This window comes from Canis lupus, chromosome 2 (genome assembly GCF_011100685.1).
Source record: "Canis lupus familiaris isolate Mischka breed German Shepherd chromosome 2, alternate assembly UU_Cfam_GSD_1.0, whole genome shotgun sequence".
Taxonomy (NCBI): Eukaryota; Metazoa; Chordata; class Mammalia; order Carnivora; family Canidae; genus Canis; species Canis lupus.
In genome coordinates this window covers 7,880,619-8,004,437 of record NC_049223.1, presented here as the reverse complement: position 1 = coordinate 8,004,437, position 123,819 = coordinate 7,880,619, and the positions used below count along the sequence as shown (strand labels likewise).

General features: G+C 45.0%; 2 protein-coding genes and 2 long non-coding RNA genes across 6 annotated transcripts; 3 read left to right on the top strand and 1 right to left on the bottom strand.

The window, feature by feature from the left end:
- Positions 1-37,729: 37,729 nt before the first annotated feature.
- On the top strand, positions 37,730-55,846 carry MSRB2 (methionine sulfoxide reductase B2). Of its 3 annotated transcripts, XR_005355176.1 has the most exons (6): positions 37,730-37,887; positions 44,265-44,365; positions 48,220-48,296; positions 52,805-52,854; positions 53,643-53,790; positions 55,112-55,846. XR_005355176.1 is itself a non-coding variant. In XM_038529801.1 (5 exons), exons 1-5 carry the CDS (start codon positions 37,776-37,778, stop codon positions 55,214-55,216), a joined length of 543 nt encoding a protein of 180 aa, XP_038385729.1. In that variant the 5' UTR covers positions 37,730-37,775; the 3' UTR covers positions 55,217-55,846. The 3 variants fall into 3 exon arrangements, 2 of the variants coding, with proteins under 2 accessions (XP_038385729.1, XP_038385730.1); XM_038529801.1 differs by lacking the exon at positions 52,805-52,854; XM_038529802.1 differs by lacking the exons at positions 48,220-48,296; positions 52,805-52,854 and having other exon boundaries at positions 53,614-53,790.
- A 6,650-nt stretch (positions 55,847-62,496) lies between these two features.
- Positions 62,497-74,210, top strand: LOC119870099. Its single transcript, XR_005355175.1, has 3 exons — positions 62,497-62,612; positions 63,190-63,329; positions 69,072-74,210. It is a non-coding gene; the product is annotated as an endogenous retrovirus group K member 9 Pol protein-like (long non-coding RNA).
- Positions 74,211-99,902: 25,692 nt separating this feature from the next.
- LOC119869978 lies at positions 99,903-103,561 on the bottom strand. The gene is made up of 3 exons (XR_005354926.1): positions 103,454-103,561; positions 100,536-100,608; positions 99,903-100,219 (listed from the first exon to the last, which is right to left on the bottom strand). It is a non-coding gene; the product is annotated as an uncharacterized LOC119869978 (long non-coding RNA).
- A 16,626-nt stretch (positions 103,562-120,187) lies between these two features.
- On the top strand, positions 120,188-121,994 carry PTF1A (pancreas associated transcription factor 1a). Its single transcript, XM_038529606.1, has 2 exons — positions 120,188-121,025; positions 121,433-121,994. The coding sequence occupies exons 1-2, from the start codon at positions 120,239-120,241 to the stop codon at positions 121,633-121,635; spliced, it is 990 nt and encodes a 329-aa protein (XP_038385534.1). The 5' UTR covers positions 120,188-120,238; the 3' UTR covers positions 121,636-121,994.
- Positions 121,995-123,819: the final 1,825 nt, after the last annotated feature.

Here is a 123,819-nt window from a genome sequence, read left to right as displayed (position 1 = left end):
TACATTTCCTACCTCCTCTTCCTGTGCTTTGAGCCACTGGACCTTTCTCAAAGGCCTTGGCTTTGTGGAATAGCAGCCACAACCCGTGACAAGCTGGGTGATAAATAGGATATTGATGGGCAATTACCTGACACCAAATAGCTCCATAAATCAATGTGCTAGGAGCTGGTACCACAGTCAAGGGCAGCGCTCAGCGAATGCCGGCCCGGGAGCCCTGCAAGGGGAGGACTGGGAGCAGAGGCAGTCCTTGGGAGCACCTTGCAGAGAATGGGAGCTTTCCTAAGTGGGGAGCAAACGAACGCCCCCACCCCTGCCATGCTGTGGACGCCAGCGTCAGGGTTTGTGGAGCCTCGGAAGGGCTTCCAGCCCAAATGAGGCTGCATTTTTCATCTAGTGCTTTCCTGCTACTGTCAGCTCCATGATACCTTGTGACCTCCTCCTGCACGGCAAGTTTAAAAATAATCAGTGTTTTAGGATTCTGAAGGTAATGCAGTCTCATTGTAGAGAGCTTTTTAAATGTTAGACAACTATATAAAGAAGCAACCATCACCCACAGTCCCAGGACCAGAGGTAACTAACCATGGTTAACATGTGGCCTTCTTACAGGCTCACAAAAGCAGCGTACCCATAATCCTGGATGCTAAAAAGTGGTGCATTTTCATCCTCTGCCCCCATCACCACCCATTCAAGGACACAGCTTCCCTCCCCTCTGCACCACTGAGGGGCCAACTGCTCCTTCAAGAGACAGGAAGCTCAAATGTCAGGCAATCACTTCCTTGCCATAGATGGCCCCAGAAGCTTCAAGCTGCCCTGGTGCCTGACATGCTAACCCCTCCCAGCTCAGTCTTTTAAAAAAATTTTATTTATTCATTATTTGTAATGTATTTATTCATGAGAGACAAAGAGAGAGAGAGTCAGAGACCCAGGCAGAGGGAGAAGCTGGCTCCACACAGGAGCCCGATGTGGGACTCGATCCAGGACCCTGGGATCACACCCTGAGCTGAAGGCAGACGCTCTACTGCTGAGCCACCCAGGTACCTCCCTGCTCAGTCTTAATTCAGATACTATAAGATGTGTCATCCCATCCACAAAATCTCAATCCAGCCAGGAAAAATATTTCACTAAAAACAAAAACAAAAAAACACCAATAACGAAAACAAAAAACTTGGAAATCTGCTACACATTTTAGTGCTCTAAGCAGAATGGTTTGCCAGAGAGCACGGCAAGCCATCCTCCTGAATGTCACCGGGGAAAACCTTTATAGACTTCTCTCCAGTGGGCCTCTTTCCTGGGAGGAAAAGAAGACCGAACAAAAGCTTTATTCCCTCACTCCTACGGGAGTCATTCTTAGAAATAATAAATGAAGTCAGATTGCGAGACTTAATAAAGTCCTCTAATACAGTTATTTTGTAGATAATGACTGAAAAGCCCCTTTACAACATTTTAAATTCACACAAAGCAGGAATTGCTTTAAATGAACGTTCCTTGATTCCTCATCTTTCAGCCAAAATAGGCAGACCAGTACAGGGCACAGCTATTTTTACTGGCTGTGGGGATATATCTCATTTCTCATAAGGCTCCTTATCAATTACAGCCTACTTGGAATTTGCCATAAGCGTGTCTAAATGAAAAACACACCTTCTCGGGCCCTCTAACAAAATCAATCCCTCAGCAGGAGAGTGAAAGCTTGTCTAGATCTTGCATTGAAATGCACATTTGCATGCTAATTACCCAGAAAGCTCCTCTAATTCACTGAGGTGTTATGGAAATGCTAAATCGGGATTCTAGGAGCCCAGCAACTGAGAATGGCTTAGATGGAAACAATTGGAATACAATTTATGTTTAAAGTCTTTTCTGGAATCCACTTGAGCTGGATTAGCCATGTCCAGATTAACCAGGGAATGCTCTCTTGAAGTTGCTCGGACCGTGGACACGAGCAAACAGTTCATTTTTTTCTGGGCCTTGTACAGCTTGGGGACCCCTTTTCCCGCAGGTTCCAATGTCTGTGGGCCTAAATATGAGAAAATACAAACATCACAACTCCCAGACTGCTGCAAAGAAGCACTCAATCACAGCTCCAAAAGTTCTGTTCAATGGCTAAAATATGTTGTTTGCAAATAGGGTTATAATTGAAGAGAATTCTTTTCTGATTGAATAAAATGAGGCTACATCTATTCAGCAAAAATCAATCTGCAAATACAATTGGAACACTGCTTTCTTCTGCTGAAGACAACGAAGTGTTCATACATATAAATGAAAAGCAAAAGCTTTTTGGTTTTCTTAATGCTCTCCATTCTCCACATTTGAGGGGAGTGGGAAATATTTTCCCTCCTCCCTCTGCAGAAAGATGCTGTTTCTTCAGCTTTGCCATTTTTCTTTTTTGCTTCTGGAAGGTTTTGAAACCCTGAGAATGCCAAACAGGAGTGGACACTTTTCTTAGTCTTAATTGTCCTTTTGTTCTTAAAGATTTTATTTATTTGAAAAGAGAGAGAGAACAAGTAGAGCCTCAGGAGTTGGGCTTCCTGCATGGAGCCTGCTTCTCCCTCTGCCTGTGTCTCTGCCCACTCTCCACTGAGCAGGGAGACGGATGCAGGCCTCGAGCCCAGGACCCTGAGATCATGACCTGAGCCGAGGGCATGCACTTAACCCACTGAGCCACCCAGGAGCCCCATAGTCTTAACTGGCCTTAGTTTTTGGTGGTGGTTTACGCTCAGGCTTCTTTTTTCCACTTGTGTCAACCTTCCTTCTGCTCCGAGTGTTCTCTAATGCACCAGTGATATCAGTGCTTCTGTGCACCTCAGAGCAGAGTTCCCATGTTAACCAAAAACTGCTGAAAACCAGTGTATCTGCCTTCTCATCCTCGTTGAGTCCAAGCCAGCCTACGGCAGGCAGCCTGGATGGAGGGTGCAGGTGGCCCACTTTGTTGTCCTCTTAATTTAAAATCTCTCTCTCAGAATTGCTTGCCTTTTTAAATCTTGAGTTAAAAATAGTGGGTTAGGATCCAGAAAACCTGTTCTCTTCTTTGAACTGTTCTACGGACAGAATCATTGAACTCCTAGAACCAAGGAGCCTAAGTGTGCCCCGGGGATGGAGCAGTGGAGGGAAGGCAGGGTATAGAAGCATGCATTGTAGACAATGTAATATGTGTCTACACTGTGGTGTTTATGTAGCACATTCTGAACCCGAGTCAATAGTACACAGGGTTATCAAAACTTCTTTGTATACAAAATTATGGGATGGTGGAAAAATCCAAGAAATATTCTAACAGGTCTCTTTACACGATAAACATAATGTAGGGCAGTCCGGGTGGCTCAGCGGTTTAGCGCGCCCTTCAGCCCAGGGCATGATCCTGGAGACCCAGGATCCAGTCTCACGTCGGGCTTCCTGCATGGAGCCTGCTTCTCCCTCTGCCTGTGTCTCTGCCCACCCCCCTCTGTGTGTGTGTGTCTCTCATGAATAAATAAATAAATAAAATATTTAAAAGAAAAAACATAATGTAATGGCAGCTCTTTTCACAGGGGCATAGATGGTTGACTCAGGTGTAGTTTATCACCATATCATGGAATCCAAGATACTAAGCTCGCCTTCGAATATGAGTGTTGACCACACTGGCGATCTGAGGGTCTCATTAACCAAAGAGGAACCTATCCTTCCACTATACTGTCCTCCCCTCCTCCATTATTTAATTTTATTGTAAAGCAACTATGATAAATCAATTATCTGAAAAGTATACTAAAAATTTCCCTAAAAGGAGTTTCACTGTCCTTGAAAACAGATTATTTGCTCCCGCTGACAAAGATTCTTTCCTTGACCAAACTTTAGACAGGCTCCTCTGAGGTTTCTTTTCAACTCGGTCTCATCCTTGGACCTTGTCTTTGACTTGCCTTGTCCAGTTTGTAACAAAAATCCTGCCAATTTAGCTTGGTAGGAAGTCCCCCATCCTTGATTGCTTGCCTCCGACAAGAATCCTGTTATACGCGTTTAGCAAGAATCCTTTGTTAAACACAAGACAACAGGTCCAAAATGGAGTTGCCCGTGCTAAGACCCAGGTCATCAACCAAGACTTTTTTTTTTTTTTTTTTTTTCATCAACCAAGACTTAATTGCGGTTTCAGCTTCTCCTAGAAATGGAATCTTAAGCCAATCAGGAATTTCCTGAGCAGCACCAGGTGGGCAGTCTGCCTGATAGGCCCTCATCTTCCCCTATAGGGAAGGTGACCTTACAATAACCAGCTGCTTTTTTGCCTAGTTCAACCTCCTTGTTCTTGCTCCATTCTGCCTATAAAAGTCCTTCATTTTTTTAAAAAAGATTTATTTATTTATGATAGACAGCGAGAGAGAGGCAGAGACACAGGCAGAGGGAGAAGCAGGCTCCATGTAGGAAGCCCAACGCAGGACTCGATCCCGGGACCCCAGGATCGCACCGAGGGCCAAAGGCAGGCGCCAAACCACTGAGCCACCCAGGGATCCCAAAAGTCCTTCATTTTGTATAGTTCCTTGGAGCTTCTTTCTGTCTGCTAAATGGGTGCTATGTGACTCATGAATCGTTGTGTAAAGCCAATAAGATCTCTAAAATGTACATGGTTGGATTTTGCTTTTTTCCATCCTCCTACCACTCTTGTCTCCACTTAGTGATTTTTCCATTCATGGGCTCATCACTCTGCTCCTTGGCTATAAATCCCAACTGTCTTTTTTTTTTTTTTTTTTTTTTAAGATTTATTTATTTTAGAGAGAGAGAGGATGAGCAGGAAAGGCAGAGGGAGAAGGAGAGAGAATCTCAAGCAGACTCCACACTGAGCATGGAGCCTGATGTGGGGCTTGACCTCACGACCCTGAGATCAGGACCTGAGCCGAGAACAAGTTCTGGACTCTTAACCAGCTGTGCCACCCAGGTGCCCCAATCCCTAGCTGTCTCTACTATATTTGGAATTAAGCCTGATTTTTCTCTCCTATGGCAATAGTCCTGAATACAGCCTTCCTTCTCCTTTTAACAAATGTCAGAATAATCTTTTCCAAGCACCCCAAAATATCTACTGTTTAAAACTTATTTAGAACTCTATATGAATTGTCCATTGATATTTTGTTTTTACTTTTACTTTTTAAAAAAATATTTTATTTAATCATTTGAAAGAGAGTGCGAGCAGCAGAGGAAGAGGGAGAAGCAGACTCCCCACTAAGCAAAGAGCCTGACTCAGGGTTTAGGGCTCAATCCCAGGACGCTGGGATCGTGATCTGAGCCAAAGTCAGATGCTTAACCAGCTGAGCCACTCACGTGCCCCTGTTTTCACTTTTTCTGAAAGAACTTTTATGCATTATCTTCCTATTGCACATATACCATCCTTAAAGATAGAAATGACGAGTCATAGCATGATTAAGGCCACCAAAGCATCCCAGAGAAGATGAGTATTTCAAATCTACAGTTAATAAAACAAAAGCAGCTGCAATAGTTGGGCTTGATAATATTATAACAACAGATATTTAAAGCTTGAAGAGCTCCTAGAGACCATCTTGTTCAACCTTCTTATTGTAGAACAAGGAAAAGCTGAGGCCCAGAGAAGCAAGGTGATTTGCTCAGGGTTCTTAATAAGTTCCTGGCAATACTGGTTCTGAGTACAGGTCTCTGCACTCCCAGGGAAGTTGGCTTTCCATTCCTGAGGGAGGTGTAAAACTGGACCAACTGGCTCCTCTAGAACAAAGAAAGTGTCTTCTTTCTTGTGGCCTCAGCCAGAGCCTGGCCCCACCCCATGACCCCACCCCCAAGAGTCAGCACAGCCATGAGTGCCAAGGAAGTGTCCAATGCATCCTGGGTCACTCAGGAGGCGAGTGCTGGGGACAAGTGCAAGGGTGAGGCTCTGGTTTAAGCAGAGCATCCATGAGATGAAAGAGCTGGCCCAGGGCTTTCTGGTTTACCAAGCACTGCCACAGGGGAGTCCACAGGATGGCCGCGGAGACCAAGGAAGCAAAGCAGGTGCTGCTCACGTCCATCAGATCCAGGAGAAGTGAGGGTGGGGGAGGTTGTCTCCTGCCCTGCTTTTCCATAACCACCCGGTGCTGGGAGCACAACAGGGATCTAGAGGCGACCCCTGACTTTCCTCTATCCCATGCTGCTGCTACACTCGGTGATTTCTTAGGTCTTGCACAATTCGAGACAGGTGTAGAGGATGAAAGGAAGGCAAGGAGGAAGAGAGGAAGAATAGGAAGTCAGATCTATGGCTCAGTGCATGCACATACCTTTCTACGTCTTTTTTCTATCATGATTCATGATAAATCCACCCTATTTCATCACTGGCACAGTTAAAAAATAATAATTTATAGTGATCCTAGTTAGACTCCTGGTACTGGCTCCACATTACAGATTTCCCCAAGGAGTTGAAATAATCCAGACATCATGGCAGACCAGGGCCTTAAGCAGTAACCCCAGTGACCGGCTCCATCCTGGGGCCCCTCCTCCTCTTTGCAACTCTGTGGGAAATCTCCCACAGTCTGGCCAAATCAGAAGCTGGCTGATGAGAGGAAAGTCTCCCGACATGGGGAGAGAGAACAATTTCTCTCTGCCTGGAGTGTGTAAAACACGAACAACATAGCATAGAGCTGCTCTTAAATCATTTATATTTTCCCTTTTTATGATGCCATTGCAAATTAGCTATTTTTTGCATTTGTAATTAGAGGCTGGAACAGATGGGGAGGCCGTAGTTCAGGGAGATAAATTTGCAGGCGTGCAGTGGCTGCTCAGTATCCCTCGCTGTAAGTCATCCAAATGCCTCCCGGGGAGCCAAGGCACCAGGACCTAGGCCTTGCTCGCACCCCCACCTCCAAAACCTCTTTCCTGTTTGGGGAGACTTCTGCTTGGCAGTTAAAACTCCTTCCCAGTTACCAAGGGGAAGGAAGCATCAGAAACAGAAACTACGTTTCCCACAAATCCCTTCAGCTCTCCACTATCTCTGGAACAAATCCCAAGAACTCTACCCAGGACACGTGAACCCTGAGCATCAGTCTGCAAGTCACAAAACGAAGTGTTCTCAAACTAGAGCCGGTCCTAAGTCAAGAAGAACCACGTCCGGAGAGAGGTTGGGATGGCTGTTCATCATCAAACATCTCATGTTGCCTGGAAATTTATTTTGGAAGGAATAACTGGCAAAAGGGTCTTGAGTTCTGAGCTCAGTGTCTGCCACTTGTTTAATGAATACTTGGGGAAGGGTGCTTGACCAGGAAAATAAAATCTACAGGAGCTGAAAGTTCATTTTGTTGTAGGAGCCTCTTCCTGGAGAACCCAATCAGCCTCCTCATTCTTCCACGTCAAGCTGAGCCCCTGGGCCCTGTAGGGGGCTGAGCTGGACACTGAGGCAGGGGCAGGCTGCCCCAAGAAGGCTCCAGCTCCCCCTGCCCCCAGCCAGGCTGCATGACAGACATCCCCTTCTTTCCCAGAACATCGCCTCTGCTCTGCAAGCACATCCAGCTGCAACCAAGATATTGGAAGACCTCAGAAAATGAAAGGTAACCTTGCCAAAAGGCTCAGCTCCTTTTTCCACCCCCAGGAAGGGGTTGACGTGTGGGGTATTGGATAGCAGTTGGGGCCCCGTTAACACATCATGACCCGCCACAAATCACCCCCCGCTGCATTCTCAGATGACACGGGCCAAATAAACTCTGGGATTGCAAGGCACTGCCTTTTGTTGAAATGTAAAACGAGGTGGGGGAAACTGGATAGGGGACCCAGGCATGAGAATCAGGAACTGCTCCGAAATCCGCTTGGAGCCCTGCTTCTGTTCTCTCTGCCATGAAAATACAGTTTGGGTTACATAGCATATGGACAGTGCAGTGAGGCCCTCCCTTACAATTGTTCCTGTTCAACTTAACCCAGTCTGCAAAGAGCTGCCGACAGCCAAGAGCTGAAGCAGGACGTTTCCACTGGTTCTGGTGAGCACATGACTGTGGGCTGGAGTCTTAGATGGGTCATGGCACTTGAGGCCCTCTTCGTAAATGAAAACCTGACATTGGTTACCATTTGGAGAAAACAATGCTATAGAGAACAAGGTTCTAAGAAAGAATACACCACACTCAGGTATGGGTTTAAACATCACAAGAGGGGGATCCCTGGGTGGCTCAATGGTTTAACACCTGCCTTCGGCCCAGGGCATGATCCTGGGGTCCCGGGATCAAGTCCCGCATTGGCTCCCTGCATGGAGCCTGCTTGTCCTTCTGCCTGTGTCTCTGCCTCTCTGTGTCTCTCATTAATAAATAAATACAATCTTTAAAAAAAAAAGTCGCAAGAGCACTGACCACAATATCCAGAGCAGCAACAAAAACACTTAAGAGTTGCCACTTGCCATTTGATGCTTCTTTGAGGTGGGGGGGCGGGGGGGTGACCCGGCATCTTTTTAGGTAAATGCTTGATGTGGCAGGTTTCTCTTCCATATCACCTCCCAACCCACTTCTCCCCAAGATGACATCTGGCTGGTCAGTGGTCTGCAGAGCCACTGGATCCGTGAGATCGCTGAGGGAGAGCTGCTGGCCTCTTACCTGTCTTTCAAGGAGGGGGGAAGATTATGCTGGCACCAGGGCCCCGGCCATTTGTCTCTGGCTTCTTTGTTCTAACCACAAGCTTTTGTCAGGCCATTGATCCCATTAGCCCTCTTTGCTGGAGCAGGCAGTGAGTTCTAGATCCCCTACAAACTCTCTGAAGACTGGAGAAAGCCAGAAGCACTAAGTGCCATGGCCACTGGCCCAGACACCTCCCCCCAGCCAAAGCAGTACAATGGCCCCCCTGGCACAGTGGTAAGCAAAATGCAGGAGTCTTTTGGAGACTCACAGCCTCCCTTGTGCAATACCAAGAAAATGGGCCACCGGTTCCTGATGTTCTCGGGTTTTCTAAAATATACAGAATGTCTCTTGCTTTCCCCATCTCTCATACTCAAGAAGAAAGAATGAGAAGCTTGGTATCTGGCCTTCTCATTTTATTAGTCTCTGACTCTCTACATTCCACTGGTGGAGGGAACAGGCTTTTCTTTTATTCCAGCCAGATAATGAGTTGGTGTATGACTTAGCTATTGCTGTGTAACAACTATAGATCCTAATGACATACAACCTTGAGGATTTATTTAGCTTACGTGTTTGTGGGTATGCTAGAGGTTGGCTGATCTAGTTGGGGGTTCACCTGGGTGGTTCTGCTCCCTCATCCCCTTTCTCAGACCAGAGAGCCTGCCTAAGCCTATTCTTCATGGAAATGGTGAAATCCCAAAAGCAACAGTGAAAACATACAAGGCACCTCATTCTTCTGGCCAAGACAAGTCACATGGTCAAATACAAAGTCAAGGGGTTGGGAAGCATACTCTGCCCCTTTGGTAGGAAAAAACTGCAAAGTCACAGAGCAAAAGGAGTGAATATAGAGATGGAAGGTCTGGGGACAACGACATGGTCTATAACAGTATGTGTGCAGGGAAAGAGATTGGCTTGTCACTGATGGACTACTTGGGAATTCACTAAAAAATATTAGACCTATTATTTTCATCCATATCCTAGAGCCAAAATGTGTGGTTACTTGCCCCAATAAGTGGACTAACTGACCCCTGGGAAACTTGCTTGTTCTTTCATCATCTTACTGGTAGGTTATAAGTAGGAATCTTCAGCAGCCTGCTAAGGTGTATAGATTGTTTATGGAGGGTGCCCCACTCTCCTGACATCATCCATCCAGAATGAACCCCTTACAACGAGAGCTTCTCTATGGTAGAGACCTCCTGGACTCTGCTACTGGCATTCTGATTTAGATTGTTTCCAGCCCCCAGATTTTGAAGAAAGCTGCTTAGAGAGTGATGGGCCAGATCAAGCTCCATTAACTGGTCCATTTAATGCACGTGCATTCAGTGCCAACCAACTGCCAATCTCTTTCCTTTACACAGAGATTATATATACATTCTTACTTACATGTAACAAATTAATCTTAGGAAGTTTTCTCTGCCAGACCTGAGGATCCAGAATACCTACGTCTTTAGCAGAAACTCCTGATGTAGGAAGAAAACCAAATGATAATAGAATAGAAATCATGATCTTCTGAAATTGAACATTGTATCAGGCTGGGTGTTCTCTCTGTCTCCAGAATTGTCTGATTATTTAATATTACACAGAACAATACACAATAGATATTAAAGTCAAATGGAGCATGTGATTGAATATGGAATAGAAAGGATGCTAAGAAATCCTTTTAAATGGTAAGCATAATAATATTTTGAATACTGACATTCCAGGTACTGTTCAAAGTGTTTATATACATTACTCACTTAATTATCTCTATAACCCTTTGAAAGTACAATTACTATTTTCCCTTTGAGAGATGAAGCCTGAAGCTATAAATTTGGATTAACTTGCCCTAGCCCAGGATTCCCTGGATAATGAATAGTGGGGCCCTGATTCCATGTAGACATATGTGGTCAAGAGTCACTTCCTTTCCCCTCCAGGTCTTGGCTGAATCTTGAGGCATCCTATCCTGATTTTGTGGGAATTCTTAAACTGCTGCAATTTAAGGTTACTATTTTAGTGTCTGGAAGGCAAAATGTCTGGGAGATATAGTCCTTCCAGGAGACTGGAGCAATATACAAAAATATTCACAGTGGTTCTCTCTTAGGTGGTGGGTTTGCAAGTTTTTGTTTTTGTTTTTTAAGAGGAGATCATGACCTGAGCTGAGGTTAAGAGTTAGACACTTAACCAACTGAGCCACCCAGGCACCCCTCAGGTGATTTTTGTTTTTTCTTTTCTTCATCCTCTTCTGAATCAAATAACATTACATTTACATTGAGCAGAAAATTGAAACCTCTTCTCATTAATTTTTTTATTATTTTGGAAAGTAGTTATTTTTCATAAAAATGTGTTACTTGTGAACATGGAATGCGTTTATTGCCATGATTTTTGATGAATTAATAGACATTTAAATCTCTCAGTTTTAATTTCTAGTATAGTAAATCATAAGAGATGCATCCTACAGAAACAATACTCTTCACAGCCCTCATCAATTGGAATGTGAAGGGGTCCAGAGACGGAAGCATTTGAGGGCAGTGACATAAAGGATACAACAGCATTCGAGGGTGGAGGTTCTGAATTTGAGTCCTGGTTTTGCCACTTAACTGACTTTGCTTTTAAAAAGGAAAGATACTTAAGGGGCACCTGGGTGGCTCAGTGGTTGAGCATCTGCCTTTGGCTCAGGGTGTGATCCTGAAGCGGGGATCCGAGTCCCTCATCAGGCTCCCCATAGGGAGCCTGCTTCTCTCTCTGCCTGTGTCTCTTTCTCTCACTGTGTGTCTCTCATGAATAAGTAAATAAAATCCTTAAAAAAAGAAAAGAAAAGATACTTAAGTGCAATGCAAGTCAGATGGTCTGGGATCATATTGTGGCTCCAGTAGTTGTGGCTACTATATTGTGGCTCCATATTGTGGCGCCAGCCAGTAGTGTGACTTTGGCTGCGTCATTTCACCTTGGTGAACAGGGACAACTATAATACTCCTTCATCAGGTGGCTGTGAGAATTAAGTGGCAGGGTCCTTTCTAGGAGCTTCCACCTGGTCCTGGAGCAGAGTAAGAGCCCCGTAAATGCCAGCCACCATTTTTCGCCTGAAATATTTTAAAATAGGACAAGCTCCTTCCTTTTCATCATCTAACGGCTCACAATTGTCAGTCACCGCCCCTTTTGAATTCTGCAAGACCGGAAGCCATTACGAAACTGGCCTTTTCTGTATTTGCCTCCTGCTTCCATCAGGCGGGCCCTGAAGTCAAAATGGATCACTGTCATTTTCTAGAAAGAGGATGTGAGGAAGGCGTATGACTCTAAAGCAAGAGAATAATCCTGGTTGTGGTTGACACAGGGGCCCCAGGAGAACCTGAGAGGCCCAGACAGCCAGACCCACAGGATGCCCCCAACCTTGGGGGCCGGGAGACATCCTGCTCCCCTAATTTACGCCCAAACCTGGCTCCTTCCTGAACCCGTCACTGCCACTCCATTTGCTCCACAGAAGCTCTCTGGAGCTCCCCAGTCCCACGAAAAGCAGCCTCTCTTCGGGGGCCCTGGCTCCCTGACCCCCTTGTCTTGCCCCCTCCCTCCCCTCCAGTCTTTCCCCCCTCACCAGCTCACCCGTTGCCACTCCTTTCTCCCAGATCTCCCTCCTCCTCGGGGGCTGGCGGCGCTCTTCTCTGTCAAACCCATTAACAGACAGATGAAGGCCTTCCGGGAGCAGTTCCAGGGGCTCCGGGAGGCGGAGGCATCCGAAGACCAGAGCTGGCCGCCGCCTCCCCTTTGCAGACAGGTGAGCCATTCCGAGGCGCTGGGCGCCCCCTCGTGGGCCCCTGGTCCCGCCAGCTCCGCAGACACAATAACCTCTTTATCCAGAGCAGGAGGTGCTGAGGCCTCGGGAGAAAAGAAGAAAGGCGTTGGGAGGATAATGAATGGTTCTGTGCGAATAATACAGCAGAACCGTGGAAACCTTCCCTGCTCCTCCCGTCTCCCGGAACCCGTGTCCCCAGAAGGCCGACGGAGTCAAAAGAAAGCCGTTAAGGCAAGAGCTACTGCGCTTGAACGACAGTGTTTCATTTGGCCTGAGCTCCTGGTAAGACTCTGCAACCAGAAACACAGCGAAACACCGTGGAATAAATCGTGTTGCAGAGATGCGACTGGAAGCAGCCGGTGGGCCCGGCAGTAGCGGAGGCTGGAGCCGCGGGCCCTCTGAGCCTGCAGGTTGTGAGTTCACGGTCACGGTCCCGGCCTGAGCGCCCTTGGGGCGATGCGCAAGCCAGCCCTGTTTGCTCAGCATCCTGCTTGCCTCCCTGCACGCGGCCTCCCCAGCAGCAGTAAGCGAGGACCCCTAGACTGAGAGAGAACATTTCTCTATTCTGAGCCACACTGTGCCAGGTCCCCCAGCTACCTCGGGAGCCCGGAGCGACTCCCAGCCACAGACTCTGCTCCCTCCACTCCGAGAGCCCATTCTCTTTGAGTGGCAGATTTTTCCAACTGAAAATCGCTCCGGTTACAGTTAGCCCAGGATGAAAGCAGATGGCTCTCACTTGTAACTTTTAAAGTCAAAGTGTCCTAACCCAGAACTCTAAGAAACATGATCACGGAATCCTAAAGCTTGTGTTTAGCCAAGCAATGAGTTCTCGTATCAGTCATTCGTGCAATCCCATGCAAATGCAATTTTAACAGCTGTTAGGACATCTATAAGAAGAGAGAACATCTCCATTAATAACTGTCTGCTTGTTCTGGGAGACTGGAGAGACCTCTCTTCAGCTACAGGCTCAAGTTCACATTAGGCTGGGAATGGTATTTCCATTTAGACATTTTTCAGGTAACATTAGTACAGACTTGGAAGCTCCTGACAAATGGCAGGGCATAAATATGTGACCAGTGTGACTGTTCTGTAACGGGTTCATGCAGGCAGTGATTACTCCTTGGTCTCGTTTGACAAATGCTAATTCCTACCTAGTTCCAACTGAATTGATTTGAGATCCCTGGGTCTAATAGTGATAACAGAGAAGCTAAGAGGAATGGTGACGTTTCCTGAGAAAGAACAATTCTCACACATTGTCCCAGAGGAAGCACAGGACATGGTTGGAGTACAGTGGTGGTGGCTGCTTGAGGCACAGAGAGAAACTGAGAGCAGATAGGCAGGGACTGCTATGTTCTGGCACCAACATTTTCCTTAGCAATTGCCTATCTTACTAATCGAAGGGAGCTCAAGGAAGAGGAAAGACCTTCGCGGTCAGACTGAGTATACACACTCTCCCGCCTATTCCTGGGGGTTAAGGCCCAGAAAGATCTATTAAGAGTGCTGATGTCAGCACTTCTTTTTTAATTGCCTATTCTGATATAAAGTTCTTGTCACAATTTTATAGAAACCATTGTAAAACGCAGAACTAGACACACATTTAAAACGAGGGCCATAGATGGAGGCTGTCTAAAGCACATGGAAAAAATAGAGAAGAGACAGGAATTGGTGATTCAAGTGCTAAAATTCTGTCTGCAGGATCCGTTTATTGCCATTCAAGAAATAATGCACCCTACAAGATCTGGCTGTTTTTCTCCAATATGCCCTTGGTCATGGTCGGGTAATCAGCTGTGGGGCTGTGCCCAGGTTCAGGCATCTCTCCAGAAGACTGGATACTAACTACCCAATTTGTTGACATCATTGTCTAATTGTAAACAGTTAAGTAATTACACCATGAACTGAGGCTAAGGAGTTATGCCCCCCAAACCACAAGCCACTTTAAAAGAATAGCAATCTTTAATGTTCCCTTCATTAACTTCTACCTTGCATTAGCTAATCCAGGGTAGACTCTGATACAAGAAGCTAAAGTGTGTTCACTGCTCTCAGAGCATGATTCTACCCAAGGCTCTTGTTCTCACACTAGACTGATAGAGCAGTGGTCTCAAACCTCAGTGGACATCGGAATCTCCTGTATTCTGCTCATTACTGGGCCCCACTCTCAGAGGACCTGATTCAGTAGGTCTGGGATAAGACCTGAGAATCTGCATTTGCAGCAAGTTCTCAGATTATACTGAGTCTGCTGGTCTGGGGCCTCCCTTTGAGAACCACTGACTCAGAATCTGAAGAAATCTCCCACTTAGGCTAGCTGTCCTTCCCCAATGTTTGTGTACCAAGAAACACAGTGGACATCACTCCCTCCTGAAAAGGTAACCACCATCTTGGTTTATAACGGAAGAACATAGGCAGTTTCAAGAATTCTAAAGCCTTTTCAATAATAACCTATGGAATTTCCATTTTAGCCTTCTTCATGCCCTAGAGAGATTATCACTAGAAATAAGGAAAACACTAAATTCAGAAATAGGTCAACGTCAAATAGCAGCTGTCACCACATTGAGGGCATTTGAGCCAAATAAAGTGACACTCAACTGTTTTTTTTTTTTCTTACTCCATACACTGAATATATTGCAAGTCAGCAGAATTTCAAAGATTATCTGGAACAAAGAATGAAAAGCAAAGAGTTAAGATCTAAATGCAACACTTCAAAAGCAAAGAAGGAGATTTAGAAGCACAGGGTTGCTTTATTTTCTAAATTGCCCACTTTATAGCACAGGATTTTTAAATTGGGAAAGAGATAGCAAATTCCACCTGTATCTCTATCAAAATGACTCTCCAATGACTCACTGGCCCCAAGCCCCGCAGATTTGTGGCTTGATAATACAAATGAGCTAATGTATAATTATATGTGTAATTAATGTGTAATTATACACTCAGACTGCAGTTTTAGCTAAATCCTTTGTGCCAGAAAGATGCCCTCTGCCATGAGCATCACAAAGTCACAGTCTTGAGGGTTTAACACTCACAGCGAAGAGCTTAGCACCAGTCCATGTTCATTCAATGATTATTTTCCATTGTCATAGTTAATGACGATGACGAGAAAACAAGGACCACCTCTATAACTGCCTGAGTAGGACTCTTAGTGATGAGACTGTTTTAAAAGAAAAAAAATAACATATCCAAATTCCATTGTATGCTTGTAAATTTTGAGTTGTAAATTTTGGCACAGATCCCAACGTGGGACTGACTCTCATGACCCTGAGATCACCACCCCCAGCCAAAATCAAGGGTTGGATGCTCAACCAACTGAGCCACCCAGGTGCCCCCATGTGCTTTATTTACACATGATGGTGAGATTGGGGTTTTAGATGGCCACGTTTTCTGGTTTCAAGACTGTATGTGCCATGGTCTAATGAGATTATGAAGTAGGGTGTCCTGCTCTGCGGCATTAAGAACGCAGGAAGAGGAAAGAAGGAGTCAGGATTTCAGGAAGGAGGAGAGGGAGCTGTAGGCTGGGCATGCTCACTGCGCACAGACTAGGCAGGACACGGGACCTGGGGTGGGACCTGGGAACAGAAGAATGGCAAGGAAATTGGCAGACAAAGCGACTGTATGACCAGGGGGTTTCTTCCCAACGTTGGTTGGTTATTGGAAAGGCCAAATTTACACCTCTTTCCAGTGGGAATTTCCTCTGGGCATGTTCAAAGGAAATCTTCCTTTGTATCGAAGACAAAGAACCACGCTTCCCATCTGAACCCGAAGAACCTGAATCCATCTCTCAGCAGCTACATGTGTCAGCCCCGTGCTCGCGGCACTCCATAAAAAACAGTTATAATGAAATGTTTGTCAGGAACTGATGCTTGAATGCTTTGCAACATCACTATATATATAGCTGGTTATTCACCCATGCGGAGGTAAAAAGATGGATCTAGTTAGGTGTTGTTTCGTAGGACTTAGAATGATAGCTCTGCCTCTGGAACCCTAAAACTGTCAAATGTCACATATTTGCTTTTTCTGTTTGTTTATATATTTATACCCCACCTTGCCCTACAAATAATTTGGAAAGGCTTATAATATGCATGCCACTTTAAAATGAGAACATGTGAATTTATAAGTCAGGGTGAGGGATTATATGGGTGGAAGGTAGGATCAGAAGGTCCCATGCAAATTCCAAAATTGGAGACCAGGCCAGAAATGGGGCCCTAGGCTTTCCAGCAGCCAAAGAAAAATAGAAGAAATGCAAAATTCATGTTTTCTAGCAAAGGAAAACATACCAATTCATCAGAAGAAAGGCTTTCCCCAGTTTTTAGGTTGAAAGAAATTTCCTGCACATACATTCCTATGGGAGATGGCCTGGCCATTTTGGGCTCACTTCATCCTTCCACATGAGCCTGTCAGGGAAAGAACCCTGGAGCTGGAGTCACAAGACCTTATGACTTATGTATTTGAGTAATGGTTCTAGTTAGATGATCTTGCATCAGCCACTTGCTTCTTAAAGGTAACAAAACAAGGGTGCCTAGGTGGCTAAGTCCATTGAGTGTCTGACTCTTGGTTTTGGCTCAGGTCATGATCTCAGGGTCATGAGATGGAGCCCTGTGTCAGGCTCCACACTCAGGATGGAGTCTGCCTAAGGTTCTCTCTCTCTAGGGTGACTGATGGCTCAGTTGGTTAAGTCTGCCTTCGGCCCAGGGTCTTGATCTCAGGGTCTTGGGATCAAACCCCATATTGAGCTCCTTTCTCAGCGGAAGAGCCTATTTCTTCCTCTCTGCTGCTCCCCCTTCTTGTGTTCTCTTGTACTCACTGTATCAAATAAATAAAATATTACCAAAAAAAAAAAAAAGGATTCTCTCTCCCTCTGCCCCTCTTCCCCTCTCACACTCTCTAAAAATAAGCAAATAAATAAAATATATTTTTTTAAAGTAGCAAATATACTCCACAGCTGGCTCGAAAATAAAGATGAGAGAAACAAAGATTGCAAAGTGCTGATCAAAGGTAGGACATGTTAAAATCATGTTTTCTTTATTATGGTTTTAGCCTCCCTTGCCATAAAGGTCATGCATGTCCCTCACCCCCTACATCCCCCTGAGTCTGTAGCTACACAGATGCACTTGACATCTCTGGATTCAAAACCAGCCTATGTCCTGGAGAGTTACCTTGGGGGTCTGCTCTCAGTAATCGGTAACTGTGAACAGTCCCCAGTTTATTCCAGCCCTTCTCAAGTTTAATCTCTTGATCAGAAGATCAGAAATTAATCTGAAAAACCCATTTATTCATGTGTTCATTTGTCCCAATTTCTACTTCTTGCCCAGCTCACTGCATCCTCCTTTCTCGCTAACCTTTCTTCATGGTACAGCCCGACATACATCCCAGGAAGGCTCTGCACACCCAGCAAAGTCTAAGGCAGAGCACTGGCAATGAATATAATTTTATTTTGTGTACTCTTTGTTTAAAAAGTCATTATGCTTCATTCCTAAAGCCACATAGAGATGATATCAATTGATTATTCTAAAAGGTTCTATATAATAAAATATTATTTCTAACACCACATACTAAGGATAAAATACAGATGATGAGAAAAGTGTCACAAAGCCAAGGTGAAAATTTTACCAGATGACCATCAAAAACAGAAGCTCAGACTTGGAACTCAGAGGCTAACATGACTGGAATTTGTCAATTTTCACTCTGGTCTTGGTGGTAGTCACCTGGATGCTTATGTAAATCCCTATGAAAACAAAGGAACTCATACAAAACAAAAGAAGACTGGGTTATCCGTCTCTTGTTTTTTTGTTGTTGTTGTTTTTTTGTTTTTTTTTTAAGTAGGCTCCACAATACAGGGCTTGAACTCATGACCCTGAGATCGAGACCTGAACTGAGATCAGGAGTTGGATGCTTAACCCCTGAATTAGATCACTCCTCGTGTTCTATAATTTTTCATTAGCTCTGCTTCCTACTCTCATGACACACAGGGACAGGTCCCCCAGGTGAGAGGTCCTCAGTGGCTCCAGTTTGTAAGATACATGAGTGCATTTTTATCATGAGGTCGCCATCTGGAAAAACTGCTCTTCCACGGATAGGTGATACTTTCTTCATACTTCTTACTTAAAGAGAAGAGATGTCTTCTATTTAAAGAATTTCTTCCACTTATGATAATATCCATCCCCTATTACAATAAGTTCCCTCTGTTTTTTGAAGACAAGGGATGAAACAGGAAGTATGCTAACACTTTATATATAATCTGAAAAAATCTAGCAACTTGTAAATTTTCTAGAAAGAGTTAGCTTGCTCCTTTAAAGTCTCAAACTTAGATAAACACCCCCAAAAAACCAGCCAACTTGCATGGCAATCTTTTCAAAATGAATTATACAGGTAAAGGCTTTACTGAGGAATTTCAATTCTTAGAGGATATAGATATTTATTTTCTCCCAACCACAGTTTTAAGTGGTGCTCTGTCAGATAAGTTTTTCCCTTTTCCTAATGAAAGAATCAGTAGAATCTGTAATTTCTGGTTCCTTTCAGTTTTTAACACATAGTCAATTAATTCAAAGTTCCATTTAGGCTGGGTTTGAGGGCCAAGGGCTTGGAGTGGGGTCCGGGTCATGGTTTGCATGTTCATTCTTTCTCTCACCCAGCATGTTGGGTTGGGCTGGGGGCTGGAGGGAGCTGCGGGCCCCGGCCCGGATTGAGCTCTGCTCTCTAGTGAGAAGGGAGGGAAAGGATACGACAAGCACCATTGCAGCACCAGGCTCACAGTATTTCCTAGTAGCAGTCGTTAGGATAATTAAATGCTTTTCAGGAACCGATGTGAATGTCTTGCAATAACACTATATATAGCTGGATGTTCAAGAGCAAGTGAATGGATAGATTTGACATGCTGTTTTATAGGGCTCAGAATGACAGCTCTCTGGCTTGCTTTGGTGTGGTCTAATAGTTGGTGACCTAGACGAAGGCAGTAGACTCCACATAGGGGCTTTATTTCCTTTGGTTGGATGTGTTTGACTTCATCCCAGCCTCATCTGTCACTGAAGGCCCCTCAGAGCAATAATCTAATTTGTCCTTTCCAGCAGTCTGTACTTCCAACCTTCTCTCAGGATGAAGCCCCCCCATCATTTGATATGGTGGCCTCCCAGGAAGCTCCACAGCTCTTCCCCTTTCTCTAGGTCCCATACTCCTTCCTATGGAGCCATGGGAATGATCAGACTACTTTTCCCATCTCTCAAGGAGCACAGAGAATTTGGTTGGGGTGCAACTGTACCCCATGTCTTCCCAGGCCACGTTCATGGTTCAAGGCTTGCTGGTATAGAGAGCACTCCACTGGACACTAGGCCAAAAATTGGCAATAGCCCCCCAGGTGCCTGCATGCCCCCAACTGCAGAGGATCCATGTCAAGGGTTGCTAAGAATTCTCTCATGGCTCTGTGTTCCTATTTGTTAAGGCAACCACGAGGGGATCAGAGGCAAGTCTTCAGGCACTGCAATTTTTCTAAGTGATTGTCTTAGAAAAAAACGAGAGAATTAAGGTAAAGAAAAAAAAAACCCACAAAAGTTGCTTATGTCCAATTCTGGAACCTGAGCAAGTAGAGTAGAATAAAAGTCCTTAGGGAAAGAACTAAAGCGTTGTTTCACTTCTCTCAGACAGAGTTAACTCCTAAAAAGTTCACTCAGAAGAAGGAAACACACTGGTAGATGTAACCTTCCAGATTTCCATTGTTTATGAGTGTGTAAGTGCTTTGGTTTTCTCTTTCATTATTTGGGAGCCACACTATCTCTTAGCCTCACAAAAGAGAGTTCCTTATGCATCATGTCTTACAACACAGGAAAATATTACTTCATGGCTCAAAGAGAATTTTCAACCAGCTTGACTTGTCAGGCATTAGTATGTTAAGATTGATGGAGTGTTCCTCAGGGAGAAATTAATGAATATGCATGCATGACTAAAGCTTTTCATTAGTGCTCTCTCCCTTTCCTGTCTCTGTCTCTGTCTCTGTCTCTCTTTCTCACTCTGTGATGTGTTAAAAACTTTGACTCACATAGTTTGGTCAATGACTCAAGTCTAGTTAGAAAATTAAATAACAGAACATTCCATTGGAGAGATAGCCTAACACATCAGAGTTAATACAAACATTTTATATAAGCTATTAAATGTGAATATAGGTCTCAGCATGTGTGGCACCCAAGAAATGTTGTTGACTTATTATTAGTCTCGTGGTACTCTTATCTTATGCTTTCCCAAAGAAAAAGTTTCCTTTCTCTTGCATATAATAAGTACTAGGAATATTTTAGTTCCATGAGTAAATATCCACAATTTTGGTAGATTAAAGCATTAACCAATCTATTGTCATTTGGAGACTAATTAAATACTCGTTACTATGGTGATATTATGTGTTGAGAATCTCATTATCCTCAGATAGCCCTCTGAATGTTCAGTGTTTACACACACACAGACACACACATGACACATCTGTAAAACATAGGTAGAGATTCAGATATGATCACATCCAGGGTTCATTCTTTACTGTCACGGGACAAAGCAGAACAGCAGAGTCCTGCTAAAGGCATGTCAGACTCAGGCTGTAAGGTGTTCTGACATTTCAACAGAAATGATTTTTAGCACATATCAACCGAGATGTAAATCTGTATGTTACACTAGAAATTTAATGCCAGCAAAAGTATTTTTCATGCAGCAGGTGCAACCCCAGGATTTGGTGGAGGGTTTCCTTCTAGCTTACCATGCCCATCTCTTCTTCTATTTGACTCCTTGAAGACCTGTTTTCTCTCTGCAATGGTAGTCAGAAATTCAAAATCAGGAGCACCTGAGTGGCTCAGTCAGGTGGCTGCCTTCGGCTCAGGCTATGATCTCGGGGTCCTGGGATCGAGCCCCACATGCATCAGCTTCCTGCTCAGCAGGGAGTCTGCTTCTCTCTCTCTCCCCCTCCATCCCTCCCCATCGCTCTTTTTCTCTCTCTCTCCCTCTCTTTTTCTCTCTCCCTCTCTCTCTGTCTCTCTCAGGAAAATAAAATCTTTAGAAAAAATCAAAATTAGAAGCTCTAATAATCATGGCTATGACAAGAATTGATCTACACCTAAATAGCAATCTAAAATTAATGTAGGCCACAGAGCAGACCTGAGGCTAAAGCCTGAAGGGAGGCTGATCCAGGGAAGTCCACTTTGAGTGGAAATTGAAATATAGTATTAAGTGGGCATAAGTCTTCATGGTCTTCTGGCGTGCAGGGCAGGGGGAGGCAGCAAGCTTAGCGCTCTTTAAAAAACACTAAATTGGAACCAGTCCTGCAGTCTCACACAGTCAATAAGAATGGATAAAAACATTTGGTTCCGGTCATCTCAGACCCCCTTGTAGAAGGCCTACCAGAGTTCAGTGGTTAGCGCCCATGCTGTGGAGACAGGCATTTGGGTTTCAAATTGTGCCACCCCTTTCCCATCACTATGGGCTGTGGAAGCTGCGATACGTTCACTTCCCTCCATGAACTTCAATTTCTTCCTCTGTGAAATATATCTATTTCTTACCAAGGTCAGGTAACAATCAAAGCCTTTTGTTGGGGGTGCTAGATTAGATTAAGCATGCATAGGGGAAGGTGGGGTTCCTGGATTTGGAGGAATGTTAGACACTATTTGTTCTTATTTACTTTCTTAACTACTGTGGTCCCCACAAATAGCCTGCTGGCTCTCTTTTTTGTTCACTGGGTTACTCTCATTTGAGTGCTTTTATTTTTTCCAGGTTCCCAAATTCTCTTTCCATACATACACTCTTATTTTTATAAAACTACCACAGCGTACCCAGCTCATCCATTCCTGGGGGTCAATTTCTTGACTGCCCAGCTTGGTGAGAGGCATCATGAAGACAGCAGTAAATAGCACGTCCTTTATATGATGGCTTTTTACAAGCACTTACTAAATACTCATTGAATTAAGCCCTTACATGAGGTTGCAGCTACAGGGCTGACAGTTTAGAGATGAAGTCTCTTTAAATCATAATTTGAACCTATTAAAGTTCTATAAAATTACTAATAATAGGTAATCAAGAAGCAAATGATTTTTATTCAAGGGAATATTATTTATTTACAAGGGCATACAAATAGAAGATACCCTGTGCAGAGAACTAGATTTATGTGAACTTGGCTTTCAGAGATTGTGTGTGACATTCGGCTTATTTTGCAGTCCAGCCATCGAAAAGCCCAGGCAGATCTGCGTAGGTGAAGAGAAATGAGCTAAAATGTAATCAAAACAGGCTGCAATGGACTGCTTACTCAGCTGTTAAGATATGCAGGCAAATGGATACTTTTAAATAAAATGTATGCATTCATTATAACAAAAATGAATATGTTCAATTAGAACATGAGTTCTAAAGGGGCAATGAATCCAGAATTGAGAAAGTTAAAATGCACCGATATCCTCAAGATAAAATCGATAGGATCGTTTTCGGTATTTGTTTCACCCTGGCCCTCCTACAGAATTCTCCAGTGAACAGAAGTTATTGAAAAATAGATATAATAAGACAAGGGAATCAGAATAGAGGACTCTTGCATTTGCATTGTGAAGCATAAAGTATCTCCACTAATGGTTAGAAAACACAAGCTGTCGATCTGCTTCTGATCCTTTAGATGTGTGAAATTGGGGACCACATCAGCCTCTCTGGACCTTGTTTGGCTGAAATGGAAATGAATGAAGAAGCTGAATCTGGTGACTTCTAAAGACTCTTCTACTCTAACATTCAAACACAAATCTTGCACAAGGTTGGGATTATACTATGTGTTCAAGTTCTTCTGAATGTTGAGATTATTGCATCTTTAAAACATTACTTCATGAACTGTAATGGGCTGACAATCCTCTAGCTGGGCGGTGGAGTTGATAGGTTTGAGAGTGGGGTTTCACTTTGACCATGATTAAATTCAGAGTATAGACCATAAGAGCCTTGCTACTCACTTGGGATCAAGGTGCATTCCTAGACTAGAAAATGAATTGGAAGGCTGAAGGAAGTCAGGAAGCATGAACTGGTATCTTTTGGCCTTGTCTAAGAGCAAGTCAGGGCTTTGTGACCTGAATGGTGAGAAACTGGAGTGTGTTCATATGGACATGAGCATGGAGCTAAGAGGGAAATAAGTCAAACAAGCTTCCTGCCAGCTCTGTTTCCCTGGGCTTTGTAAACCTAGATGTTTACATGCTTCATATACATCAATCTCTCTCTGATTTAAGTAAAATTCTAGTAGATGCAGATTTACCACTGTAGAAAACTTTTCTGTAGCTGCCAAAATTCCAGTTTACATACAAGCAAACCTCAAGTCACTCCTATTGAAGATGATTTGAAAAAGAAGGAACTGGATATAGGAAAGAGGAGAAAAAGAAATCTTTTTAGCACCACCTTAGGAAAATGAATGAGCAAATGAAAATATAGCATTCCTTCCCCCCAAACATGAAGGTTTATATTTCCTAAAATCCCTGAGCTGATTTTTGGTTCTGGTCACGATAGTGTAACAAGTATCAGAGTCACCTTCCTAACATAAAAACTAGAAACCTGAACAAAATACGTGAGGCAGCTGTTTCAGGCAGTGGACAACGGACACGACAAGGTTGCGATCTTTGAAAGGCAGGAAACAGGGCATTCACCCTGCAATCTGCCTGCTGGCACTGTCCACGCTGTGTCATGGGAAATGGAGCCCAAACAGACAGGAGTGGTCTCACTGCACTAAGGAAGCAGAGGTCAGGTTCAAGGATGTTAAAGTGGAGACAGGAGGATAAAATGCTGGAGAGGGAGGGAGCCTCACAGAGAAGGAACTCCAGAAGCTTTGGAGTTTTAAAGGATCGTCTTGAGTCTTTGGTGATGATGTAAGCTGTGTCCCTGTAAGGTGAGACCTGGTGGGAGAGAGACTCTGTCTGAATAGGACAGAGGTCACCACTGGCAACTGCAGGGCTGGAAGATGTTGGAATTCCAACCACCCAGAGGGACAAGAACCTGCCCAACACCTCAGGGATTGAGCTGAGAGCTTAGACCACATCCAGAGCAAGGACAGCAAACACCTGCCCTAACAAAACCTTAATAAAACAAGTCTCAGGAGCAGCAACCCAATCCCTCCGTAAATCAATTGAATGCCAGAAGTAAACCCAACACTTTTTAAAGAAAGACATCAAAATTCAGCACGAAGTAGCATTTTCAGAGTATAATATAATAAAAAATTACTAGATGTGATGCAGCAGAGAAATGTGACCCATAACTGGGAAGAACGAAAAGTTATCAGGAATAGATCCAAAGATAACACGTACTGGAATTATTAGAATAGATATTATAAATCTGTTCAAGGATTTAAAGGAAAAGATGAATATGTGATGCAGATATGGACTCTCAACCTAGAAATGAAAGCTATAATAAGAAGAAACCAAATAGAAATTATAGATCTGAAAAATAAAATGTTTTAATCTAAATATAATGTAATAATAATAAATACAATATAATAATATATAATAATATAATTTGTAATGTAAACTTTACTATATTGGTTTAATAGCAGATTAGACACTTTATAAGAAAAGGCCCCTGACCTTGAACACAGGATAATAGAAACTTTCAAAGCAGAAGCACAGGGAGAAAAAAAGACTTTTTAAGTTAACTTTAACTTGATAAAAACATCCAGGCACATCATAGTCAAAATGCTGAAAAGTAAACCTTAAAATCAGCTGGTACGTATAATATGCTGTGATAAGGTAAGGATGTTTATGGTAATCTCTTAGGGTAACCATTAAAGAATAAAATAGAGAGGCGGTGCCTGGCTGGCTCAGTCAGAGGAGTATGTGACTCTTAATCTCAGGGTCATGAGTTTGAGCCCCACTTTGGAAGTAGGAATTCCTTAAATAAATAAATATTTTTTAAAAATAAAACAGATAAACAAGTTTTTTTTTAAAATAAAACAGAGAGAAAAAAATAAAATAAAATAAAACAGAGATATAAAAAAAAAAACAAAAAACAAAATTGAATTAAAAAATTGGGGCACCTGGGTGGCTCAGTCGACAAAGTATCTGCCTTCAGTTCCAGTCATGATCTTAGGGTCCTTCCTTTACAGATAATGTCCAGCCCCACATCAATCTCCCTGCTCAGCAGGGAGTCTGCTTCTCCCTCTCACTCTGCTCCTCCCTCCCACTTGTGCTTGAGCGCTTTCTCTCTCTCTGTGTCTCAAATAAATAAATAAAATCTAAGGAAAAAAAAAAAACAGAATGAGAAAAAGAAGTAAAAACCACAATTGGACAATTGGAAAACAAATAACAAATAACTATACCCCTCAACCAAGTGTAATGGTAGCTCAGTTCCTGTGAGAAAAGCCCTTACAAATATTGTTATATTCACAAAATCATATAAGCATAGCAGCACACAAAATCAATAATAATACCCAAGATTTTACATGCCCATATTAATTCTTATTGATTTTAATATTAAATCAGTATGAATGAGCTTTTAATAATTCCCACTGATTCCCTCGTAGGCCAAAAAAAATTATAGGACTTTCTTTCCTTGAAATTTCAACAAGAAGCTTGGGAATCTGCCTTGCCTCAGATATAAAATACATCTTAGGACTATTTCCCTAGTGAGTGAGGTATTATTTCTGATTCTGTGTCTAGGACACAGTGGAAAATATTACACTTGGAGCCATACAGACCTACAGGTAGGGTGTCAAGTAGACCTCTACATGAACTCTGCTGAATCACCCAAGAGTTGGGTCACTGAGAAAGACAAAGAGCCAGGTGCAAATGTCCTCAGTGAATGGGGGAGAGTGACCTGAAGGTTGACAGCTGGTGGGACTGAAGAACAGGTCATGGATATTGTAGACATAAGTAACCCGAGCCTCAAAGCAGGAGTTTGTTTATGGTAGAAGGAGTTACAGAAGGCATACTGGAAGGGAGGCTGGGGGGAGGAAGAGTTTGGGCACAGTGAAATCAGCTTAGGGGAGACAATAAGTGAACGGAAGAGGCTTAATTGTGTTTGTGTCCTTTAATTTTCCTTTTGCATTGATTCATGTGTTCTTTAGAAATTGCCACTCTGCCCGGGCTGTGCTAAGGGGTAATCCAGTATATTCTTCCATTGTTGTTGACAGCAGCATAGGACACTGGACGCTGGTAGCTCTGAAGGGGCAGGCAATGTCCAACGGGAGAGGACTGACACCCACGTGTGGCCTCTCCCTCTCCAGTTGGGCAGATATCCCTTTTACAGCTCTTCTCTGCCAACACAATGGAGGGCTCTGGGTTTCATGTATTCAGGCAAGTTCTTCCTTTACAGATAATGTCTCGGATTTAATTCCACCACTGCCGTTGTAATGTGAACACAAGCAACTTAACCTCCATGTACTCTGTTATCTCCATCTATAAACCGTGGAACGGGAGATTTACAATGCACCCAACTGGTGGGGAGTCTCCTGAGACAAAGTCATTACAAAGACTTTTATGTCATGTGTGATAAAACAGAATTAGGATTCCATTTCTCCTGCTTTTAAAAGCAATGTGTAATGAAGTCAATGCACCATTTTACAATGACTAATAAAATCTAATTTAAATACAAACTTTAGTAATTTATAAAATTGAAAGAAATGCCAATGACTTACTGAGTTTTCTGTCATTTTATTTATTTATTTATTTATTTATTTATTTATTTATTTATTTAGTTTACTCACAACATATGAACACTATTTTCTGGTTCTTTCGTGACCTCTTGGTAGTCATAAAAGCCAAGATATTACCCACATCAAAAATGTTGTAGGTCTATTACAGTTTCTGAGGGTGGTTTTTACTCCATGATCTTGGTAGTATTTCTAAAGCATCATTAAGCACAAAGACTAGGTTCTCTTTTATCCACTTGGTGACAGATTTCCTTGCTTTTCTAGTGGAATTCAGAAAGCTTCACTTTTTAAACATTGTAATGGCCATCAAATTAAGGAAAAACATTGACTCGACTCCTAATTTTTCCTGAGGTGGGACTTTAGTCTTGGAGTATAAATTGGACTTTTATGGCCTGCCGAAGGTGGTTTCAAACAGGTTGTGATTTCCATTGTAGAGTTGCCCCTATAATGAGCTCTGGAGACATCTTGCCTCAGATTGCTCCAGACCAGAAGCCAATCAACAGGCAAAGGCAAGTCCAGTTATCTGATTATTTCCCCAAATCCAATGTTTTGATGCTTTTGTTTTACTTTTAAATATGGCCAAATCCAGATGTCTCTGAGCTCATGAGCAAAATTAAACGAGATAAACACACTGATGCGGAGCAGCAGACAACCTCTCTCACACTCAGACATAACACAACTCAATCAGACTCAGCTGTCTGCATGGCAAAGGTCCTAAAAGAAAAGCTTCGCACGAAGCTTCTGAGGTTGAGAAACCCAGGGCTTTGTGGAGTAATTTGTTCTTAGTTTGGTTTTTTCTTTGCCCTGGTTCTGATTTTTTAAGTGTAGGGGATTACCCATTGCCTGTAGCTCATTAATCACAGGAGCTTTTGATTATGAAAAGTGCAATCCAAAAGATAGTACTTGGAGGACTTGGCAGAGAGGTTCTATGCCCATCCCTTAACTATGCCAGAACACCCTGCACTCTGCCAGCTATGATTACACTTGGCATTAATTGAAGATGCCGAGAGCTATAAACCTTCCTGAATTTCACCACCTGGAGCAGATTAAAATCTGGGTCCTGCCGGTGAGGAGGTCTGAGGGATTGGGAATACAAGGCTGTTTTAATCTTTTCCAAGTCAGGCTGGTTAGAAATATCCATACATCAAATGTTCATGGATCTCATACAATTTCCTTCTCTGGGGAGAATTCAATTACCAGTAACATGAAGTGGGATTAGCTTGTTGTGGTGAGCCATCTGGAGAGAGGAGATTCACCATCACTGGGAAATATGTTCAGAGATTTGCCACCATGATTTTGAAGGAGTTGCTGAAGATGCTCAAAGGCATAGTGATGTTTCCCATGAAAGCTATGTTCAGTTACCCCAGTGAAATTAAAATGAACAGGAGGAAAAGCTAGACCTCCCCCCTTGCTGAAATATTCCTCTGCCCCAGGAGGGTGATATTTGGGTTTTAAGGACTTGCTCGAGTACTTGTAAATCTATGACAAAGAAAACAGTGGAAACTGTCCTGAAACTGTAATATGTATAGGGAAACAGAAAGGTTCATGAAAAGGAAAGGGACTAAGGGAGAAATCACTCTGAGTCAGAATTCAGCTCTCTGGATCATTCTAGAGTGTCAGATAATGGCTGATTTCCTTCAAGAGCATAGAAACAAATTTAGATTAAGCTCAGAAAACAGAGGACTCCAAGGAGCATCGGCAAAGAAAGCCTTCACATTCTAATGAAAAACAAACAAACAAACAAACAAAAACAACAACAACAACAACAACAAAAAAAACAAATCAGCATAGTCCAGGGATAGAGACAAGATGGTGCAAGAAATCAAAGGCCAACTCAAAGTTCCCTGGGCCAATTCAGGTCACCTGAAATGATGTCAACAGACAGGGGGCAGTAGTCAGTCCTCTGGAGGGAGAACTGAACCTCAATCAAAAAGTAAGTTCCAGGGCAGCCCTGATGGCTCAGTGGTTTAGCACTGCCTTCAGCTGAGGGTGTGATCCTGGAGTCCTGGGATTGAGTCCCACGTTGGGCTCCCTGCATGGAGCCTGCTTCTCCCTCTGCCTGTGTCTCTGCCTCTCTTTCTCTCTGTGTTTCTCATGAATAAATAAAATCTTTTTTAAAAATAAAACAAAACATTAAGAAAAACAAGTTGGAGAAGGATATACACACAGTATGATGACAACAGTATGTACTGTTTGTGGAATATTATGCCCATACACATATGGGGATAAGTACAATAAAAGTATAAACAAACTATAAAGGTAAAGGTAGATAGATTTGACTACTTAAAAGTTAAAACTTCTTTTTTTTTTAAGATTTTATTTATTTATTAGAGACACAGAGAGAAAGAGAGAGAGAGAGGCAGAGGGAGAAACAGACTCCATGCAGGGAGCCCAATGTGGGACTTGATCCTGGGTCTCCAGGATCATGCCCTGGACAGAAGGCGGCACTAAACCGCTGAGCCACCAGGGCTGCCCTTAAAAGTTAATACTTCTATACAAAAGATAGAATGAGCAAAGTAAAAATCCAATTCGTATTATAGGAGAAAACAATTGAAACCTGTATCATCACAAAAACTTAGTATGCATAATAATAAAAAATTCTAACAGGCTGCAATAAAAAGAGAAACAATCTAAAAGAAAAAGAGACAAGAATGCTCACAATTCACAGATGGAAAACCTTAGTGGGTACTAAATGTCTGAAAAGATTCTCATCCCCATTAACAATTACAGAAATGAAAATTAAAAACCCATGAAACCCCATTTGGTACCCATCCTGTTGGTAAAAATTAGTAAATCCAATAACATGAAATATTGACGAAGATGTGGGGAAAGAGGGAGTCACACATGTTGGTACTACCACTTAAAAGAACAATAGGAAAGTCCTGGGAAAGCCGAAGATGCATTATTCTTTGATGGAGCTGTTCCATTTCTAGAGGTCTACTCTAGAGAAATCCGGCATGAACAAAGTTTGTATAAAGTTATGTATTCATAGCACGGTAGCATGGTTTGTAAGACCTGAAGAATGAAAACATCCTACAGTCTCTTTTTTTTTTTTTTAAAGATTTATTTAATTTATTTATTTATGATAGTCACAGAGAGAGAGAGAGAGAGAGAGAGAGAGAGAGGCAGAGACATATGCAGAGGGAGAAGCAGGCCCCATGCACCAGGAGCCCGACGTGGGATTTGATCCCGGGTCTCCAGGATCGCGCCCTGGGCCAAAGGCAGGCGCTAAACCGCTGCGCCACCCAGGGATCCCCATCCTACAGTCTCTAAGTAGAATAATGAATATCTTCTGGTTTATCGATACAGCATATTCCATATAGCAGTTAAATGAATGAACTAAACCTACATCTATCTATATATAAAATACTGAATGATAAAATCAAGTTGTAAAAGTATACCAGCAGTATGATATCTCTTAGGTGAAATGCAAAACACCCTAAACAATAGTTTAAAGTGTTTTAGGGGATCCCTGGGTGGCGCAGCGGTTTGGCGCCTGCCTTTGGCCCAGGGCGCGATCCTGGAGACCCGGGATCGAATCCCACATCGGGCTCCCGGTGCATGGAGCCTGCTTCTCCCTCTGCGTATGTCTCTGCCTCTCTCTCTCTCTCTGACTATCATAAATAAATAAAAATTTAAAAAAAGATGTTTAAAAAATAAATAAATAAAGTGTTTTAGGATATAGTTATTTGTATCCAATGAATGGTTCCCAGTCAAGGGTGAATTTGCCTCCGGGAGACATGTCACAACTGGAGAAGGATGCTACTGGCATCTAGCGGGTAGAGCCCAGGAATGCTGCTAAATAGCCTACAATGCATTCATTGTACAATGGTTTCCCTCTCTCTCTCCCTCCCTCCCTCCCTCCAAGACACATCAAAGAATTATTTGTCCCCAAATATCTAAAGTTCTGAGGTTGAGAAACCTGGCTCTAGATCCATCCTATTCAAATCACATAACTGAGAATGGAGGTGGAGCGTGCAGTTACCCGGGTTGGGGAGGAGTTTATTCTTTAAAGAAAACTCCAAGTATAGGCCAAGGAGAAGGGCAAATATTTAAAACATATCAACCACAGGATATATGAAAAAGATTGAAAGACTATATACCAAAATATAATCAGTAAAGATTTCTGAGACAGTGCTCAAGAATTTTTTGGCATACTTCTATTTTCTAATTTATCCAAAAGGAATATGAGCATTTGTGAAATTAAAAAGAAAATCCTTTGAAAGTATGAAAAAATGTATCTTTTCACCAAAAAATATTTTCTCCAAAAATTTTATGCTTCAGGAATAGATCAGTTTCATCGTGCACACGTTTACAGGTTACTATCTTGGGTATTACCTATTTTGTTTTCTACCTTTCCCCTTGACATTATTGCATATAGATCATTCCATAAATCCAGATAACCTTCATATTTAATGTTTTAGTAGCTATATAAGCTATATAAGGTCTCACTGTATCACTATGTCAAGATTTACTTAGCTATTTCCTGGCTGTTAACGATTTTAGATTTTCTACCATTATGAAAAGCACAGCTATAAACATCTTTGCAAAAATTGGGTATTTCCCCTTTTTGAGTTCTTTCCTTAGAATTTGCTCTCCAATGTAGATTTGCCAAATTGAAGGATATGATGAGTTCAGTGATCCTTTGGTACGTATTGGTGGATTTCTTTCCAGAAAAATGATGCCACTATTTCTTTTCTTTTTTTTTTTTTTGATGCCACTATTTCTATAATCAGTATATGAGTATAATACCCGAGTCCCCAAAGCACTATTAACTCTGGTTTAAAAATATTATCAATAATTTATTATATATAAAACAGTATTATTGGCTATTTTAATTTGCAATTCTTTAATTATTAGGGAAGCTAAACATTTTTTCCCAGTGTTGGTTCACTATTTGTATTTTCCCTTGTGCAAACCATCTGCTCATACCCTTTTACCATCTGTCCAGTCAGATCTGAGTTTACCCATATAGATAATATTAATTTCCCTTATATTATAATAGTAAATGTTTATAGGCTGCTACAATGCTCCCCTATTGTTTCCTTTTTTATTTTTCCAATTTGGGACTATGATGGTTCATTTTATGAGTCAGTTTGACTGGGCCATGGGATACCCAGATAACTAGTTAAATATTATTTCTGGAGAGTCTAAAGAGGGTGATTCTAGAAGAGAGTCATGTTTGAATTGGTGGACTGAGTAGAGCCCGTGGTGCTCCCCAGCATGGGCCAGCATCCAATCACCAAAGGTGGAGGAAGGTTGAAATGCTCTCTGCCTGACTGTTTCAGCTGGATCTTTGGTCTCCTCTGGACCTCAGCACACCTGCTTAACATTCCACCTCTCATGACTTGAACTACATACAGCCTGGCTTCCTAGGTCTCCAGCTTGTAGACTTCTCAATCTCCATAATCATGTGCGGTAACTCCTTACAGCAAATTTCTCTATGTTATATACTTCTCCCATTGATTCTGTAACTCCGGATAACTCTAATACAGAGACTAATCACTTTTGTTCTGTATTTTGTGGTTACTGTATATGCATTTAATTTTCCTGCACCTGAACCTTTTCATCTTTGCATTGGTTCATTAGTAATTCCTTTCATTGCTTCTGTTCCCTGAAAATCCTTTTCCTTCCCAAATAGATATGTGTAGCCTTGTTTTAGTTCACAGGTATATATGTATAAACACATGGATATGACACTAAATTTAACTCAAAAATTATTTCTTTGGGTTGAAGTAAGTTATCATTCTAAGCCTTAGACTCTAAGGCTTGATCATTACCTATCTTGATCATTACCTTCCCCCCAAACACACATTAAATGATTTTATATTCCATTGTTTATAATAGACTACAAATATAATAGATTACAGATATATTGATTACACATATATTGATATTGAACCTCTATTTGCCTCCTAGGCCTAATTTTTGGTTAGCCCATTTTGATATGTACTGTTTCCTAATAAGGAACTTTAATATGGTATAACCAGGGTTGCTTTTATTACAAACGTATTCTTTTTTCCACACTTATTTTAGTTATTTTGTCAATTTTGATAAAGTAACCCATTGGAATTATAAATGATATTGCTTAAATCCATAAACTGACTTGAATATTATTTTAATCTTCACCATTTCAGCTGTCTGCAGGAGAATATAACTTCCCATTTTTCACCCAAAGTCATATGATTACAGACTTGAGAGTTCAGATATCATTCAGTTTCTCATTGTAGGCCACCCTGTTCTGCACTTATGTAAAATGTTACAGATAACCAAACCAAGGACCCCAAACCTATATCTGGTAGGGAATAGCTGAAAATAAGACCTATCTCATTTGGCACTTTTTCTATCACACCATTTAGTAAAGTCTTCATTCACTTCTTTTAATGATTTAAAACATTTACAGATGTTGGCGTGTCTCTGTGGTTTGGTTGAGCACCCAACTCTTCATTTCAGCTCAGGTAGTGATCTAAGGGTCATGGGATCAAGCCCTGGGACAGAACCATGACAGGCCCACAACAGGCTCACGATAGGCCCCATGATAGGCCCCAGTTAGGCTACAAGGTCAGTGGGGAGTCTGTTTGAGATTCTTTCCCTCTGCCCTTCCCCCCACGCACACTCTTTCTTTAATATATAAAAAAATCTTAAAAAAAATAAAATGTTTACAGATGTTAGTTAGGTATATCCCAGTTAGCTAATTTCTAGGACTTTTCTAGATTGCCATAGAAAAAAAATGGACATTGATAACTGAACTTTAGGCATACGGTTTCTTCAGTGGGGAGAAAAGGCACACAGTTTATTACATTTCCATTATACTTCCTAAATGTTTTGGAGGTGTTTTTTGTTTATTTAGGGGGGTTTTTTGGTAGGGAAAAGCAAACTGGCTTTTGAGCTGACCTCCCATGTTCTGGATCACTCTTATCTTTTTAAGTATTTTATTCTGAATGATAGTTTCTTGTGTCTGCGGGGAAGTATGTTAGATACACAAAGAGATAAAGTTACAGAATCTTGCCTTTTCAAGAGATTCTCTCAATCAAATTCCAAACACTACATATAGAGTACCAGTTTCATACAACAGAAAATCACAAATAACACAGTTTAAAGAAAATATGGACTTGTCCATGTAATGAGAAATCTGAAGGTAGGCAGTCTGTTATATTGATTACACAGTGTCATCAGAGACTCAGGCCAACTTCCTGACCCCAGTTGTGGATCTCATGATCATGTATATTGAAATATTGCTAGTGCTCTAGCCATAATGAGTAATTTTGGGGGCAAAGGAAGAACAATAGGCCAATGCTAACCAAGTCAGATCTTCCTTAACTGGTTTTCCAGGAAGCCAATGGTGTTTGCTTTTGTCATTGCCCAGCAAGGGAACTGGTGGGTGAAACATTTTAGCTAGGCATACTGCTACCCTCAATAAAATCAAAGATGTGTCTGTAAATAGAGAATGGCAAGACACCTGGGTCGCTCAGCAGTTCAGCATCTGCCTTTGGCTCAGGTCGTGATACTCCTCCAGGGACCCAATGGAATCCCACATTGGGCTCCCTGCGGGGAGCCTGCTTCTCCCTCTGCCTGTGTCTCTGCCTCTCTCTGTGTCTCTCATGAATACATAAATAAAATCTTAAAAAAAAAAGAGAGAGAGAGGAGAATGGACATTGAGCAGACAGCTTGTAGTCTCTACCACTCAGCATATGTGGTAAAACATAAACAGGGGTTTTCTTTAGACTAAGACCATTTGGCTAATTGGAGATTGGCACATGGTCTTCATGGTTAAGCTGGACTTAGACAAATGGTGGTGGGCCATAACCCCAATTTAAGGATAAGTAAACTGAGTATTTGACCAAGGCCATGCATTTTATAATATAAGATATCCTGAATTGGGTCATAAGCCAGACTCCATGCTTTTTCACAATGTCACAATGTTAAATTTATTTCTGGGGAATAAATTTACTTATTGAGATTGAGAGGGATGAAGATGAGCGAGATACACTTCTACCATTTCTTGATAGTTTCTAAAACTTAAACTTTAGGAGGACTTTATATGCTTTTCTTTTTTAATTTTTTAAATTTATTTATTTATTTATTATTTATTTTTATTTTTTATTTAAAAAATTTTTTTAATTTATTTATGATAGTCACACACAGAGAGAGAGAGAGAGAGGCAGAGACACAGGCAGAGGGAGAAGCAGACTCCACGCACCGGGAGCCCGACGTAGGATTCGATCCCCGGGTCTCCAGGATCACGCCCTTGGGCCAAAGGCAGGCGCTAAACCACTGCGCTACCCAGGGATCCCTTTATATGCTTTTCAACTAACTAGCAGTGTGACCATGGACAAGCTACTGAACCTCCCTGGATCTGAATCAAATACTAAAATAGTTGGACATTACAAGAAAAGAACACTACACAGACTGCTATTCCTTATGAACATGGATGCAAAAGCTCTAAACAAAATTTTTAATAAAATTAGATGAATAAAAATTTTAAAAACACAAACTATATTTTCTGATCCAGCATATATATGTGTGAGTAGATGTCTATCTGAATCTTTATCCATAAATCCCAGATTCATTCTTTTATTTATTATAATTTTTGAAGATCTACCTAGCAGGTTCCCAACAGTGAGCTAAAATAAACACTAGACAATGTTAAAAGTGAATGAGCAAGGCTGAATCTTACAGTATTGGGCTAGGGGAGATTTAAAAAAACAAAAAGCTTCAAATGCTATTGTTCTTTTTAGAACAAAAGCTTCTAAATGCTGATGCATTTAGAGTAAAGCATACTCGAAATAGAACATCCAAGTTCTGCAGGAATAGATTGGAGGAGAGGAGATGCTTGGTACTAAACGTACCTTCCAGATGATATGTTATATAGTCTTTCAAGTGGAAAGTGTAAGAATTAGGAATTTTTGGCACTGGGAGAGGACTACATGTGTGTATTTACCTATGTCTATATTAAGAAAATCTCAAGAACATCCTTCTGACTTCTCTTCTTGTTTTCTGCTTGGTGACACTTCCATTTAACTCTGCAAAAAAAAAAAAAAAACAAAAACAAAAAACAAAAAACAAAACAAAACAACAAAAAAAACCCCAAAACAGTGTTGCCCTGGCTTTGGGAAACCGCACTTCTGATCCTGATTCCTACATTCTGGTTGGTTGTGTGATGTTGATAAACCACTAGCTATACTGGCCCCACTTTCCCCATGAACAATATAAGGTAAGTGGCCAGGCGATCTTGTAGGCACCTTCCAGCTCTAAACAAAATGGGTGGCCTAAGTAAGTGATCTCTGCCACTTGGATCCCAAGCACACTGCATGCTATTATGATAATGTTATTTTAATAAGAATTCTACACCTACAACCTTATAACATGGCATGCAGAACACTGGAAAAAATTGCATCACTGGAATCCAAAAAGAAGTTGATCACTTAACATTGCAGTGCTATAACATCTTTGATAATATTATTTACTCAAGAGAAAAGGAAGCACATACATGCAATGATTTGTACAGGAATGTTCCTAACAGCTTTATTTCTAATAAGGAAATATTGGAAATAATATAAATGTCTATCAATAGGGCAGCCCAGGTGGCTCAGCGGTTTAGCACAGCCTTCAGCCCAGCGCAGGATCCTGGAGCCATGGGATCCAGTTCCACGTCCGGCTCCCTGCATGGAGCCTGCTTCTCCCTCTGCCTGTGTCTCTGCCTCTCTCTCTCTCTGTCTCTCATAAGTAAACAAAATCTTAAAAAAAAAATGTCTATCAATAGATGACTAGATAAATACATTGTGGTATATCCATAAATGGAATACTACTCAGCACGAACAAGGATTCCATTTACAAACAACTCAAGAAAATGCAGATTCATCATCTATAGTTACACAATATATACAATTCTAGCAAATGCAAACAAAGTATAAAACAGATCAGTGTTTGGGCTGGGGTGTGGGAAGTGTAGTGGGGAAGGGTGGAGAAGGGAAGGGCCAGGGGAGGCCAATTAGGAGTAGGAGCGGGAGAGGGGTAGGAGGAGGTACTCCAGAGCGGGAGGAGCTGAATGGTGGCAGGACTTTGGAGGGTGGAGGCAGGAGTGTGAGCAGAAGAGGGAAGAGAAAAGCAAAGGAGAGGCAGGGGGAGGCGGGGCGCGAGAGGGAGGAGGTGGGGAGCATGAGATCAGGCGGGGCGCGCGAGGGAGAGGGCGGGGCCTGAGAGAGGGGGCGGGCCCACGACGAGGCGAGGTGCACGGGTGGAGGCGGGGCGTGAGGGAGGGGGTGGGGCGTGAGGGAGGGGGCGGGGCCTGAGAGAGAGGGCGGGGCCTGAGAGAGAGGGCGGGCCCACGACGAGGCGAGGTGCACGGGTGGAGGCGGGGCGTGAGGGAGGGGGTGGGGCGTGAGGGAGGGGCGGGGCCTGAGAGAGAGGGCGGGGCCTGAGAGAGGGCGGGCCCACGACGAGGCGAGGTGCACGGGTGGAGGCGGGGCGTGAGGGAGGGGGCGGGGCGTGAGGGAGGGGGCGGGGCCTGAGAGAGAGGGCGGGGCCTGAGAGAGGGCGGGCCCACGACGAGGCGAGGTGCACGGGTGGAGGCGGGGCGTGAGGGAGGGGGCGGGGCGTGAGGGAGGGGCGGGGCCTGAGAGAGAGGGCGGGGCCTGAGAGAGAGGGCGGGCCCACGACGAGGCGAGGTGCACGGGTGGAGGCGGGGCGAGAGGGAGGGGGTGGGGCGTGAGGGAGGGGCGGGGCCTGAGAGAGAGGGCGGGGCCTGAGAGAGGGCGGGCCCACGACGAGGCGAGGTGCACGGGTGGAGGCGGGGCGTGAGGGAGGGGGCGGGGCGCGGCGCGCGAGGGACGTCGTGCGTCGGCTCTGCGGGGCCCGGGCGCACGGCGTCATGGCGCGCCTGCTCCGCGCCCTCCGGGGATTTCCCCTTGGAGAGGCGCTCCTGCGGGCGGTGCGGAGCCGCGCTGGTGGCGGCGGCTCAGCGGCCGGTCACGGGGACGCAGGTAGGATGCGGGCGGCGCAAGGCCCGCCGCCCCGTGGCTTTCGGTTTCATTTCACCTGCGCGGACGAGGGCGACCTGGCGCTTCCTTCTCGAGAAGCTTCCTAGACGCGCCCGTGTCCGCCGCTCTTTGCCGCAGGACACTTGTACATTTGGCGGGGTAGGGGTGGGCGTCACTGATTTTTTTTCTTTTTTTTCCGCGTCAAGGGTCGGGCCCAGGAGCCCCTGACGCTTCTCCCCGCCCCCGGCCCGCAGTCGCGGCGGTGGGGTCAGCGACCCGACGTGGTGCGCTCGGCCCTGGACCGGCCGGTGGTCTGTGCCGCGGTCCCCTTCCAAGAGTCTAAGTGCTGCTTTTCCCAGGTGAGAAGCACCCGGACCCAGGGAGACGCGTGGGCTAATAACTCGTTCCCCTTCAGACTGGTAGTCATTGTTCCTCGGTGGCTCCCGGACACACCATTGAAGAGAGTGTGTGTGTGTGTCTTCTCGAAATACCTTTGTCTCCTCTGTTGGATTGGGGCACATTTGCTTCACCTTTTAGTATGGAGTCACCTGTGGAGACCTGTGTCAGTGGCACTGTATTTCAGATATATTTTTGGTAGTAATTTAGTGCTCCCTGTGCTTTGGCTTCATGGGCAACTGCCCAGCTGTCCCATCTCTGACTCTGATTGTGTTAGGTGGCCAGTGAAGAAATTTAAAAATACCTGTCTTCTCTGAAAATGTATCCAGTCACTTGGAATTTTTTTTTTTTTTTATCCCTTGAAGTTTCAAAATGTAGTTTTAAATAAAAGCACAGGCAATGTGGAGTAATGGCTGATCCAACATGATGTCCAGTCCTGGCCTTCAGCACCTCTTGGTGTCTTAGCCAGTCTGATGATATTTGTTGCCTACCTACTGTGTGCCAAGCATTGGTTTTCTGAGAACCACAGGGGGTGAAAACATCCTACTTTTGGGCTGGAGGTCTCCTCATTCCCCTTAATAGGATAGTGGTTTCAATGGAAACTTGTCCTTTATGTGTGTACTGGTGTTGTCAGAAATAGCCTAATGAATTGCCTTAGGATCTGAAGTTTCCAGAAGCATTTAATATTTGGTCAGACTCCCGATACATAACAGGAGCTGTGTAACTTATCAAACACCCCCTCCCGGGAAATTATTCTAAGAAAGTAATTCAAAAGAACAAAGTTATGTGTACAAAGATGTTTTTGACAGCACTACTCTTAAGAACCAGAAACTAGCTATAACCCAAATGTCCATCAGTTAAGGAATGCTTAAATAAACCAGTAAAGTTCAATTCAGCAAACTATTAGGCACCCATTAAAATTTTATAGGCAGAAAATAAAATAAAATAAAATAAAATTTTATAGGCCGGTAATAGCTTGGTGGTGAAGGGCTTTGGTGTTGACAGTGTCACATACTGGCTCTATGTCTTTGGGCACATCCTGAACTTCATAAGCTTAAATCTGTTTTTTTCTTCTATAGAATAAAGATAATGATAATAGTAGGGTTGTACAGAATAAATGAAAAAAAGTTAAAATGCTTTATCACAATGATTGGCACTTAGCACACAGTAAATGTTAATTATAATTACATAAATAAATGGAAAGGACAAAAGAGTAGCTACATTTAACCTATGTTATAGTCTTCGGGAAGATTGAGAGAAAAAGGAGAAGATGTTGATAGTGATGGGGGACAGTTCCACAACACTGAGATTTCTGATACGCAAGAGGCACAGCCCCTATGATTTTGTTGTCAAGATTGACAAGAGCAAACCAAAAGAGGAGAGTAAGAAGTATCTGGAGAAAACTTGTTTCGGGAAAACATTCTGGAAATCCTCTGCTAGGAAACCATCTTGAGCATTGTTTAAACCAGTCCAGTCATCAGAGTGGGAAAGAAAGCTAGTCTGCAAATTAGAGTGGGCCTGGGGATTCTTTCTGGGCCAGTTTGTAATAGATTCCCTTAGTCTCAAGTATCTATTGAAACGAGGCTTGCTTATGTGTGACACTTGGCAGTATAGTAGCTGTGGCCAGAAATGTTAGCAAAACCAGAAGGAGGTAACCAGTAGGTGACCATATGACCAAGAGAGGCTGTTCTTTAAAGATGAGAAGATGTAAGCCCACCTCATGAAACATGACCAACAAGAAAGGCAGCCTCTGCAAATCACAGCACATGGAGAAAAATGAACCCAAAGGAAAATGAGTTTATCAAAGCATAGTTCAAAGTAAAGCTGTGTAGCTATCTAGTACAAGAGCAAGAACAACCAAGTTTTTTGATAGTGAAGATAGTATGAGAATGCAGAGGGAATCTGAAAGACAACTCAAGGTGCAGATGATGCAGCTTTCCAGATTATATATGCCAATCTTAGTACCAAGAATCAGCTTTCCTCTTGGAAATCCATAGAAATAATACAAGATCTTTGCCAAAGCCAAGAACACAGGCAGAGTGACATGACAGGACAGGGACTTGAAGGATAGGGAAGGTATTTTGTCATGATGCTCTGTTACTCCTTTCCTTTACAGATGTTAGTGATTAGCCAGGGTTCAGATATACACATTCTCCTCAAGACCAGTTTAGATTCTGGGAGGAGGAATCAAATCCTACTAGTAAATCTTGCTCTTGCCTTCCTTTTTTCCACTATTTGAAGTGGCCTCTGTGTGACCACTCTCACCTTGGGTCATGCTAACATGGCACTATCCAAATTTTGGATCTTGCCCTTTGTTGAAGGCTTGCAAAATAGACACATCTCTTTGTCTATTTTGGTCTTTCAAACTGCCTAAAATGGAGTGCCTTCCATTTCCCTTATGGTTCACACCCATTGAAACTAGTTCTAATTCCACTGCCTTTTTTTTTTTTTTTTTTTTTTTTTTAAGTAAGCTCCAAACTGGGCATAGAGCCGAACTCAGGGCTTGAACTCATGACCCTGAGATTGAGACCTGAGCTGAGACAAAGAGTCTGATGGACTGAGCCACCTAGGCACCCTCCCATTTGCTCTTAAAACAAACAAACAAAAAAAAAACAGCTTTCCCTAACCCAGCCTGAAAAGATTTCACAATGTTTCCACCACTCAATTGGTGGTTAAGCTGGCATTGCTTTGTAAAACTCTTTCATTATTACCTTGAATAGTTATCTAAAGTGTGTATAGTCAATAAAATTTTCATAATTTAATTGGTCTTCCATATTTCCTCTACCCAAGGTCAAGAACAGCTGCACATCTCTCTCCTTTCTCTTCTAAATCACCAGTTTATCCTCTTCACTGGATCATTCCCAGCAGCATACTAGAACACTGTGATCTTTCCCATCCTAAAGAATGCTCCTGGCCTCACTTCCCTTCCACCTACCTCCAGAACTCCTGAAAGAACTTACGTATTCACACTGGCTTCCTTTCCTTCCTCCTATTCTGTATCAAATACCTTCCAGTCAGATTCACATACACACTCCTCCACCTAAACTGCTTTTTCAGGGCACCAGTGACTGCCACATTGCTGAACCCTATGATTATTAATTAGCAGTCATCTCTGTCTAGCACACCACATTCTGGAGTTTCCTTCCGACTTCTCCGTCTCTTCAACCTGTGTATCTTGGAATGCCTCCAAGTCCAGCCCTTGGGCCTCTCTGTTCTTTCAACAGTCACTGACTTGGGGATCTTCCAGGCTTATGGCTTTAAATAACATCTTAACGCCAAGAAATCCCAAATATACATTTCCACCTTGGACTTCTCCCCAGTTTCTAAATCCATATATCCAACTGCCTACTTGACATCTCCATTTGAATATTGAACTGGCATTTTTATTAACAAGCCTCCAAACCTGTTCTTTGTATAGGCTTCCGCATCTTCTGCTCAGACCAAGACACTTAGAGTAGTGCCCTTTGACCGTATTCTTTCTTCTACTTCACATCAGCAAATCCTCTGGCTCTGCTATCAGAATACATCTGGTATGTGACTACCCTGAGCTGGACCACTGCCACCACCCTAAACCCAGGTCTCTTCCTTTTCTCAGCCAGGTTGTTAAAGTATCCCCTGTAATCAAATCTTTTAGCATATCAGCCAGTAATCCTTTTAAATATTAGGTCATGTCATGCCTCTGCTTACCTTCTAATGACTTCCATACTCAGAATAAAAGCCATCATCCTTATGGTAGCTTTAAAGACTTTCATTGATCTGCCTTCCCCTTCTGCCCTCCCCCCCCCCCCCCATTAGCTTTCTACTCTTAGCAAATCCTAGAGAATGAGCAGATCCTAGAGTTATTTAGGAAGTAGAACCAACAGGGCTTGGTGCAGGGAAAAGGGAAGAGTCCCGCCTAGTGGCCTGGCATTCTGGTTTGAAGCATGGGGTCAATAAGCTAGAACACATGAGAGGAAGAGCATAGTTGAGTTGGGGGAGGAGAGATACATGAAGTCCTTTTGTGTATTGTGTTTGAAACGGGACATCCTTGGGAGATATCCAGGTGTAGTTATCTGTGGATCTGGAATTCAGTAGAGATCTAGGCTGGAGAGTAAAATAGATTGGGAGTCTCATCACGTGGATGGTACTGTAAGCTACTCACTGGATAAAATCACCTATGGGGCAAGTGTGATTTGGTGAGAGAAGTGAGCCTAGGATGGATAGATTCATCTGAAGGATACCAGTATTCCAGGGATGGCTAGAGGGAATGAATAGGCAGGGCTGAGGAAAGATACTGAAAGGGAATAACAGGAGAGACGAGAGTATTGGGTGCCACGGAAGTCAAAGGAAATAAAAGACACCATAGGAGAATGTCAAGTATCAGTAGTACGGAGAAGTGCCAGAGAAGGATGAAGTGTTCTAGATTTCACTGAGAAGTCCTCAGTGGGCTCTCTGAGAATGGATGCAGTGCAGTGGGCAGGGAGGTGATGTGTCTTTGGTATTTCACACCGAGGCACGTGATGTCGGCTTGCCCCGCTGTTGGTGATGCTGACTTGGCTTACTTGGTTAACGTGGTGACTTGTACATTTCTCCATTGTAAAGCTACATTTTCTTCCTTTGTAATTAATGATATTTTGAAAATGTGTGACCTTTCCATTCTTCAACAGTCTCTCACCCAGGATTTTAGAATCCCCTGATGATTCTTGCTTGAGTTGGTTATTATTTTAGTGATTGTAAAAATGGTGATATTTTTAAAAGTTTATCATTTCTTATCCACTTATTACTTGACATTCTGCATAACTCTGAAAGCTACTGAGCAGTAATAATTGTCACATAAATACATTTTGCTTAACTCCCCCAAGAAATGAGATCCAGAAAAATTGTGTATACCTGGGCTATATTTTCATAGGAAAATTTCAGAGGTGTATTTCCAGAGTAAAAAAGAAATCCCCATAACCTTATAAAAAGTATTTTAGGACAATCTTTAATATATTTAACAGATTAAGAACCTTTTAATAAAATGTAAACAACCATAGCATTCAACAATATACAATACTGAAATACCATATTGTATAGTATTATGAGCTAGCAATGAAGATACAAGCCTTTTCTTATCTGAAAGATTATTTAGGATCTTCTATGGTAACCAAAAATGAATGTTAATATGATACTCAGGCATGTTTCCTTTATGGTGGTGACAGTTTCCTATATGGTGGTGACACCACTTTCATCTTTGTTGCTGTGGTCAGGTGACATAAGGCCCTGGGCCCCTATCTTCTCTTTTGTAAGTTGCGGTGAACAGCTTATAAAATCCTTTCAAATTATTAGAGTAGGATGATTGAAACATTGATTATATATATCAAGCTTCCTTCTCCCCTTTGGCTAAAAAGAGTCATCCTCATTACTTTGTTTATACTCCCTGGAGTAAAAGTGGTAAGATTGAAGCACAAGAGTAGGCTCTGGTAGGTCTCCGTTTCCTTTCAGGAGCATATGCTATGGGACTCTCCTTTTTTCCACACAAGAAGATTTTGTAATAAAGACCTCCATTGACAAACAAAATCAGAGAGATTTTTATAAACCAGTGAAGGAGAAGAGTTTAATAACCCACTAGCTCAAGGTTCTTTCCTCTCCAATCATTCAGCTACTCCCAGCTGATAGGAAATATTCCTCTCAACATAGTAATAGAAGGAGGATCAATTTCTCCCCCCGGGTACCTGAGAAGAATTTATTCTGCATTATTTCATTCTTCAGCTGCCTCTTTAGCTTCTGTGCCCCAGTGGGACTGGAATACTGGCTGTCTGCTTGCTACCCCTTTCTTGTTAAACTAGTGAGTCAATTGAAGCATTTTGTACAGGAGCTTTCTGGTTCCTGTGAAGAAGGAAGGAAGGCATGGGAGAGGGAAGGGGTGGCCTTGTTCTGCTGGGTGGCCAGGCACTGTAGGAGAAAGGATAAGGGAGAAATTTTTTTTTGTTTTAATTTTTAAAAATTTCTATTTAACAACACAGGGTCTCTCACAAAGCATGAGCTGCCTCTTACCAAGAGTGAATGGCAAAAGAAGCTGACTCCAGAGCAATTCTATGTTACAAGAGAAAAAGGAACAGAACCAGTAAGCTGCACTGATGATAATTTGGTTGATTGCATGGGTTGGGATAAATACTACTGAGCCCAACTCACCCACATCCTGCTCTGCCAGTCTGGTCCTCCTTGTGCTTCTCCCTCCCGGGCATCGCTGTCCATCCATCTGTAGGATGCCCTGGATGCATCCATCCCCTCTGTCGCCTTGCCCACCTCTTCTGTGTACCGTAACCTGCAGGTGCTCTCCTTCTGTCTCCACCCTCGCCTCCTGGTGCCCCAATGACCCCTGCCTCTTGTGGGTGCACAGCGGTGGGCAGCAGCCTCCGGCTCTTCTGGCTGCCTTTCTCCACAAGGCTGCCAGAGAGATCTTAAAGCACAAATCCACCTGCATCCCTCCCCTGCTAACAATCCTTCAGTGGCTTCCTGCTGCTTCCAAGGTAAAGAGGAAAGTTGACAAACGGTTAATTAGGCCCTACAGGCTCTGCCCCCTGCCCTCATTCTGGCTGTTTTTCCTCTTCATCTCTGCACTTGGACCACACTGTCTTTCCTTAAGCTGTCAGACCGCCTGGCCTCCCTTCTCCCTGAGGCCCCCACCCATGTCCTTCTTCTCCCTTCTCCCCTCATCCTGTTCATTCAGACCCACCTCTCAACCCCTATCCATGTGCTCAGGCCCCAAAGCAGGTTGCTCTCCCCAGTGCTTTCCCTTCTGACCAGTTGCTGTGGTTGAGATAGCCCTGGCCCGGAACATGGTGCCTGACTAAAGTCCACACTCAGGGAGAAAATACTGAACAAGAGAGCAGGCTAAGAGGTGCAGACATTATTTGAACAGGATTCACTAAGCTCAGCGTTTGTTCATTTGCTGAGAGAATTGTCCTCAGGATAGTACTGTTTCCCCAGCACAGCATTTCTTAACAAATATTTGTCTTAGACCCAAATATAACCCCTGAAATAGAGCTGTTGAATATGGTTATTAGACATTTTCTTTGGCAAAGTGGACCCTATAGAATGGACCGTGGTGGTTTTGCAAAGTTGAGAGTATTTCTCTCTTTTCTTTAGCAGCCCCTGTGAAGTTGAGACAGCTGTCTACGTGCACATGGCCTTGTATAATCATGTTGTGCCCTCAACTTCTCTGATGCTAAAATTGTCAGGCCAGCAGATCCCAGTCGATTCTTGTACAGTACTGGTATTTTTTTAAAACTTCCTGTGGATGGGATTTTATTAATCTTTTATGAGGAAAGAGACACAGTCATTATTGCAGATAGTTCAGGGGAGCCACATGTGATGCTCTCTGTGCAATTGGGTATATCCCAGAATATTCTAAGCCAGCCCTTTCTCAGGGACAGAGCCAGGCAGTGTTTGGTATACATACATTGCCTGGAGATGAGCTGACAGATGTTGAGGAGAATAAATCTGTGGGATTCTCAAACAGATGGTGTGGTATACTCTGTGCATTTGGCCATTTTACAAAATGAGCATCATCCATTATTTTAAGTAATGTTATAAATTCCTTTCAGTTGATCTGTTTCCACGTGTAACTTTTTAGAATATTGCAGAACTAACTGTAAGCCTTGCTAAGGAAAGAGAAGTAACGCATCTCAGGTTTCTATTTGGTAACTCCAACTTAAAAATTCAGTTGCACGTGTTTTTATCAGGCAGCAATAAAAACATGCACTCCATGAGACACAATAAAGGAGTTTAAAGCCTGGTTGCGCAACGACTAAAAGTTAAATATCAATAGAAGGCGAGTTGTCTGCACGTCTTCCTCTGTATGCCCTACAGATCCGCTCTCCATGTGCTTCACTCTGTTCTGAGCTCTGGGGAGAATAATATACTCCCTTCACTTTTGACTACTGCTCAGGTTTGGCCAGCAGATGATGCCTGCAAGGTCAGAGGACACAACAGAGAAGTCAGGATCCAGAGTTCTCTAGTACAGGCCTTAGCTCCTGCAGGCTGCTCTCACCTACAGGCTCTGGTGACTGCCCCTTCCTTTGCCCCACAGGCCTGGTAGGGGTGGCGTGATCACAGAGCCGCTCACCCTCTCAGTGCTTCACCCTCCCTGAAGACTGGGCCTGGCCCCCCCTTTGTAAATTATTCTGTATGAAATTATCTGCAGTATCCTTTTGAGTGTGCCATCTGTTTCCAACAGGTATGTTGTATGGACAGGATCAAGGAAGGGAGACATCCCATTGGTCCAGGCAGTCTGTCTGTAGCAGAATACCACAGCCTGAGGGCCTTATACCACATTGATTTCTCACAGTTCTGGAGGCTGGGAAGTCCCAGATTCAGGTGCCTGCCAGTTCAGTCCCTGGTTTTTCCTGTAGTCTCTGTAACCTTAGCACCCAGCCCTGCACTGAGTACATACTAGGTTTTCAAGGGCATATCAGAATGAATGATTGAGGTAGAAGCTGAGTTTGGCTTTAAATTAATGCTAAGACTTCTACAGAATTGAGGCAGGAGGAGGGAGACATCAGGAAGTCAGTCTGGGAAGCAGTGGATAGGGGTCACTTCATAAAATGTGTCAGTTAAGGATTCCTTCTAATTTACTTTTTTTACTGTGATACCTGTTGCCTGTCACTTCCTCTGTTCACCTGTCCCCTGCAATGACAAAATGACATTTTGAATTTTATCAGACTGTCTGGATGCTGTGAGTCAGCTTTCCAGATCAGCTGAAGGACTGGTAGTCCCTTGGCATGTGTCTCCTGTCAGCTCAGGTGGGAGGGATGTGAAACTTCATTGCAGATGCTGGTTTATGCCAAGGTTGGGAGCCGGCATCCAGGAGCACAGGCCATAAAAAGACCAGCTTACCACTCTTCAGATTTCTGCAGCTAAGTTTAGAGTCTTTAAAGAGGGAAAATGTCCAAGTGTGCCCAGATGGTAGGCTCAGTGGGTTATTTTGAAATTGTCCATTATGTGGCTCACTGAAAATGTGCTGTTAATACTACCACAGGGAATCTGAATGTTTGACCTGTGAATTTGTTGATTTGAGAAATCTAGAAAGAGCAGAAGAGTCCAGCTTATTTCCTAAGTCAGTTCTTGGTCACCCATTCTGTGCCGTGGCTTCTCTTTGACCCATAAGATGGGGTAGCGCTTGCCACCAGACTCTGGTTATGGTTCTTCGGTGGTTGGCCTGTGTGAGAGGTCTGATTGTTTTTCTTTTAATTTACTTTAACAAAAGGAACTGGGTAAAAAGGTCTTTGTTTCTTTTTCTAACAACAAGATCCAGTTTTCAAAATAACATTTTGAAAAATACTGACTTGGCTGACTCATTGCCTCACGTCCCCTGTGTTCTTCTTGGGAGACCTTTGAAAACCTGCAAACTCTTTAAGCCACAGTTAATGAAGTAATTTCATCTAAGTAGTAACTTAGTACTGGGATAATCTAACTCATTATTTAAACATTTATTAAGTATGCCATGTCCTAAGCACCACGTGAGGCATATTAAAGGCACAACCAAGAGCCCACAGAGCTATGCTTTTCCTGTATTTATATTCTGTCTTTAATTGAAGATTTCACAGTGTTTTAGACAGTGGACTGGATTTGTATTGTATTAACTCTTTTGAAAGGAAGTCTGAAATTTTACACAATCCAGAGGACTGTTCTCTCACTTTTTCACAGACTTTGATGTTCTTGGATGAAAGGAGCTATATAAATACAAAGCATTATTAATGTCATTATTTGAATATTTGGCACAATAAAGGCCAGTTGTGATAAGCCTACAGGCTGCTTCATTGGGCAGGTTATAATCTTTCTGGTGATATTTGCACTTTGTCAAACTAGTACAAAAATTCCTTTATTTGAGGACTGAATCTTGGACTTAAATTTGTTGTATCATCTCCTGCTGGTCTTATGAGAACCCTACACATAATCTATCTGATTCACTTTCAGCCTTTCAGTGGGGTCTATCTGAATAACAAGGAATCAGGAATGTATCACTGTGTGTGCTGTGACAGCCCACTCTTCAGGTAAGGATCGGGAGGTACCGAAGGAGAACAGACCTCCAGATTTCTTACAGCTCTGTCTCGTTTGAAGCCTTGCATAAATACATACCCATGTTGTTTTTAATTGCCCTCCTCATTTGGCATAGTTGCTATAAGAAGAGCTATTTATATAAAATACTTGCCTGTCTTGATTATTTCTAGCATTTAGAACAGTTAATGAGACTTCTGAGCCTATATTCTTTCTTTCTGTATCCCCGAGAAATAGCAAACAAATAAAACTTTGTAGGCACCTTAAGATAATGCTATTAGAATATTTTCCTGGAAAGTATTTAAAGAAATCTAAACCATAATAGTATTTAGTTGGCCATGTGATTAAAACTATATCTCTCCCAGGAAAAATGGGTTTATAATTTAATTTGGCAAATGTAGAATTTTATGAGGATAGATTCCCCACAGTGCTTGACAGTAGTGAATACCATGCCCTCTTCTATATAGCTAAAAGTAAATTTAATTGTCCCTTGATTTCAAAGCCTCTTTTAAGTCAATCAGGATCTGAAATCTCTCAACAAAGGCTTTTTTGTTTAGACATGCAGGAAACAGTCTAAAAAAAGTAGATTCGATGAAGAAGAAAGGAAAACATCTTTGAAGTCCTGTTTTCAGAACTTCAAAGATATTTTCCTTTCTTCTGCATCAACCCTAAATTGGTTTAGAATAAAATATAAATCAAGCCAGCTCTGTGAATCTTCCATTAGGCAGTGCTTCATTATGTCCTCTGGGCTTTGAGCAGACTGGGCTTTCTTGGGCTGCTGGCTGCTAATGTGGGCTGAATTTGGAAAGCCAGACCCCGCCTGCAAGGATGAGGAACAATTAGGATTGATTTCCCTTCATGCTTATGAAAGGGCAGGCCTTTGCCCAGATTCATTCACTTTGTCAATGGCTGAGGAAGAGACATCTAAGATAGCAGTCGGCCTAGGATGTCCTGGAGAAAACTGAGAGAAAGAGGTTAATTTTAACACAGTAAAATGTGTGACACATACATCTGAGACATTTGGTTCCTTGACATTTGGTTCTATTAAGGAGGAGAAATAGGACCTCAAGATAGCCAACCTGTTTTTAGTCAAAAAAGGTGTATGGTGTGAAGATGTAAAGGACTGCCTTGTTAAACTGTGGGTCTGTTTCTATCTTTGGACTGTGAAGGCCGAGGATAAAAAGTCATCCCTTGTAAGAGCGTTGTCTACTTTACATTCTTCATTGTTTTACTTCATTGGTGTTCTTATTTCTGCACTAGCAAAGTTGAGATCTTTTCCTGCCCAGTGCCCACCATCCCCTTACCACAGCAGCGTATCATTGAATCACAGAATGTTGGCGCTCTGTCTGGTAGGAATTTCTACCATCATGGTAATGTTCTATATCTGCTCTTTCAATATGGTAGCCACATGTGGCTCTTGAGCATTCAAAACGTTGCTTAAAGATAACTTTTAAATTTTATTTAATTTTAATTAATTTAAACCTAAAAGCCCAAGTGTGACCAGTGCTACCATATTAGCACAGTGCTAGTCCAAATTAAGAAAATTGAGTGATCAATCTCAGGTCACTGAGATAGTGAAGCAGCCAAGACTAACAGGAGAACCAGCCAATTCTCCAAAAGCCCAATTACCAAAGGCTGGTATGCTGAGCTGCCAGTTCACCAAACTTATCTGTTTCTTCTTTAATCATTTAGTTTTAATCAAAAGTTTCTCTTTTCTTAGGGACTTTGGAGTAAGTTTCTGTTTCATTTTCTGGCTGTTGCTGCTATAACTGACACTAGGAGAAGACTATTTATAAGAATCTTTTATGTTCCAGAATATACTCTTATTAGAGATGTATTTGTTTATAGGAGAAGTAGTACAGTAGAGTGGCTCCATTGCTGTGTGACCTTAGGCAAATCTCTTAACCAGTTCATGCTTTGATTTCCTCACCTGTAATGTGGTAGCATGAGAGTAATACCGACTTCAGAAAGTTGTTGAGAGGATTAACTGAGTTAAAAGGTATGCATGTAAAAGCACCAGTGCAATGCCTGGCACATGCCAAGCATTCAGTACATGTTAGCAATGATTATTCTTAGAGATAAATCCTTCTTTGGGCTATACATATGGATAAATTTTTGTTAATGAGGAATTCTTATGAGTATGTTCTAATTAATGAGAATCTGTAAGTGGAAATTATATTCCTGAGCATGCTTCTCATTCAAAAGGATAGTCTTAGGAATATATTCTTGTTTTGCCTCTCATTCTCCCCCTCTCTCTGTCTGTCCCTAGTCTCCAGCCTTAATAATAGCAAGGCAGAGGTGGAGAAAAAGCAAACATTCCTTCAAATGCTTTTATAGATAGAGTCAAAATGAGGGGAAAAGTTGTCAACCAAGAGTCAGGTAGATGTGGGACCAGTGTCTCTGGGCAGCTGGACTCACTGCTACCTGTAATACTGCCTTGACAGACCACCAATATGGTGCATGTTCCAGGAGACCTGCCTCCTCTTCAAATCAGATGCCTCTGATCCAAGGTCTCCGGGTCAAGAACACTCTTAGAATGTTATCACTCCCTTGGGGATGCAAGACTGTTGCTTTATTAACCTTGGAATCATGTGACTTTGCCCCTGCTTCCCTCCCCTCCCCTACTTCCTATGTTTCCCTTTTTTCTCCTTGCCCACATATACCAATTCTGGAAGTGTTTATTAAAATCTGCCATGGGGCCACATACTTCATGCTCCTACATTTCCTTAGAATAGAGGGAATCTGAGAAGCTGATATTATTTGCCTTTTTACATTACATCTGGATGTCCCACATGTAATAAGTAACTAAGTAAGTAACACTGGTTAAAACTGTTTTGTGTGTTCCCATTCCTCCAAATGAATGGAAATTCTCCTAGGATGTTAGAGTTGTCAGTTGTCATCAAGTGCCTCTGCTGTTGGTTTGAGGGCTATGGAATTTCCAAAAATGAAGGAAAACCAAAGCAAATAAACATAAAACAAACATGTAAACATATAATACACAAACACATAACAAAAAAAGAAAACTAAAAAAACACCTCTAAGTGTATATGAAAAGAGATGATCTAGTATGGTTTTTTAGTTTTTCAAGGGAGAGCCTTGTAATCTGCCCATCATTTAAATATGTATATTGGAACTTCAAATTGGCCTTAAAGTTAGATTTCCAATCTTAAATTATATATGATGGGCCTCTCGTATTACCTGGTAAAATTTCCAGATTCTGTATATTCTATCAGTAAAGATTTATTGTTTCCCATAAACATTTTAAATGACTTTTTTAGTCTTAGATTCATTCGTTAAAAAATGTATTATATTTGTAATTCTCCACCAAAATGCCTTCAATGATCTCTGGTTTACATGTAATGTTAAGAGTGGAAAGGCTGTGATTAAAAGATACTTAAAATGTTTTTCCCTGGGCCAGGGTGGCTCTGGTGTATAGTTTTGAACCCTTCCAAAAAGGCTTGCAAAAAAAATTGGACCCACAGCTGCTCAAATTTCATGGATATCTGTTATTGATAGTAATGATTTTTAAAAATCGTAGCTACTGACTTACATACCATGTGTCTAACACTCTGCTAAATACACTATACCTTGAAAGCATGTCAGGTAATCCTCTCAGCAACCTTATGAGGTAATAAGACCATTACTGTTCTATCCAGTAGGGCACTGAAGCTTTAAAAGATGAACTAACTTGCCAAGATCACACAGATGTAACAGAGCCCGGATTTATGCCTAAATCTTTCAGAAGTCAGGGCCTTTACTCCTCAAAGTTCTAAAATCCTGGTGAATCTGAATACTCCAGGAGCACTCCAAGAGTTCCTTTTTAGGGGATCTACAAGGCCCTGTCTTTTCTAACTGCATATCCATGAGGCCACATCCTCTTCCTATATGTCAATCAAAATAACATTGTACCAAATTGAATGCAGAAACACATATGAAGAGTCAAGCTTAAGTTTAAGCTACATACTAAAGAGATTTGCAGAATTGTAAGACATTATAACTCTTGTCAGTAGATGTTTCATTATAGAATATACAATTATCTGTCAGAAAAAATAGACTATTTATGTTACCAGGTAATTAATTTATTATTTTTAAAAATAACTTACATATAAATATCTTAAAATTATTATAGTTTCTAATTTGTTAAACAGTGATACATGTAATTCATGTAAAGAAAAGAGATCCTCAGGAATTTTTAGTATAAAGCAGCCCTGAGATGAAAATGTTTGAGAATGACTCCATTCACACAAGACTGTTTGCTGGAGTCTGTGCTTTAAACTGAGCTTCCTTCTGTGTTCACAGTCTAGAGATTTATTTGCCATTTGTCCTGCTCTTCACTCAGCTTTTTGGTATTTGGGGGTTTTTTTGTTTGGGGTTTTGGTTATTTGGGGGGGGTTTTTTTGCAGAGTTTATAATACATTCTTCTCCCTTAGAGAAGAGCTATCTCTTCTTCCTTAGAAGAGAGCCATCTCCCTACTATTAAAAAACTTTCACTCTATTTTCCTAGGGCCATTAAAGGGAGCTCACCTTTCAAAACACTTGAAGAGTGGGTCTGTGGTGAGTGGACTTGCTTGTTGCCCTCTCACTCCTCTGGTCAGCCCCTCTGGCCCTCTCCCACATCAGCATTACTAGTTCTTATGGGCCTCGCCCAGGAGGGTCACTTCACTGCAGTGACTGGCTCAGGTGTCCAGGCTTCCTTACTAACTATTACAGTGTACATTCATAAGCACTTACTTGTGCCCCACAGAATATCTCCGTAAATCCTCAAGATATCTCTCTAACATAAGTAATGTTATCCCTATGCTACAGGTGAGGCCTGGAGCAGGTACGTAACCTGCCCAGTGTCACCCAGCTAAGAAATGGCAGAGGCAGCTTTGGAATCTCTGCAAGCAGGCAGGTAACCCGAAGATCCCACTGCTGACAGTGGGCGTTTCATCAGGCCTCATGCTGCTGGTCCCAGACCCTCATGCCCTCTGTGACCATGAGTGTCTCATTTCCGCTTCCCCCTTTCTACATTTAGAGCCCTTGGATTTGATCTGCGTTTCCTAATATGCATCACAGGTCACAAAGCCCCTAGTGTTTTTTGGTCCCTGTTGGACATCGAGAGAGAAGCCTTAAGCATCAAAGGAACAAGAGATCCTTTGACGATGATGAGACGTGTTTAATAGTGAAAGTGCAGTGGGCAGAGTTCCCGTGGAACTGATTGCTTATGTAACTGGCCTTGGGATCTGGCAGGGGAGAGAGGAGCTCGGACCCTGCTCAGTAGAAAAATGAGTTGGGGCATAAAATGCTCTTTGTCTGTTAATAACATCTTAGCAGCTGCAGGATGGTGAATGTCTTCACAGTTCCGAGAAAAAGTACTGCTCCGGCACTGGATGGCCTGCATTTTCGGAGGCACACGGGACATCTGGCTCTGATGAAAGGGACACGGGGATCCTGAGACGTGTGGACACCTCATTAGGATTAACTCGCACCGAGGTTGTCTGCAAGCAGGTAGGGGTTTTGTTTTATTTTGTCTGTTTGGTTTTCCCAATGCTGCCCAGCCTGGGTACCACAGAGAGCATACGTGGTAGTACAACATGGGTGTACTTTTGTCACTGAAACACATTGGGTTTCTATGCTTTCTGCTTCTGATCCCCTCTCCCATGGTTCTGGGCAGTGCAGGGAAGAGAAAGAACCTTCCTGAGCCACTCTGAAGTAACCTTTCCTCATTCTAGCCTTCCAGAGATGGGACAGAGTGAAGGTCTGAAAGGAGTTGGCCCTTCACATTCTTTTGAACAGGGAGAGGCTTCAGGATGGCTCCATGTGCTTGGCTTCTCTCCACGTCCTTCCCACCCTGCAGTGTGTCACTAGCAGAGTGACACTGCAAGCGACATTACGCTGTTCCTGCTGTGGCTCTGGTAGGAGATAGTGCCTTAAATCCAGACAACAGGTTCACTTTTATATTCTTGGGTACTCACTTTTTTAGTTTTTGAAAACATCAGAGGCAGCAGATAAGTATAGCAAAGTCTTACCATCAGCAAAAATAGTACACTGGCTGCAACATTATTGAGTGCTTACCTAGGAATTATATATATTTTTTAAGATTTTATTTATTTATTCGTGAGAAAGACGGAGGAAGAGAGATAGAGACACAGGCAGAGAGAAAAGCAGGCTCCATGCCAGAAGCACGATGTGGGACTCGGCCCCTGGACTCCGGGATCACACCCTGAGCCAAAGGCAGACGCTCAACCGCTGAGCCACCCGGGCGTCCCCCAGGAATTGTATTAATGCTTTACATGTACTGTATCAATTAATCATCACAACAGCTTTATTAAGTAGGTATAATTATTAGTCCCCATTTTATAGATGAGTAAATCAAGGCCTGAGTTAAATAACTTCTTCACCTTCTTGCTGATAGCTGTTTACCACTACTGTACTCTGCATTCTTTCATTTCCTTTTTTTAAAAGATTTATTTATTTATTTGAAAGAGAGAGAGTTCACACGTTCATGACTGTGGGAGTGAGGAGAGGGGCAGAGGGAAAGATTCCCAAGCAGACTCCCCACTGAGCATAGAGCCTGACCTGGAGCTTCATCTCGTGACCCATGAGATCATGACCTGAGCCAAAACCAAGAGTTGGACACTCGATTGATTGAGCCACCCGGACACCCCTATATTCTTTCATTTCCTATGTGCATTCTGATGCAATGGACTTTTTTCCCACACAGGTGTCTAACACTGGAGTGGGGTGGCCATGTGGGGTTCACCTGTCTAGTTTTACATAAAGAACTTTGTCTTAGTGGAGAAATGACAGAGGCTTCTCTCCTTTGCAGTGTGAAGCCCACCTTGGCCACGTGTTTCCTGATGGACCTGGGCCTAGTGGTCAGAGGTTTTGCATTAACAGTGTGGCACTGAAGTTCAAACCAAGGAAACACTGACTATCTCCAAGGGACCCCTTCCTCTGCCACTGCTCCATTTATACCCTCAATTTTCACAGTTTATGTTAATGCCTAACTTTATTTACTACCAAACCAAGCAAAGTTTGCTTCTGGCATCAAGCAAGTTCCAACTTCTATAATTGATTTACCTGGAATCAACCCAACCCTGACTCCAGCTTGGATGGTGAAATTTCACAGAATGTAGGTTTTGCCTGGGATGGGAAGGCAAGATTCTTTGAGGACATTAAGAAACTGATGGACTACAATCCAAAAAATTTCTACAAAAATACCCTGAACTTTCCACTGCAGGTAAGTCCTTTGTGGACATATGTAGGTGAGGGATCAAGTGAAAAGAGGAAGGAAATGCAGATTAATCAACGATCCCAGCATTGAAAGAAGTACCGAGGACGGAGATTGTGGAAGAACAGTGTTTGGGAGGCACACGTGGTGATTGATGGGATGCATGAATCTTTTTCAGAATTTTAGAATGTCTTGAACATTCTGGTTTCATCCTTTCTACTGGCAAATAAGTTCCAATGAGAGTTTGCTAGATTTCAATGACAAAAGAATAAAAAGTGGTTACAAAGTTAAGCTTTAACATGTTCAAATAAAATATTTACTAAAATTTTATATTTGTTTTTTGTCTAAACCTATGAGTTTGCTCTTTTGGAAAACAACTCTAAATCAGATACCAGAAAAATTTGATTACATGGTAGAAGGCATTTGGTTACACCAACAGTATAGGAACTCAATTGTTTTACAGATTGAGAGTCTTGAATAATTTGCTATTGAAAGTGTTTAAATTATTTGAGATATTGCAGGCAGAAAAAGTTATTTCATTTTTTCTCCTTATTAGCTTGTAATGCATTATCAAGCTCTTCTTTTAGTGGTTACCTTGGAAATCACAATATGTATCCTTAATTTGTCACAGTCATATAAAAATTACTACTTTTTGTTACTTCTTCAAGAATGCTAACCTTAGAACACTTTAACCTTGTTAACACCCTTCCATATTTTGTGTTACTATCCTGTGTATGTAATTTTACACACATTTTAACCCCCACAAGTCATTAATTTATGTATCCATATTTATTTATATTTACCTACATATTTGTCCTTTCTGTTCTCCCTTATTTCTTCCCGAAATCCCATATTTCCCTGTGGGATTATTTTTTTCTGCTTAAAGAATTCCTTTTTGTTTTAGTTCATGATTCCTAGTGGTGGACCTTCTATTTTTTGTTGGCTGAGACATGTATTTATTCTCCTTTAAAATATTTAAAACTTTACTGAGGAGAAGTTGACATACAAAACTATTACACATCTTTATAAATTTTGATGAGTTTTGTCTCCTTTCATTTTGGAATTATTCTTTTCCTTGTGTATAGAGTTCTAATTTGAAGATATTTCAGCATTTTTAAAGTTTTCTTCCATTGTCTTATGGTGTCCATTGTTTTCTCTGAGAAATCAGTTGTTAGTGCTATTGTTGTTCCTTTGAAAACAGTGTGTTCTCCTTCCCAACCCTAGCTATTTTTATGAATTTCTCCTTTTCTTTGATTTTCCACAGTTTATGTTGTACCCTGGGGTGGTTTTCTTTGTATTTTTTGTGCTTGGGGTTCATTGAGTTCTTTGAATCTTAGCTTGATACTTTCATCAGTTTTGGAAAATTCAATTTTTCTCTCTTCACTGTTGCTTTTTCCCTGACCTCACTCCTGTTCTTCTGGAACTTGAATCATACAAATTTTAGACCATTTATTGCATCCCACATATCTCTAAGGTTCTTTTCTGGATTTTCCCATTCTTTTAAATTTCTGTACTTCAGTTTGGATATTTTTTGTCAATGTGCTCTCTTACCAGTCTTATCCTTTTGCTTTCTAGTCTGCTTTTATTTATTAGTTTATTTATTTTTATTTGTTTATTTGTTTGAGAGAGCATGAGCTGGGGCGGTGGGGGGGGGGGGGCGGGGAGTGAGGGACAGTGGGAGAGAAAGAATCCCAAGCAGACTCCCCATTGAGTGTGGAGCCTGACATGGGGCTCTATTCTAGGACCCCGAGATCATGACCTGAGCCAAAAATCAAGAGTCAGACACTTAACTGAGTGAGCCACTAGGACCCTGTCTGCTTTTAAGCACATTTACAAAGTCTTAATTTTAAGTGTTGCATCTTTTTTAGTCATAAAATAACAAATTTCTTGTTTACGCATTCCAATTCTCTTTTGAAGTTCTCCATCTTCAAGAGAGAAAATAGGTGTATTCCCGCTCCCCATGTTTTTAATTTTTGCTCTTGAACATATTAAGCATAATTTTAAAAGCCCTTGTTAGTCAGCTTCACTATGTGGATCACCCATGGGTGTGTGTGTATTTGATATTTATGCATATGTTCTTGCTTTTTGGAATGTCTAGCAGTGGGCTCTCATACACCTCAGATACAATCCTGCAGACTAAGAGGGTGGAGAAAAGGCCGTTCAGAAACGTTGACTAATCAGAAAGGTTCCTTTGCCCTGCTTAGTGACTATCCTGTAGCACTTTTTGCCATGGTGATATGCCTGATGGCAGAAGTGTTTGCCAGAGTATCTGTTAAGTTTTCACTCTGACCATATTTTCGCTAAGACCTCCCCTAGGGATCCCTGGGTGGCGCAGCGGTTTAGCGCCTGCCTTTGGCCCAGGGCGTGATCCTGGAGACCCGAGATCAAATCCCACGTCGGGCTCCCGGTGCATGGAGCCTGCTTCTCCCTCTGCCTGTGTCTCTGCCTCTCTCTCTCTCTCTCTGTGACTATCATAAAAAAAAAAAAAAAAAAAAAAGACCTCCCCTAAAAATAGAAACACTGTAGCCTACCCACCTTTCTGGAGGCTTCTGCCATTCCAACCAAGTACCCACTGGACAAGCACTCACACTGAAGCACTGGATAATGCATGTGGAGGAATAATAGCAATTTAATAGAATATTGTTTTCGTCTACTTTTCAGACATGGCTTGCTTTGGCCGCAGAAGGGAATATTAATAATTTGTTATTGGATTAGCAACTTTATAGATCAACCTCATATGCAGTAACTGTGTTTCTACCTCTCACCATTAAATTAGCCCCCATAAACACAAGGTTTTTAAAAAAAAAAAAAACTATAGTCAGAAAGGTGTTGAAACCAGTGATTTGTTTGAGTAGAGTCATGACAGATGAAATGGTCATTGGAGGGATGCCTGGGTGGCTCAGTGTTTGAGCATCTGCCTTTGGCCCAGGGCGTGATCCTGGAGTCCCAGGATCGAGTCCCACATTGGGATCCCTGTATGGAGCCTGCTTCTCCCTGGGCCTATGTCTCTGCCTCTCTCTGTGTGTCTCTCATGAATAAATAAAATATTTTTTTAAAAAGAAATGGATTACGTGTTGGTGGATTGGTTATACCTCTTTCTCTATCTTAGCAGCAACAACAAAAAGCCCCAAACATTGCATAAGTGGAATGTGACTGGCTTGACTTACATCTTAAGATGGGAAGAGTATCAAATTACTAGAGAAAAATGATTAGTGTGTGTTAAAAATAAAATATTAATTATTGTATCGACTACAGTGCCACAATGCAATGCTGACACTAACCACCCAGAGTCAGAGCCCACCCCATGGATGTGACGCAGAATCCCAACAACACTGCTCTCATGTCCAGTGGCAGCTGCAAGTTTAGGGGCCTCTAGGTTATTTGCACTTCTGACTAACTGGCTACAGATTCAAAGGTACTCCTGTGACCTCCTTCAGGTTCAATAATTTACTAGAATGACTCACAAAACTCAGGAAAGTGCTATACTCATTATTACAGTTGTATTCTAAAGGATGCAAATCAAGACGGTAAGTGAGGAGACACATAATGTGAAGTTCCAACACAGAGATTCTGTGCCCTCACCCTGTGGAATCAGGTTGGGTCATCCCCACGGCATATGGATATGCTCAGCAACCGGGATGCTCACCAGAGGTTCAGTGTTGAGTTTTCACTGGGATCTCATTACATAGGTATGATTCATTGAACCATGTGAATGAACTCAATCTCCATTCCCTCTTCAGGCTGATTTCATGTGGCTCAAAGCCACAATCCTCTAAACACATGGTTGGTCTTGCCATCATGACCAATCCCCATCCAGGTCATATCCTTAGCATAAACTCAGGTAAGGTCCAACGGTCCCTCATGAATAAGAAAGACACTTACTCTTACCATTCAGGAATTTCCAGTGGTTTGAAAGCTCTATCCCAGGAACCCAGAACAAGGATAAGACAAACACTCTATTATATGATATTTAAGAGATAACATTACATATCAAATTTTGTAGGATATTGTTAATGCTATATTCAAAGCCTTAAATGCTTTTTATAAAAGTAAATGAAGGGTGCCTGGGTGGCTCAGTTGGTTAAATGTCTGCCTTCACCTCAGGTCACGGATCCCAGGATTTAGCCCCACATGAAGCCCCACATCCTGCTCCCGCTGAGCAGGGAGCCTGCTTCTCCCTCTCCCTCTGCCTGTTGCTTCTACTGCTTGTGTTGTCTCTCTGTGTCAAATAAATGAACAAAATCTTTAAGAAATGAAATAAAAGACTTATTTAAAGAAGTTAGAAAAAAGAATAAGGTAATCTTAGTAAATAACAGGATAAAGAAATGACAAGAGGAGACAATGAAGTAGAAAAATTTAACAGAGTAAAACATCAAACAAATGAGTCTGAAAAACAGCAACAATGGAGAACAAACTTCCAGTAGTTTATTTATTTATTTTTTTTTAAGATTTATTTATTCATGAGAGATACAGTGAGAGAGAGGCAGAGACATAGGCAGAGGAGAAGCAGGCTCCTCGAAGGGAGCTGGATGCGGGACTTGATCCTGGATCCGGGATCATGACCTGAGCGGAAGGCAACTGCCCAACCGCTGAGTCACTGAGGCATCCCTCCAGTAGTTTTAATCAAGAAGAAAGAATATCCATCCGAACTAAAATAGAAATAAAACGTGGGGTATAAAAACAGATACAGGAAATTTTAAAATTGTTAACACATGCTCTGTAGAGCTCAACTGAAAAATACACATGAAATGTATGGATTTTTTTTTTCATTAAAGTATAGTTATACAATATTAACATTAGTTTCAGGTATAAAACATAGTGATTTGACAATTACATACATTACAAAATACCAAGATTAAGTGTAGTTCCTATCTGTCATGATACAAAATTATTACAGTATTATTAACTCTATTCCCCATGCTGGACTTTTCTTCCCTGTGAGTTATTTTATAACTGGAAATGCACAGTTCTTAATCCCCTTTACCTCTTTTCATTCATCCTCCCCTCCCCTCTGCTCTGGCAGCCACCTATTTGTTCTCTGTTTTTATGAGTCTGTTTTTTGCTTGTGTTTTGTATTTTAGATTCCACAGATAAGTGAGATTATATGATGTTAGTCTTTATCTGACTTATTTCACTTAGCATAATACTCTCTAGTTCCATGCATGACCTATGGCTAAGTAATATTCTTGTGTGTATGTTTGTACACACCACATCTTTATTCATTTATTTATCAATGGACACTTGAGTTGCTTCCATATCTTGATTATAAATAATGCTGCAATAAACACGGGTGCATATATATATATTTTTTTGTCTTTTTTTATTGGAGTTCGATTTGCCAACATGTAGTATAACACCCAGTGCTCATCCCATATATCTTTTTAAATTGTTTTCTTTTTCTACAGGTAAATACCCAGAAGTGGAATTACTGAATTGTATGATACTTCCATTTTTAACTTTCAAGGAACTTCCATACTGTTTTTTCATAGTGGCTGTACCAATTTACATTCCATCCACAGTGCACAAGCGTTCCTTTTTCTCTTCATCCTTCCCAACACTTGTCTTTTTGATACCAGCTATTCTGTCTGGTGTGAGGTGATATATCATTTTGGTTTTGATTTGCATTTCCCTGATGATTAAGTGATGTTGAGCATCTTTTCATGTGTCTGATGGCCATCTTTGTGTCTTCTTTGGAAAAAGGTCTATTTAGGTAGTCTGCCCATTTTAAATTGAATTATTTATTTTTTGGTGTTGAGTTGTGTGAGTTCTTTATGTATTTTGGATATTAACCCTTTGTTGGATATAATTTGCAAATATCTTCTCCCATTCAATAGGCTTTTGTTGAAATGTATGATTTCTGTAGAAAATACTTAAATTATCAAAATTGCTATAAGAAGATCTTTTTTAAAAAAAGTTTATTTTTTAAAAGTAATCTCCACACCCAACATGGGGCTCAAACTTACAACTCTTAGATCAAGAGTTGCATGCTGGGATGCCTGGGTGGCTTCTATGTATATGGCATATGAATTATTGGAGGTTTGAGGGAATTCACTCATGAAACTCTCCAGGTCCAGAGTTATTTTTGAGAGGCAACTCTGAATAATTTCTAAAGCTTTCTCTATGCATATTAGTCTACTCAGATATTAGCATCTTCTCGGGGTGCCTGGCTGGCTCAGTCAGTAGAGCATGCAACTCTTTTTTTAAAAAGATTATATGTATTTATTCATGAGAGACAATGAGACAGAGACACAGGCAGAGGGAGAAGCAGGCCCCATGCAAGGAGCCCGATGTGGGACTCGATCCCGGATGCCGGGATAATTCCCTGAGCCGAAGGCAGATGCCCAACCGCTGAGCCACCCAGGTGTCCCTATAAACCAATTTTACCTAAGAAAATAGATGTGGGAATATTAAACAAGTTACTAACAAAATGAATTTAATAGGATATTAAAAGAATAAAAATTAGCTTTCAGTTTCAGTTTGATCAGTATGAAAAACTAGATTCTTTGAAGGTCCCTCCAATCCACAACAGAACAGAACCTGTCTGTGTGGAGGCCGAGAAAAATCAAGGCCATTCCACCTCAAGTTCAGCGTTAGCACAAGTACAGCCATCCCAGGCCCCTGGGAGTAAGAGCTGAACTTTACCTTACTTCATTTACAGGAAGAAAACAGCTTACAGCTTAACGTCCTAGAAAGCCCCATATTAGAATAAGAACAGAGCCCAAGCCAAGGGCAAGAAGCCCCTTCTATTATTAGAATTATTATTATTATTCTATTAGAATAAGAACAGAGCTCAATACCCTTGAAAGCCCCATATCAAAATGTAAACAGAACTTGAGAAATTCCTCCACCCCTTCTGGAGGTCCCCTAGACCAGCCTATAAAATACTAAACTGAAACCCACCTCGGGGTCCAAGTCCCTGCTCTGCTGTGTAGGGTATACTTGGACCCAAGCTCGAGCTTGTAAATAAACCCTCGTGTGCTTGCATCGGTTTGGCTCCGCGGTGGTTTCTCGGATTTGCAATCTTGGGCACAACATTTGGGGGCTCGTCTGGGATCCGAGAGCCCTCCAGGACCCCATCCGGAGGGTTTCACGCGCGGTGAGTGCGCTCAACTTTTTCCACCATTTGCGCTCATATTCTCTGAGAGCTCTACTTGTAGGAATTCCAATCTGTATTGGGTTGGCATTGGCTTAGGCGGACGTGCTGGCGGGCCGTCAACTGGGGGTCTTGAGGAGATGTCCCTTGCCCCCACTGGGAGGACAGGGTCCTCATCTGTAAGGAGGACGGAGGTCCTCATGTAAGGAGGGCTGGCTGCCAGCCCTCTGGGTTGCTTTTTGTTTTGTCTCCGTGACCACACTGGAACATTTGTCTGTTACTGTGTTCTTGTTACCTGTTTGTGTGCTGGTCTGTGTTACTGTGTTCTTTTTGACTGTGTTATTTGTTAACTGTCATAACTGTCTGTGCCTTGGTGTGGACGGGGGACATAATGGGGCAAATGCAAACCACACCCTTGTCTCTTATGCCCTCCCACTTCTTGGATGTTAGGGAAAGAGCTCGTATTCTGAGCATAGACATACGGAGAGAGAGATTCCAAATTTATTGCATATCAGAATGGCCAACCTTTGACATGGGATGGCCCCAAGAAGGAACTTTTTACCTACCTATTATCTTACAGGTTAAGGCTGTGATCTTCAGGGACAAACCGGACGGCCACCATGACCAGGTGCCCTACATCCTGGTCTGGCAGGACATGATTGAGAATTCCCCTCCTTGGGTAAAACCATTTTTGCTCCCCAAAGCGCACAACGGCTAAAGGTAAGGAGAGACTGGGTCCACCGCCAGACACTAGGGGCAGGTCTCCAGGCTGCCGCGTGCAAGCCTACCAATCTGGCCGAGGTATGGTTATGTAAGACAGGGTAAGGACGAGAGTCCAGCAGCCTTCTTAGAGGGAATACTAGGAGAGAAGAGCTTGCAGGACTTATAGTAGCAGAAAGAGTCAATAATAATAAAGTCCGGAAGAGGAACAAACCAAAGTAAGTGACTGGCAGACCCGAAACCTGGCCAGGATCCTGCTGGCCACAACCATGGATGACCCACAGGAAAGACGGAGGCACCTCAAGAAGCTGGCTTCAGGGACAGGTAAGGAGGATGACCCTGGTCCCTGTCGGGAGCGCCCTAAGCTGAACAAAACCCAATGTGCTTATTGCAAAGAAGAGGGCCATTGGGTGAAAGACTGTCTTAACAAGAGACCTAAGGCCCCTGCCAAGATCTTGGAGATGGAGGACCTGGACAACTAGGGGAGTCGGGGTTCGGCACCCCTCCCTGAGCCCAGGGTAAGTCTCAGAGTGGAGGGGCAACCTGTTGAATTCCTAGTGGACACTGGGGCACAACATTCATTTTTTATTACAACCCCAAGGGAAATTGGCAAACGACTTCATGGGTGCAAGGGGCCATGGGCACCAAACAGTACTCATGGACTACCCAGGGAACTGTGGATCTCAGCATGGGCCGGGTATCCCACTCCTTCATGGTCATCCCTGAGTGTCCCTACCCATTGTTAGGTTGGGATTTGCTCACCAAGATGGGGGCACAAATTTGTTTCTACCCCGAAGGGGCAAAAATCCTAAACAAGGAGGGGCACCCTATTCAGGTGCTTGTCCTGAGTTTAGAAGATGAATATCGTCTCTATTGTCTCCACCAAACACCCTCAGCTCCAATGACTGACATTGACCGTTGGCTGCAGGAATTCCCCAAGCATGGGCAGAAAACTGGGCCGGCACCGACCGGCCATATACATAGAACTAAAGCCGGGGGCAGACGCTGTCAGGGTCCGCCAATACCCCATGCCTCTCATAGTACGTAGGGGAATCACACCCCGCGTACGGCTACTACTGGACTCAGGCATATTGAGGCCTTGCCAATCGGCATGGAACACTCCCTTGCTGCTGGTTCGGAAACCACACTCTAACGATTACAGGACAGTCCAGGACTTAAGGGAAGTCAACCGGCGAGTAGAGGATATGCACCCTACGGTCCTAAACCCATACACCCTCCTCTATTTAAAAGATGCCTTTTTCAGCCTGCCTTTAGCACCCAAGAGCCAAGACCTCTTCACCTTTGAATGGATGGACCCTGAGAAAGGCATCAGTGGCCAGCTCACCTGGACTCGACTACCACAAGGATTCAAAAACTCACTGACCATCTTCAATGAGGCCTTACACGAAGACTTGGGTGAGTTCTATTCCGAGCACCCTCATTTGATATCCTGTTGGTGGCGGAGGACCAGGACGCATGCTTGCGAAGCACCAGGGACTTGCTACAAACCATAGTGGCTCTAGGATACTGGGCCTCAGCTATAAAAGCCCAGATCTGCAGAGCAGAGGTGAGCTAACCTTGGGTACAAATTAAAGGATGGACAAAGATGGTTGATGGATGCATGGAAGGAAACCGTCTTAAGGATCCCACAGCCACAAACTGTCCGCCGGGATGGACAGAGGCCTTTCCCACCAAACATGCAGCACAGACCGTGACCAAGAAACTGCTGAAAGACATCTTACCGAGGTATGGCTTTCCTGTTAAGACTGGATCAGAAAACGGCCCAGGATTCGTCTCTAAGGTAACACGGTGAGTGGCACTAGTACTTGGGGCAGATTGGAAATTACATTGTGCATATCCCAGAGCTCAGGACAGGTAGAGGGGATGAATAGAACATTAAAGGAGACCTTAACTAAATTAGCCCTGAAGACTGGCGGGGACTGGGTGACTCTCCTCCCCTTTGCCCTATATAGGGTGAGGAACTCCCCATATAAGATGGGACTGAAAAAAAAAAAAAAAGATGGGACTGACTCCCTACAAGGCCATGTTCGGTATTTCTCCACCTATTATCCCCAACTTAGCAGCAGGTCTCCAAGGTGAACAGCCTCTGGCATGTTGGAATGTGAAGAAGGGTTCCATGTGAACAGCAGTTGAACATGGGTCAGTCAGTCCTGAGAGATGGGCGAGCGCCATTCTGAAGGGACGGGCGGTGGCCTCCGTTGCCCTCAGCCGATCGGAAGGGAGTCGGGTTCAGATCCCCGAATCCGGAGTGGTGGAGATGGGCGCCTAGGCGTCCAGTGCGGTAACGCAACCGATCCTGGAGAAGCTGGCAGGAGCCCCGGGGAGAGTTCTCTTTCCTTTGTGAAGGGCAGGGCGCCCTGGAATGGGCTCGCCCCGAGAGAGGGCCCGTGCCTTGGAAGCGTCACGGTTCCGGCGGCGTCCGGTGAGCTCTCGCTGGCCCTTGAGAATCCGGGGGACAGGGTGTAAATCTCGCGCCGGGCGGTACCCATATCCAAACCTGAGGTGCTTGCTGAGTTTGATCACCAACTTCTTTTCTCCCTCCAAATGTCACAATGAACTCATAAGCAGGTGTGGCCTAAACTGAGGGCCCTCTACGAGACTGGGCCACCCCCCGGGTCCCCATTGATACCGGCCAGGTGACTGGGTGTACGCACGGAGATACCAACACCAGACACTTCAACCTCACTGGAAGGGACCCTACATCGTGATCCTGACCACTCCCACCGCTCTCAAGGTCGACGGGATTACTCCCTGGGTCCACTACACCCACGTCCGGCCAGCTGATCCACAGGCTGTTCTCAAGGACTTTGTTCCAGAATGGAAAAGCCAACCGGACAAGGACAATCCCCTAAAGCTAAGACTGTGCCGTTCTCACTTACCCCACTAATGTTGCTTCCCCGTTAGCCATTTAAAAATGTGCACCCAATTCAGCCTTGCTTTTAAAGTCTTTTAAGGGTTAAAAAGATGGGAGCATCTTAACTGCAGAGAGGCTTTTGCAGGCAAGGGGGGGGTGCGGTTATGTGTTGCCCCAAATGAGGAATGTTGCTTCTTTACTGACCACTCAGGAATAGTCCGGGAATCTATGGCAAAAGTCAGAAAAGGTTTGGCTAGACGTAAACGGGAGCAAGAACAGCAACAAGGTTGGTTTGAATCATGATTTAATCATTCCCACTGGCTCACTCTGAGACCAGCCTGGACCCATGATTGGGTCCTTCCTTAGGTTCCTCTGAGAGGGGGAAATGTGGAGGCCAAGAAAAATCAAGGCCATTCCACCTCAAGTTTAGCGTTAACACGAGTACAGCCATCCCAGGCCCCTGGGAATAAGAGCTGAACTTTACCTTACTTCACATACAGGAAGAAAACAGCTTACAGCTTAACAACCTAGAAAGCCCCATATTAGAATAAGAACAGAGCCCAAACCAAGGGCAAGAAGCCCCTATTAGAATAAAAACAGAGCTCAATGCACTTGAAAGCCCCATATCAAAATGTAAACAGAACTTGAGAAATTCCTCCACCCCTTCTGGAGATCCCCTAGACCAGCCTATAAAAAACTAAGCTCAAACCCACCTCGGGGTCCAAGTCCCTGCTCCGCTGTGTAGGGTATACTTGGACCCAAGCTCGAGCTTGTAAATAAACCCTCGTGTGTTTGCATCGGTGTTGGGTTCCTTGGTGGTTTCTCGGATTCGCAATCTTGGGCACAACACCTGAAATATACTGATTGCTAACGTACAAGACATAATAGAAATCTCCAAGACACGTTGGAGGTGGTGAGAGCAGGACTCTAATAGGAAGTGAGGGCCCTAAGCATTCACAGGTGCAGGGAATGGTTAAGCCAACATCACTTGTCCATTCAAGTATTTATTTAAGAAATATTTTAAGGGGTACTTGCTGTTTGCTGGGCTGTTTTCTAGAAACACATACTATAAAGTTTATGTGGAAGGAGTGTTCTTTATGAACAGTGAGACCAGTATGGCTGAAGAGGAGTGAGGAAAATAATAATATACAATGACCTCTCTGCTTTTTCCAATATGATGAATTAAATGGAGATATATTGAGGACACCAAAATTTGGAAAAATAATAGAATCATAGAATGAAAATGAGAATAATAATTAGAATTAGAAATTGCAATGAAGCCAAGGAAGCAGGGCTACTTATTGTAGGGAGAGCTCCTTGCTCTTCTCCAATTTTCTCCTTAGTTTGTGTGTAGTCCCTCTGAAGCATGTCTTCCTTCAGGTTGATCAAAGAGTCTGAGTGGTTGGGTTGGCTGTAATTGCATTTAGGAAAGGAAAGGGGCACCTGGGGGGGCTCAGTGTCGAGCATCTGCCTTTGGCTCAGGTCATGATTTCGGGGTCTTGGGATCCAGCCCCACGTTGGGCTCCCTGCTCAGTAGGGAGCCTGCTTCTCCCTCTTCCCCTTCCCCTGTTGGTGCTCTCTCTCTCATTCTCTCTCAAGTAAAGATAGAATTGGAAAAAAAAGGAAGGAATGGAGCAAATGTCACATCACCACCAGCACATACATCCTGTCCTGACCCATGAAGCTTAAAAACCAAGTTGAAAAACATGCCCAGGTAGGCACTCACACACGTACAAAGGTGGAAACCTCCGTCTGAAGGCTGGTTGATGACTCCAAAGGTATTCTTGGTGTACTTACAGGTATGTTGGACACACCATTAGTCTCGGGGGTTTTAGAGACCTGTTCCTTATAGATTTGTTGAACTATATTGGACATCTGAAATTCATCTAACACTATATATTAACCATACTGAGATTAAAAAAAGAAAAAAAGCACAAGGACGTTTCTCAAAAGTTATCAGTCATGGCTTGATCCTGTCCTGGCATAAGCTGTAAACAGCATTATCCATCCTCCCTGATGCATGAGTGATTTGAACACATCACATTACCAGTGACCTTCTGAGTCCCAGTCTACCGACCCCCTGGCATTATAAGGTGGCCTGCGAGATGCCACTGGGCTTGACAACTCCACGAAAAGGCCATTTTCTCAAGACACCGTCAGGTGAGGAATTCTTCAAAGACTCAGTAGTCCACAGGCTTGCTTTCTACATATGTCCAACCTCCTCTCCTCATACTTTCCGAACTTCCTCCCATCTTAGAACCCGCTAAATGAGAGTTCCCCGAATCTAGCTCTAGGGAGCAAGAGGGGGGATGGCCAGCTTCTCACATGCTCTGAAAAGTGGGGGCGGGGGGCATCCCTCGGGGCTGCGTCCCGGCCTGTGTGAGGGAGGAAAGTTTGTAACTGTGAAGTTATTCAAGACAAGGTCCTGGGGTGTTGGAACAGGATATGCTGAAGTCTGACTCTTTATCCTCCTCCCAGAGAGTTCTGAACAAAAGAATAATTCCTGTTTCATTCAGATGCCGATTATCAGGGAGGGGCAGTAAGAGATGAGGGTGGAGGGAACATTCTTGGTAATCTGAGTATTTGGCTGATTGGTAACTGTTTACAGCTTGTTTCTTTCTAGTGCGTACCCCTTGAAATCATTTTCTTTGTAAATGTTAAAAGCCATATGGAAAAAAAAAAACAACCTTGATTACTCTTCATTGTATTTCAATCAGCAGCATGTCAGCCTCTGAATAAACTATAATTCCTTCGTGTCTGTTGAGGAGAACATTTAGACCACATTTAAAAAAAAAAATACCTTGGTAGGGGTCTCAGGAACAATTAGCAATTAAAATAATCTATTTTCTACACTTCTGTATCAACAGGCCGCTTGATTGAAGTCAGCGTCTCAGGCACAGCTTTGCTCTGGAGCCTCATCCTCCCCAATTCCGAGCTGCTGGAATCACTGGAAGTGTCTTAAGTATTCCCAAATTTATAAATGAGTCATTAATTTTGGAATCGAACTTGATGCCTTTTCCAGAGAATATGCTTCCAGGGGTCACCAGTACTCCCCTCAAATCTCCACTGCGAGGGACTAAAGAAGATGCCTGGCCAGGGCAGAAGCCACCAGAAGACCTGCTGCACCTGTGCCCTCCCCTACCCGCCTTCCCCCCCAGCCACGGCCTGCGCTTTGCCTAAAGATGCTACTCTGCTGGGGTTATTTCCAGAGCAACAGATGCCCAGCACCATGAAAAGTGCTTTTCTACAGATAAAAGAGAATGAAAAGTTACTGGGTCCAACAGCAGAGAGACTAAACTGAATCCCAGAAAGACTGAACTAGTTGGTGACCGCCCTGGCATGCAAGGTTCCTGAACCTTCATACCAGTTTCTCTCTCCTCCCCTGGGTGGTCTTTATGGGTGGGAATTGGGTTAGGCGGTTTCTGTCTTGGAAAAGCAAGGTGTTAACTTTGCACAGCAGTTCGGGTGTGATCCTGATTTCAGGCAGAGGAATAGACTTGAGGACTTCTCAAGGCCATGGTCTGGCCCAAGAGTCTGAGAACTCCAGAAAATGGGGCAGGGTCCATACAAGTGGGTGGCCATCCCACACCGCCTCATACCCCACCCTCCACAACCTGCCCGGAGACCAGACACGGAAGCTTACAGGAGCTGGGCCAGAACTTGTATGAGGTGGGAAAGGCACCACCTCACTGCTCAGGAGGCACCCATGCTGACACCTCTACCGGCAGCTGAGGCTGAGATTCTGCAGCCCAAGTGCCTCTGTTGCCTCGCCCTTGTCCCCGCAAGTACTCCAACAGGGGTAGGAACAGGGGACAAAAATGGCAAGGGGCAGAGATTGATATTGAGAAGAGTCAGCAAGACAAGGTGCAGCAGAGAAGGAACATCCCCAACAGGAACCCAGCCATTGCACCTGGGCCCGAGTCTGAGTCAGAAATGAAAGGGAGGGTCCCCTTGTAGAGCCACTTGGGTGACTCGGTGACAGTTTCCACCGTGCCTAAGACGTTCACCATTCCTAGAGCCTAGGCCAAGCTGTCTTTTCAGGGTCAGAACAATGACTGCAAGGGCAGAACCACTCCCTGGAGCCTCTTCCCTGGGGTCAAGAACCCTTGAGCCATCTAGAAGCAGGCAGGACTGGACAGCCTGAGAGTCCCCAAGTGCCAGGACATGTCGGGATATGGTTATACCATAACCCTCTACAAAATGTCTTCAGTGGGTGGGTGAGGCCTAGACTAAACGAAGTTCAGCGACACTTCCAGAATGTCTGAGCTAAGCATCGCAGTGCTTTGCCATGAACAGCAAGCCCCCAGAGCCCAGGGACGCCCCCCTTCCCCCCCAGCCATCACCGATCAGTATGCACTTAACAAAAGTGGCTCAGGCTCATTCTAAAACAAACAGGCTGATAGTTTATGAGGCAGAATAACCAAATTGATGAAAATGATAGTAAAAAAGCACTAAACAGTAAAAAAAAATCCACCTTTTATAAGCCCTTTTCACTTCTATGATGTTTTTAAAATGTAGGAGTGCTTGCATGAGAATTGTAATATTTATGAGTCCTAGGACTATTTCATGAATTCATGTAATTTTTTAGAAAATTGTTTCCAAAGTGGGGCATTTTTTCATTGCAATCAGTATGCTTCCTCTGTTTGCTTAACAATGCTTTCTGTGAATTTAAAATTTCCTCTTTGGTGCTAAGTAAATCTCTGAAAGAATGTTGATCAAAAATTAATCTTTCATATCACTAGTATTTTTATCATTGTGTATACACTCCAGGACTGTTTGTGTTGAAATGTATCTTCTTCAAGTAATATTGTCCACTGTCTCCATTACTTTGCTTTTTTAGATTGATACATATTAATTTTCAGTGAGGAATTCCTGCTTTACTGTTATAAAGAAGAGACAGCTAATTGTGTGCTGTGCCTGCCAGCGAGAAGAGAGGTCAAGCCCACGGGAGGAGATGTCTTGGGCTCAGCCAACGCTGGTGGTGTAACTCCTGTTCTTGTACCTGCCTTCATTGTTCTTTGATGCACACCAGAGTATTTGCTTTATAAGCAGAGGACCCTCAGGCTCCCTCAGCTTTCCTTCTGGCCCCTGGACAGGGTGTCAACCATCCGAGGAAGGAGCCCTTTTTGTGAACATCTCTATACACTCCAGACAAGGATCTGAAGCCAGAAGCCAACTGAGCTCTTCAGGAGATACTTAGGGAGAGTGGCACGAGGACAGGGGCAGAGGGAGGGAGATGGGATAGCATGGTGCTGGCGCAGCCGTGTTCCCAGTCTCTACGGATGTCCTAGCCCTGTGCTGCTACCTCCAGGGACAGTGGCCTGGTGTGGTCAGTACTGATGTTCTCAGAGCAGCCAGCGTCTACCCAGCAGGGATGCATCAAGTTTGTCACCAGGGACCCTCACACCAGCAGGAGTTGCACAGCTGGGCAGAGAGGGGCCAGCAACCAGCTCTGGTGACTGCGGCTAACAGACTGGTTAGTGTTGCCTTCAAGGGCCCCTTTGGAGACTCCTCCAAATAACGGGAGACATAAGGATTGCTATGTTTAGGGAACCTTAAGTTATTGTAATCTGGGCATTAAAAATGAATGGGGGGCACCCGGGTGGTTAAGGGTCCCACTCTTGGTTTCAACTAAGATCATGATCTTAGGGTCATGAGATAGAGCCCCTCACCCTCTGTGCCCCCCCCTTAAAAAAAATGAATAGGACTTCAAAAAAAAAAAAATGAATAGGACTTCATGTTGTCACCACAGGCTAGTGAAACCTGGGTATACCCAATGTACCTATAATGATTGTAATGCTAAATTAAAAAGAAGGTTATCCAAACAAAACTTTTCTTCCCTCTTTATTCTAATTTTTATAGTAAAAAACTGACATTAAAAATTAATTCAATTAAAACCTCACTGAGCTATTTCCTACCTATGAAATCAGCAAAAGCCCAAAAATTTGCTAACATACTCTGTTGGCGAGACTGTGGAGAAACAGGTCTCACAATACAAAATGGCACAACCAGTTTAAGGGCAGCTTGACAGTATCTACCAGAAAACCTTCACCTACCCTTTAACCCAGCAATGTCACTCCTAGGAATTGATCCCAGAGATACATTGGCAAGGCTGCCCAAGGGTAATCACTGCAGTACCGTCAATGGAAGCAAGACTGGAAATGATCCAAATGTTCTTCCATAGGGTGATGGTTGAATAAACTATGCTTGGGCACATAGTGCCCAAAGTGGAGTATTGTCCAGTTATAAAAGAAATGAAGAATATCTCTATATGCTATTCTGGAGAGATCTTTAGGATATATTGCTAAGTGAAAAAAAAGCATAGTAGAGAAAAATCTGGGTGGTATCCTACTATTCATCTAATTAAGAGGGAGATTTCTTCAAATAAGCCTTCCTTTGTAGGTTTGCATTGGAAACTATGATAAACTATTTCACATAATTCTAAAAAAAATTAAATTTAAAAAAAGTAATCCCCAGGGACTCCTAGGTGGCTCAGTCAGTGAAGGATCTGACTCTTGATTTTGGCTCAGGTCATGATCTCAGGATTGCGGGATCGAGCTCCAGGTGGGGCTTTGTACTGGATATGGAGCCTGCCTAAGATTCTCTCCCGGGCACCTGGGGGACTCAGTCAGTTAAGCAGATCGTGATTTGGCTTACGATCACGATCGTGATCGTGAGCAGTTTGGCTCAGATCGTGATTTCAGGGTCCTGGGATAGAGCCCTATAGGGGCTCCCTGCTCAGTGGGGAGTCTGCTTCTTCCTCTCCTTCTGCCCCTTCCCTGCTTGTGCTCTCTCTTGCTATTTCTCTCTCAAATAAATATATACAATCTTTAAAAAGACTCTCTCCTGTCACTCTCCCCACCACCCCCTGCATCCCCACTTGAGTGCAAGCATGCATTTTCTCTCTCTCTTTCAAAAAATAAAATAAATAAAATAAAATAAAATAAAATAAAATAAAATAAAATAAAAAAGCAATCCCCAAATAAGACCAAAGTGAAACAATGCGTCTAACTGTGCATCATGTTAGTGGCATAGCTACACAGAGAGGCACAATTTTAAGTGATTCTAAAACATGATAATTTGTATATCCATAACAGGCTATTTACTCCCTAGGACTAAGAACTGTGCAAAAGAAAAAATTAAACTACTTTCAGTATTATGTTTTGGGCATATGAGTAATTCTGTTGGTGTCATTGGGAACTGGGATCTTCAGTATGGAAGAAAAGAGAAACCCATATAAGATTGATAAGGTTAGGTAAAGACCCTGTGGTTTTCAATTTGAGTTGGAAATACCAGTATATAATCATATTAAACTCATTATGTTTTTATCTTAAAAAGATCATTTCCTAACTCTATCCATGAAGAGGCCTAAAGACGAGCAGCATTCCCATGTCGGTAAGCAGTTCGTGGTCTCTAAATATTTCCCACTGAAAGAACCAGCTGGTTCCTTGAAGAAACAGATGAATCCAGGGGTAGGACAGGAAAGTATAAGAGGAACCTGGAGCATTCCGTCACAACCAGATGGCAAGAGGCTATCAAACACTTAACCAGGATCGTGACAAAAACACTTGAGGTCCAACTTGAGAGGGCCCACATGTTTTAATGATGGGACAATCTGAGGATTATATGATTAGTGTCTACACGAGAGTAAAACAGTTCAAGTGTGTGTAAATCTTGAGTTCCTAATGATAAAAATAAAGCATCCATTGATCCACTTCTGAGGGTATTAGGTAACCAAGTACTTATTTTGAAAAGTACCTGTGTCACCCCAAAATTCATGTGTTGAAACCTGGTGCTCAATGTGATGGTATTTGGAGGTGGGGCCTGGACAATACTTATGTCGTGAGGGTGCGGTAATTGTGTCCTGACTGAGACTGGTGGCCTTCTAAGAGATTCCGGGGAGCTCCCTTCCTGTTTCTGCAAGATGGCGGTCTGCCATCCAAGGATGGGCCTTCCAGACATGGAATCTGCCAGCACCCCCATCTTGGACTTCCTGGTCTCCAGCGCTGTGAGAAATAAATTTCTGTTGTTTATAAACCACCCAGTCTACTGTATTCTGTTGTAGCAGTCCACATGGATTAAGAGAGTGGCAAATAAAAGGAAGGACTCAAGCACTGATCCTGCCTTTCCTATAGGGACTGTATTCGGGGGTCGTCAAATCTTTGATTTTGGAGAGGTTTCTCTTGAGAGAAGTAATCCAGATGATAAATAGATATATCATTCTGCACCACTGTTTTGCAGTCCCTAATGAAAGGATGGATCCAGGTAATCATCATCATCAAAAAAAAAAGAGAAGCAGTTATTTGAAGTAATCTTACCCCAGAATTCCACACTGAATCTGATGACACTCTGACAGCTGACTCTTCATACCCCCTGGTGTCCCTGGGCCAGTCTCCAGAGAAGATGAGCTCCAGTGTAGCTTTCCTGAGGATGAGAAGGGAGGGGAAAAAAAATTATTCCTCTCTCTTTCAGATGGTTACTGAGAATTCACCACCTGTTGGGCAAAGCGCTGAATATTTGATCTATATCATCTCATTTAATGTCTACAACAACCCAAAGGGATAGGTATTGATATTCCCATTTCACAGTCGAGTAAAAGTAGCCAAGTTGAGATTCAAAGACCAGATTGGTCTTTCTGTTTCCCAAATCTGTGTTTTTGGCACAACTTTATATAGAATGTGGACCCTCTGCCTTCATCAAGTTATGTGTCATGGATCTAACATCCCAGGCCCATCTTCTGCTGCAGATCCTAGCAGCAAAACTGCTGCCCCAGGAGAAATGGCCAAGCCACCCTGCAGAGGCAAGAAGCCGCTTTTAGTCAGTGCCAGGTTTGCCCCTGGCTGGGTCATCCGCTGGGCCGGGCCCCATCACCGGGTGCGACTGGACGCCGCACTTCTAGGCCACTTGAAAGATAAAACCCAACCACAGGAAGCAGCAAGAGGAGTTTGGGACATGAACACCAGCCAGCTCATAAAAATGTGCAGGAGGGGGCCCTGAGAGAACACAGCTGCTGTCCCAGCCCACGTGGAACTGGCAGCCACTCGAGCACCGGGCACAAGTCGGTTCTCCCCACGCGCCCCTACAGGCAGCGGAAGGGCTGGCCCTCCTGCTCCCTTGCTGCCCTGGCACTTCGGTGCCCTCCCCAGGAAACGCTGCGTGTAGACAGCTTTACTCCAAACCTCCACAAAGCCTTTTATCAGTGTGTCAAACGCTGGAAAATAAAGAGAGAAAGCAAGCATGGAACTTCTCTTCTTCGGCTCCAGACGTTGGCCTTGTTCTGACCCATTCCTGGCTGTGCTCCTTCTCCCCTTGAGAGGGCGGGGCCCGCATGGACCCCCTTCCTTCCCCTCTTGGCCACCTAACCCTTGGGCTCAGCTCACTGTCACTTCCTTGGGAAAAGCCAGTGGGCTCCCAGGTCCCATCCTGCCGTCGCACATCCCCGACGTTCGCAGATTACCCATTGCACCTGCAATTCTTGAATTATGTAATTATTTACTTTCTTCTTCCTGTCTTGGTGATGAGCTGCAAGTGACTGGAGTGGTTTCCCAGCTTCGGCCCCCCCACAGCCCCCACCGCTCCTGGGAGGAACTGGCTGCGGGTTGAGATGGCAAGTCTCCCCATGGCCTCAGAAGCCAGGGCCTGACGGCGCCTTGCCATGGAGCAACGGGCCCGGAGACCTCTCCAAAGGCAAGCAGTCCTCTTGGTGGAGGTGACGGGCTCGGCGGGGGACTCCCCAAGTCTCTCATGGTCACTGCTATTTTTGCAGGACCTGCAGGGTACCTGGGTCACAGTAGGTGCTCGCCAAATACTCCACTGGATGGCTGACCGGTGTCGGATGCCTGGTAGCCCGGTCACAGGCCGCGCCAGGAGTTTCTGATGTGCGTGGTTAGGCTGGCCCTCTGTTAGGGTGCCCTGCGCCCACATTGTCCTGTCTGTGTCCTTTCCTTCCCCAGAATGTCCTAGTTTGGAGCACCATGTATTTGGAAGCCCTAGCAAAAGAGCTAGTCCAAATTCTTTCCGTTGAATAAATATATCTCAGTAAAATGAAATCATGTCAAGGTATTCCTGTTTTTTTTGTTTGTTTGTTTGTTTTTAATATTTATTTATTTATGATAGTCACAGAGAGAGAGAGAGGGAGAGAGAGAGAGAGAGGCAGAGACACAGGCAGAGGGAGAAGCAGGCTCCATGCACTGGGAGCCCGATGTGGGATTCGATCCCGAGTCTCCAGGATCGCGCCCTGGACCAAAGGCAGGCGCTAAACTGCTGTGCCACCCAGGGATCCCCAGTATTCCTGTTTTTGAACCAACTTTTACAGGGTTTAGCCAAAGCTCTTTTCAACATAACTCTGACCTAGAGACAATGACAGACTTTGTTTTTCTCTTCTCTGCAGAAAGTGGTCAGCTACTAGCCCACTCCTGCCCCATGTGTTCTTTCTTTTTTTTTTTTTTTTTTAAGATTTTATTCATAAGAGACACACAGAGAGAGGCAGAGACACAGGTGGAGGGAGAAGTAGGTTCCATGCAGGGAACCTGATGCAGGACTTGATCCCAGGACCCTGGGATCATGCCCTGACCCAAGCAGACGCTCAACCACTGAGCCACCCAGGTGCCCCCCGATGTGTTCTAAAAAGAACCCAATACCAACCCAGATTCTTCTTTCTGACGGAGAAGGGGAGAGTCAATCATAATTCCATTTTTTTCAAGCAGCTAGCACTCACGTCCTGGGCGGAAACATCGGCCATCATGCAGGCAGGGGTGAAAACAGCTCACTCAGGACTGTAAACTCCTTTCTCACATCAATTCTAGATTCAAGAATTCACATGCTGGGCAGCCCCCGTGGCTCAGCGCTTTAGAACCCCCTTCAGCCCAGGGTGTGATCCTGGGAACCTGGTATCAAGTCCCATGTCAGGCTCCCTGCATGGAGCCTGCTTCTCCCTCTGCCTGTGTTTCTGCCTCTCTCTCTGTCTCTCAAATAAATAAATAAATAAATAAATAAATAAATAATCTTTAAAAAAAAAAAAGAATTCACATGCAAATCACTTTTTCCCCCTTCTACGAGAGTAACAAATGTTCCATCTGGAAAATTTAGGAATAAAATCTAAATCACCGTGACCCCATGCCCAGAGGTAGCCCACTCTGAACATGTTGAGATCCTTTTTCTCCCATGAAAATATATACTTTTTAATTTTAGAAAACAAAAGCACGCCTGGGGAACGTTGGATAACAATTTAACACAGGAAGTATAGTGCAATCAGACATATCTGCGCTGTTCACCAGCAGCCTGGATGTTTGCGAACATCTGGTAATAATGTAAGTTGCTTTGTACGTGTGTGTGTGCGCATGCGTGCGTGTAGTGTATGTGTTTACATTATTTAAATAAAAGGTAATAAGTGTGCAGATTGATCTGAAACCCATTACTTCCAGTCCACAGCGTTTAGACTCCACGTTGATACGTGCAGCTCTAGCCGGCTTGCTTACGCAGCCGTAGAACATTCTGTTGTGCGTATACATCACATTTCACTTATGCCTCTGTTGTTAAATTTTAGGGGGTAGCCACTCTTTTGCTATCATGACCATGGCTGCAAGGAAACCCCCCTGCAAGTTACTGGGTGCCCTCCTTCAAGGGCTTCTTTTTTTTTTTTTTCTTTAATTTTTATTTATTTATGATAGTTACAGAGAGAGGGAGAGGCAGAGACACAGGCAGAGGGAGAAGCAGGCTCCATGCACCGGGAGCCCGATGTGGGATTCGATCCTGGGTCTCCAGGATCACGCCCTGGACCAAGGGCAGGCGCCAAACCGCTGCGCCACCCAGGGATCCTTCCTTCAAGGGCTTCTTAAGATGTGTATGCAGAGCTAGAATTGCTGGGGGAAGGGTATCAATATCTCAAGGTGACTTGTTTTTCTTTTTTTTTTTTTAAAGATTTTATTTATTTATTCATGAGAGACACAAAGAGAGAAAGAGAGGCAGAGACACAGGCAGAGGGAGAAGCAGGCTCCATGCGGGGAGCCTGATGTGGGACTCGATCCCGGGTCTCCAGGATCACACCCTGGGCTGAAGGCGGCGCTAAACCGCTGAGCCACCCTGGCTGCCCTCAAGGTGACTTCCAAGGCGGTTGTGGCGACTATACTCCCTCCAGCAGCAGATAAACGTTCCCACTGCCACATTTCTTCGTCAGTGCCTGGGGTTGTCAGGTTGCTTACACGGTTGCCAATCTAATGGCCTAGAGACTGGTTTTCACTCTTTCTGCATTACCCTTCTTCCCGGGATCGCCTGTGAATCTGAGCCACACGCTGCACTTAATGTACCTTGAACACCTCCTCGCATAAATAAATACCGTCACACCTAATTTCAAAGCATGATTATTTTGCATGCCAGCGCCACTGTTTAGGTAGCAAGTGGCCCACCGTGGACGTTTCCACTCGCGCTCCCAGGAGCCTGCCATGAGAAACGGCAGCCGGGAGCTTTGACAGCCCGGTAGCCAAGAGCACGGACTTCAGATTCAGACACAACCTGGCGTTGCCCTCCAGGACCCACCACTGGCCAGTCCTGCAGCCCTGAGGGGCCCCCCTGGGAGCAAACCAGACTGGCACCCCCCTCTGCAGGCTCACAGTGCACAGGGCCCCTGAAGCCAGCTGCTGTTGCAATCCTGAGTCTACCACTTACGAGCTGTGTGGCCCCAGGGAAGTTCCCTGACTCTTCTATGCCTCAGTTTCCCGTGTGTAAAACTGGACACGATAATAATTGGACCCAGCTCAGAGGGCCGTGAGAATGAGGATAGAACAGAATGGATGGCTTAAGCCCAGGCCGGCACATAGGAATATCTAGCACTATTTATGTGCCCACTCTTCAATCAAGTTGGAATAACATAGAATGGGCGCCAGAAAAGGAACCTCCTAGGGGCACCTGGGGGGCTCAGTGGTTGAGCATCTGCCTTCGGCTCAGGGCGTGATCCTGGGGTCTTGGGATTGAGTCCCCCATGGGGGTCCCCGCAGGAAGCCTGCTTCTCCCTCTGCCTGTATCTCTGCCTCTCTGTGTGTCTCTCATGAATAAATGAATAAAATAATTTAAAAGGGGGGGCGGGCATCCGGGTCATGTCTGATTTGCCCAGACAAGGAGGCGAGGCTCGGAGGAATTAGAGCTTGGCCCGAGAGGTTGCACAGCTCTGCTCTCAGGTCAATTTGTGGGAACCAAAGGGGAGTGCGGCCCTGGGGGTGCTTTCTCTGGGGCCTCCAACTGAGTCAGAGAGGAAAGCTGGAATGCCAAGAATCTCTAAATTCCTTCCACATCCCAGATGGTTCCCCCAAGGGATGGCCCTGCAGCCTGTGCTGGCTCTCAGGCACCCTGGGGCTGCAGTTTGCTCCGGGGACAGCCGGGTGACAGCCTGAGGTTCCCAGCACCTCCCCGGAGTGGAGCCTGGTAGGTACAAAGCTCTGCCTTCTGCTCACTGCCAGGAAATGGGGGACTGAGGCCACCAGAGAAGCCCTGGAGGGGGGGGGGGAACAGGCCTAAGAATGCAAGGGGCCGGGCCGCTAACCCCTCGAGACCCCAATACCTGCCACTGTTCCTGTGATTTGTTGTCTCCCCCGGAGGCTGGGGCCCACCTGGGCCAGGCCCTACAGCAAGGGCGACAGCCAGGGGACCGGAGGGGACACCACCACACAGCCTGGATGCGGAGATCTGCGGCTGGAGATCTTTACCCTCCCACTCCTGTCCTTTCTCTGCTCCTTCCCAGAATAATTTTTGGGCTTTTTTCACTGAAGAACACAACGGGACATTTCCAAAAGGCAGTAGTTATAGTTTTCCTTTCAGGGTAAATCACTTGGGTATCAAGAAGACCTCTGGAGATTCTTTTCAATCCTATGTTCCTCTTGCTAGGACATCTAGGAAAGTGTTGGAAAACTATCTAAACCACTAGACGTTTTTTTTTTTTTTTTTTTTTAATATATTTTTTTAATTTTTTAATTTATTTATGATAGTCACAGAGAGAGAGAGAGGCAGAGACACAGGCAGAGGGAGAAGCAGGCTCCATGCACCGGGAGCCCGATGTGGGAATCGATCCCGGGTCTCCAGGATCGCGCCCTGGGCCAAAGGCAGGCGCCAAACCGCTGCGCCACCCAGGGATCCCTCCACTAGACGTTTTAATCACTGTCTGTACTTGCTCTGTGGTCACAATAACGACAAGTGCTGGAACTCTTTTGATTCAGTTGAAAAAGTCTCTCCTTTTCAAGACCCTTCTGGAAAAAAAAAGAATGTATACCTATAGAATTTGTGTATATATATATATATATAATCTATTTTGTTTATAGATTCTATTATACATGTACATATATATGTGTATATTTTTGTATGTGGTTATTTAATTGTTTAATTCAAAACCTCTCTGGATTTTTTTTAAAGATTTTATTTATTTATTCATGAGAGACACACAGAGAGAGGCAGAGACACAGGCAGAAAGAGAAGCAGGCTCCCTGCAGGAAGCCCGATGTGGAACTCCATCTGGGGATCCAGGGATCATGCCCTGGGCTGAAGGCAGATGCTCAACTGCAGAGCCACCAGGGATCCCCCTCTCTGGATTTGAAATCAACTTTACAATTCATAGTTGACCACTAAAAAACACGTTAAAAAGCCAAAATGCGGGCAGCCCAGGTGACTCAGCGGTTTAACACCATCTTTGGCCCAGGCTGTGATCCTGGAGCCCCAGGATCGAGTCCCACATCAGGCTCCCTGCATGGAGCCTGGTTCTCTTTCTGCCTGTGTCTCTGCCTCTCTCTCTGTGTGTCTCTCATGAATAAATAAATAAAATCTTTTTAAAAAGCCAAAATGCTTAACGTGCTCACTCTAAGTTTGCAATACTTTCTAAGATAGTCCAATACTTTCTAAAATAGTCATCACAGAGGAAGACAAACCATGAGAGACTCTTAACTCTGGGAGACAAACTGAAGGTCACTGGAGGGGAGGAGGGTGGGAGGAGGGGGTAACTGGGTGACAGGCATTAAGGAGGAGGACATGAGACATGATGAGCACTGAGTGTTAGACATAACTGATGAATTACCAAACTCTACGTGTGAAACTAATGATGAACTAGACGTTGGCTAGTTGAATTTAATTTAAAAAGGAAAGATAGTCTAGTTGAGAGTTGGATCTCAAGCCACAGACTTGGGAAGATCGGGAACAGAAGCAGGAGGCCATGGCGCTTTGGCGAAGCCAGGGCTGCGACGTGACAGTGACACAGGTGCAGGGAGAGGCTGGCTGCGGTGAGGAGGAGGGGGGAGCCAGGTGACCCTCCGATGCGAAGGTTGTCTCTACAGAGTGGGAGGCTAAGGCAGCTAAGTCAACGAGCTCAAAATTTTTCCTGTAGAGCCTGAGCCAGGTTCTGGGGATGCAGTAAAAGCAAGTCTGCCCTGTTGCTGGAGAGGGGGGAAGAAGGAAGCTTCCAGACACATGTGACAGGCTTGAAGGAAGTACTGGGCAGCGTGGGGGGAAATCTTCTGTTCCTTCTCCCGATGCAGACAGATTGCAGTTCTTCCTCCTGTGAATCTGAGCTGGCCTCAGTGACCTGTGAATGCGACGGAGGCGATGCTACATACGTCTGGGGCTCATTTAGAAGATTTGTGCCCTGCTGGGGATTTACCCCAAAGATACAGATGCAGTGAAACGCCGGGACACCTGCACCCCGATGTTTCTAGCAGCAATGTCTACAATAGCCAAACTGTGGAAGGAGCCTCGGTGTCCATCGAAAGATGAATGGATAAAGATGTGGTTTATGTATCCAATGGAATATTCCTCAGCCATTAGAAACGACAAATACCCACCATTTGCTTCAACGTGGGTGGAACTGGAGGGTATTATGCTGAGTGAAGTAAGTCAATCGGAGAAGGACAAGCAGTGTATGGTCTCATTCATTTGGAGAATATAAAAAATAGTGAAAGGGAATAAAGGGGAAAGGAGAGAAAATGAGAGGGAAATATCAGTGAGGGAGACAGAACACGAGAGACTCCTAACTCTGGGAAACGAACTAGGGGTGGTGGAAGGGGAGGTGGGTGGGGGGTGGGGGGTGACTGCGTAACAGGCACTGATGGGGGCACTTGATGAGATGAGCACTGGGTGTTATGCTATATGTTGGCAAATTGAACTCCAATAAAAAAATAAAAATAAAAAATAAATAAACAAAAAAAGAAGATGTGTGCCTCGGTCGTCTCGAAAACTTGCTCGGCAGGGAGCCAGCCGCCACAGAAGACATGCCACCCCCTGGGCCTGCCGTGCTGGCGAGACCCCACTGAGGGTCCTCACAGTCCCCACCGAGCCCAGCCTGGCAGCCGTCCCCATCAAGGCACCAGATACGTGGGTGAAGCCATCTGGGACCCTCCAGACCAGGTGGTGGTAGCACCTACATGACTTCAGTCAACGTCACGTGGAGAGAACTGCCTGCCTGAACGCCTGAAATAGAAACAATAACATACGGGGCTTGCAAGCCCCTGGAGTTGGCCTAATGTTGTCAAGCAGCCACTGATCACCGGAACAGGTAATCCCCACCAGAGCTGGACACACCACGTCCTATGACCTACCAGCTCCTCTCCGACATACATATCCAACCAAATTCACCTTTATTTGCACCAATAAGACATATATGAGAAGTACAGAGTAGTCCCAACACAGTCCCAAACCAGAAAGAACCCAAGAAAGGGAAGATGAGAATTATACACCTGCTGGATTGGCTGCCTGTGACCTGAGTAGCGTGACCACCACCACTCTGGCCTCTCGGGGCCTTAGCCCAGCCTCCTGCCTCTGTTCTCATTTTTCCCAAGTCTGTGGCTTGAGATCCAACTCTCAGCTGGAGGGTTTTTTATATTTATTTATTTATTTAAATTCACCTAGCCAACGTCTAGTACACCATTAGCTTCAGATGTAGAGTTCAGTAATTCATCAGTGGCATCCAACACCCAGTGCTTATCCCTTCATGTGCCCTCCTTAATGCCTGCCACCCAGTGGGGATATAACTGTAAAAACTCCTAATCATACATATTTTATTTTTATTTTTTTAGGTAAGCTCTATACCCAAAATGGGGCTTGAACTCATGACCCGGAGATCAAGAGGTGCACACTCTACCAACTGAGGTGCACACTCTACCAACTGAGGTGCACACCCTACCAACTGAGGTGGCCAGGGATCCCCAGTTAGGGGGTCATGGAGTGCTGTGTATGACACCCACTGTCCCGGCCGAACACCACCCCACATCACCATGTGTCGGCCAGCCCTTCTCAGAAACAAGCCCATTTTCCTTCTGTGTATGTGTTCCAATCATTGCACACTTGCAGGGTCCCGGGTCTTGTGCCTAACGATAGGAAAGAAGAAAACAAGGACAGAGAGAGACAGGAAGCGGGGTGGGGGTGGGTAGGACAAGGGAGGGGAGGATGGAGAGAGGTCTCTCTCATTTAAGAAACAGGCATGTAAACAAATAGGTACAACACACCCAGCTGGTGGGCGCCGCATTCTGGGTTGCACACCGTTTTCACGCTGGTCACGACAGTTCACCTGATAACCCCACCCGTCGCCCGCACCCCTGCTGGAGAGGGGACTCCGTGAGGCCAGGGCTGGATGTTACTGACTTTTCACTTCCCACAGTGTCCAGCACAGGGCCTGGTGCATAGCAGGTGCTTCAAGTCATTTTTTTTTTTTAAACCGAAGAGTGGAAGCAAACCAGAGCTAGGTGGGGGTATGAGGTCCACCGTGAGGTCCCCCTGAGCCACTGTGAGCCCTCCTCCGTGTGCCCTCAGGGAGCTTGCAAGAAACTAGTCACCAGTCTGGTCTCGGGTGGACAGAAGCCAAGGCCTGTGGACAGCATTCAAAGGCTGCGGCCCCTTCCCCAGGGTCCCAGGACTCTGCCGTCATGCCCAGGGGCCCACAGAATAACACAGCACCATAAAGGGCCAAGGGGACCTAGGGGGCAAAGCGGGGTCCTGGAGGCTGAGGAGGGAGTTCAGCTGACCCCACGGGTAGAAGGAAATATGCAGTAGGTGCATGACATCTTGCTGGACCTGCTTTTGTGCTCCGGAGGCAGGTGTTCTGGACCCCAGAGAGCCCGAGAGTCTGGGCAGAGCTGAGCAGGGAAGCCCTTCATCTGTCGGCCTCTACAGCAAGGGCATTAACCCTCCGTGAGCCACATCACAGCTGGAATTTCGAAACTGTGCGGGCTTTAGAAAGTGCCTGTGTACACATACACACGTATGCACATACACACACGCAGGCACACGGTTAATAGGACGCAAATCGTGTCTTGGCGCTATTGATCTTAATGATCAAATGTAGGATCTCTTATTAAATAAGAGATTAGTAATTATAAAACGTGCAAGTGCAATTAGAAATGTGCAACTAATATCGTGTGCGTGCGTGGGGAGGGGAGTCTTGCAACTCTTAAAGGCTCAGAAACATCGGCTGGTGCAGGCGCAGACACTGAGAATTCCAAAGGAAAGGGGGGGAACAATCGCACGTGTGGGACTTCTCCGTGTCAATAGAGGGCGTCCGTTACCTTTGCAAGCGTCTAGCAGTTTGGGATTTTTGGTTTTTGGTTTTTGTTTTGGAGGGCGTAGGCAAGATCCTGAGCTATATCTAATGTTTGTTTTGTTTGGCTGTGGACTAAGGCACTGGGTGTGTGTGTGTGTGGGGGGGGGATGGTAACTGGTGGCTAAAAAGAATTAAATGAATATTGCCAAAATGCCAAATCCCTTTTGCATGGAACAGAGTTTAAACAACTTTATCTCTCCGCTTAATCCCGGGTGTAGGACCGAAAGTCCTTAGCCAGTACCCTCCCCTCCCCCCCCGCCCCCCCCCGTCACAGAGCCAACAGTTTAGGTTAACCGACTGGGGTCGTTGGATCTTTCCATTTTGCACACGAGCGTGCGTGTCCCGGTGACCCTCTGCACGCGAGGGAATCGGTAATTCGGCAAAGGCCCACTAGAGGGAGCCAAATGACTGCTTTAGAACCATTCCCCGCGGGCTACGTTCTTGGGAAAGGGCTTTTTGGTTAACATCCATCCACCAAGCCTCCTTCCTCCCCTTTGCTTCCCAGAGATTTAGAAAATCAGAAGTAATTCTAGCACTAGAAATGTATGTTCTGTTTTTTGTTACTTAACAACTCACACATTTTAAACACAAAAATAATTCCGCTGTGGTAAAGCATTTAACAGTGTGAAGATTCTCTGCCCTCCTGATAGGGTGTTGAGTCATTCAAGAAATCTTGCCTTAGGAAGAAAATTAAATTGCGGATGCACAGTGAGGAATAAATCCAGTCAAGTATATTGCTGGACTAGGGGCTGGGAGCGAATGGGAGAATGATTTATGATTATAAACTACCTAAGTGAGTTGATCACTTTTCATATATTCTCAACAGCATTTTACGCATCTGTTTTATTGTTATTAAATTATTATTTTTGAAGTAGAGTTGGAATACAGTGTTGCATTGGTTTCAGGTGTATGCCATAGACATCTGATGATTCTGTATATTAATTACACTAATGCTCATCACAGTAAGTGAGTCACCATCGTCACCATACAACGTTATTACAATATTATTGACTAAGCATCTGTTTTAAAAAGGACTTGACCATGAATTTTCCTCTTTTTAAAAAAAGACTTTATTTATTTATTCACAAGAGACACAGGGAAGGCGGCAGAGACATAGGCAGAGGGAGAAGCAAGCTCCCTGTTAGGAGCCGGATCCAAGACTCTATCCCAGGACCATGACCTGAGCCAAAGGCAGATGCTCAACCACCGAGCCACCCAGGCGTCCCTGAATTTTTCTTCTTCTACTCTGATAAGGTTAGCTTTGCATTAGGAACCACCTAGACAAATGCATCTGTCTAGACTTAGGAGACTGTCCATTGAGCTCAACAGCCTTCTCCCATTGTCATCGCCTGTGACCGGGTGCTCAGTATGCCAGGAACTGCTGGGGAAATGGTGCATCTGAATTTCAGCTAAATTCTTTTAAAATATCCTCTCTCCTTATTGATACCCACCCTCACCTTTCTATCCACAGCCTGGAGCCATTGGGTTCTTCTTCTGAGACCCCACAGACTCTTTTCCTTGAGGAAAGAATTTTTTTTTTTGAGGAAAGAATTTGATCTTGATTTTCTCTGTATCCCCAGAACTCAGCAAAGTGCAAGGTACATCCTAAGAGTTAATCAGTGTTTGTGGAATATAAATATATAATATCTTTATGAACAGAGTATAAAACAATAACTAAGCAGCATGTATTTCTATGTGCCAGCCTTGCTCTCTGGGCATTAGATACGTGTTAATTCATCTCACCTCCAGAACTGCCTTATGAAATAGGTCATGGGCACTACTATTACCTGCATTTTAAAATTGAAAAAAACTGAGGTGATTGATGAGGATTAAGTAGTTTTTCCATAGTCATAAGTGACATAAACTGTGGTTTCAACCCAGAAGGCCAATGTCAGTGCCAGCACGCTCAACCCCCGTGCCCTAAAGACCTGCAGCCAGGAGTTAGAGAGGGTATAGCTCTGCAGACCCTTACCTGCTTCTTGCCCACACATTAAGGGTCCTGATTAATTCACAATTGAAAAAAAAAAAAACTATTGAGGAGAGCAACATACAACTTCCCTTAAGCCTTAGTTTGGGCAAACAGCCACACCGCTATAATGAGATCCCCTCCCCTCAAAAGAAATACAATGGCTAAAAGAAAAGAAAACCGTTTATTTCTGACTCATATAATAGTCTGGAGAGAGTGTTCTGGGGCAATAGGCAGCTCTACTCCATTTGGTCATATTCAGGGACCAGGCTCTTCTGTCCTATGGCCCTGTCATTCCCAAGGGCCTTTTCCTCTGTGTGGCTGGGGGTCGGCCATGCTGTGTCCAGGTCGCAGCCACCAGGAGGGTGGAAGAGAGCATGGGGGAGGCACACTCCCTGTCATAGGTGCCCCATCTTTGGGGAGAACTTGGTCACAGAGCCACACGTAACATCCGGAAAATGAGGTCTCACTGGGCAGCCATACATACGGCTACCAGTCCATTGCCCTGGAGAAAGGCAAGGCGGATCGCGATGAGAAATTACACTGCGCTCAACCCTGTGCCTGTCAACATTTCACTATTCACTCTCAAAGGATAGACATTGTTTTCTCATTAGAGGATATTAGTACGTGGAAAAGAAAATTATATATATATATATATATATATATATAGAATGACAGGTGAGGATTTTTAAAAAATTCATAACTGTAGGCAATGGTTTCTTAGATAGGACACCAAAACCGTAAACAACAAAAGAAAAAAATTAAAAACCGGGCATTATCAAAATTAAAAACTGTTGTTTCAGAGGACACCATCAGGAAAGTGAAAAGAAAGCCCACAGAATGGGAGAAAAGTCTTTGCAAATTATACATCCGAGAAGGGCCTTGTGTCTAGAATATGAAAAGAATTATTATAGCTATTATAAAAAGACAACCCAATTTTTAAAATTTGGCAATCTGAATAGCTATATCTCCAAAGAAGATGTACAAAATGCCCAATATGTACATGAGAAGTGCTCAACATCAGTAATGACTAGGTAAATACAAATCAAAACCAAAATAAGATACCCTGCTCCACATCCACTAGAAGAGCTATATTAAAAGATGGGTAATATCAAGTGTTGGAGAGGATGTGGAGAACCTGGAAGCCTTGTATACTGCTGGTGGCCATGTAAAATGGAGCAGCCACTTTGGAAAATAGTCTGACATAGGGTTACCATCTTCTACTCTTAAGTATATAACCAAGAGAAATAAAGACATATGTCTAGATGAACATTTGTGTACAAATGTGTACTTGAACACAAATGTTCATAGCAGTATTGCTCATCATGGCCCAAAGAAAACAACCCAAATGTCCATCCACTGATGTGTGATACCTATATAATGGAACATTATTTGGGAGAAAAAAGGGAGTAAAGTAGGGGCACCTGGGTGGCTCAGTTGGTTAAGTAACTGCCTTCGGCTCACGTCATGATCCTGGGGTCCTGGGATCGAGCCCCATGTCGGGCTCCCTGCTCCATGTCTCCCTCTGCCTCTGCCCCTCCCCGTACTCAGGCTCGCTTTCTCTCTCTCTCTCTCTCTAATAAATAAAATATTTTTAAAGGAGTAAAACAGTGACATATCTACAATATGTATGAACCTCAGAAACATTATACTAAGTGAAAGAAGCCCATCACATAAAGCCACATATTGCATGATTCCAATTATATGGAATGTCCAGACTAGGGAAAGCCAGAGAGTCAGAAAGCAGGTTAGTGGTCACCTAAAGCTGGAATATGGCGAAGCTGGGGGGGCGGTGAGAGCTAAAGGGTCTTGGGGTTGTTTGGGCGGATAATGAAAATGTTCTAAAATTAATTGTAGTGATGGATATAATATATGTAAGTGCATTAAATACAGATGGTCCCTGACTTAGGATTGTTCAACTTACAATTTTCTGACTTGATGATGATGAAAAAGCAACACACATTCAGTAGAAACCACACTTTGACTTTTTTTCCCCTAGGCTGGCGGAACAGCACCATTCCCTCCCATGATGCTGGGCAGCGAGCCACAGCCCTGTCAGCCACACGATCACGAGGCTCAACAACCCATATACTCACAACCATTCTGCACGCACACAGCCATTCTGTTTTTCACTTTCAGCACAGGATTCAATAAATGACATAAGACATTCAACACTTTGTCATAAAATAAGCTTTGTATTCGATGATTTTGCCCAACTAATAATATAAATGTTTTGAGCTCATTTGAGGTGAGCTGGGTAAAGCTACGACATTAGCTATATTAAATGCACTCTCAACTTACAGTATTTTCAATTTACGATGGGTTTATTGAGATGTAACACCACTGTAAGTTGAGGAAGATCTGTATACTAAAAACCATTGCACTCTAAACTTTAATTCAGGGCCATGTATACAGAACGTTAATTTTTCCTCAATAAAGCTCTTAACAATCAGAAGCAGCTAGAACAAAGGGCTCATACTAACAAGATGAAATTCATCATGACTCCAAGTAACATCCAGTGTCTGGATTCTGAAAAGCCACTGAACAAGTGCAGCATTGGGGGAGATGTGGCTTGACAGTGACACCAGGGTAAGGGGGTCAATATTTCTGCAGATCACAAGCTTATTATGAACAAACAGCACAACAGAGTTACCAGAACAGTTAAATATGCTGAGTTGAAGGTTGTCCCCACCCAACGGAACTTACAGTGGCTGTTCTAAGCTTTAAGGCACAGGGTACTCCGGAAAATGCAGTCAACAAACACGATTCAGTTTGAAATTCACTATCAGGAAAAAGAAACACGAAAAAGTGAAGTTCAACAGCAGTTATTGCCAAGGCTTTGGTGTCAGAGGGGTCTGGCTGGTGTTCCTGGTTGTGACTCCCATCCCGGGTGTGCCACTGTCAGGATCTGAGTCAGGAGGGACTGCGCAGACCTGAGTGGGGAAGTCCTCACAGTCTGGGGCTGTTGGCTGAGTGTCTGCATTGGCAGCCCGGTTGCCAGGCTCTCTGTGGACACTAATGAAAAAGGAAGGGGGGTGTGGGCAGTGAGTGAGTCAGGAATCAAGTGGTTTTGAAAGAGGAAAATCAAAAGTATAACAGGTGTAATATTTTAAAAATATCTCCCAATTAGGGACACCTAGGTGGCTCAGTGGTTTAGCGCCTGCCTTCAGCTCAGGTCATGATCCCAGGGTCTTGGGATCGAGTCCCATATCGGGCTCCCTGCTCGGAGCCTGCTTCTCCCTCTGCCTGTGTCTCTGCCTTTCTCATGAATAAACAAATAAAATCTTTTTTTAAAAATCTCCCAGTTATGCTTTCTTATCGGTAAATAAAGTCAGTCTCTTGTTATCTATTCTTCCCAAAATGTCAGCTTGACTTTTCTCCATTTGCACTCCCACCCTGCAACCCCCTCTCCCAATAATCTGAAGACAGAACAGAAAGTTTGAGCCACATTAAGGACATTTCATCGTTCTGACTAGGTTTCCAATGTACCTTTGAACTCTCTGGCAGAAAGAAAACAAAATTACTTACATAGTCCCCATTTTCATGAAGGTGAAAACATATCACATTTTCAAGATATAAAAGATTTACTGACACAATAGCAAGAAGAATTTTCTGACATGAATCTTGGTTTTAGAGGGTAAGTTGTAGGTAATGGAAAATCATTTTTCAATAAAGCAACATTTTATTTTATATGTGTTGCTCAGACGTTACTGATCTTTCTATTATTTCTACCAGAGGTTCACATATGTCAGAAATCCATTTAAATAGCTTACTTTCTGCTATAATCCAGCCAAAAGATAAATAAACCAGCAGTTATTTATGTGCCTCTTCTGTCTTGGCACTGGTGCGAATGGAAGAAGAGATAGAGAAACTAAGAATGGGATTTGCCTTCTAGAAACTTCCTTGGAAGATAGCAATAACACACAGGAGATCATTTGAAACATGAAACAGAAGAAACTCAGATACCAGGGTGGGTGGCAGCCAGGCACCTTACCTTTGTTGTGTGGGAGTTCCAGAGGAGAGACCACCAAGAACCACAGAGGTAAATAAAGCAGAGTCAGAATGACAATCTAGGACACCCAGTCTCATCAGTCTGACCAGCCTTCTCCATAAGGAGGGCGGGAGGCTCAGCCCCATGTAAGAAAGGCTGGTCCCGTGCCAATGAGGCCAGGGAGCAGAGAGGGCCACGCCATAGGCCTCATTACAGGACAGCCATCCCCCACAACAGATGCAGCCCCACCCAAACAAGAGAGTCTGGGGACAAAGGAGACCTAAATCCCTTGGCCACCCCCCGCCCCCCTCAGCATTGCTGCAGCCTCAAAGGGGCCAGGTGGCACCAAGGGCAAGTCTGCCATCCGATCCTGGGAACTGGCATTTTCAATCTGCTCAGCTAGAAATGTAACGACTTCTTGCTTCCCTTCGCCAGGCCAGCAGAGAGAAGGTGCAGACAGCCAAGTGTGCGCCGTGTCGCTTAGCCAAAGCTGAGAAAGCACAACCAAAGAGCAGCCTCCTTCAGAATGACAGGGATTCATGAGAGAAAAGCTGGATGTTCTCCACTCTTTTTCCTGGCCGCCCCTGCTTGGTCATGAGCGCAGGATTGTCATAGCCAGAGACGTCGGCTACATGGCTCTTCTTCTCAGCTCCAAACAGGTGTAGTAACGGAGCATAGCTACTTGTGCGAAGATGAAGATGATGCATGCTAAGTTCTTATGCCTGATAGCTGACACCTAGAGGCTTCATTGTTAGCTGCTATGACCCTGTTGATTTCTAGGATTTTTGTCCCTCTATCTGGCATTTCCAGTCCCTCTCCCCCTCGGGGCAACCTTCCAGCAATAGGTCTCCGGGGATGCAAGGGAAGAGGGTTAAACCCTCTCACCACTCAGCATAGCAGGTGTCTCAGCAACAAGTCAAGCGGTGGCCTGAAAATAGCCAGAAAGTTGGCAGGGTACCTCAGTAAACCCCAGGATGTCATTTCCAGGATTGCAATGTGCCGTCACTTCATCTACAGATACACAGAGTCTGCTCACCTCCCCCGGCACTCTGCCTCACCAGGAGGAAGCAGGGACAGCCGTTTGTATACTTCGCCACTTCCACTCAGGGCCCCTCTGCCGCCCCACGGCACACTCATCCACCATTCTGTCTCCAAGGCTCTGAGGAAGGCTGAATCATGGGCCCGCACTCAGCCCCTGGAAAATGTGACTGTGCGAGGTTCCACAGCAAAGGGGGAATTAGGGTGCAGGTGGAATCGGGCTTGCCAATCATGTGATCGCAAAATAGAGTATCCAGCATGATGTTGGTGGGCTCTAAGTGATCACGTGGTTCTTAAAAGCGGAACAGGGAGGCAGAAGAAGAGAGGCAGAAGGAGGCTACAGTAAAAAGTGGTCAGAGAGATGCAGGGTCGTGGCTTTGCAGTCGGAGGAAGGAGGGCAGCAAGCCAAGGAATGTGGGCAGCCTCCAAAAGCTGGACAAGGCAAGGAGAGAGAATCTCCCCAGAGCTTCTAGAAAGGAACACAGCCCTGCTGGCACCTCGAAATTAGTCCCATGAGACCTGTGTTAGACTTTCAACCTATAGACAGAAAGACAAAAAATTTGTATGGCTTTAAGCCACCAAGTTTGAGGTAATTTGCCATGGCAACCATAGAACATGAATATGAGGCCTTTCTGCTCATCTGGTGACACCCATTCTGCTTTCCAAGGTGTATTTCTTACAGAAGTGGCACATCATCTCCATGATTCATTATTTTTAAAAAGATTTTATTTATTTATTTATTTATTTATTTATTTATTTATTTATTTATTTGAGACACACAGAGAGAGAGGCAGAGACACTGGCAGGGGGAGAAGCAGGCTCCCTGGGGAACCTGATAAGGGACTTGATCCCAGGACCCCGAAATCATGACCTGAGCCAAAGACAGATGCTCAACCACTGAGCCACCCAGGTGTCCCCACGATTTGTACTTTCATCCTGGTATCACAGGCTAGTTGAATACTAAGTCCCTATGGCCCACAAATATGGGTAAAAGTGTTTCACACTTGGGAACTCCAGTGAGAGCCTGCCTCAAGAAGTAGAGTGACTAAGGAGTCCTTTGAGCGGGCAGTTGTGGGCGTGCTCAGGGGTTGCCAAGAGCACCCAAGTTCTTCCTCAGAAACCCTTCAGTATCTTCCAACCTCATCATCACCATGGATCCTTTGAGCCCCAGCATTGAAGTTGTTATTCTTTTCTATTTTTATTCATCAGAGATACCTATAACTTCCAACCAAAGCTTGTGATTAGCCTGAAATGGCCAGAGCTCTCACAATGATTCATAGAATTCCAGGAAAAAAACAAAGCCAAGAAGCTTTAGAAGTCCAATATTCAGTAAATGTTTGACTGTCTGAGTTTTTATTTAATATTTAATATTTAAAATACTTGGAAAAGCCCCATTACCACCTCTCTGCCTTCCTAAAGGCCTCAGATTGAGAACTACTGAAAATATTTCATTTGTGTGATCCATTTACTCCTTAGTATCTAACTCTGTTCATGCAATTGTTGTTTCTGAGTACCTCTAAGTTCCCGGGGTTTTTCACTGTATTGGTAGATTCACTTCAAAGTCAGCTTAGATTCTGATCTATCAAGTGCACAGCAATGGTGACATCTATTGTGGGCCTTGGGGACTCCATAACCTCATACTGAAGCTTTCCGCAGTCCATCCCTGGGGAAACAAAGGGGCTGAAAATAAATCCCCTACAATCTCCTTTTTGGGCCATATACTCCCATTCCAAAACTAGTTAAAGCATGTACTTCCGGTTTATGGGAGTGTAAACTATTAGAGCCACTGCTGAAAACAGTTTGGCATTAACTATCTACTGAAGTTAAAAGATATGCATGCCCTGTCACCCAGAAATTCCTTGTCTAGGTTTATACTCAAAGAAATGTCTGCACATGTGCACTAATAATGCTCATAGCAGCATTATTCATAATGGCCCAAACTGGAAACATCTATGGGATAATGATACATAAAAAGCAGGGTGTTCATATGATGCAATACTATATAGCAGTGCATGAATGTTGCTGCATGCCACCACATGGATGTATTTCTATTTATAATGTTGAATTAAAAAAAGCAGATACACAGTAATGTTCTATGATTCTTTTTATACAATGTTCAAAAAGCAGATGAAGTCATAGCATTTGGGGCACCTGGTGGCTCAGTGGTTGAGCGTCTGCCTTTGGCTCAGGTTGTGATCCCGGGGTCTGGGGATCGAGTCCCGCATCAGGCTCCCTGCATGGAGCCTTCTTCTCCCTCTGCCCGTGTCTCTGCCTCTCTCTGCGTGTCTCTCATGAATAAATAAACAAAATCTTAAAAAAAGAAATCATAGTGTTTAAGAATTCAAGCCTAAGAGACAGAATTCTAAAGAAAAGGATGAAAAAGTTACCCTGATTATTACTCCTGGAGATGGTGATCAAGAGGAGACATGAGAGGGACTTCTGGGGCACTGGCCACATTCTACTTCTTCACCTTGGTCGGTAGTAAATCTTTGAATAAATACATTTTTCTGTCTGTCTGCTTTATTTCACACTTTTAAAAAGAAAGGTTAAAAATCTTATTCTAAACTATTTCCTTTAAAAATGCATTACATCTGGGCAGCCTGGATGGCTCCGTGGTTAGTGCCGCCTTCAGCCCAGGATGTGATCCTGGAGACCCAGGATCAAGTCCCACGTCAGGCCCCTTGCAGGGAGCCTGCTTGTGTCTCTGCCTCTCTCTCTCTCTGTGTCTTCCATGAATAAATAAATAAAATCTTTAAAAAAATAAAAAATAAAAATGCATTACTCTGAAATTTTCTTGTTTTATTATTTCCCATTATAAAACACATTTGTGAGCAAAAAAAGGCCATTTGAAAACAATCAGAAAAGTGGGAAAAATCACTTCTAATTCTTTCTCCCAAAGAGAAATACTATTAACCTTTGGTATATTTCTTTCCAATCTTTTTTTTTTTAATTCAATTTGCCAACATATAGCATAACACCCAGTGCTCATCCCATCAAGTGTCCCCCTCAGTGCCTGTCACCCAGTCACCCCCACCCCCCACCCATCTCCCCTTCCACCACCCCTAGTTCGTTTCCCAGAGTTAGGAGTCTCTCATGTTCTGTCTCCCTTTCTGATATTTCCCACTCATTTTTTTCCACTTTCCCCTTTATTCCCTTTCACTATTTTTTATATTCCCCAAATGAATGAGACCATATGATGTTTGTCCTTCTCTGATTGACTTACTTCACTCAGCATAATACCCTCCAGTTCCATCCATGTCAAAGCAAATGGTGGGTATTTGTCGTTTCTAATGGCTGAGGAATATTCCATTGTATACATAAACCACATCTTCTTTATCCATTCATCTTTCGATGGACACCGAGGCTCCTTCCACAGTTTGGCTATTGTGGACATTGCTGCTAGAAACATCGGGGTGCAGGTGTCCCGGCGTTTCACTGCATCTGCATCTTTGGGGTAAATCCCCAGCAGTGCAATTGCTGGGTCGTAGGGCAGATCTATGTTAAACTCTTTGAGGAACCTCCACATAGTTTCCCAGAGTGGCTGCACCAGTTCACATTCCCACCAACAGTGCAAGAGGGTTCCCTTTTCTCCACATCCTCTCGAACCTTTGTGGTTTCCTGCCTTGTTAATTTTCCCCATTCTGACTGGTGTGAGGTGGTATCTCATTGTGGTTTTGATTTGTATTTCCCTGATGGCAAGTGATGCAGAGCATTTTCTCATGTGCTTGTTGGCCATGTCTATGTCTTCCTCTGTGAGATTTCTGTTCATGTCTTTTGCCCATTTCATGTTCAATCTTTTTTCTATGACTACTTTTTAATGTTTGTATTTCTCCTTGTAGATGGTCATACTGCTTCAAATCTATATTTTAATGTTTTTCATTTAACATTGCCTCTAAGCATTTTCTAAAGATTTCATTTATTTATTTGAGAGAGAGAGAGTGAGGAAGAGAATGAACAGGGGTGAAGGGCAGAGGGTGAGAGGCAGAGGGAGAGGTAGAAGCAGACTTCCTTCTGAGCAGGGAACCCAATGAGGGGTTCTATCTCAGAACCCCAGGATCATGACTTGAGCCAAAAGCAGATACTTAACCAACTGAGCCACCCAGGCACCTCTATTTTAAAAGTAATTGCAGGGATCCCTGGGTGGCGCAACGGTTTAGCGCCTGCCTTTGACCCAGGGCGTGATCCTGGAGACCCAGGATCGAATCCCACGTTGGGCTCCTGGTGCATGGAGCCTGCTTCTCCCTCTGCCTGTGTCTCTGCCTCTCTCTCTCTCTCTCTCTCTGTGTGTGTGTGTGTGTGACTATCATAAATAAATAAAAATAAAAAGATAAAAATAATTGCAAACCTTCTAAATGATTATTTAATGATGATGTATTTATTTAATGATGCATTATTAAATGACATATCAACTTGAACAGCATTTAGGTGGCTTCCTCTTCTTTCTACTTATCAATAGTGTCATGATAGAATTTTCTGTGTATAGTCTTTTACGTATTTCAAATTATTTCCTGAGAATTGATCCCTAGAAATGGAGTTTCTGGAGCCAAAAGTAGTACCTTTCTAAGATGTGAAGCATGTCCCTTTTCCAGAGCCAGAGTTCAAGGAATTTATCAAGTCCAAACAGGCTCATCCTAAGTTCATTTAGAATAACTCCTCCCAGAACTAGATCAACAGGTCTACTGCTCTCTCCAAACTGCACTTCAGTTCCAGCGGTACCATGAAAATTGAGCTCACATTCCTTTCTCTCTCTTTCCACAGAGATGCATAGTTCAGGTGTACTTAGGTCACCTAGTAGGATCCTTTAGAGAAGCAGTGCTATAAGCTCACCAGTCAGTCTCTAAATGCTTACAGCAAGAATTCTGACAAAGTTTTTAGAGTCTTCATTGTGAAATGAGAATACTGATGCCTATTTTGGAGGAATATATGTGAGCATAAATAAGATAATGCATGCAAAGTATTAAGTATAGTGTCCACCACATAGTAAACTGTCTACAGACATGAGTGCTCTTCCTTCCTTTTTTTCCTGAGACCCACTTCTCACAACCTCCCAAATGGTGACAAGATCAAGAGAGAAAGAGAAGGGACATTTTCAGGAAAAGAACCCACAAAAACCTTAACTTCCAAGTATAATTTATGAGGTGGCAACATTTACAGGATGTAATTAGAGAGGTCCTTCCCCCAAAGGGGTCCTGTAATAAGAAGGCCCTTCCTCCAGGAAGACCTGAAAGTCTTACCAGTTGAGTCATTCTTGTAAGCCAAGGAATTGTCACCAGAAGGCTGAATCATTTGCTTTGTCATAGTTTTGCATAGGGTAGTGTCTCTCCAAATGTGGTTATTGGACCATTTTAGAATCACCTGTATATTAGGGTGAGTAAAGCTAGATGCTGTAATAAACAGTCCCAAAGTCTCAGTAGCTTACCAGCATAAGATTGCAGTTATTGCTCATTTCGTAGTTCATTAATGGGCTGTAAAAGGTGGTCTTCCCATCCAGGGGCACAGATTCTCTCCACCTAATGTCTCTACTATCATCTAGGGTCTCAGAGTCTTCTGCTACATTAGTTGTATCCAGCTGACAGATAATGAGAGGAGAAAGAATGAATGTTGAGAATTCAAGAGTGGTTTTAGGGACCAATGCTAGAAGTCATCTATATCACTTTTGCTTCACATTCTATTGGTCAGGACTCAATCATACAGTCAAGCTCTGTTTAGCTCAATTCAAGAAGAAAGGAAAACAATTTTGGTGATCTCACTGCATACCTGGGGTGACTGTAAATATATGAATTTCAGTATACATATTTGTACTATACATATATTTTTTTCAGTGGGTCTGAAAAAATACTGCATCAAAATCTCTGGATCCTGGGATCCCTGGGTGGTGCAGCGGTTTGGCGCCTGCCTTTGGCCCAGGGCGCGATCCTGGAGACCCGGGATCGAATCCCACGTCGGGCTCCCGGTGCATGGGGCCTGCTTCTCCCTCTGCCTGTGTCTCTGCCTCTCTCTCTCTCTCTCTGTGTGACTATCATAAAATAAAGAAAAAAAAAATCTCTGGATCCTAGGAATGTGACATTGAAACATATGATTTTTATGGATACTAAACCAGGAGCACTGGCCCAGAGGTAGCTTTGATGGCCTCAGCACAAGTGACAAAGGAGAGGCAGCCCTGTCATTGACTATACCTTAGGTACCAGGCTGAGTACCCAGAGTAGTTTTGCAAATCTTCAAGAACCTGCAACAACTGTAGTGTAAGGACTCCCAGGATGCTTGCCCTCAACACTCAGATTCCAACATCACACTGAGAGTGGGTAAGCATGGCATTTACCAGATCCTTTTCTCAGCAGGTTTTTTAAAAAAGATTTTATTAATTTATTCATGAGAGACACACAGAGAGAGGCAGAGACATACACAGAAGGAGAAGCAGTTTCCCTGCGGGGAGCCTGATGCCAGACTCCACTCCAGGACCCCAGGATCATGACCTGAGCCAAAGGCAGACGCTCAACCACTAAGCCACCCAGGTGCCCCCTTTACTCAGCGATTTTATTCTTCCTCAGACAAAGGAAATATTGTAAGGCTATACTGAGTAACAGAAATAGGAGCCAGCCCACATAACTCAAATGCATTTACTTTAGGGTTATTGTTGAGGACATCATTTTATGGGGACACATGGAAGAAATTTCTCTCAGGTGTCACTACCATAAATAGGTGCTTTTTCTGTGAGAAAGCAGTTTATTTGTATTTTACACACTGTGAATCATGACATTTATTGTGTTTCCTCTTCACACTAACTTTTGGGAAGTTTAGAGCCAAAATTTTAGACAATCTTTTTGCAAGTATACAGAACTTAGTCCCAGTATATCTTATTCTACTTTTAATGCAAATATTCATGTTGTTTTCTTAACTTGTCAAAGTGTACATCTTTGCACATGTTTCTTGACTTCTATTTTCAGCAAGCAGGGCGTAGAAATGGATTTTTTTTGTTTTTTTTTTTGTTTTTTTTTGTTTTTTAGAAATGGATTTTTAACTATTAAATAGGATGTTGTGACAGAAAAGTGAACAGAAATATTAATCCGTGGTCTTTTGGCCATGTTTTAGCCCAAGATAAATGTTCCCCACAAATGACATGCATGAAGCCTTCTTCGTCCATTTAACCCAGCACCAACTGACTTTCCTCAGAGACCTCAGAACAGAATTAATTAAAACCAGATGCACCTTTTTTTTTAATTTATTTTTTTATTGGTGTTCAATTTACTAACATACAGAATAACACCCAGTGCCCGTCACCCATTCACTCCCACCCCCCGCCCTCCTCCCCTTCTACCACCCCTAGTTCGTTTCCCAGAGTTAGCAGTCTTTATGTTCTGTCTCCCTTTCTGATATTTCCCACACATTTCTTCTCCCTTCCCTTATTTTCCCTTTCACTATTATTTATATTCCCCAAATGAATGAGAACATATCATGTTTGTCCTTCTCCGACTGACTTACTTCACTCAGCATAATACCCTCCAGTTCCATCCACGTTGAAGCAAATGGTGGGTATTTGTCATTTCTAATAGCTGAGTAATATTCCATTGTATATATAAACCACATCTTCTTTATCCATTCATCTTTCGTTGGACACCGAGGCTCCTTCCACAGTTTGGCTATCGTGGCCATTGCTGCTAGAAACATCGGGGTGCAGGTGTCCCGGCGTTTCATTGCATTTGTATCTTTGGGGTAAATCCCCAACAGTGCAATTGCTGGGTCGTAGGGCAGGTATATTTTTAACTGTTTGAGGAACCTCCACACAGTTTTCCAGAGTGGCTGCACCAGTTCACATTCCCACCAACAGTGTAAGAGGGTTCCCTTTTCTCCGCATCCTCTCCAACATTTGTTGTTTCCTGCCTTGTTAATTTTCCCCATTCTGACTGGTGTGAGGTGGTATCTCATTGTAGTTTTCATTTGTATTTCCCTGATGGCAAGTGATGCAGAGCATTTTCTCATATGCATGTTGGCCATGTCTATGTCTTCCTCTGTGAGATTTCTGTTCATGTCTTTTGCCCATTTCATGATTGGATTGTTTGTTTCTTTGCTGTTGAGTTTAATAAGTTCTTTATAGATCTTGGAAACTAGCCCTTTATCTGATATGTCATTTGCAAATATATTCTCCCATTCTGTAGGTTGTCTTTGAGTTTTGTTGACTGTATCCTTTGCTGTGCAAAAGCTTCTTATCTTGATGAAGTCCCAATAGTTCATTTTTGCTTTTGTTTCTTTTGCCTTCGCAGATGCACCTTTCTAAGATCACTCTGTCTCAGCCATCGTTTCTTTTTCTGAGGTGGAATCATCTTTTTATGATCCCAGAGATAGCACAGAACCTGATACTATCAAGGGAGTAGAATGGGTGAATAGCTCTTGGCTTTGATAAATTTTGCTCTCTGTCCAAACCTGCCCACAATAATGTTTAAATCAAACGATGGAAAGAAACCTGGGGGGAAAAATCATGTAGTTTTAAGACATTCTAAGGCCATTATTTAGTAAAATTTTCTCACACTCAATTTAATAGGTAGGCTACAGAAGGGATTAAGAGAAAGATATCCAAGTATTCACTCAATTAACTAAAATTTCGTGGGCGTTTTTATGTTCTAGTGCTAGTGGCTTTCAGGTTATTCCCATTTTACACACATCCAGACACGCAAAACAAGCACACCCTCGGGGAAGGGAAGGAGGTATGGAGAGAATGTGGTCGAATTTCTTTTGGGACCGACTTGAGAGATGTCGCCTCCAAAGGCGGGGGCCTTTACCTTCAGCACCAAGGCCAGCGCACCTGGCTCTTGTGGGCTCTCCTCCTCCTCACTCGGGGACTCACGCCCAGAACTGCAAAAAAGAAATATTCTTTGTCAACTAAACTCGCCTTCCTTATTCTTAAAAGCTTCATAAATTGTTCTTCATGGAGTAGCCATTGGTACTAGCAGGAAAAGTTTCTGACGACAGGAGATGAAAATTCACTGGAGATCTGCGTCCTTCTGAACATGGGCACGCGCACGCGCGCATACACACACACACACACACACACACACACACACACTGTTGCCAGATGGTCTCTATGTTGGTCGAGTTCTGCTCTCATCACTCCCTGCACCTCTTAGCACTGAGAAACAGGCAGAGCATTTCTTGCCTCTGGTTCCAAAAAAAAGTGACATCCGTGCACAGACGGAGACAGAAGGTGGGAAAGGACCACAAATGCTCAAGATTCTGGTTTTCTGAGATCTGTTTTTCTAAGAGCTTTTATCCCTTGGCTTTGTGTATAAGTCTTGCCGGTAAGGCTAACTAACAAACAATAACAACCTACCAAACAGCCGTTTCCAACTAAAGTAAATAAAATGTGAGGGAGAAAAATGGGACAATTGGCAACGTTATCCCCATTTAATGGATGGGGAAATTGAGCCGGAGACGTTAAGCTACTTGCCCAAGGTAACACAGTGAGTCTGTGACAAAGACGAACCAAAAAGCCAGATCTCGTCTTCCTTTCTGCTGGTCTTTCATCAGCAACATACATATAGTTGCCAACTGTCTCCAGGAGCCCCAATTCTGTACCCCTCCCTCCGGCCCAATTATCTGAAAACCAAAAGAGTAGAAAATCGAAAATGAGATGGAGGTCGGCAGGGACGTGAGGCAGCGGATTGCTGCCGCTTCCATGCTTCCTTTTTCAGAAGCTAAAATCGACTCTGCCCTTCCTGGTTGACAGCCCCTTGCCTGCGGCGCGACTCCTGGCCTCGGCGGGGGTCCGCGCAATCTGGGCGCCTCCAGCTGCCCGTGCTCCTCCACGAGTCGCCAGCCGCAGAGCTCAGGGCCAAACTGGGACGGAGCGAGGGCGCCCGGGAACCGGCGCCCGGGGCCCTCCCTGCCCGAGCCGCCCCGGGCGGCGCCGCTCGCTCTCCCTGCCCCGCGCGCTGCTCGGCCTGGAGCGCAGCGGGAGGCAGGGAGGCCGCCGGGCCGCCGGGGCGCCGGAGCGCTGGGGAGAGGCCCGGAGCCTGGGCTGTGCGCGGCGTGGAGCAACGGTTTCCCTCAGCCAGCTCCCTCCCGGGTTAGCACTCGGTGCCAGGGAGCAGCACGGGTCTATCCCCCCGCCGCCTCCCTCCCCAAGCGCGCCCGGGCCAGCTTCCATCTGATTAGAATGTTTCTTCCATCTGATTAGAATGACAGTAGCTTTCAAGTCATTCATTAGGAGAAGAATTTTAGTCTTAAAAGAAAAAAAAAGAGGGTCCCACTGTAATTGTGAATCGTAATAAATGCAAACTTCTGGTGCCTTCCTCCGCAGTATGTAAGACAGTAAAAAATGTGTCTCGTCCAAGCGCACCCCCTCCCCAAGCCCATTGTGAAGTCAATCGCTAACAAAGGGGACGTGTGAATATTCAACACCGAGTCTTTCAGTTGTATTTTCCGGAATCCCTGAGTCGGCTCTTTTTTTTTTTTTTTTTTCTCTAAATCGGCGAATACCTGTTTAAGTTTTAAAAGCACATGGAAATAGCCCGCGAGCGACCATATAATTTGATTTGCCAGGCAATCTGCAGAGCGATCGCACATCATTTATAATGTTCATTGAGCATTTTGCCTAATTGTGTCTGTCTCTGAAAGGGCAGCGCACCCCCTCCCGACCGCGAGCGGCACAAGTGGCGACATTCCCATGGAGCGGCCGCGCGGCAGCTTGTCGCATTCAGTGCGGGCGGCCGGGCCGCGCGCTTCCCCGCCCTGCGGCCGGGAGCGCCTGACACTAATAGCTCGCGGCTCAGGTACGAGCGGGCGCCGCGCTGACTCCATTCAATTCACAACCGGCCGCGCTTGCAGGTGTCGCCTTTTGAAACCTCCATTCAGGCGGCCGCTGTTCACTTCTCGCTGCGCCGCGGGTTTTGTGGAAGCGCAAGAATGGGGCTGATTATGCCGGTGCCCACATGCCGCCCCCGCACGCCCCCACCCCGGCCGGCGCGAGGCTTCCCTCGGCCAAAAGGGGCGTTTAATTCGTTCTGGGGCCGCAGAGAGCCAGCGTGGCCGACAAAGCCCGGCTCCCCAGGTAACCCCGGTTCCCGGCGGCCCCGGGAGGGGGCGCGCGCTGCCTCCCGCGCCGCCGCGATCCCGCCGACGCCCGCCGGCCCCCCAGCCCGGCCAGCCAGGGTGCCTCGGCCGCCGGCTCCCGCGGCCCCCGGGCCGGGCCCGCCCTCGGCGCCGCGTCCCCGTCCCGCCTCTCTGTCCCCAGAGCCAGGACGGCCCAGCCGGGGAGACGGAAGCTCAGCCGGCAAAGGGCGGTGGCCGCGGCCGCTTTGCGCGCGGGTGCGCTCCCCGTTACGCGTGGCCCGCCCCCTCCCCTGTCTCGGGGGGACACCGCGACAGCGCTTCGGGGAAACGCTGGAGACGCTCGCTCCTTTTATCCGCCTCTGCGGCTCGGCGCCGGGCGCGCTAAGCTCCAGGGCGCCGAGCGGGCTTGGGAGACGGCGAGCGTGGCCCGGAATACACGCAGCGGCTGAGCGCTCCCGCCCGGTCGCCTTCCCCGGCCGCCCGCGCCCCAGGTAGGGCCTCCCCCCGGCCCCCCGCCCGCCCCGGCCGTCGGGGCTCTTGCGCGAGCCGGATCGCGCCCCCGAGCGCCCGGCCTTCTGCTGCGCGCCGCGCCCGCCCGCGGGGAGGGGGCGCCAGGCCGGGAGCCGCGGGCCCGACACCTGCGTCGTACCTTGCAGGGCGCAGTGGGCGTCGGCCCCGGCGGGGGCGGGGGCGGGGGCGGGCCCGTCCCGCTTTATCATTGGATTTCCGCGGGCGTCCGAGGACGCCGGCACCCATTCGTTCCACTCGCTGCGCTCTGTGAACGAGCCCGGGCGGGCGGGGGGCCGGGCTGGGGGAGGGCCGGGTGGTCTCCCCCCCCCCCCCCCCGCCCCGCCGGCCGAGCCGAGCACAAGTGTTGGGATTCCCACGGGCCGGCGTGCTCTGCGGCTGGAGGCCCGGCACCCGGGGCCCGGGAGACGCGGCGGACACAGAGGGGTTTGTAGACGGGGTGACCTCCGCGCTCCCTCTCTGAAAGGGCCTGAAAGGAGCCGTTTATGGTGCATTACCAGTCAAGGGCTCAGGTACCAGCGCCTTGTGTCGGGAAGCCCCGGCGGCCGCCCGTGCTGCAGGTGTCAACTATACAAGCGCCCCGGGAGCGGGGGGCGGCGGGGGCGGGGGGCGAGCTCGGAGAAGGGGGCAGGGGAGGGGCGCCCGGCCGCGCCAGCGCCCGCCACTCGCGCGCTTGGGTTGTTTTTTCTTTGGCAGAGCAGCCAGCCTGGGGTGCAGGCCCGGGTCCTAAGGGGGTGGTAGAGAAAGCAGCGGGGGCAGGGGACCACAGCACGTTATTTATGGGCTTCTCTTGATGGAGGGGGGAGTCGGGGGAGGCTTTGGGCCTCTGCCCAGCCCCAACCCAGTTTCCTGGCTGAGGGCAGAGGGAGGTCACAGGAGAAGAGAACTTCTGAGTGGGGGGCGAGGGCTGTGCCAGCACTTGCCCATGTTGGGGTGCTTGGGCCTCCAGGGGCCTGCCGGATTTAACATGGATTTCCCAAGTAGGTCTGTCTTCTCATCCGTCTTCCTGTGCAAAAAAGGGCCTGAGGCTGGGTGCACCTGTAACAAAGGTGGAAGCAGTGGCCTTCTCTCGCCTCTCCCCAGCGCCGGAGTCACTCCCTGTGCAGGAGAAACCAAGGAAGATTCCATACCCTCAGTGGTCACCCCTGTGTGCGCGGGGCCCCTCTGTTCACTCAAAGGCCTCTCAAGGGGAGAACCCAAACCCCTCCGGTTGGCTTCTATAAAGCAAAACCTGGAAATGGTATTTTCCTTAGGGAGGGGATTGTTAATAGAGTTTACTTCCTAGATTGGCCCCCAGAAGCCTTTCACGGGACCAACATACTCTAGAAAAAGAGCACAAAACACTGCCATGATATTAAGATAATTAAAAAAAAAAACAACAACTGGTGTTTAATGATTTCATGGCCAACCTTAAAAAGAGAATGAGGCAGACACACATTTTAGGTGTGTCTGAATGAAACCTCTGGGTATGTGCAAAGGTTTTAGAGGTTGTCTGCCTTGTTTCCTTATCTAATATTACCCTTTTCCTTCTTGCAGGCACATGACCACAATTCCTTTTATAGGAGTTATCAATTATTACCATGAGCTTTTGACTATTGAATAAAACTAAGAGATTTTCTTAAGTAACAGAGAAATTGGACAGAGTGGTGAAGAGGATGAAGATGGGTGTGTGTCTGAAGAGAACAGTTTGAGAGGAGAATGAAGGGCAGAGAATAGATTTCTTACAAAATGAAAAAAGTCCTTCCCATCTAAAAAGCAAAGCACAAATCACCCCTGCTCTATCATCACATTCACGACTAAATTTCTTAAGTTGCTCAAATTCGGTGTTTCGATTTCCTCACCTTTATCCAGTCCTCAGCACATTGTATTCTGGCCCACATTCTCAACACCGAAACCCTCTCTTTTTAAATTTTCACCATTGACTTCTTTGCCCCCAAATTTAAGGACAATTTCCAGACCTTATCTTGCCTAAAGCTGCAGCAAACGGGCCCATTCTTCCTCCTGATACTAGGAGCAGAATCCTCCATATCTGTTTTGTTTGTTTCTCTTCCCCATAGTCATTAGGTACCAAGTCCTAATGTTCTCCTTCTAGAATATGTCTCCAATCCGCCCAGCCACCACCCAGTTCAGGTCTTTATAATCTCCCGGCTGCTCTCCTGCTACCATCTTCTGATTTGTCTCCCATCCCGCCAGTAATCTTGCTTTGCTCCGACCCATTTTCCAGCACTGCAGCCTGAGTGTCCTTCCTAAGTGACCAAGTTGATCATGCTACCCTCTGCTTAAAACCCTTTCTCAGCTTTTCCATTTCCTGACTACTTATGTATGAATTATAAATATGTGCTGCTTGAATGCTCCTGTACTGGACAATTACATACATTATAAAGAATAAGACATATGACTTTAAAATAATGAGATAAAAGTATAGATTATAGTTCAACATTGTCTTCTCATACCCCAGTGCATCTTCTCATCCACTCTGGAAATGGTCTGTGTTAGGCCAAACTCCTTAATACAGCCTCCAAGGTCTTCCTTTCTCATGGACACAGAGGGGTTTATAGACAGGATGACCTCTCTTTACTTCATCCTTAATAAAGTTCTTTTATTTCTTCAAATGCCATGATAATCATTCTCTGTTTGTCTCTGGTTCACATTAATTTCAACCTCTGTTCTCTGTTTCCATTAGTCTGTAAGCTCCATGAAAAAAGAAATCTGTTTATCATAGTCCCCAGCACAGAATAGGTGCTCGATAAGTGTTTGTTGCACAAATGAGCATGACACTTCTCAGAGGCAGCCATGTTTTCCAGAGAGAGGCTAGAAAGCAGAGAAACCTGGTCCAGAGAAATAAGAACCAGGCAGAAGTTGCAGAGGGGACCAAAAAGAGGCACTAACATCTTTCCAGATCATGGTGCATGACCTAGGATGCAAATTAGGCTGCTCTATAAAAGAGTGTAAAAACAGAGTGATTTAAGTGAGATGGAAGCCTACTTGTTTCTCATAAAAACAAGACCAAACTAGGTAGGTACTCCAGGCTTGGTGTGGGATCTGAATGATGCAGGAGACTCAGACTCTTCCGGTCTACTTACTCACTGATTCCCAACCTGTATAGATGAAAATCTTATGGCTCAAAGTGGCTGCTCCATCTCCCTGCCATTGCATCAGCATTCCAGCCAGGGGGGAAGAGGGAAAGTGGCAACATGGCACATGTTCTTCCCCAAAGATCGAGCCTCAAAAGTGAGTATCGCTTCTGCTCACGTCCTATTAGTTAGAAGTTAGTCTCATCGCTACACTGAGCTACAAGGGTAACTAGAAAATGTAGTTTTTATTCTGGGTGCCCATGTGCCCAGCTGAAATTGTGAGCTTCTGTTACCAAAGTCAGAGGGAGAGAACAGATACCAGAATTTTCAGTATTAGAGATGCCTGGTCCTGCTGCCTTCCTGAGGCCTAGCTAGATTCCTGCTCTTGGCTGCTAGGACACTCCCTGTATCCCATGCCACAGCCCTCTTTGAATGTTTCAGATAGTTCAAGTCGGTTTCCGTGACTTGAAATCAGATTTTAAGCCAGTTATGCTACTTTACTGAGTATTTCTATGGTGACGCGAGGCGAAGTGCAACCACCCAGGTGTGTCAGGGAAGCCAGGTTATGCTGCAGTCGCCACCCCAAATCTCAGTGGCTGAACTCAAGAACAGTTTGTTTCTAGTCCAGGTTCCCCGTTCCAGGAGGGTTTTCAGGAAGACCCTGATCATCGCAGTCACTCAAGGTCCCAGGCTGAAGGATGTGCTGCCTCAAGATGTGTTTGCACAATCACCACGGAAGGAAAAGCATATAGGACACTGGCCTTTAAAGCTTCCCGCCAGAAATGACATGTCATTTCTACTCATCTTTCATTACCCAACCCCCCCAAGCAATCATGGCCACATCTTGCCTCACGGAGAGCGGGGAAGTACCAGCTTATCATCAGCCCCAAAGAACACACAGAGATCCGTAGCATGTCCTGCTGGCTCCCACAACACGGGTGCCTGCCTAACAGTGGAAGCTTCTCAGGTTTACTCTTGGTGTGAGGCACCCAGAATGCACAACATGATCCTTCCGTACCTCCCCCACCCTTCTCTGCACAGGTCAGCCCTGCTAGAGAGGAATGTGCTCTCCAGGTGCTGGGGACCCCTGAGGCCAATGACAACATAAATCTCTCACATCACTTTAAATCAGGGTGGGGAGACGTGGATGCATTGGCAGCTCTGCTTCTGCCCAGGATATCATTAACACTCTTAGGAATCTCTGCACATTTGCCTACTCCATCTCGGAGTTTTGCGATGGGCTTGTACTCAGGCCGGGCGGGTTTCAAGCATCTGCAAAGAAGACACAAGGATCAGGAATGTGTGAGGAAGGAAGATGCTCTGTCCTGAGGACAATACAAGGAAATGGGCTTCCAGGCTGGCAAAGGCTAAATAAAGGTGAGAGATGCAAGGGGCTTCAGGAGATCTCCTCCTGCTTCCAAAATGCTGCAATAAAGCCACATTTTAAAAATTCATGCCTGTGATTTATGGCATTACCTTTCAAGGGCACTAATAAAATGCCAGAGAGATGACCAGTTGGTTGCTATGTGTTGCTCACACCTTAGTGGAGCAGATGTTTTCCTTTATGGCCTCTGGCTGAGATCAATGGCCCTGAAGTAATTGGCTTTTAAAGAGGGCAAAAAGGATAATTTGGAGCACTGGACATTCTTTGAAGACACGGGTCTTGGTGGGGTATATATGTGGTCATCATGAGGCCACTCCATGCCTGAGTGGAGGCAGAGCGAAGAAAGGAGGCACAAAAAGGCAAAGTGAAATGCACTCACCCTGGGCTTGCTTGAGACCGAGCCGGTCATATCTCATGGATTTGCTGGCACCTACTCCCCTAAAGCAGGGAAAACCATGGGCTCTTGCCTGCCTTGGGCTTTCTCATAAATACATTTAAACTCCTAGCAACACACTTCTGCCCCGCATCATGTGGTTAGACTCACTCAAGACTCAACTAACTCAGCATCATTCTCTTCATGAAGCTCACAGGCTGAGCCCCTTAACCTCCACAATAGGCCTTACTACACTGGATTATAATAATTGTTCCCCTCTCTTACTACCCCAAGGATGTCTTAAGGCCTAGAGACTGTATTTTATTCATCTCTGTATCCCCAACATTTAACCTGGTGATTGAACACAGTTGATGCTCATAACATGTTTTTATTTTAAATTTTTTTAAAAGATTGTATTTATTTAAGAGAGAGAGAGAGAGAGCAAGAGTGAGGGGAGGGTCAGAGGGAGAAGCAGACTCCCTGTGGGATGTGGAGCTTAATCCCCAGCACCCAAAGATTATAACCCAAGCTGAAGGCAGACACTTAACTGACTGAGCCATCTAATGCCCCTCAAAACATGTTTTTAAGGGGATAAATTAAGGCTTAAAAAGAGGGTCTGTTTACATTTTCTCAGTATTTCCACATTGCTTATAACTTTCTATATAATGATAAAAAAAAGACAATTTGGATTTTAAAAAATGTAATTGACTGTTTGGCATTATATAGACCAGTAGTCTCCAAAGTGAACAAGATGTTCCCACTGGACTATAGGAAAAATTTTAGAACTTTGATTATGTTTTTTCCTCATTTTTCTAAAATTTCTTTTTGTACATGTTTCAAATGAATGCACTATATTAATACAATCTTATCTCTATGTAATTTTTAAGTACATAAAAATACATAAATTCCCATTTAGAGTGCATACTCAAACATGGCAATGATAAAGTATCAGGCACAGCTAACCCCCCCCCCCCCCACACACACACGGTATTTTTCTTTTTTTATTTGATAGCATCCCAAATTTTAAACAGGAACATGGCCACCCACTTAAGACCACATTTGTCAGCTTCCCTAGTAGCTAGAAGTGGTCATGGAATGGCTCAGACCAACGGAATGTTGGCAGCCATGATATGCGCAGACTTCAGGTCATGTTCTTAAAAGAAAAGGAGTGTGCCTTTCTTTTTCCTTCTTCTTGCTGGCTGGGATGCAGACATAAGGGTAAGAGCTGGAGCAGCCATCTTAGGCCGCAGGATTAGGAGCCATGTTTCAGGAAGATAGAAAGAAATCACAAGGAAGCTGGGCCTCAAGCCATCACATAAGCTTCCGACTGCTTATGCTTGGATTATTACACGAGAAAGACATAATTGTAATACTCTTAATCACTCTTATCTTTAGATATTTATTAAAGAAGTCAGACCTTTGTCCCGGAACATGCAAGGTGTGCAGTCAAAAAGAAAATTGGAGGGCAGCCTGGGTGGCTCAGCGGTTTAGCGCTGCCTTCAGCCTGGGGCCTGATCCTGGAGACCCGGGATCGAGTCCTGCGTCGGGCTCCCAGCATGGAGCCTGCTTCTCCCTCTGCCTGTGTCTTTGGCTCTCTCTCTGTGTCTCTCATGAATGAATAAATAAAATCTTTTTAAAAATTGGAGACATCAAGTCTCCAATTGACTTCTTTGTATAGACAATCAGGCCTGCCTCAAGGTGAGAGATACCAATGGAAGAGCTTTGCTTTTTTTTTTTTCTTTTAATGCCTGTGATATCACTTCTCATTCATACCTTCTTCTCTTCTTATTTCTTCTGTGCCTTATAGACTTTTAATAAAAACTTAGTACTGTATACTTGAAAGTTGCTATGAGAGTAGAGCTGTTTTTTTTTTTTTTTAAAGATCTTGTTCATTTATTCATGAGAGACACACAGAGAAGGCAGAGACATAGGCAGAGAGAGAAGCAGGCTCTCTGCGGGGACCCCCATGCAGGACTCTAGACGACACCCTGAGCCGAAGCTCAACCTCGGAGCCACCCACGCATCCCTATGAGAGTAGAGCTTTAATGTTCTCCCCATAACAACAACAAAATGGTAATTATATGAGGTAAAGGATGTGTTAACATACCTTATTGTGATAAGCATTTCACTGTATGTAAGTGTATGAAGTCATTACCTGGTACACTTTAAACATATACAGTGTGATATGTCAATTATACCTCAATAAAGTTGGGAAGAAAAAGAAAAACTTATTGATTAACCAGCTGAGTATCGGGGGAAACAGGACGAGAACTAGCATTCACTGAGTACCTACTGTGCACCGGGTATTTTACACATACCATTGCATGAACTTTCATCAACAATCTTTTTTTAAGTAGATAGCATTATTTCTTCCCATTTCCATAGTCAGTGAAACTAAAGCTCAGCAAGATTAAAGAACTGATCCAAGAACGAACAACTGTAAGGAGTAGAGCAGATATTTAAATTCAAATTCAGTTCTACCCAAGCCAAATGCCCACATTTTTCCATTTCTTACTCTTTCGTATTTCAAACCCTTCCTCTTTCAAACTTGCGAACTCTTCCTCTTGTGTCTTCTCTTTCATTTTGCTTCACTTCCTTTATACTCTGCATCCTTCTTCCCTTTCCTCTCCACCTTCTAATCCTGTCACCTGAAGCCCAGGACATGTATTTGATAATCCTCTGGAGCAGCCTTTCTCAAACTTGACTTCTCATGCTCTTTCTCTTTAGTGTTTTTTTTTTTTTTAATTGAAGTGTGGTTGACACACAATGTTACATTAGTTTCAAGTGTACAACATAGTGAGTTGACAAGTTTTTATGTTATGCTATGCTCACCACATACTTGACTTTTGATGTGTGCATGTACTTCTATGTGTATATACAACATATATGCATATCTGTACTTACATATAAAATCTCCATTCTTTTCATAGAAAAATGAAACAACCACCAATAAGAGTTTTGATGGGTCCTCAGTGTCAGCTTAAATTATTATTAATATGAAATCATTTAAATATTTACAGATATAAAGTTGGCATAAATTCTATTGTGTGTTGTTCTTTTTAAAATTTATTTATTTTAGAGAGACAGAGAGAATATGCATACATGTGAGCACGGGTAGCAGCAGTGGGGAGGCAGAAGAAGAAAAGAATCTCAAGCAGACTTCACATTCAGTATAGAGCCAACCGCCAGGCTTGATTCCATGACCCTGAGATCATGACCTCAGTGGAAAGCAAGAGTCGGCTGCTTAACTGACTGAGCCACTTAGGTGCGCCCCGATGTGTGTTGTTCTCTTAAAAATTTTTTAAATTTGTAAGTCAATACAATTCAAACTACCCTTTAATATGACAGATGATATGACTGTTGTAAGGACATTCGCCATTTACAAAGTTGACATGATGTTGGCTCCTAGCTTTAGTTCACTGTGTGTCATGTGATCATGCCTTTCTCTCATTTTAATTAATTTATCATGGAAACTACCATGATGGCCATTGTTTGTCTAGCCTGTTGTGTGGCTATTTCACCTTTTCTGGGCAAAACACAGTATCTGTGTATGTTCTTTAGCAATTAAAATAGCCTGTTTTTTGGTACCACCACAATCTTAAACACAAATATTAAATCAAAATTCAGACTCCAAGCTCAAAGGCAGGGCCAGCTTATAGGGTGGTCATCCAGATGGAGCACAATATGCTCATACTTTGTTGCCATTGTTTTTTTGTTGTTTTGTTTTTGTTTTTATTTTAAGATTTTCTTCATGAGAGACACACAGAGAGAGGCAGAGACATAGGCAGAGGGAGAAGCAGGCTCCCTGCAGGGAACCCAATGTGGGACTCAATCCCGGGATCACAGAACTTGAGTCAAAGACAGGCACTCAACTACTGAGCCACCCAGGTGCCCCAATTGTCATTGTTTTTTAAGATTATCATCTACACAAGGTCACAAAACTAAAATAAAAGTCATAATTTATGGAGCCTTAATATAAGAAATATGGATCCAAAACTCAAAAGTCCACAGAAAGGAGAGTCCAATGATAGGTTCCCGCCAGGACAAGCACACTCCTTGGTATGGAAACAGTTCCTTGTTATAAAGAGAGAAAAAGCTATAAACACAGTCCACTGATTAGAGAACCACGAGCAGGCTGTGGAGATATTGTATCATATAATAAGCCTGGCTTATTTTTCCTTCTGGTGAGGAAAGACCTCTGGCTTCTCCGCAGAGAATGGAGAGGCGAAAGGGGGAAAACCACTCTTGTACTCCAGGTCTGTCTCAGTGTGAGCCTAGCCAATGTCTCCGAGAGGTTACTGTAGAGGAGAAACAGGAGAGTATGGCCTATGTGAGCTGTGGTCTTCTCTGCACCCTCACAGGCTTCTCTCCATGGGCCACACTGTACAGATGGGCCACTCTTCTAGTCCCCACTGGATAGCCAGGAGCATTGGCAAAAGGCTATAACCAGGCCTAATCCTAACTCTTCCCTAAAAGATGTGAGAACAGCTGCATCTTCTAGTGTCAAGAGTGGATCAAGCTTTGTATTTGTTGATATCTTTGTTGAAATGTGTCCACTATCAATCTAGGAACCTGGGTCAACTTTGGTGAAGCCGGTAAGAATGATTCCCATCCAATTAATAGGACTTCTGCTTCCCACTGGCAATACATACTTGTCCAATCCACCAATGTTTACTGAACCTCTATTACTGCTAAGTGACTAACAGAGCAACTACTACTGTGTGCCTGGCACTATGTATGTGTTTATATTTGACTCACTTAACTCTCATGATAAGCAATGAGGAAGTAGTATTATAATTTTCTTTTGCATATGCAGAAATGGGAGCATTGATGGATTAGGTAACTTGCCCAAACAGCTGATCGGTAGCGGAACCACTGGAATCCAGGCAGTGGGGCTCCAGAGCCCACTCAACTCTGTGCTATCCAGCCTCTGTGGCTGGATGCCTGGGGATTGCAGTGGAAGGTGGGGTGCTGCTTTCCATGTGACAAAAATAGGCTTACATCTCTAGTGGCATCCAACTTGAGAAGGGTCTTGTGGTGGCAAAACCCAAGGTATAGCAAGGTACATGCAGGGTGCTGTTTTCTTAGAACGTGCAAGTGTGAAAATTGTACTCCTAGACTTTTGGGCAGTTTTCCCAAATAATTGATATTTCTTGACCATTAGTAGGCACTTCCCTGCTTGAACTAGACATGGTCTGGCATAAACTTCTTCAAGCAAGGTTGACCCAGCTAAGGAAAAATTTTTACCCTACAGTGGATTTTAAGGAAACAACAATAGCAATACTACTTCAGTACCCCAACATCTTCATAATGACTGAGTGAAAGCTAACGCCTTACTGATATGAGGTAGAAAAAAAGTCCGAAGGAAGTCAAAATCATGGCCTGCCAAGTAAGGAATAAAGTCAGATCACAGAACACAAAAGTATTCTAGGAGATGAAGTATGATCTGAATTCTGAGTTTTAGGAGTCAGTGATGAGCAAGTGAAAATGAAATTATACAGTGGAAAAGTCAGATGCTAAACCATCATGCGACCACTAAAACCTGTCAGTAAAGATATGGGGGAATGATGATGAGTTTCAGTCAAGTGAGAAACACAAGATACAAAACTAGAAAATACATGGAAGGAAATAGACCAAAATCTCCACAGTGGTCACCTCTGGGCTTAGGACTGGACAATGCAGACAGTGTGGTGGTTTTAAAGAATATTTAGTAATTTTAAATTTCCCTTATATTGTTGAATCCCTATAAGTCATTTGATACTGATTTCATGCAGAGGATCATATTTCATCCAGTGCCATCCCATTTCAGACATACCGCATCAGCGCTTAGACAATTACTGAAGGAGCTCACTCAGGATCTGGCCCATGAACAGGGCAGTCTGGGCTTTCTTGTCCCTGCCAGCCCTCATTGGTCCTATCTACTAGATGTTCTTTTTTTTTTTTTTTTCTACTAGACGTTCTTGCTCATTTTTAAAGATGGCACAAACTGATATCCAGGAGAGCTCTTCCAGGCTTATATGAAGAGATCATCCTCCAAAATTTCTCTTAAAAAAAAAAGTTCATCAGGGACACCTGGGTGGTTCAGTGGTCAAGCATCTACCTTTGACTCAGGCCATGATCCCGGGGTCCTGGGATGGAGTCCTAAGTCGGGCTTCCTGCAGGAAGCCTGCTTCTCCCTCTGCCTATGTCTCTGCCTCTCTCTGTGTGTCTCTCATGAATAAATAAAGTCCTTTTTAAAAAAGCTCATTAATTTAAAAACATTTTTTGCATATATATTCACATATCTCAGAAATCAAAAGTTCAAAACAGTCTGCAATGAAAAATTCTATCCATTAGCCACTCAATGCCTTTCTCAATGCAACTGACTTCATCAGTGTCTTAGGAATCCATCTAGAGATATTGGATGCCTGGCAAATAGATGCACTCACATATATTCACTATCCTCTTTTTTAAATGCAAATGGGAGCATACTAGCCACTCCTGCTCCTTCCATTGGATGGTGTATCTTGGAGTTCACATCACTACACCAAAAGCATTCTCGTTCCATTGTATGGCTGCTGACTATATGAATGTACCAGAATTCACTCAAGGCCCTCCAGATTGACATGACACCAGAAAACCCTGACTGACATGACACCAGAAAACAGCAGATTTTAAGGAAACTTTGAAAAGAAACAAAGCCCAAACTTCCTGTTTCTATTAATTTCTCTCTCTCTCTCTCTCTTTTTTTTTTTTTTTTTTTTTTTTTGTCTTTTCACTGCTCACTATGCAGGCCAAGATGCAGAAGTCTGGTAATAATGATTTTTGGTGTTTACATTGCTAAAGGTCAAACGCCTTTTGGAATAACAAGACTGAAGGACAAAGTTCAGAAGCTTTGCTATTCATTGAGTAAACCTTGGCATGACCGAAAACACTTATTTGGATAATTATATCAGCATTTTGGTGTTTCTCCCTTAAAAGATTAATGTTTAGCAATGGGAAACATAAAGTCAAGAAGGAAGAAGGTGGGTGTTCAGCATTTGGATGTTCTCTGTGTGCCTCCTGTCCTCATTGCCAAGTGGGACATGGCCCAGGTGGGGTTTTTCTTAGGCTGAGAAGCCTCAGTGTGGAGAATGTCTGATGGTAAAATCTGGAAAAAGATGCTGACCTTCTCCCTCCTTGTGCCACAGATCTACCTATTTCTACCTGTGGCTCCGTGGTGGCAGCTGTGGCACTCTGGGAGTTACTCAGCCTTTCTGAATCTTACTATTTGCAAATAATAGCAATACTTCCAGTTGGCCTCACAGCGAGATGTGAGGAGCAGCTTAGCCAATCCATGTGAAAATCCGATTGCATCAACTACATTAAGGGTAGAGACAAAGGAGGGGCAGAAAGATGCTATGTAACATATGCGATATAAAGCCAGACAAACCTAGTGTTGAGTCCTTCTCTTACTGGCCATGCAGCCAAGGATTGAAGGCCAAGCCTCACTTATTCACCAGATGAGGTAAGAACACCCTCCAGGCTGCAGAATTATGAGGGTGAATTACACACGTGTCTGAAAGTCCTCTGAAATGTGTCTACCTTTTCTAGCATTCACATTACTTCTTCTGCCTATCAGAGGATAGAACAAATATGAGGTCTTCAAAACAATTCAAGAAGTTCAGGCTAGAGCAAAGGACCGTAGGAGGGAAACAAAAGCAGAGAGAAATCCTCAGGGCATCAGAAAAATGGAACATTAATTACAGATGGAGGAAAGAGTACCCAAGGGGCATGGAGAGGCTGGCAGGGGTAGTTCAAGGAAGGCTTCAAAAGCTGTGTCAAGGAGTTCAGCATCATCTAGGTCTGTCATTTTCAGGATGGAACAAAGTGTCACGAGATCCCACAGTGGGCCTTCTCAGGGGAAAAACCGTCCATAATCAATACAGTGTGACTTTGGGCCACGAGAAAATCCCATGATCCCTTATTAAATTTTGCATACTTTGTCTTATGCCAGGAATTGCACTATTCAGTGATATCTTCTTCAATGTTCAGGAGGTGCTGGGGTATCCGCAGTGCAGTCAAGAGATAGGGAGGCCAGAAAAGTGGTACTTGGTAACCTGGGCCTGGTAACAGAGTCCTGGACTGTCTCCATTGCACAACAATATGAATATGCCCTTTATGAGTGGGCAGAGGCAGGGCCGGAACCTGCTCTCAGCAGCCAGTGGAAAGGGCACTGGGCTGAGGTCACCTGCTGTGTGACCTTAGGGAAGTCACTGAATCTCTCTGGGCCTCAGAAACCTTTCACCATTAACCCCATGATTCTAGTTTTCAAATCCTTTCCCAAGAGTATAAGGATAAAGAATGGGTACTCCTGAGGGTACTAACATGGAGAAAAGAAAAGTTTCACAGAATAGGGGAGTGGGGAGGAGTAGCAAAGAAATTGGAAACAGATCTAGGAGATCACAAACAACTGCCTGACATCACCTCTGTGTGTATTAGTGAGGAAGGGGACAATCTGGGTTAGGAGGTATTAACGTGGACCCATTTTCAAGTTGGGAGACAGACCATGAGTCACCTCCTCAAGTACCTGCTTGCAAGCACTGAATGAGGAGTATGGGATACTGTGGTTTCTGTGGACTTTGGGTTCCAGCAGGGGGGACGTATGCCAAGCAGGCAGGAACACTTGGAATGTGGGAAGGGCAAGCTGAAGGATGGAGAGCCTGCAGGTCCCATTCTTCATTAGTGCCCTTTGCCTGACACTCAGCCTGGGAAGGAGCCAGGGTCCTCGGCTCTAACCCTCCAGTCATCGGTCCCAAAAGCCAGGGCATGATGGGAAACAAATGAACAAGTGTTCAGGTCCTTGAGACTCCTGGGAGGGAGAACTGAGAGACTGGGGTGAGGGAGCAGACACCAAGGCTTCCTCAATGCCAGAGGCCCTTGCCAGAAGTTCTCGTGGAACTGAGAACCTCAAAGACAGTACAAGGCTCCTGAGCAACCCTCACACAAGTGTGGTAGGAATCAACCGGGTGCAGGACAGCAGGTGCCACTGAGCAACTTTGGAAAGATCTGGAAAAGAATCTCAAGGCCTCACCAGGATTTGGTACTAAGAAGAACCAACTGCCCCTGCCACTGCCTACTCTAGAGGCTGGCTGTTATTTTAAAATGAGGCAGAGGGGCACCTGGGGGGCTTATTGGTTGAGTGTCTGCCTTTGGCTCAGGGCGTGACGGGCCCTGGCCTGCCTTTCCCTCTGCATGTGTCTCTGCCTCTCTCTGTGTGTCTCTCATGAATAAATAAATACAATCTTTAAAAAATAAAATAAAATGAGGCAGAGCTTCCTTTGAAGGATAGGGGCCATCTCTCCTGAGAACAGAGAGTGGGAAGAAAAAGATGCCAGACCTCAGCAGTGGGTGGAGAGGCTTGCAGCTCAGGGGACCAGTTCTGTCCCTGTCTCACGAAGTACCTGGAACCTGTTGATCTTGTCCCTCTCCATGTTTCCCCACTGCCCAGAGGATCCACAAAATGTGGAGGGAGGGGCTGGAATGAGAGTTGGGCCTCTAGCCATTTCCTCAACCAATGGGTTGCTTCCAGAGGCAGAGGGCAGCCATCCACACTGCTGTGACCTCCAGTGACCCAGAGAAAATGTCCTTTATTAGTGGTGAAGTCTTTCTTCTTTTTATTAGAGAAAAGAACAATCATGTCTTACTTACATGCATGCCCACACCAATACTCCAGTATCAGCGTCTGCAAGCCTAGCCCTTCTTCCCAATAGGACTGGTCTCCAGACCGTGGTGAAGGGGGTTATGTCTGGAGCAAGTAAGTACCTCTTTCCCTCCTGCCCCATGCTCATCCACGAAGCCCCAGGAACTGCCCAGAATCTCCATGCTACTAGCTCTGCTCAGCCTCACGGGTTTCCAGGGCACTTATTATCTCACCTGGGTGCCCAGAATAATTTTCTGTACTCTACCACAAACTCACTGAGCATATGTAAGATGATTTTCTGTGCAAGCTCACTTAAAATCACATTGGGTAAAAAGATATACATATACTCACCTACTGTCTCCCCAAGCCCCTAGTGCCCCCCAACATATCCATGACACAAACACTTTCTCAAGATCCACCTAGATCTATCAGAGAAGGCCTCTCAGCCTCTTGAAGAGACAGCCTTTGTAGGCTGTAATCCAATCTTTCCTTCACTGAAGGGCCAGCAATATTTTGGATAAGGCTTTGAGGTCTGATCATTCCTTACTCTTCTTCCAAAGTCCTTAGATTGATCCAAGAGCATGCTCCCACTTAACTTCAGTCTAACCAAGTGAGGGAAGGAGATTGAGGGCCTATATTACGTAAAGAGAATAGGGTGCACACCACCAGCTGGCTAGATCTGGGGTCCTGACGCCCAACCCCAACAGCTTCCTTCTCTCTGAGGTGAGAAAGATAAATCTAGATGCAGGAAACTGCAGCTCAGGGTCTGACACAGGGTACTTGTGTACATTTTCACCACCTTAAGGATAACCATTTCACTAGGAAGGGGCAACCGCTGACACACGAAAGAACTTGCCTTAAAATCGTAAGTCTTTGGGTTAAAGTTACTCGGGGTTTTTGACAGTTCAGGGTGTGGTAATCTCTCATCTTCTAGTCCTATGTAATTTTTGCACACAACTTTTGGGTCTCAGAATTGAATCAAATGCAGTGTGATGTCTAAATCCAAAGAAGCGTGTTGAAATTGCTGTTCTTAAAAGGCCTGGCCTCGGATTTTGAGAGGAGCCTGAAACACCCCACACCCCCTCGAAGCCTCTGGTGAGACAACTGTCTGGAAAAGGAAGCGGCTGACCCACGAAGCCCTTGGCTCTCAGTCCTCTGTTCAGAGAACAGAGAACTTTACTCTCCCGGGGTGCAAGTTGGAGCTTGGCTTTTTACAGGAATTGCCCCGACCTTCAAAGGGTCTCTTAAGCTGAAGAATTCACGCTGCATCGCAGGCTGTGGTAAAGCGTGTCATGGGCAGAGCGCACGCGTTTTGTGTTTGGGTGTGGTTGCTGTTGTTGTTTAAATTTTTATCTTAAGGTCAAGAAAGAAGAAACCTCATTCAGGGACCGTCCCGGTGGCCAGCCGGAAAGGTGAGGGGCTCGGGCTCTGAAAGGGTTCACCCTCCGCCCTTTAACTTTCACGCCCTCCCTCCGGCCCGCTCCAGAGCAGACGGGTCCTTTGGCTTCTTTTGTATCAGGTTTTATTGCTCCGGCCCCCTAGCGTCTCTGGGTTTGCTCTCAGAAGAAAGGTGCCCCCCGGAGCCGCTCTCCGAGGCCGCCCCTCCTGGGTGCCCAGGTCTTCCTCGGGGCGGGGCGGGCGGGGGGGGGGCCGCAGGCTCGCGCCCCGGGGCTCCGCGCAGGGTCTGGAACAGCCGGGAGCCGCGCCGCGTCGCCTCGCAGCCCCGCCGGCGCACCCCGCGCACACTTGGCTGGGCCCTCGCGGCGCCGGGCGAGGGGCGGAGAGCCGGCGGGGCTCGGGCGGGAGGCCGGCGCGCGGCCGGGGTGCGGGTGGCGAGGGGACCCCTCCCGGGCGGCCCAGGCTGCCTGCCCGGGCCTCGGCGCCCACTGCCAGGAGGAGCGAGCTCCGCGGGCAACCCACGGGGCCTTCGGTGGCAGCGCCGCGCCCCGCGCCCCGGGGCGGCAGGGCCCGGCTTCGCGCGGCGCGCGGGGACAGCGGACGGACGCCCCCGGGAGCCTCGCCGGCGGGGCGGGCCGCGCGGGCCCCGCCTCCGCTTCGCCCCGGGAGCTCCCACTGGGAGGAGAGCCGCCCCGGCCCCCGCGCCGCCGCCGGGGCCTCGCCGCCCCCTCCCCGCCGGCACCCCGCACTCGGTGATTGGCTGGCGCCGCGGGTCCCTGGCACGCGCCTGTGGATGTAGTTATAAGAATCCTCGCGTGCCGGCCCTCAGCTCCAGCGAGTCGGCGCAGCCCTCCCCGGCGCAGCGCGGGCCCGGCCAGAGCCCAGCGGCCGCCGACACTGCAGGGAGGCCGGGGGCGGGCAGCGCGCGCCGGGCCCGCGAGGGAGGGGCCGCCACGTCCAGCTCCCGGAGGAGCCCCTGGGGCCCTGGGGCCCTGGGGCCCGCGGCGGCGCGGAGCATGGACGCGGTGCTGCTGGAGCACTTCCCCGGGGGCCTGGACGCCTTCCCGTCGCCTTACTTTGACGACGAGGACTTCTTCACCGACCAGTCCTCCCGGGACCCCCTGGAGGACGGCGAGGAGCTGCTGGCCGACGAGCAGGCCGAGGTGGAGTTCCTCAGCCACCAGCTGCACGAGTACTGCTGCCGCGACGGGGCGTGCCTGCTGCTGCCGCCCGCGCCCTCGGCCGCCCCGCACGCGCTCGCCCCGCCGCCCCCGGGGGGCCCCGGCGAGCCGGAGGGCGGCGGCTACGGCCGCGACGCAGGGGCGCCCCCCGGCGGCTTCCCCTACTCGCCCGGCTCGCCGCCCTCGTGCCTGGCCTACCCGTGCGCGGGGGCGGCGGTGCTGTCCCCCGGAGCCCGGCTGCGCGGTCTGAGCGGCGCGGCGGCGGCGGCGGCGGCGGCGGCGGCGCGGCGGCGGCGGCGGGTGCGCTCCGAGGCGGAGCTGCAGCAGCTGCGGCAGGCGGCCAACGTGCGCGAGCGGCGGCGCATGCAGTCCATCAACGACGCCTTCGAGGGACTGCGCTCGCACATCCCCACGCTGCCCTACGAGAAGCGCCTCTCCAAGGTGGACACGCTGCGCCTGGCCATCGGCTACATCAACTTCCTCAGCGAGCTGGTGCAGGCCGACCTGCCGCTGCGCGGGGGCGGCGCGGGCGGCGGCGGGGGGCCGGGCGGCGGCGGGCGCCTGGGCGGGGACAGCCCCGGAGGCCAGGCCCAGAAGGTCATCATCTGCCATCGGGGCACCCGTAAGTGCGTCCGCCGGCCGGCCCGGGGAGACGGGGACGGGCACGAGAAGGGCCCGGAGGGGCTGGGGGAACCGACCCACGGGCCGACCGACGGGCGGAGAGGTGATGGTCCGTGGGCGCCGGCGACCTGCAGCACGAGCTGGCGTCTCGCGGGGCGGGGGCGGCGGGGTGTTCCGCCTCTTGACCGCGGCTGGGAGGGCGTGCGTCCCCGACGGACCTGCAGCTCCAGGGATTCCGGGGAGGGGGCGCTGGGGGGCTAGGGGAGTGGAGGAAGAGGGTTCGTTCTGACGGTAACCCGAGACGCCCGTCCCGCCGCGGCGCCCAGGAGGGGATCCTAAAGGACCGGAGGGCACCGCTGGGAATAGAGTTGGACGTTCACGGTCTGTTTTCTCTTCTCACCTCCTCAGGGTCCCCCTCCCCCAGCGACCCGGATTACGGCCTCCCTCCCCTTGCAGGACATTCCCTCTCATGGACTGATGAAAAGCAACTCAAAGAACAAAATATTATCCGAACAGCCAAAGTGTGGACCCCAGAGGACCCCAGAAAACTCAACAGCAAATCTTCCTTCAACAACATAGAAAACGAACCGCCCTTTGAGTTTGTGTCCTGAGAAGTCCCAGACTCGCCTGAGGATCTGATTATGTCTCTGTGCATATTGTACATGTAAATATCTATAATGTAATTTAAGAATCACATTTTTTTTCTAATGGCAATCAACTGTTTGTTATTTATCTATTTATTATCCTGTCGAGTTAATGAAATAGACGATCTCTTTTTAAGTATATAATTTATATAATTTATCCTGATTTTCTAAAAAATATGCAATAGCCTATGATCTCCCCCAGCACCTTTGGCAGACCTCTGCGTTGTTGGAAGAACTCTGGCCGGAAAACGTCATGCTAATTTATTGCCAGATATGGCTTATTTCTAAGCGACGTTAATAAATGCGATTTACACCTTTTTCTAAAAGTTATTTGTTTCATATATGATGAGGGTAACTATGTTTTTAGAAGAATTAACTTAGTCTGTAAAAGATAACTGAACCAGACATGCAAAATGTAGCTATCTAGTAATAAACCTCGTTTTAGTTCGATTTTGCTGAAAGTGGGTGGGTGGGCTGGACCGTTAGGCCCCAAGTCTCCAAGAGGACCCTCCATCTGCATTTGCTGCCCTACATGGTAAATTTGGCCTGTATTTTTATCCTATCTTCCAAACACCCTAAGAGGGAAATAGATCATGGTGTATTTATTATTCCCATTTTTCAGAGGGGAAAGCCAGGGCCGGGAGAGGAATATGTGACTTACTCAAGGTCACCACCCCTACCCTGTCGAACCATAGGGCTTGAGGTGAATTGGGTCCAGGGAGAACAGGGGGCTACTTTCCGGGCTGGCCAAGGGAGGGGGTCACCGGTGCTTCCAAGGGCTGCCCTTGAGCTTGCCCTGTGACCCATCCCTTCTGTAGTAACAGCATTAGGTATGTGGACCCCGGAGGACTCCTCTCAAAGGAGACGGGGTAGACGACTGTGCTAAGGCCGGGAGACCCCTCGGATGCCTCCCATCAAAATCCAGAGTCCTTTCAGTAAGGCGAGGAGCCCGCTCCTCCGCCACTCGTGCAGCTGAATTATTTTTAAAACCGACTCCGTTTGGTCTCCAGCAGGATCTCGTCTTCCTTGGCAAGCAGCCTGGGGAGAAGGCGAGCCTCCCGAGGAGGGAGCCCCCTAGCGAAGGGGAGAGGCGCCGGGGCGCGGCCGGGGGCGCTCACTGGGAAAGCCCCGGAGACCCGGCTTCCGCGGGTCTCCTGCGAGACTGCCCGGGGCCTCGGGGCTCCCGGGGCGCCCTCCGCTGTGGGCCCGGGGCCCCGCGCGCGCGGCGGGCGCGCACCTTCCCGCGGAGTCACGGCCCCGCGCCTGCAGGCCCGGCCGCCCCGCCGCGCTCGGACAGCCAAGGTACGGCGGCGGATCTCCCCGGTCCCCACGGCCCTGCCGCAGGACAGTATGTCGGCAGCATGCTAATTGCTTTAACCTAGTTTCAGACCCACCGAGGGGTTCCTCGCGCACCGCGGGTGCCATGGACCTCGTCCAAGTGCAATTAAAGCGAGGCCGCGAGCCCGACCCCGAAGCGCGGCCTGGCCAGACCCGCGGAGGTTCTGGGTCGAGAAGCTCCCAGGAGGCCCTTGGCCGTGGACCCTCTCACCCCTTTGGGCCTTGCAGCTTCTCCCGGCCCTCCCCCTGGAAGATGGAGATTTCACACTGCAGACAGAATTTGGGAACGAGAGAAAATAATTCGATTTTGTCCTGTAATAGAGCCCCATTAAACATGAAAGTTGCTTTGGCACAAATGCTTCTATCAGGCATGTAATCTCATTACACTCATTAGAAAGTCAAATGTTAGGCAGACTTCAACTTAATTATAAGTTATGTAAGTATTGTACGGTATTCTCCGTCTGTGTAGACCTGCGTTTCAATTGGGTTGGGTAATGTGGCACTCCGCAGTTAAATAAAACACTACAATCATTGTGATGTGGCACCTTTTATTTTGCGTGCCACTTTTTTTGTGATTCAATGCTTCAACACATCCTTTAGTGCGGTGCAGATGAAGCGGAAGAGCCGGGCTGAGCCTGTAAAGCACCAGGGTCTCTATCTTGTCACTCTTCTGTCCTGACTTGGCAAGTCCCTTTAAACACAACCTTCAAAGAGACTGACAGCTTCTTTTTATTTACTCATAATCCATTCATTCTAGTGTAGCAATTCTTAAAAAAAAAAAAAAAACTGCAGCAGTAAAAGCAGAACAAACGT

Bases quoted from the DNA above. Each gene is read 5' to 3' on its own strand.
- MSRB2 (XM_038529801.1), top strand. From the start codon at position 37,776: ATGGCGCGCCTGCTCCGCGCCCTCCGGGGATTTCCCCTTGGAGAGGCG. The intron at 48,297-53,642 runs GTAAGGATCGGG...ATGTCTTCACAG, and splicing joins TGTGACAGCCCACTCTTCAG to TTCCGAGAAAAAGTACTGCT. The intron at 53,791-55,111 runs GTAGGGGTTTTG...TCTCCTTTGCAG, and splicing joins CCGAGGTTGTCTGCAAGCAG to TGTGAAGCCCACCTTGGCCA.
- PTF1A (XM_038529606.1), top strand. From the start codon at position 120,239: ATGGACGCGGTGCTGCTGGAGCACTTCCCCGGGGGCCTGGACGCCTTC. The intron at 121,026-121,432 runs GTAAGTGCGTCC...TCACCTCCTCAG, and splicing joins CATCTGCCATCGGGGCACCC to GGTCCCCCTCCCCCAGCGAC.